The sequence below is a fragment of the Myxocyprinus asiaticus genome, chromosome 7 (assembly GCF_019703515.2).
Source record: "Myxocyprinus asiaticus isolate MX2 ecotype Aquarium Trade chromosome 7, UBuf_Myxa_2, whole genome shotgun sequence".
Taxonomy (NCBI): domain Eukaryota; kingdom Metazoa; phylum Chordata; class Actinopteri; order Cypriniformes; family Catostomidae; genus Myxocyprinus; species Myxocyprinus asiaticus.
Genome location: NC_059350.1, coordinates 154520 through 298698, shown reverse-complemented (window position 1 = coordinate 298698; position 144179 = coordinate 154520). Strand labels below are relative to the sequence as shown.

Genomic DNA, 144179 nt, shown 5'->3' with positions numbered 1-144179 from the left:
GCCAAGGTAAATATTAGAAAAAGACTCTCTCTGTTTTATGTATCTAGCCAAAAGCTTCCCTACTTTGTCCCCCGACTCAAAGTATGACCATCTTGCCCTGAATAGCCAAAACTCCACCTTCTGCGACAAAATAGTATTAAATCTGTATTTCAATTGGGTCAATTCTCTGTGGCCATCAGACGACATTCGGCGCTTCAGCTCTGCCTCGGCATTTTAACTATTCCCTTCCAACTCCACGAGTTCTCACGCTTTATTTTTTTTTTTATGAATGAGGCACAGTGTATGATCCGGCCCCTAAGAACCGCCTTAAATGCCTCCCAAGCCACGCCCACAGATGATACTGAGGACCAGTTAGTCTCCATATAAACACTGATTTCAGCATTTAACATTTGTTGGAATTCAGAATTTTGCAAAAGGGATACATTAAAGTGCCAACTATATGAATTATTTTTCTCCGTATGTGGCAACACCTCTAATCAAATCAAATCAAATCACTTTTATTGTCACACAACCTTATACACAAGTGCAATAGTGTGTGAAATTCTTGGGTGCAGTTCCGAGCAACATAGCAGTCGTGACAGTGATGAGACATATACCAATCTACAATAAACATCAAATTTACACAACACAATTTAAAATCTAATATACACATAATTACAACACAATATACAAATAATAACATACAATGTACAGTATACAATACACAATATAGAATACACATTATACAATAAAAAAATAGGATATATAGTATATATAAAATGTACAGTATGTTGTATTGTACTGTATTGACATTCAGGCTGTCGGTTGATAGTCAGTTGCCAGTGTGTTGTTAAAAGAATATAATTTTTGACAGTCCAGTGTGAGATAATAAGATTAATAAAGTGCAGTGCTGATGTATATTGATCGTGAGAGATCAAGAGTTCAAAAGTCTGATTGCTTGGGGGAAGAAGCTGTCATGAAGTCGGCTGGTGCGGGTCCTGATGCTGCAATAACATCTGCCTGATGGTAGCAGTGAGAACAGCCCATGGCACGGGTGGCTGGAGTCTCTGATGATCCTCCGAGCTTTTTTCACACACCGCCTGGTGTATATGACCTGGAGGGAGGGAAGCTCACCTCCGATGATGTGTCTGGCAGTTCGCACCACCCTTTGCAGGGCTTTGCGGTTGTGGGCGGTGCTGTTGCCATACCAGGCGGAGATGCAGCCAGTCAGGATGCTCTCTACAGTGCTGGTGTAGAACCGTGTGAGGATGTGGCGGTTCATTCCAAACTTCCTCAGCCGTCTCAGGAAGAAGAGGCGCTGATGATCCTTCTTCACAACAGCCTCAGTGTGGACGGACCATGCGAGTTCCTCAGTGATGTGGATACCCAGGAACTTGAAGCTGCTGACTCTCTCCACTGGTGCTCCATTAATGGTGATGGGGCTGTGTTCTCTTTCTCTTCTCCTGAAGTCCACCACAAGCTCCTTTGTCTTACTGACGTTGAGGGAGAGGTTGTGCTCCTGACACCAGTGTGTCAGAGTGTGCACCTTCTCTCTGTAGGCTGTTTCATCATTGTCAGTGATCAGACCTACCACTGTCGTATCATCAGCAAACTTAATGATGGCATTGGAGCTATGTGTTGCCACACAGTCATGTGTGTACAAGGAATACAGGAGTGGGCTAAGAACACAGCCCTGCGGGGCTCCAGTGTTGAGGAGATGTTACTGCCCATTCTAACCACCTGGTGTCTGCTTGACAGGAAGTCCAGGATCCAGCTGCACAGCGAGCTGTTTAAGCCCAGAGCCGGAGTTTCTCTTCAAGCTTGGAGGGCACTATGGTGTTGAATGCTGAGCTGAAGTCTACAAATAGCATTCTCACATAAGTGTTCCTTTTTTCCAGGTGGGAGAGAGCAGTGTGTATTGTAGATGCAATATGCATCATCAGTGGAGCGGTTGTTGCGGTAAGCAAACTGCAATGGGTCCAGTGAGGGAGGCAGCACAGAGCAGATGTAATCTCTGATTAGTCTCTCAAAGCATTTGCTGATGATGGGGGTCAAAGCAACAGGACGCCAGTCATTTAAGCAACTGATTTTGGATTGCTTTGGTACAGGCACAATGGTGGACGTTTTAAAGCATGTGGGGACTACAGACAAAGAGAGGGAAAGGTTGAAAATGTCCGTAAAAACACCAGCCAGTTGGTTCGCGCATGCTCTGATGACGCGGCCCGGAATGCCGTCTGGACCCGCGGCTTTACGGATATTCACCCGTCGGAAGGATCGGGTTACATCCGCTACAGAGATGGAGAGTGAACTAACCTCTGTAGCTTCGGCCGTGAGAGCTCTCTCCGCCTAACCCTAAATGAGCATAAAAAGTATTTAGCTCATCCGGGAGAGAGGCAGCGGTGTTCACGGCAGAGTTTTTATTCCCTTTAAAGTCCGTGATGATATTAATTCCCTGCCACATGCTTCTAGAGTTGGTGGTGTTAAACTGTCCTTCAATCTTGTTCCTGTAATGGTGTTTTGCTGCTCTGATAGTTTTTCGGAGGGCATAACTGGCTTGTTTATGCTCCTCCTCGTTCCCGGAATTAAAAGCGGAGGTCCGCACATTAAGTGCCATGTGAACGTCGCTATTAAGCCAAGGTTTCTGGTTCGGGTAGATCCGTATAGTTTTGGACGGAACAACATCCTCTATGCACTTTCTGATGAAACACGTTACGCTATCAGCGTAAACCTCGATGTCGTCATCAGAGGCGGACCGCAACATCTCCCAGTCTGCGTGATCAAAGAGAAAAGTCTTGTAGCATAGAGTCTGATTGGTCCGACCATCACTGGATCGTTCTGAGGGTGGGTGCTTCCTGTTTCAGTTTCTGCCTGTAAGCGGGCAGAAGCAGAATGGAGGAGTGGTCCGATTTGCCAAATGGTGGGTGGGGGAGGGATTTGTAGCCGTCCCGGAAGGGAGAGTAGCAATGGTCCAAAACCCGGTTCCCTCGTGTGTTGAAACTGATGTATTGGTGGTATTTTGGTGCGATTGATTTAAAATTGTCTTTGTTAAAGTCCCTGGTCACAATGAACGTGGCCTCAGGGTGCGCGGTGTCCTGCTTGCTTATAATCCCATACACTTCCTTGAGTGCCCGGTCTGTGTCGGCTTGTGGGGGATGTACACAGCTGTGATAATGACCGCTGTGAATTCCCTCGGTAGCCAGAATGGTCGACATAGAAGCATGAGAAATTCCAGATAAGGAGAGCAGAAAGACTTGATAGAATGTACGTTCCTCTGATCACACCAGGATTTGTTTATCATAAAACATACACCACCACCTCTGCTTTTACCTGAGAGGTCTTTCGCTCTGTCTCTCTTAGTTGGAGTTAATTTTGACCCCTTAATAAAAAGGTTTTCGAGAGATGTGGGCAGGTGGGCTTCATTACATTTATCTATGATTGGGAAGGTTAATGTTATTAATTAAAATGTATTGTATTCCAAAATTTAACTACCTGTTGCAATCTCTCCCTGTAGATGTCCCCCTCTCTTATTTCAAACAATTTAATAGCATAGTGAAGTCCTTCATTTGTAACGGTAAATGTCCCAAATTACATTTCGGTAAGTTACATAGACCGATTGACAAAGGTTGGCTAGGCCTACCCAAGATTTAGTTTTATTATTATACATTTGGTCACTTCCGCCTGAGAGAGCCCCTACCTGGTTTTGTATTGAACAGGAAGTTCTTGCCCTATTTCGCCATTGCAAAGCCTTTCTATCAAACTAATCAGAGAAGTTAAGTTACACCCCGTTATCTCGCATTTGCACTTGGTATGGACAAAAGTGTCCAGAGTGTTTAATTCTGACATTTATTTAAATGCTACCTCAAGAATATGGCTGAACCCTAAATTATATATTAATAAGAAGTCCCCTTTCTGCTGGTCAGAGTGGATTGTGAGGGGGGTTACTACACTCGGTGACCTATATGAGAGTGGAGTGTTGAGATCCTTTGAAAATTTGGTTCAACATTTTGGAATTGCCAGATCACAGGGTATTTACAGCTGCATCACCTGCTCTGTATTGTTTTTGGGAATAGCACACACCCCCCTAAAGTGGCAGATACTCTGGGAGAGGTGATTACGGTTTTTGGAAAAGGTCATGAGGCATCAGTGTATTACTCCCTGCTAATTCAGAGTTTGGGGGCGGAACTTTAACTTCTATCAAGAGATTATGGGAGGAAGATTTAAACTTGGTATTGGAGGATGGAGTGTGGGCTAGGATTATAAAAAATGTCAAGTCTAAATCTAGAGATGCAAGGGTTCGGCTTATGAAGCTCAAGATTTACATAGATTCTATTGGACCCCATCTAGATTGCACAGGCTTGGTCTTAAAGACACACCCACCTGCTGGCGATGCCAATCAGAAGATGGAGACACAACCCATGTTTTTTGGGGATGTGTCAAGATCCAAGAATTTTGGTTGAAGATTCAGATTTTTATGTGTGACGTTTTGGGCACTCAAATTTGATTTTGTCCCAGACGCTGTATTTTGGGTGATGGGGCGGTCATACATTTTGGGGATAAACACATAAAAAATTGGGTTCTGACCAGCATTATGATTGGCAGGCAAATTATTTTAAAGGTATGGAAGTCGGATGGAGTGCCCTCATTTCCGGAGTGTTGTGTGGAGATGGGGAGGGTGGCTGCTTTCGAGGAGGGGTCAAGCAGAAGGCTGGGGGTTTGGAATTTGTTTGATAGGAAATGGGGCAAGTACTTAGTGTTTTTGGGGGACTCTCGGGGAGGGGCTGTGGAGAGAGTAGTTTAGTTTTAATTATATACTGTATGATTATTATATTTTCTTTTTAGTTTTCTTTATTCTGTTTTTTTTTCTTTCTTTTTTTTTTATGTATTCTTAATTGTGACCACAAGGGTGTTCGTTGCGGGTCAGGGTGGGGTTAGTTATTGGGGAGGGGAAGGGATAATAGTGGGGGTTAAATGTTGATTCAGTGTATATATGTTGTGTTTTTTCTTTGTTATATGTCTATGAATCAGTAAAAAATGTTAATTGAAAAATAAAATAAGCATCTCGGAGATGTATGTGTGATATCTGGGAATTTAAAGGACATTTTCATCAAAAGACTAAATCTATGACTAAAACAAAAACTGTAAAAATGAAGAGAGATAGAGAGAGAGAGACAGTCATCAGCTGTTACAGCAAAAGATTATGGACAGAAGTAAAAACAGAATGGGAGACACAAACTGACCGTTCACTGGTGTGATGTCACACTGTGAGAGAGAAGAGTCACATAAGCAGTCATTTCATCAAAACAATCAGAAAAACAACCAACAAAAGTCACGTTTACATCCAAGTTATGCATTTAATTGTTTAAGAGAACAAAATCGTCACTTCTGGGGAAACTGGCGCAACATAGATATTATAATGGAAGTTTTAAGTTTTTTATTACATTTACATTTAGTCATTAAGCAGACTCTTTTATCCAAAGTGACTTACAAATGAGAAAATGGATCCAACTCAAGCAAGCATATATATTTTTAATGCTCATTTTAGAGATTTTATTCACACCTTGGTGATTCCAGACAACATTTAATTTTACAATATACAAAAATGTGCTTATGTGGATGGAAACCCAGCTAGTTTTATAACCATATTCAACACTCACCGCTCCACTGTAGCTCACACAACCTGACAGACACACAAACAGACATGAATGAGTTAATAATAATAATTTTCTTTATTTATCACATTATACATTTGCACATATACAGTGAAATTCTTCTTTTTTCACATATCCCAGCTAGGCTGGGGTCAGAGTGCAGGGTCAGTCATGATACAGCACCCCTGGAGCAGATAGGGTCAAGGGCCCAACAGTGGCATCTTGGTGGTGCTGGGGCTTGAACCCCCGACCTTCTGATCAGTAACCCAGAGCCTTAACCACTGAGCTACCACTACCATAGTTACTATATGGTATTTCACATACAAACATTTGAACATGCCAATATAGCAGGACTTAAATTCTGTGAGATCATGTTTTGTATTTAAAGCAGCAAGAAGTAAGCAGTGACACAGGAAGTGATGTAAGCAGTGGTGCTCTCACCCGGTGGCACATCCTGCAGCAGAGCTGTTTTACTCATCAGAATCAGTGTCTCCAGATCCACCGGCACAATGACGGTCAGGTGATCCAGACGATGGAAACTGCAAACAAACAGACGTGTGAGCGTCAGAATCTGTGAATCACTGATGATTGAAGATATGGAGAAACATTCAGCAGAAGAACTCACATGGATCGATATGATAGACAGGAGATGTAGCTCTGTTAAAGACAACAGAGAATAAATGAAAAAGTGCGTGAATGGATAATAATGACAAACAGATACAACTCATTGCAAGTACTTTTAAGCTGTTCTACCGTCTTTGAAAATTCAACCAGGAAGAGTAGAAATTCAGGAATTCTCTGTGGAGATGCAAGCAGATGATCAAATACTGCGGTGATGACCATATCTTTCTCTGGAAGGCCAGAAAGATTGCCAGCAATCAGTCCAGCTAACTGCTCTGGAGACAGATACACCAGGGTCTCCAAACAGACAAACAAAAGGATTACAGAAAACTGATCATGTGTGGAAAACACCACCACAAACTGACTCCCCCACACATCACACTTCATTACACAACACTGTAAATAATACATATATAAGCATGTTATTTATATTAACAAATATTGAGTTTGACTATACCAGGTTGAATTGTGGGTTAAGTGAGATCAGTTGATTCAGAGAGAGGAGTCTTGAAAACTGCCCAAAGTTACTGATGAGCCACAGAGCGCTGTCATTAGACACACACGCCGCACCTTACAAAACACAAAGACAACTACATTTACACACCTTCATTTGCTTCAATACACTGAGAGGTCACTGAACATACAGTACCCTTCAGAAACAGTGCTGCATGACCACAGATCATTTTAATTAGCACATTTGATACAGAAAAATGAATCAAACACAACATTGTGAGCAGAGAATACAGATAATGTGTGTTTGTTTGTTCAGCACCCGGTGTTCTTTGAGAGAGGGATGGTAAGATGAATTCTTTCACTGTACTTTGCTGCTGAAGTTGATCCATCTGGAAAAATCCTGTATTGAATGCCTTAAATCTGCATGACATAAACAAACACAATGTTTAATTTTCCATCATTGTGGATATATTTCTACGGAGCCCCTAAGATGACAGGGCGGGAACGCAAAACGTATTGCAAGGGCACGTGAAACTTATTGCGATGGAACGCAAAACTATTGCTAGGGAACGTGAAACTTATTCGCAATAAGTTTCACGTTCCCTCGCAATAGTTTTGCATTGCCCACAAAACTATTGCGAGGGAACGCAAAGCCTATTGCAAGGGCACACAAAACTTATTGTGATGGAATGCAAAACTATTGCGAGGGCATGTAAAAACGTATTGCAAAGGAATGCAAAACATATTGTGAGGGCACAAAAAATGTATTGCGAGGGATTGCAAAACCATTTCAGAAAAAAAATTCCTGCCCTGTCCTCTAAGGGGCTCCGTATATATCCATTGACTTCTATTGTTTTTATTTTGAGTGAATTATAGATTTTTTTATCCCCTAACCCTTACAGAAACAGTGCATTTCTAGATTTTAAAGCTGAAGTAAATAATTTCTGTGTCACTAGTGGCACCAAATGGAATTGTAAAAATAATAGCTCTTTAGGGCTGGTTAGGATGCTTAAACAAGCTGAGCAATGATTTGATAGTGCCACAAAGTCACAATGTTTAGATCTTTCATTAATAAATCTATGAGTAGCTTATAGTTGATTCTGCATATTAAACTTGAATATGAGAAAGTATTTTATGATGGCTGTTGATTTAACGCATTAATTCAGTGTGATTAATTATAGTAAAAATTGTGTGTTAAAAAAATCACGATTATTCATTCCCTTGGACAGAAATAAGGAATATTCCTACCATCCGAGCAATTCAAGATTGATGTACCAGCTGTTTTCAGCAGGGGGCAGTAAGTGCAACTCCAGCTGTTCAGAAACGGACACTCAGGCAACAGTAGCGACAGCACAAGGTGAGAATACGTTTTTGCGTTCAAACACAGCTTGACGGAGCGCAATTCCAAATACAGGGATCTCTATTTTTCTAAGTTTCAAACTACATTTAACTTGACACAGTGACTTAAAAACACTGTGTTTATGAGGCAATGCAACCAAAGTGAGACACTCCAAAAGCGTACATCTGATGCAGGTATACATTGATGCATGTCCTTAGAAAAGCCCTTATAATAAATTTCGGACTGATGAATTAAATGGCAAAATGGATTGTTGTGGTCTGTAGGTTTATAATATGGAAATAATGCCACAATAATTAAATGTATTTAAATTATGATATTTATTATATATATTATAATTATATTCAACATATATTTTAATTATTTAATCATTATATGTATATATATATATATATATATATATATATATATATATATATATATATATGGGGGTCTTTCTCTGCAAATATAAAGGTGCTGTAAGTGATTTTTTAATGGAAAGGTATGCAAAAAATGTATTCTGAAATAAGTGTGAGATATCTCACCAGTCTCTGTGACAGCTCTAGACTCTGTAAACAAACAAAAATGTGTCCGCAGACAATGACACTTTCGACCTGTCAATCATTTTGCTTGTTCTGATAGTATTGTAGTTGCAGTGAATTATTGAGTCTTAATGCCATTTTTACGCCATGTTGTTCATAACAGTTGTCTTTTGAGGGCGTGTTTCAGAAAGAGGGGGCGTGGCTAATTCAAGTCTCAGTCTCGTGGAAGTAGAACTGTTAAAATCGCTTACAGCACCTTTAATAAATGCAATTAATTCCAATAAAAAAAATCTGCACATCACGTAATAACTTCCAAAAAACATATTTAATCGACTGATAGCCTTATATTTTACCATTGAAAAAATTGCACACGTCAGCTTTAAGTAAGACATTATTTAGTCTCATAAGTGAACGGTGTGAATAATAACAGGGCCGTTTACACTCTCTGGAAGTTCTGGCAGCTGAAGTTCCTGCTGAGCAAACATTTCAGGAATGTTCTTGATGGAAACAGCAGGAGCGGTCTGAGTCGTTCGCCAGTCAGAGCTCTCGCAGCACATCCAGAACAACAGAGGCCGATTCACCGCTCCACCACACAGACTGCAGAGAAACAATATTACATCTAAAGTCATGTATGTGATACAGAAACAATGCTGTGAAAATGAGCTGCACAGTTATCAAGAAACTCTCATTCACCAGGCAAATCATGCAACTTAACCCTCTGGGGTGGATTTTTTCGTCATAACAGCGGAAACAACTTAAAATACTCCGTCATTTTTGGGCATACAGATAAGTGTAAGACATCATTAGAGACTATAAAGGGTCTACTTTTATTTGTGTACACTCACAATAACAACAAAACCTTGTGCTTTTGTAAAATAAAAAATAAATAAACAGGGTGCGCTTTCAGCCGTCTCTGTCTCCGTGAGCATCTTTCTGAAACACGTCACAAAAATGAACTGAAACTCTGTGAATACTTATCACTCAAACATGAAACATAAGTCTAAAGAAAGCTTAAAATGTCTACTTTTAAGTAAAATAATTCAAATTTAAAACAAATATTCTCCTGCAATGTAATCTGTATGAAACTAAAGCGATGTACAGTTTCTCCTGGCTCAGCTCATTATAGCTAATGTGAACACACCCACCAGCAGAGCGCGCTATTCATATGGTAATTTGCTGAGGCGATCTATGCAAATATGCAGTTGGTAAACGCCCCCACAGCAATGCCTTAAAAAACATCAAGTTTCATCATCAGATTTACATTTATGCATTTGGCAGACGCTTTTATCCAAAGCAACTTACAGTGCCCTTATTACAGGGACAATCCCCCTGGAGCAACCTGGAGTTAAGTGCCTTGCTCAAGGACACAATGATGGTGGCTGTGGGGATTGAACCAGCAGCTTTCTGCTTACCAGTTCAGTGCTTTAGTCCACTACACCACCACCACTCCAGATTCATGCACTTTCCTGGAAAATGGCACGCTACACAGTTGAGGAAGCTCTACAGATATTCCTGGATAGTGACGAAGAGTTCACATTTTCCTCAGAAGTAGAGCGGGACTCCGACGATGAACGTTTGCATTTTGAAGAGCGACTTGATCCAGCCGAGGATACAATTTCAGATGAGTAAGTCATTTAATTTTACTTATATATTAGTTGACATATAAACATGGACATATTTTACTAGCTGGACTATTTCCAGACTTGCCAGCCGGTATTCAGAGTATTGAAATTTGAAATATGTCCTAATAGGCAAGTTTTAGTTACATTTAAATGTCATTTCGGCAAAAGCAGGTATTTAAATTGTATATTGTATGATATAAATATGATATGTAATATGATATAAAAATAATATGAATGTTTAGATTATATTTTAACTAGTGTTTATGCTGCCTCATTATCATCAATGAAGCTTGTGCTTGCAAATATCTGTTTGGGTGTAAATGTGTAAAATGTGCTGTAAATATGCCCATATTACAAAATCAGCATATTAGAATGATTTCTGAAGAACATGTGACACTGAAGACTGCAGTAATGATGCTGAAATTCAGCTTTGATCACAGGAATAAATTGCATTTGACAATATATTCAGATAGAAAACAGTTATTTTAAATTGTAAAAATATTTCACAATATCACTGTTTTTGCTGTATTTTGGATCAAATAACTGCAGCCTTGGTGAGCAGAAGAGACTAAAAAAATTAAAAAATCTTACAGATCTATAAACTTTTAAATGGTAGTTTAGGTCTAAAGTTTTTAAGTAAAGTCTTTATGTAAAGAAAATGTATAGCCAGATAATACATTCAATCATTAATCTCCTCACATTCATTCTCTCTCAGGGGAGGGGTCTTTGTCTCCTCGTGTATGAATCACATCAATATTAATGATCATCCACGCCTCCTAACATATGACCTTTCTAACACTAAAAGTGTCTTACAAAAGTTAAATTACTATATTGTTTTGTATGAATGAGTGATCAGGATGGTTTTCACATCATTTTGTAGCAAAAACTCTAGGCTACAAGATCCAGTTCTCAAAAACCTTGTGAACAAATGATTAGTATGTGTTATATGGCCTTATTTCAGTTTTTATTTTAGTTTTTTCATGCATAAACTTTATTTTCTCAAAAATACAAACATGTACATACATGTTTCTCACATATTATTGTAGCCCAGTTTGTACTGAATACAGTGTTATCAGACTTTAGCCATTAATATGTTTTTAAGTAACTGAAAAAAGCACAAATGTCAAGGCATGTCAAAACTTCTCCAGGGCCCAAAACACCCTCAGACCCCAGAGGGTTAACAACACTACTGTTCAGCATTCGGTATATGGGAGTTACTCACCTCTGGGGGTAAATCTGTGAAGTTGGGCGAGGCATCGTTTTTTACATAGTTGATCATGCACATCAGCTACAAAAGAACAAGTAAAGAGTTTACTTGCAAAGCTCACAAACATAGACATAAATAAAGAGCTTATCCTTGAGTGTCACTCTCTTTGAGCTGGACCTTCTGCCATCCTGGCCATGTCTGCATGCTTTCACCAGCTGTCAGACTTGCACTTCACTGAGTATCTGCACTGAAGTACAGGTGAAACCCTGCAACACCAGACAACCTGCAGGAGGAGACACACACATTCATAAACACACGTGTATCTCAATATCTCTATGACATTCTTGTCCCCTACTCTCCTACTAGAGCACTTAGGTCAGCTGACCAACTTCTGCTGAAAGTTCCTCATTGTCGCTACAATTTGAAGGGTGATCATGCATTTACTACTGTTGGCCCCAAACTCTGGAACAAGCTTCCGCTTCATATCAGGACTGCTCCGACACTCTGCCTTTTTAAATCTGCTTTAAAAACATATTTTTATTCATTAGCTTTTGAATACATTTTAATTATGGATATAGGTTTTATTAGTATTTATATAAGAGTATATTATGCATATTATGTTGTGATTGAAATGTGTATTGTAAAGCACTTTGGGTCAACTCCTGTTGTTATAAATGTGCTCTATAAATAAAGGTTGAGTTGAGATGAGTTGAGTGTGACCATGCAAGGCCCAGTTCACTCAGCAAACATCTTGGTAAAGCACCCAGACAGCTATTTCTTATGTAGGTAATGGACATACAAGTACAGCTCCATCTATATGAATCAAGAAAAACTGAAATTTATGACAAGATTATGTTTCAAATCAGTCTGGTGTCACAACAATAGCATTATAAATTATGTTTTTGAAAAATATTCCTACATATTGAGCATTGCGATTTTCCCATTTCCGTCTCCTTATTCTGTTTATGGTATACTGTATATAACTGAACACATGAGCTCAGACACAGTGGAAACTGCTGAAATTGTTCTAGACGATCAGTTCGTGAAAGAGTAGAAATGTGATTATAACAGAGTAACTTATTCCTCAGCATCCTAGTTGACACTGGCCACAGAGCCAAATAGCATCACAGCCTAATTAAACAAACAAATACACCAAATGAGCCTGAGATATACACACAAACAATGCAATTGCAGTGTTTCCCTTCTATAATCATAAAAACTCTTATTTGTGTAAGAAAAGAGGATATTAGTGAGCTGACGAAATATCAGCTCCTGATCATTTGTGTCCACTGTTTCTGGTTGATGAGGGTCGCATTCACCGAATCCTGAGACGTCAACAACACCTGCGGGATGGAGCCAGTCAACACATCCGGAATGTTCTCGGTGACTTTAGTCAGATCTACAGACACGATCTGGGAAAACCAGAAGAGAGGAAGTGAGATAGAGCGATAAAGCAAAGATGTAAAGAAAGGAACTTCAGTTGTACCTTCATGACATAAATGAGCTGCAGGATGGCTGGAGTGGAGGTGATGATGCTGATGAACGTGGGATTGTTGGAGATGGTGAAGAGCTCTAAAGATTTACATTTACATTTGTTCATTTGGCAGACGCTTTTATCCAAAGTGACTTACAAAAAGGTGAAATGCTGGAGATGGTTTCAGACTGAAAACCTTTGTCCAACATCCCCAATGACACCAGTGAAGAGCCTGTGCTGATCTGGAAAACATTCAGAAGCATACTGCTATCATTTTGCAGATACATCATACACAAAAATACACAAAGGCAGTAAAATGTGTGGGTAATCTCTTGAAACCATACAATTGCTTTGTGAATTGCCAAAAGGCTTTCTTTAATTAATTTATAGTCTGCATGTGCTGCATGCTTCAGAGTGAACACTCTGTTGCATCACACACTCATAGCACACGTGGGGCTCATGAGCAGCATGCAATATCATGTGAGTGCTCCACACAAATTCCATCTCAGATGTAGATGCTCCGTAGTTTGGTTTGCTTATGTCATGCATTGATATAATATTAAAATGAGATACCAGCAAGTATCTTAACTCCCACAAAATGACACACAACACACACAGCTTTCCCTTTCCTCACTGTAAAGACAGATGCAGTCAGAGTTGTACGATGGTGTTCGCTTGACCCTGATTCCACCCAGCCACAGTCCTGAGAGTCGGCAGTGCAGCTGTGAGTATGCCGGAGGAGGCAGAGCTTATCTGAACCACCGTCAGGCTGATGCTCTGGTTGCCAAGTAACTGTATGGTGGCTGACGAAATGGCGGGGAGGGTTAGCAGTGAGTGCAACTGTGATCTGGGACAAAGGATGATGGGAAATGAGTCAATGCTGCAAGTGAAGTGCAGTAAATTGATCGACTGATTGATTAACTCATTGATTGATTACCGCAGGGTCTTCAGTTCCATTGCAGAACACATTGAGGCATTTTATGAGCGTCAGACTGTCTGCTGCTCCAAGAAGCTCAAACGCAAATGCAGGAATACTACACAGGAACGCACCTGGTAGCCTCCACACAAACAAACACACACGCACACAAAACAAATGAATATATCTGTGTGTTGCAAATAATGTAACTGCAACTCTTAGGCTGTTTTAAGACTGGTCAGGCTGGTCTGTTGGGGTTTTGGACACATTTCAGCTGGTCAGGATGGGAGGCCAGTTGAAACAAGCCAAGACCAGCATACCAGACTGGTTGTGAGACTGCTAAGAGATGTGAAAGAAAGCGAGCTGCTCGCCAATGTCTGCATTTGCTGCTCTGCTCGTTGGGCATCAGTCACACTTGTCGTCATCAATCGTGCTTCTCAAGTTAAGCCAGGTTGCTTTCATACTAGTCGTATACCTGATGGGGTTGAAGACCCCAAGATAAGTTCTGTACAGCTGGGTTATGTAATAGCTTATAACACTGGACTAGACCACTGAGGTGCTGTTGAGCAGTTGAAGGTTCTCAGTGTTTTCTAAGAACACACCAATCTACACAACACATGCAAACACAAGGCCGTTGTTAATGGAGATGCTTCTCTTGAATTTTTATATATACATTTGAGTGTGTGAGTGTTGCCTTGTCAGAAGAAACAAAGGTGTTGAGATCTGAGACACTGACGAAGGTGATGAAGACACCAATGTAGATGACAAACCAGTTTGTGGAGTTCAATTGAGGATTGGAGGGATTGCATGTGTATTTTGTCTTACTGTACTGGCATAGTTTTTGTAGTCAAAACAAGTGAAAAAATCTACCAGTGCTAAAGAAGTAATCCAAAGTATTTAGAATACGTTACTGACCTTGAGTAATCTAACGGAATACATTACAAACAATATTATACACCATGCAGAACACCCCCCCCCCATTCCAGGCAGGTTTGCTGATTTTAGTTGGCTTGTGTTTAGCTGGTTCAGGTCACCCAGTCACGACTAGCTGATAAGTGCACAAAGCATATACCATATATAAACCAGTCAACCAGTCAACAGACATGGTTGACCAGGCTGGGAGACCAGCTAAGACCAGCAAACCAGCTTTATTTCTTGCAGGACTCTTATGAATCATCCAAATGCATGTCATACATACAGGGTTGGGGAGTAACGGAATACATGTAACAGGATTACGTATTTAAAATACAAAATATAAGTAACTGTATTCCACTACAGTTACAATTTAAATAACTGGTAATTAGAATATAGTTACATTCAAACAGTATTTATATTACCGAAGAGATTACTTTGCATTTTATTGTCATTTGTTTCATTTAATATTTAGTCCTTTCAGATGGAAAACATTTATACATATAAATGATGTGATCCAAAGTGCATTTGAACAGCGGTGAAACACTTTCTTATGATGTGTTACATTCATACGAGCAGACAGAGAAGTACGTTTGAAGTAAGTTTGGAGCAGAAGAAATAGAAATAGAAATAAACCTTGTGTAAATTGTCAGCTTTACGCTAAGATAAAATGCTATTTCTAGCCATTTTACATGCACATGTTACCAGACACGATCATATTTTTTTATCAAGAAAATTCACGTTAGATCATAATTTCTTTTTTTCTAGTAAGATCTTTGATATTAGGGCAAAAATCTTATTCTTGATAATAATTTATGTATTGTAAAAATCCTTAAAACAAGATAAATTAGATTTATCTTGTTTTAGAAACAACACTGCATAAGATATTTCGGTTTTTCAGAGAATGTATTTTTAACGTGTATTTTGTCTTACTGTACTGGCAGAGTTTTTATAGTCAAAACAAGTGAAAAAATCTACCAGTGCTGAAGAAGTAATCCAAAGTATTTAGATTACATTACTGACCTTGAGTAATCTAATGGAATACATTACAAATTACATTTTACAGCATGTATTCTGTAATCTGTAGTGGAATACATTTCAAAAGTAACCCCCCCAACCCTGCATAGCATGATATTCACGAAGAATGATTTTTGCAGCAGAGCATTGCAACTGCACAGTTGGTCAATCATGGAATCTTACAGTTTCCTGTAAGATAGACAGGTGGTGCTGCTGAGCTGTGCTGTACTGATGAGCTGTGAGGTTAAGAAGGGCAGATACTGCACTAGCAGATAATCAAACCACTGACCCACCTCAGACTGGACGTCCACCTTCAGAACCTGAGACCACACACAGGACAACACCTGCCAGGCCAAACCAACAGAACCCACCACAGGTGATAGAGAGAGAGAGAGAGAGAGAGAGAGCTTAACTCAAAGGGTGCTTCTCAAACGGAAGGCTGAAGCCTAGTTAGGCTGTGTACTTCCTAGACCAGTCCTGCGGAGGCTGTAGGCTAAACTCCTCCTCAGGAATCAGCGCGAGAAAGAGACGATAAGCTTAAAACCATGTGATATTTTACTTTGTTTAGAAAACCCATATACTTCAGAAAACAAGAAATATGTCCTTAATCTCTAAATTATTTTAGTAAAATATTTTATTCACAAAGCTAGTCACTCAAAAAAAGCCGTTATATAATACATTTTGCTACACTGATATTACAATTTGTATTTAAAGCCTTTCAAATAAGAAAAAAAACAGAACCCTAGACTTGTAAAAACTATAAAACTTTGAAAGCTTTTCTAATTCATGTAACTGCCATTTTATTCATTTTATTTATTTTTATTTTTATTTATTTTTTGTGCTTTGTATCTTCTAATTTGTTGTATTGTCTAAACAACTTGCATTTTTTCTACATATCAGAATCAGAATGAGCTTTAATGCCAAGTGTTCTCATGTACACAAGGAATTTTATTTTTTTAAATTATTTTTTTGTGATAGGAGAAACAAGTGCACACAGAACATTAGAGTGAGACACAGAATATAAAACAAGGTAAGAGTATAAATAGACACAAATAATAGGACATATAACAGAATGGCGTATGTATGTACATGTGCAAGTGATAATGTATGTGCAAGGTAGGGGTATGTACAGTTATTGAATTAAATATGTGAATTTATATATGTACATGAGATATGTATTTACATTATTGCACTATGGGGAAGTCCTGAGGCAGTTTAATTGTTCATGTGGAAAATGGCCTGAGGGTAAAAACTGTTCTTGTGCCTGGATGTCCTGGCGCTCAGTGCTCTGTAGCGCTGGCCAGAGGGCAACAGTTCAAAGAGGGAGTGGGCAGGGTGTGTGGGGTCCAGAGTGATTCTACCTGCACGTTTCCTCACTCTGGAGATATACAGGTCTTGGAGGGTGGGCTCTGGGGGCACCAATAATCCTCTCAGCTGTCCTGACTGTCTGTTGTAGTTTCCTTCTGTCTGATTTGGTGGCTGAACCAAACGATAAACCATAATTTCTCCTGAAATTAACTATCATCTCAACTGTTTTGAGCGTGTTCAGCTCAAGGTTGATGTGACCGCACCAGACAGCCAGCTGTTCAACCTCTTGTCTGTATGCAGACACCATCGTGGATGAGGCCGATGACGGTGGTGTTATCTGCAAACTTCAGGAGCTTCACAGTGGGGTCCTTTGCAGTGCACTCGTTCGTGTACAGGGAGAAGAGTAGTGGAGAGAGAACGCATCCCCAAGGAGCACCAGTGCTATTAGTGAGGGTCCCGGTTGTGAGTTTCCCTAGTCTCACTAGCTGCTGCCTATCTGTCAGAAAGCTGGTGATCCATCGACAGATTGGGGTGGGCACAGAGTGCTGGGTAAGTTTGGTTGAAAGAAGATCAGGCATGATGGTATTGAAGGCTGAACTGAAGTCCACAAACAGGATCCTTGCATAAGTCCCAGATCTGTCGAGGTGTTGCAGGATATAATGCAGTCCCATATTGACAGCATCATACACAGACCTGTTTGCTCAGTAAGCAAACTGAAGGGGGTCCAGCAGGGGTCCAGTGATGTCCTTCAGGTAAGCCAAAACCAGTCTCTCAAATGCCAGCTGTTGCAATGTTGCGTTCATGCATGCTTGTGGCAGGATGTACACACTCACCAGAATGAACAAGGAAAACTCCCGCGGCAAGTAGAAAGGCTTGCAGTTGATGAAGAGGGCTTCTAAATTAGGACAGCACATCTTCTTCAATGCTGTTACAACTGTACACCAACTTTCGTTGATGTAAATTCATGTTCCACCACTTTCCCCAATGATTCCGCAACGCAATCCACTCTGAACAGCCGGAAGCCCGGCAGATGTAGCATGCTGTCCAGGATGGCTTCATTCAGCCAGGTTTCCATGAAACACAGAGCAGCTGAGTTTTCTGTTGTATGCTTGAGTGACCAGAAGCAGTTCGTCCATTTTGTTTGCGAGGGAGTGGACATTCGCCAGATGAATACTCTGCAGTGGAGTTCTAAAGCTGCGTTGACGAAGCTTCAAAAGCACGCCAGCTTGCTTCCCTCGCGTGCGTCTTTTGGATCACTTTTAGAGCACTGCTGGACTTCCAACTAAGATGTCTAATAAAACATCCTAATAATTAAACACAGGCAAAAAATTATCAGGTAAAACTGGTCTTATCTAAACAAGGGATGCACCAATCCGATACCTGGATCGGTACTGGCTCTTATCCTGATGTTTTGACCAGATTGGGTATCGGTCTGACGCAACTAATCCAAATCCGATACTCTGTGTTTGTTACTGTCAAGCTGCAGAAATGACATTAAAGAACCATAAAAGCAACATTAAAGCAGTCAACATGACTTGTGCATTATATTAAAAGTCTCTTGGAGCCATTCGATAGCTTTGTAAATCACAAAAGGCTTTTTAATTAATTATTATATAGTCTGCATGTGCTGTGTGCTTCAGAGTGAATGAGCACAACTCTGTTACGTCACACACTCGTAGCAGGTGCGGGGATCATGAGCGGCATGCAATATCATGTGAGCGCTCCACACAAATGTCATCTCAGATGTAGATGCTCAATAGTTTGGTTCGCTTATATCATGCATTGAGAATGGCACCGGAGGAACATTTCACTAGCATATTAAAACTTCTGTGAACATCACACAAAATCTCAAAGGTCTTCCTGAAAAGTCTCACCAACAATCATCCTTAAGGATGTCGTGTTTCTGGTGAGAGTACGCTGTGCGCGTTTTAGCTACTGCTTCACTCCGGAGCTGTTTGTTTGTCTTTAGTTTTGTTCTGTCTCATTGTTGTATTTGCTTAAATTAACTTTTTTCCCTCTTGTTTCACACACCCATAAAGTTGACATTTTTGGATTTAATTCCAACGGACGTTTGCCAAGTTTTCGTGGTACCCGCTGGTGTGTGGGGGCAGGCTGCTCAGCTCACTGGCCTGGGATGGTGTCTTATCCGGTCTACCTGATTCCACCGGCCTGTCTACCTGGTGCATTTGTAGCACGGTTGCTGTGGACGGCACGGCTGTGCTTTGTGAGGAAGGGATTTTGCAGCGTGGTGCCTGTCATCATTGTGTGTTCCCATTCACATTTGGTGTCCTGGAGTTTGTACTCGTCTTGGCTCTGTGGCGTGGGAGATGCGGGTTGGTGCGGGATGCTTGGTGCCATCCACTCCACAAGGGACAACTCTGGTCATGTCATTTCCCCCCCCCCTGCTCATTTCTTTTGAACTGTTGGATCGGACTTGTGCACTTCCACATTTTCACTTTGGACTATAAATTTTATTTTTTATGATGCCTTAAAATGCTAGGTAGGCAGCTAAATAGGCTTTGGACCTGAGCTAATGTTCTTCACAATGACATCTGTAAGATCTGGAAGCCCTACCTTCTCCAGGTACTGTGAGGTCCGGTTGTACAGGCCAAAGAGATCACAGACCTTATCCATCAACAAGGGTTTGAGGGGTGTTCAAAAACTCGCTCATCCATATAGAAATGGAACTCAACACCTGCAGGAAGACGAGAGGCCAGCAGGGATATGAGATATGGGATATGAGGAGAAAAAACATCAGGAGGGAATGCCGCTGCTGAATGAAGCTGTTCAGATCTGGAAATCCAAAATGGAGGAAGGACATCTTGAGGAAGAGTTAGAAACTCCTGCTGCCATAACAACGAAGAGGAGCTGGACCTATAGAAAAACATGACAATTAGGCAAGTGCACACTATATGGCAAAAAGCATGCAGACACCTGAACACCATACCCATATGTAATTAAAAAAGGGCCCTCACCACACTGTTCACTGCAAAAAATCATTTTCTTACTGAGTATTTTTGGTGGTTTTAAAACAAGATAAAATTACTTAAGAAGTAAAATGGTATTAAGAATTTTGTCTTGTTTTCTGGAAATTCTAACAACATTTAGTAACTTTTATGCTTATAACAAGAAAAAAGTATTGGAGTTAGAAAAAAAAAAACCTTGATTCAAAGGGGATTTTGTTTTTATTTTTGGTCACTCTTTCTATTAAGCCCATATTTATAATATATTGTAAAGGCATTATAAATGCATTTGTAATGTCTCATAATGCACATTTTAATATGTTGTAACTTCTCATATATAACTAACCACAATTTTCCTTTTCATAGTTATATCTTAAAGTATAGTTATAACATAAACAACATTGCATTTTATCTGCAGAAGTTATAATGTTTTATACCCACATATTTGTATTATATAGTATATTAGGTATGTTTTAAGTAAAATGACAAAAGCAATGTCTTTGTATAAACATCCATAAGATATTTCACGAGTTCGTTTGCCCATATAATCAGAAGAACCTCCCAAAAGGAGTGAACTGAAAGGGACGAAGATATATGGCGAGGGATGGTGGTTGCTTAGTTTCTGTGGGAGCTGTGAGTGGGGCACTGTTGCACATTGGCGTTGGAGGTAGCTATTGCGGGAGCTGCCATTTGCAGGGGAGCTGTATGGAGTTTAATGCTGGGACGCACTAAGCTACTGCGTTTTTCTATTTGTATACAGGTGCGAGTACTGCAGTGGCAGTCTCAACTGAGGTTGCTTAAAATTCGAAAGGCTAACGCATCTCATCGCTGTGTCTACTGACCTGGAGTCATGAGCAGGTGCTGCTGCTGCTTAGGCTGGACTAACATCTCCCTACTATGTCCACCATATTGAGCTTTGAGTGGGGTAATGTTGTGGTCCAAGAACCACGTCTGGGTTTGCCAGTAGGGTGCTACCAGGACGACCTGCTCCTCATCCTCCCTGACCTTGCACAGGATCTGTGCAAGCAGGCTCACTGGGGGAAACGCATATTTGCGTAGGCCAGGGGGCCAGCTGTGTGCCAGTGCGTCTATGCCGAGGGGAGCCTCGGTGAGGGCGTACCAGAGCGGGCAGTGGGAGGATTCTTGGGAGGCGAACAGGTCCACCTGTGCCCGTCCGAATCGACTCCAAATCAGCTGGACCACCTGAGGGTGGAGTCTCCACTCTCCCCTGAGGGTAACCTGCCGTGACAGCACGTCCGCTGTAGTGTTGAGGTTGCCTGGGATGTGAGTGGCTCGCAGCGACTTGAAGTGCTGCTGACTCCAGAGGAGGAGACGGCGGGCAAGTTGTGACATACAATGAGAGCGCAGACCACCTTGGCGGTTGACATATGCTACCGTTGCAACGGTAGCATATCACATGCTTGCCCTGGATCAATGGCCGGAACCTCCGCAGGGCTCAACTCAAGGCAGTTGATGTGCCAATGCAGTCGTGGGCCCGTCCAGAGGCCAGCGGCTGCATGCCTGTTGCAAACAGTGCCACAGCCCATTTTGGAGGCGTCTGTTGTGACCACGACGCGCCTGGAGACCAGTTCTAGAGGAACACCTGCTCGTAGAAAAGAGAGGTCGGTCCAAGGGCTGAAAAGACGGTGACAGACTGACATGATGGCCACGCGATGTGTCCCGTGGTGCCATGCCCATCTCGGGACTCGAGTCTGGAGCCAGTGCTGAAGCGGCCTCATATGCATCATCCCGAGTGGGGTGGCCACCCCGAAGATGCCATATGCCCCAGGAGCCTCTGAAAAAGTTTCAGTGGAACCGCTGTTCCCTGTTTGAACGCCTTCAAACAGGCAAGCACCAACTGGGCGCACTCATTCGTAAGGCGCGCCATCAAGGAGACTGAATCCAATTCCAATCCGAGAAAAGAGATTCTCTGAACCGGGAGGAGCTTGCTCTTTTCCCAGTTGACCGAAAGCCCTAGTCGGCTGAGGTGTGAAAGCACCAGGTCCCTGTGTGCGCACAACATGTCTCGAGAGTGAGCTAGGATTAGCCTAGGATCAGTCATCGAGATAGTTGAGAATGCGAATGCCCACCTCCCTTAACGGGGCAAGGGCAGCCTCTGCGATCTTCGTAAAGATGCGAGGAGACAGGGACAGGCCGAAAGGGAGGACTTTATACTGACACACCTGACCCTCGAACGCGAACCGCAGAAAGGGTCTGTGTCAAGGAAGGACGTGGAAGTACGCATCCTTCAGGTCTACCGCCGCGAACCAATCTTGATGTCGGACGCTCGCCAGAATGCGTTTTTGCATCAGCATCTTGGACGGGAGTCTGTGTAAAGCCCGGTTCAGTACTCGCAGGTCTAAGATTGGCCGCAACCCACTGCCTTTTTTCGGTACGATGAAGTAGGGGCTGTAAAACTCTTTCTTCATCTCGGCTGGAGGGACAGGTTCTATCGCGTCCTTCCGTAGGAGCGTTTTTGCCCTTGACCAAGGTGAAGTGAATACAGCTGAACCTGGGTGGGCGCCTGGCGAACTGAATCGTGTAGCCGAGTCGGACGGTCCGGATCAGCCATCACGTCTGATTGGAAAGCGCGAGCCATGCGTCCAAATTCCGCGTGAGGGGGACCAAGGGGACAATGTCGTCAGACGTACCGGCAGGTGGGGCCTCGCGGCAGGGCAGAGCGCGAGGTGCCACAGCACGTCGTGGCTGTGCTGAGTCTAGGGACATCGAAGCACTTACCTGGCTCCTTGTGACCACCCCCGGAACAGCATGGGATGGGGGAGGAAGAGGCCTGTCCTCGTAACCCGTGGAGACTGCCACATCAGTGTGCCACAGCTGGGTGCTCAGGGGCGGAAAGGGCACCGCTGGAGCGCCAATCCTGCAAGAAAAAGCCCGTGGACGGTAGTCAAGGTGACGACCATATGCACTGGGTATGTGACCCAGGGAGGAAGGAAGCCGCACTTTTGCTGAACTGTTGGGTACCGCAGCCACTTGGGCGTGCGGTGAAATCAAACAAAAAGGCAACAAAAGATTTTCCACCTGGCCCTCCACCGGGGATGGAGTGGTCTTCCTACCAGCTCCACGTGAGTGGGTTCCCTCGTCCCTGGGTCACCCGTCTCAGGGGTGCTTCGAGGACCTCCGTGGGTTCTTCGGCGCCAGCTGTGAGCCGGTGGCGTCGACTTCCTGCGGTGGGCTCCACGCCGGGGCCGGGTCGAAGGGGCGGGCTGCAGCGGAGCCGGTGCAGTCACCGCATGGGGATGCCCTTGGCGACGAGCAGACGGGGTGCAGGATCTTGAGCCGTGCTGGGGCAGGATGTGCCGGATTGCCTCCATCTGCTGCTTCACTGTCGAGAACTGCTGGGCAAAGTTCTCGACGGTGTCGCCGAATAGGCCTGCCTGGGAAATGGGGGCAGCAAGGAACCAAGTCTTGTCGGCCTTGCCCATCTCGACCAGGTTGAGCCAAAGGTGGCTTTCCTGGACCACTAGTGTGGCCATCGTCCGCCCAAGAGACCGCGCCGTGACCTTCGTCGCCCGGAGAGCGAGGTCAGTCGCCGAGCGCAGTTCCTGCATCAAATTTGTGGCGGAACTACCCTCGTGCAGTTCTTTCAGCACCTTGGCTTGGTGGACCTGCAGGAGAGCCATGGCGTGCAGGGCAGAGAATGCTTGTCCAGCAGCACTGTAGGCTTTAGCCGTCAGGGACGACGTGAGCCTACAGGGCTTGGATGGGAGCTTAGGGCATCCACGCCAGGTGGCGGCGCTCTGCGGGCATAGGTGCACCGCGAGTGCCTTATCCACTGGGGGAATCGCCGTATAACCCTTGGCCGCCCCGCCATCGAGGGTAGTGAGAGCGGGGGAACTGCGGAGTCGGGGCCAGGCAGTAAAAGGTGCCTCCCATGACTACGTCAGCTCCTCATGCACTTCCGGGAAGAATGGCACTGGAGTGGGGTGCGGCTGCTTTGAGCGGCGCCGCGAGCCCAGAAACCAATCATCAAGCCGCGAGGTTTCAGGGGAGAGCGGAGGGTTCCACTCTAACCCGACGCTCACGGCCACCCGGGAAAGCATGTCCGTCATTTCAGCATCGGCCTGTGACTGGATATCATCCCCGAAGGGGGAAGCCCAGCTGAGGTTTCTGCATCCGACTGGACAAGACCGCTCTCCGATGCTGCACTCGAGAGCTCATCATCTTCGTGGGCTCCGAACAAGAAGCAATTCGTGAGCTTTCTTACGAAAGCAAGCCGCGCCCGCAACGTTGCCATGGTCATGTTCTCGCAGTGAGAACATGAACCATTCTGAGCCTCCGTGTGGGTCGTGCCTAGACACGAAAGACAGCGATCATAACCATCTGAAGTTGAGAGATAATGACCGCAACCAGTAATAACACACAATCGGAAAGGCATCTTTAATAAGACGCGTCTTTAATAAGACGTTCCACGTGTGCGCTCTTTTAGAGAAATATCTACTCTTTTAGAGGGGAAAAAAGCTCTTTCAGAAAATATACTCTCTAGTTTTTCTGCTGAAGCGCCCAGGGGCATTCTCTGCAGTGCACCAGTGCAGAGGAGGGAGAAGCCGCTGAAATGCACCGTCAGATCCAGCAGAGGTGAATGAACAGTAGTATTCAGCTCAATGAGCATGACCGTTTGGCTCCGAAGAGAAAATCTGAATGAGTGGTTGCATACTAGCTCCTTTTATACCCGTATGTCTGGGGGAGTGGCATGCAAATACCACTCGCCAATTTTCATTGGCCTTTTATCAAAGACCAGAGGTGTCTCGGGCTCCCAAGAGTGACCCCTAGTGTCACTACATTGACACAACGTCGAGTGAGTGACAGATAGGGAACACAGCGTTTATGATACTGAAAACCAGTGAAACACCCTAAAGCGTCCGTCTGACGCATATGTACTGTATATAAACTGACAATTAAAAATAGCATAGATTGAATGCAAGAATAGGACAGATTGACAAACTCAATTGCAAAACGAATTGCTGTGTAGTGTGGACTGTAGGCTTGTTCAGTGATAGGGGTATAAAACTATTATTATTATTATTATTATTATTATTATTAGATCTGTCTAAATTAACCTGTTAACGCATGTGATTAATTGAAAATGTTTAATGTGTTAATTTTTTTCTAAATTGCTATAAACGCATTTACCAATTTTCACATTAGATTTTGACATTTTATTCAGCTCCTTGTGAGTGCTGAACACTGGTTGGAATACAGTAGAGAGGAACCTTTAAGATGTGTCCGGAATCATTACACTGACACACACACACCTCAAACACACATAATATTTTTGTACAAAACAAACCCAGATGGGACTTGTGATAAGCAGCACTCACATGTGACACGACCTACTGGATTGAAGCATCAGCATTTTTCCGGCATCACGTTCAAGACAACTGGGACAAATTATCATAACGTGTACAGTTCCAACACTAAAAACAAAAGTTCAAAATGGCAAATAATGTAAATGCGGCTTTACAATTGCAGTAGCAAAGTGAAAAGCTATGATTAATATTGTGGAGGTTGAGAGTTTAAGAGATTTAATGTCCATTGCAATGAAAATGCAAACTATGGGGTCTAGATATTTCAATTAATCAACCTTTAATTTTGATTTTATGTTTAATGTTACTTGAATTGGTGATATTTTAGTGCATTTCTATCTTGACACTGTGGAAGGCGTTGTTTGGAAAATATCAATAAAGAATTATATTGTTACATATTGATTTCTTTTCTTTTCAAAGAAGGAAATAAATGCATGTTGACAAGAAAATAAATATACAGTATAAAGAGTCAAATTTCAGTACTTTCAAAATCTGTGATTAATCATGATTGACTATGAAAAATCATGCGATTAATCACAATTAAATATTTGTATCGACTGACTGCACTAATTATTATGTATTAGTAAGATTTAATTATCTTTATTTGGGGCCCATATCAGCAAATATTGATATATGTGATTAATTTGATTAATTATTTGGCACGTCACATAATTAATTTGATTAAAAAACGTAAGTATCCAGTGTTTTAAAATAGTGAGATGTAAAATAAATTTTTTTTTATGTAGCACTATTTGCACTGAAAACAGTTTAGAGTGGGGTTTACTTAAAAAAACCTAGGAAACAATTCTGACGCAGAAATTGCTAGTAAACTTAGACCATATTTTCAAGTAAAGGCTACACACAATTATTGGTGGCTTTAATTAGAACATCTAAAGTAGAGTTTACTTTACAATACTGTGTTTCAAGTCAATTTGACTGACACTTTGTACATTATACTCAAGCAGTGCAGCACTGAATTAAGCCATGCTGTTAAAAGTCTACTTGCATTTTAATGCTTTTGTAACAATTAGTCATGCACCACATGACAGATGGAAGCTTTCTGCATGCTATGAAGTCAGACAACATCACCATGCATTAACGGTGATAGAATCAAGAGACAGAGCTGCGCACGCAGACCTCAACACTTGTTGCACAAAAACCCGATGATGAAAAAATCAACTGATATAAATATATATATATATATATATATATATATATATTTTATCGTGAACGTGCATATTTTGAGTAGAAAATGATCTTCAGGCTTTGTTAATTTTTTACATGTTTGAATTGAGTACAAATGTACTTAATATTTTTAAGTTAATGCTTAAACTCACTTATTCAGTGTAGAAAGTACTTAATCTTTACTGCAATATTTATTTCACCACAAAATCATTGTGTGTGTGTGTGTGTGTGTGTGTGTGTGTGTGTATACACAAATGTTTTATGTCTGGTGCACAGTCAGTGGTCTTGTCTCACTCATAACTCTTTCAGCGCCAGCAAGATTTATTAGCATGATTAAGTACAGATTTACATTACTAAAGCCTTCATAAACAATATGTACATACACATACACACAATAACTGTATCTGTGTGATGTGATGTCTCTCTGTCTGTGTGTGACAAGAGTCTGTGGGAACCTGGAAAGCTCCTCAATATGAGTTGTTTATGTATGTGCGCATGTGTGTGTGTTGGCGCCAGCACTCTTTAACAATCAAAGCAAAGGGGCGTGTCCCAGGAGGAAGTCTCTACCTGAAAACACAGGTGTGCATGACTATCAAAGAGCAGCTCTCTGTACACTAAACACACGGCTCCATGGGGGGAGAGAGACGTCTGAGTGTGTGTGTGTGTGTGTGTGTGTGTGTGTTGTTGTTGGCCAGTAGGCTTTCCTGGATTTCCATTGTCAAACATGCTTATGGAAGTGTGTTATTCAGTAGCTGCTGAAGTGTGTAAATATCTTAAGAAAAGGAAGTTCCTTTCATCCAACACAAACACACACCAAATCTATTAAATTAGCTTTAAACTATTACTTTACCCAAGCCCTACCTGTGCTATACACACACAGTAATATAACACACCTTCAATCAAATTTCATCAAATTAATCCAGAATCAGTTCTTTTACCAATCAAAGATCAAACTGAGAAAAACATTTTGTCATTAGTTAATAGATGTTAGCTCATCTATTTGCTAGTGTACTTCTACAAGTTGACTAAATAAACTTTTAGCAGATATATTTATATTGAAGAGTTACGGTGTTCCTGGAAAACATATTGATGACATCATCTTGACATCAGGCTCATTATTTCTGGTGGCACACATACAATCCCTTAACCTAACATGACAGGAGTTGCGTTAACCAAAAATTCTCTGTCACATCATTTAACAATTTTTGAAACATTGATGGATAATTGCAAATGCTGTCCGTGGTTTTGGCGTATTAACGTCGTATTAACTGGCACCATCGACATTTACACCTGCTATGCGGCATTTTTACCAATTGTGTTTTGATTTCTAGGAGAGGGTCTATGATTTCATGATTGCATACATCAGTCATTATGTCAGCGTGTTAATGCATGATAATAAAGCACACAAAAAGTATAATAACAAAAAGAACGTGTGGGAAAAAGCGCAGCATCGTTTCAGCCAATAATACTTGCATTTAATATAAGCACAATCATTATGTTTAGAGCATAATTGGCAGTTATTTTAGTGAAGTACCTGTATTAACTGAGCTTCAGAGATGTACTTCTTATCAGTGACCCTTTATGTTGATATCAGGCACATGACGGGCTAGCCCCATGCATATCAAATGAGAACGATTAAATGGCTTTAACGCAACAGACCTTAATAATTAAATAATGGCCATAAACAAGTTTAAGATGCAAAAAACGTATTATTTCTTAAAATAAATGTGTAATTATGATACATATTCTGGTGGGGCTCAGCCCAAACTGCCCCTAATGTAAAGACGCCACTGCTCACAGTTGTATAGGCATTTTGCTATCTAGAATGAGAATGTTTCTAACACCTGACACACATTAACATTAGAGCAACATTTTGGTTCTGGAAGTAAAAATCCCATTGATTTTCTCTAATGGTGAATTGATTATTAACGATAACCTATAAACCTTTAAAGACAGACCTACCATGAGCTCTGAGGTTGTTAATCTATGGTATATGCTTCTGTTGAAGACATCAGTCCACATTATTTCAACTTCATTTTTAATAAATCATGTGTAATAGCAGAATTCCTGGTGAAGAACTACATTACCCATAATCTTGAAGAAAGATCCACCAATCTGAGAATCAAGTCAAAATAGCTCTGCCCACTCCCATGATGCACTGTAAATAACACAATCGATTCTCTCTCCCTGCACACTCAAACTAATGATATACTTGTATATATCTAAATATTTTGCAATAACATTAAAATACACTGAGTCAAAACATTATGACCACTCACAGGTGAAGTGAATAACGTTGATCATCTCCTAACAAGGCCACATGTCAAGGTCTGGGTAGATTAGATGGAAAGTGAACATTCAGTTCTCAAAGTCAGTGTGTTGAATGCAGGAGAAATGGGCAGGAGTAAAGACCTGAGTGACTTTGACAAGGGCCAAATTGTTACAGCCAGATGACTGGGTCAGAGCATCTCTGAAACGGCAAGGCTTGTGGGGTGCTCCCGGTCAGCAGTGGTGAGTACCTACCGACAGTGGTCTGAGGAGGGACAAACCACAAACCGGCGACAGGGTGTTGGGCACCCAAGGCTCGCCGATGCGCGAGGACAACAAAGGCTATTCTGTCTGGTCCGAAACAACAGTAGATCTACTGTGGTACAAGTCACAGATAAGTTTAATGATGGTTATGGGATGAATGTGTCACAACACACTGTGCATCGCACCCTGCTGTGTATGGGGCTGCATAGCCACAGACCAGTCAGAGTACCCATGATGACCCCTGTTCACTGTCGAAAGCACCTACAATGGGCACGCGAGCATCGGAACTGGACCTTGGAGCAATGGAGGAAGGTTGCCTGGTCCGATGAGTCCCTTTTTCTTTTACATCACGTGGACGGCCTTGTATTTGTGTGCCAGTTACCTGGGGAAGTGACGGCACCAGGATGCACTGTGGGAAGACGACAAGCCAGTGATGGGAGTGTGATGCTCTGAGCAATGATCTGCTGGGAAACCCTGGGTACAGCCATTCACGTGGACGCTAATTTGACACGTGGCACCTACCTAAACATCGTTGCAGACCAGGTACACCCCTTCATGGCAATGGTATTCCCTGATGGCAGTGGCCTCTTTCAGAAGGATAATGCATCCTCTCACACTGCACACATTTTTCAGGAATGGTTTTAGGAACGTGATGAAGAGTTCGTGTTGCCTTGGCCTCCTAATTCCCCAGATCTCAATCCGATTGAGCATCTGTGGGATGTGCTGGACCAAAAGTGTGATCCACGGCGGCTCCACCTCGTAATTTACAGGACTTAAAGGATCTGCTGCTAATGTCTTGGTGCCAGATGCCACAGGACACCTTCAGGGGTCTTGTAGAGTTCATGCCTTGGCGGGTCAGCTCTGTTTTGGTGGCACATGGAGGACCAACAGCTTATTAGGCAGGTGGTCATAATGTTTTGGCTCATGGTATATTGTTTCTATACAATATACAATAGAATTAACAAGTTTAAGAAAAATTGTGTTATCATGATTAACGCATTTACAGTTAATAAGGCAATAACCAGCATATACACTGGTCCGAGTAGGCGGAACTTAGCGATGTGTTCACCCGGAGTCATTACACTGACGCACACTTCACAACACACACACACACAACAGCCGTGTCAGTGATCAAATGATGGGTAAATTACCTCTTTTTTATTTTATTTTATTATTATTTTATTTTTTTTGTGGATTTTCTCCCTTTTTTCTCCCAATTTGGAATGCCCAATTCCCAATGACGCCAATGTGTTAAAACTAGCAAAGTGCGCAGAGCTCGTCTGAACCTCGCATGGCGCCACACAACTCCACATCGTTTAAAAATTTTAATCAACTGAAAGCACAACTTTAAATAGTTTTATATTTTCCCATTGTTTTTAATATGATTACGTAATTCGAAATGCTTCGTGGGATTGTAGTTTATTCCCTCATTAAAGACATTAATTACACAGTCTTGTATCTTTGTCTTTTTGTCTGGTTTTCAAATACTTTTTTGCTTCAAATCAAAGTTTATAATGTTGTGATTCACCTCGCAGCTGTTTGCTATGGTTTATGAAATCTCTATGGAAAAAAAAATTATGGGAAGAATACTTCTGGAACCAAGACAGCTGAAAAAGTGGATGGACACTGTTGCACTCTATAGAGCAAGTAAGAATCATGGTTCATGGTTTAAATTAAAGGCTATATGGTCATCAAGTTTAAAGGGACAACTTCTTTGATATGTCCTGCCCTTACTTCCTGTTTGAATAGGAAATACATCAAACACAGAAAAGGAAGCTGTACTCGTCAAACCTTTTCACAAGGTCTTTAATTGCTGTGTTCAGTGTTCAGGACAAACTGATTCCTGTAAGTATTCTGTACATACAGTCACATACAACAGCTAAATTAAATCCTGAACATGAGCTGATCCTCGATGTTACACATAGAGAAACATCTCTGTGTTCTTCAGTCTTCATTTTTCATCCTTATTCAACAAATATTCCAGTTTTGGGGGTCTGAATTGAGAAGTTCTGATTTAAATATCATTAATATTTTAAGATAGTATTGCAGAACTTAAATGAACTGAACTCTCACATTTACTGTATGTTCAAAACCTGAGAGCACAGATACATGCTTCTGTACGTGTGTGTGTGATGTTTGTGGTGGGAAAATATGTCAGGTGTGTGTGGGGGTGATTTCCTGTCTGTCTTTCAGGTGGCTTGAGGACTCAGACTGACGTGTTGAAACACATTCAAGCAGCAGCTCCATCTGTCTGTCTGTCTCTCTGTGTGTGTGTGTGTGTGAGAGAGAGAGAGAGAGAGAGAGAGAGAGAGAGAGAGAGAGAGAGAGAGAGAGAGAGAGAGAGAGAGAGAGAGAGAGTGTGTTTGTGTGAGGCGTGGCTGTGTCTGTCATAAACTCATGCTGTTTGTGAAGTGTATGCTCATATCATCACAGACGCTGAGCAGGTAAAACTCTCTCTCTAATAACGCTGCATGAATGTATTTAGAAATTATCTGTATGTTTGTGTGTGAATGTGTGTTTGTGTGTGAGATCTGTCCACAACAGTTCAGATTCTTTGGTTTTATATGTTAAACATTAGTTAATATATCATGAAGAAACGTTTAAATTATTATTATTTTTTTACAATATTTATTAATCTTGGTTAGTGTTTATTCATAAATACACTACTGTTTATTATTGTTTGGTCATATGAGCTCATAACGCTTTGATTCATGTTAACATAAACACATTTAAATGTAAATAATGTATTAATGTATGTACAAATGAACATTCACTTGGCCCAGATGAAATTTGCAGACATTTTTTTTTACACATTTTCTGCACTGATTTTGAGGGAAATTTCGGACAGACGGGATGTAGAATAAACAGTTAAATGTGTTAAATGGAGCTGAGAGAACTACACTCTTATCATCATCAAATTAGCCAAAATATTTATAACAAACGTGCAAGGGGAGGGGAATGTGTAGAACTTTTGTGAATGAGTGATGTGGAAATCTGCAGTATGTTCTGTGTGTGTTTAGATTCTGACTTGGACTGACCTGATGAATCAATGCTGTAAAAGTATTGTGTTTACTGATGTGAATAAATACAGTGTTCATGATTCTTTAATACTGTGAAAGTGTTGGGTGTGTTAACAGCTGATGTTTATTACAGTTACATCATACTGTCATTTAGTGATATCATGTTCATATTCATGATGCAGATGCTCAACACTTTAACAGTGTGTTTGTTGGTGCCAGGCTGCATTTGTTTGTCTGTTTTCAGATGTGAGTTCTGGCAGACAGTTAAACCTGTTTCTGCACAAATCACACACACACACTACACACTCACACACACACTGCGATTTGGATATGTGTACAATATCACGTTTAGACACGTTTACTATGTGTGTGTTGGGTTGGTGGGAACATCCAGGTGTGTGAGAGATAGGGCTGTTGTCAGCATGATTTACACTGGTGGCCAAAAGTTTGGAATAATGTAGATTTTGCTGTTTCAGAAGGAAATTGGTACTTTAATTCACCAAAATGGCATTCAGCTGATCACAAAGTATAGTCAGGACATTACTGATGTAAACAACAGCACCATCACTATTTGAAGAAAGCCATTTTTGATCAAATCTAGACAGCAGCCATCACTCCAACACCTTATCCTTGAGTAATCATGCTAAATTACTAATTTGGTACTAGAAAATCACTTGCCATTATATCAAACACAGCTGAAAGGAATTTGGTTTCTAAAATGAAGCTTAACGTCATGGTTACTTGTGTAACCTCCGTTCCCTGATGGAGGGAACGAGACGTTGTGTCGATGTAGTGACACTAGGGGTCACTCTTGGGAGCCTGAGACACCTCTGGTCTTTGATAAAAGGCCAATGAAAATTGGCGAGTGGTATTTGCATGCCACTCCCCCGGACATACAGGTATAAAAGGAGCTGGTATGCAACCACTCATTCAGGTTTTATGCTGAGGAGCTGATATAAGGTCCGGCCATTTCAGCGGGTAGTTCAGCGTTGTGGCAGGAGGGACACAACGTCTTGTTCCTTCCATCAGGGAATGGAGGTTACACAAGTAAACATGACGTTCCCTATCTGTCACTCACTCGACGTTGTGTCGATGTAGTGACACTAGGGGTCCCTATACGAAACGCCACAATTGGCTGAACTGTGTTGCGTGAACTGGCGGTGTGTGGTGGGCAGACTACTGTGTGCCTCATAGCCAGCACACCAGGTTGACATGTAACCTCCCCCAACATATTTATGAGTGTTGAACGGCCCTTTTTGGGGACAAGTCGACTACCCAAAAGATAGAGACAGGCTTAACCCAGTCGTGGCCTCTTTTCCCCTTCTTTTTTTCCACTCCCTAAAAAAGAACGGGGATTATCTGACTGGACCGCCAGGTCTAGTCGGGGGGTGTCCCTCCCAAGGGGAAGACACTGCAGAGACCACACCTCGCCCAAAGGGGGGGGGGGGGGGGATATTTAAGTGGAAAAATACATCACATGGTCTTTCCAACCATGTGGAGAGTCTTCAAGGTAGATCCTGCCCAATGGGGGAGGAGTTACTACAAGCATGGAGACTGGGGCAGAGGGGCTCTGCCCAAGGAAGACGCAGTTTGCCAACAGGGAATCGAATTAGCGGAAGATATATAATCGCATGCGGTTAGCCTTACAGGGAACCGCCACATGCGGAGCACCTACCCCAGAACAGGGCTCTTAGTTAGCGCATGTACTGGGCCGGGCACAGACCCTAGCATGCATCAACTGAAATGTCTAGGCAGGCTTCTTCCATGGCCTGGAGGTGAACACGGATATGAGGTTCTCGGTCATACACTTTCCACCGCCATACTGGAAAAAACTCCTCTATCAGGTTTAGAAAGGAAGAGTATGCAGGCAGAAAGATGTTGGAAAACCTCAGGTTATTCGTAAACCAATTACTAACCAGAGCAGCGTGATGGAAGCTGACGTTATCCCAAACAACAACGTAGTGAGGCTGCTCTGGTTGTGCTGGCTCCCTCTGGTCAAGCTGGAACACACGCTCTCTTAGACCATGAAGGAAACCAAGGAGGAGCATAGTGTTATAGGGTCCAAGAATGGCATGGCGGTGGAGTAGCCCTCGTTGGCTGATGGCCATGCACATAGTGACCTGCCTCGCTGGCCAGGGACATTCACAATAGCCCGATGGCCACTTATGTTCATGGGGAACAGGCCGGCCTTCAGTCTTAAAGATTCTCTGCAAAACACATGAAACACAGTAGAGTAAGTGACTACCCAGAAACACAGTTCAAGAGGGCACAAATGGCAGACCACCATATGTACTTTGTGCTACAGTATAAACTGCTGTACTGCTATACTGTGACGGTACACAATACTTCATACAATATAAAAACTCATACTTGAACATATTCCAGATGTTGGTCTTTCACTCTGTCAGAGTTTCATTCGAAAGGGACACGGTAGGCCTGTTTCATCCGAAACCTGTGCTTTTGGAGGATGCGATCAATTGTGGAGAGGCTGATGGCATTTATCCCTCAAAATTGGTGACTGTCTTCAATCACTCTCCTTTGAATCTCTCGCAGGTGGATTACATTGTTGGCAATGAGCATATTTACCAGCTCCCTCTCTTGCTTCTCCGACAAAAGCCTTAGCCTGCCTCCACCAGGTGGTCGTCTCTGTGTCCTACAAAAATAGAAGTACTGATTACTGTAACTGTAACACATCCTTTTTACAAAATGGATGCATACAGAAACTTTCTATATGTGAGAAAATTTGATGCATTTCTTTTTATTAGTATAGTGCAACAGCTACAGTACATGTATGTGTTGTAACAGCACAGAGTACAGCACTCAAAAGTTACAGTAGAGAGCAATCTGAATTACACCTACCAGTTTTCCTCCCTGAAGGTTCTTATGATCGAGGCGATGGTGAAGCGACTTAAGTTTGGCTGTGCTCATTGCCCAGCCTCCCTCATAGTCATACCATGGACAAGGACATGGTCAACTAGGGTGGCACGAATTTCATCCGAGACTGCTTATCTCGTTGCTCTTGCCCTTCCTCTTCGTCTTCGTCCTCCTCCTCCTCCTCCTCCTCTTCTCCACCTCCTCCACATCTTCCTCCTCTCTCTACTCCTCCTCCACCTCCTCCTCTACCTCCCACTCTTCCTCCTCTTCCTCCTCTCCCTACTCCTCCTCCTCCTCTTCCTTGTCGTCGTCATCCTCCTCCTCCTCCTCCACCTCTTCCTCCTCTCCCTACTCCTCCTCCACCTCCCACTCTTCCTCCTCCACCTCCTCCTCCTTGTCGTCGTCATCCTCCTCCTCCACCTCTTCCTCCTCTCCCTACTCCTCCTCCACCTCCCACTCATCCTCCTCCACCTCCTCCTCCTCTTCCTTGTCATCGTCGTCCTCCTCCTCCTCCTCCACCTCTTCCTCCTCTCTCTACTCTTCCTTCACCTCTTCCTCCACTCCGTACTGCTCTTCCTCCGCCTCCTCGTCTCAGGTGTCCTCGACCTCTTCCTTCACGTCTCTCTGGATCCATTGTTCCAAAACTGAATGAACTGACTTGGGCCCTTTTATCCATCTATTGAAGGTTCTGATTGGTGTGTGATCAATTTTGACTCTTAGTGTTTCCACCTGGGTAATTGTGTGCTAATTGAGCTCAAGTTGTGCTGACTTGAGTGAACAATATTGAATGCTAGTGCTTTCTAAATGACCACATGGTGAAGGCAATGAGAAATGAAGGGATTTGTGTGTAGAGTTTTGCAGTGACAGTTCAACAAATCTGACTCATGTGTCAAAACAGGGGAATAGTGTTTATAGTTTAGGGAAATGGGTGTGCTTTTTGATAAATGACGTTATGGTTTTGAAAATTTAGTTCAAAAGCTTGGTTATAGTGTTTAAGCAGTTGAGAAAAACTGTAATGTCCTGACTATACATTGTAATCAATTGAATGCCACTTTGGTGAATAAAAGTACCAAGTTCTTTCCATAAGAGCAAAATCTGTACATTATTCCAAACTTTTGGCCGCCAGTGTGTGTTTGTGTGTGTATATATATATAAAAAGAACTAAGACTTAGTAAAAGTTTGCATTCTGTTTTGTGCTCAAAAGTCCAATTTTATTTGAAATTATTTTTTATTTATTGCACTAGTGTCATTTCCTCATGTCACTTGAGCTGCACGTCAAACATCTTGGACAAAAATAAGTTCTAAATCACTAGATTTATACAGATTTTTCCATACAATGAAATCTTTTTATAAAATTAACAGCAAATATGTCACTAAAGTTATTTAGTTAAGTGTGTAATTAGCAGGGCTGTACAGTGCAACTGTTTTGTTCGCATTTGCCATTGAAAATCATGATAAGCGATGACAAATTTAAACCCATACGTTTCATTTCTGCCTTCGAGGAGCGTCCCAACAAAGAAAATGAACACAAGTCTGAAATCTTGTCCCATATTTCAGCGGTGAAACACATACAGCCTGAATATTTATAGTAATAATACAAATTATTAAAATATGACATTGTATAAAACATTGCAGGTAGTAGTGGTAAATTGTAGTAGTAAATAATAAAAATAATAATGAATAAAAAAATAAAGCTATAAAGATTTTGACCTCTGTGTGCTAATACATTTTAATTAGTGCGAATGATTTTACAAGTAAACATTCACAGAGCATGCAGTGGCTCATTTTACCCCATTACCTCAGTGATTCTACCAGTTTTGAATCTGTATTTGTATTTACGATCATAATGTAGGTTAATAGTAGAATACAGTTGTGTGCATTTTCTTGTTTGACAGTATATATATATATATATATATATATATATATATATATATATATATATATATATATATATATATTTATCTCTTTTAGAATGTCCTTGATTTAGGGGGTATTCAATTTTGTGACTCTGAGAATAGACAAGACCTTCAGAATGACAAAGACTGACATGACTGTTAGTTGTGTTCAGAGAAACCAGTTGAAATGTTATTCAGGTAACTTATACTAATGTATATAACTGTTAATTTGATCAAATTTATGTCTGTCCACCTGAATAGCACTCACTGTATCTTGTTAACAGTACTTGGTTTTCAGATAGACTGATAAAACACTGTGTACCAAACCAAAAGCATCATTATCCATTTGCAAACAGCATCGTAAATGCCCAGACTTTTTTCTTCAGACAGTATTTTTAAACTTTGTTTTTCTACCTTCTCTTGCTGATTTGCAACACTATGATTACTATTGGTTTCCAGGGACACTTTAAGGGACTCTGGGGCCCCGGGGCTTACCATTTTGCTGGGCTCTATTACCATGTGCTACACGAATGGGTTTCGCTTATGCACACCGTCTCCATGTTTACATCAGTGTCTCCTGCTGAACGCATTTATATATGCATCCTCCCGTGAATGTCGACGGTGTACCATAGGGTGGTGGATATTGCGACTGTCACAGTTCCTGACTGTTGGGTGCAGTTCCGAGCAACATAGTAGTCGTGACAGTGATGGGACATATACCAATCTACAATAAACATCAAATTAACACAACACAATTTAAAATCTAATATACACATAATTACACCTAACCTAACACAATATACAAATAATAACATACAATGTACAGTATACAATACACACAATATAGATACACATTATACAATAAAAAAGTATATATAGTATATATAAAATGTACAGTATGTTGTATTGTACTGTATTGACATTCAGGCTGTCGGTTGATAGTCAGTTGTTAAGAGAGAATATAATATAATAATAATATAATTTATGACAGTCCGGTGTGAGATATAAGAGTAATAAAGTAGAGTGCTGATGTATTTTGATCATGGGAGATCAAGAGTTCAGAAGTCTGACTGCATGGGGGAAGAAGCTATCATGAAGTCGGCTGGTGCGGGTCCTGGTGCTGCGATACCGCCTGCCTGATGGTAGCAGTGAGAGCAGCCCATGGCCCGGGTGGCTGGAGTCTCTGATGATCCTTCGAGCTTTTTTCACACACCGCCTGGTATATATGTCCTGGAGGGAGGGAAGCTCACCTCCGATGATGTGTCTGGCAGTTCGCACCACCCTTTGCAGTGCTTTGCGGTTGTGGGCGGTGCTATTGCCGTACCAGGCGGAGATGCAGCCAGTCAGGATGCTCTCTACAGTGCAGGTGTAGAACCGGGTGAGGATGTGGCGGGTCATTCTAAACTTCCTCAGCCGTCTCAGGAAGAAGAGGCGCTGATGAGCCTTCTTCACAACAGCTTCAGTGTGGATGGACCATGTGAGTTCCTCAGTGATGTGGACACCCAGGAACTTGAAGCTGCTGACTCTCTCCACTGGTGCTCCATTGATGATGATGGGACTGTGTTCTCCATCTCTTCTCCTGAAGTCCACCACAAGCTCCTTTGTCTTACTGACATTGAGGGAGAGGTTGTGCTCCTAACACCAGTGTGTCAGAGTGTGCACCTCCTCTCTGTAGGCTGTTTCATCATTGTCAGTGATCAGACCTACCACCGTCGTATCATCAGCAAACTCAATGATGGCATTGGAGCTGTGTGTTGCCACACAGTCATGTGTGTACAGGGAATACAGGAGTGGACTGAGAACACAGCCCTGCGGGGCTCTAGTGTTGAGGGTCAGTGATGAGGAGATGTTGCTGCCCATTCTAACCACCTGGCGTCTGCTTGACAGAAAGTCCAGCTGCAGAGCGAGCCGTTTAAGCCCAGAGCCCGGAATTTCTCATCAAGCTTGGATGGCACTATGGTGTTGAATGCTGAGCTGTAGTCTACAAACAACATTCTCACATAAGTGTTCTTTTTTTCCAGGTGGGAGAGAGCAGTGTGTATTGTAGATGCAATGGCATCATCAGTGGAGCGGTTGTTGCGGTAAGCAAACTGCAATGGGTCCAGTGAGGGAGGCAGCACAGAGCAGATGTAATCTCCGATTAGTCTCTCAAAGCATTTGCTGATGATGGGGATCAGAGCAACAGGACACCAGTCATTTAAGCAAGTGATTTTGGATTGCTTTGGAACAGGCACAATGGTGGATGTTTAAAGCATGTGGGGACTACAGACAAAGAGAGGGAAAGTGTCCGTAAAAACACCAGCCAGTTGGTTCTCGCACACTCTGATGACGCGGCCCGGAATGCCATCTGGACCCGCGGCTTTGCGGATATTCACCCGTCGGAAGGATCGGGTTACATCCGCTACAGAGATGGAGAGTGAACTAACCTCTGTAGCTTCGACTGCGAGAGCTCTCTCCACCAGGGCGGTGTTATTTCCCTCGAAACGAGCATAAAAAGTATTTAGCTCATCCGGGAGAGAGGCAGCGGTGTTCACGGCGGAGATTTTATTCTCTTTAAAGTCCGTGATGATATTAATTCCCTGCCACATGCTTCTAGAGTTAGTGGTGTTGTACTGTCCTTCAATCTTGTTCCTGTACTGACATTTTGCTGTTCTGATAGTTTTTCGGAGGGCATAACTGGCTTGTTTATGCTCCTCCGCGTTCCCGGAATTAAAAGCGGAGGTCCGCGCAGCACTTGATGCGCGAACGTCGCTATTAATCCAAGGTTTCTGGTTCAGGTAGATCCATATTGTTCTGGTCGGAACGACATTCTCTACGCACTTTCTGATGAAACACGTTTCACGTAAAGCTCGATGTCGTCATCAGAGGTGGACCGGAACATCTCCCAGTCTGCGTGATCCGCTCGATGCACGGAGAACCCTGCGGGTTCAATGGCTGAATCTGGAATCTCAGCAGACATCCAAGTTTCCGTAAGGCAGATAACGCAGCAGTCCCTCGTCTCTCGTTGGAAAGAAATCTGCGCTCTCAGCTCACAGAGCTTGTTGTCCAGAGACTGAACATTTGCCGACTCTGTTTCCCCTTTTCCTTTTGTGTTTTCGCGGCCGGGCTGCCCAGACAAAGGGCTCCGCTGGTGTGTTTGTAAACAAAGGGTCGGCATTAAGGAATTTGAAGTCTGGTTTACGGTGTGTAATTGCAGAACCAATGTCCAAAAGTGTTTGTCTGTCATAGACAATAAGGCAGACAACATCCAAGACAAAAAAACATAAGAATTGTAAACAAAACAAACAAAACACTACAATGTTGTGTCGGAGCTCGCAACGCAGCAGCCATACTCTGCGCCATCTTGAGTCCACGTGAGTTCATCTTGAGTTACACATTTCTCATGAGCAAAAGCTTCCAGCTCACTGACATTCTTTGGTTTCTGTGCTGCCACTGCTTCCTTGAAATCCCAACAAAGGTTTGCAATGGGATTTTAATGATGGACTGAAAGGGCCATTTAAGGACATTCCATGACCTATCCCTGAACCAGATTTTGGACAACTTGGATGTATCCTTGGTGTTATTGTCTTGCTGGAAAGTCCAGTGATCACCGAGCTTCAATTTACACACTGAAGGCATCACATTTTTCATGCCAAAATGGCCTGATACCTGAAAGAAACCATGGTATCAGTCACATAGTCAGGATAGCCGTTTCCTGCAGCCACAAAACACCCCCATAACAGGACTGACCCACCTCCATGCTCGACTGTGGGGATGGTGTCATTCTTGTCATCTTACTCCAGACGTACTGCTGACCCATGGGTCTAAAACTCATTTTCAGTTTAGTGTCATAGGTCTATAAAACCTTCTTCCAGGACTCCACAGGTCTTTCCTAATTACTTCTTGAATATTCAGTTCAACATTTGGTGAAGTTTTGCTTTCTTCCACACCCCAAGAAGGTTGCCGTTGTACCATATTTAAAAAATGTATGAATGGTGCTGCCAGCTTTGTCTATTGGAAATTGAAGTGCCTTGTAAATGTCCTTTTAGCCATGATCTTTCTTGTGTAATGAAATAATCTCCTCTATTAGCTTTTGAGACAGATTATTTTTAAATGCATTTTTTGCATAGAAATAAATTTTTGCTTACAACACTAAACTTAAATTTGAAAACTTAAATAAGTGCCATTGCAGATTGATGACTTAATTTTTAAGTACATATTTAAGAAACAGCTACATGCAATAGGGGTTTAATAATTATGACATGGCTGTATTTTAAAAAATCCTGCAATTTAGAAATATTAGGTTATATATTCACACTATGACTCTGAATGTGTCACTCAACTGATATAGATGTAAAGTTTACAAATTCTGGGTCATCAGAAAAGCTTACCTTTGTAAATCCTTACTGTCTTGGGGGTTTGAATAATTAATATTTGCAGATAGACCCCATTGACTTCCATTGTAAGTGTCTCACTGGAACACATTTGTGCTTTGTTTGAGTCGATTGTGCTAAAATTGTATTGAACATGGAATATTATTTTAAGTCCAAAGTATAGTTTGTTTTTTACACAAAAGATAGCATATGCATACAGTCGAACGCTCAGACTTTTCAAAGTATACTATACCATTTGACTGTGTGCATATAAACAGGTGATTAACACATGCACACTACGACAGCTATGAGATACTGGACTATTTCAGTTCAGGAGTTTAGATCCATAAAGATGTCTTTATAGTCCTTCAGACTGCAGTTATACAAATGCAGGTATTTCCAGACCTCCGGGGTTTACATCGTCTTTTACAATTCTTCATGAAATTAACAACCCAACGGTGAGTGTTGCCACCTTGTGGACACACTCATTACTGCAAACAATTTCAGGTGCATGTGCAGGCTGTGCATAACAGAGAACATGCAGTTAGAAGAAACAGACCAGATGTGTACAGTGCTCACATATCCTGCTGACGATGTAAAATACTAAACATACTTTGTGCTTTAGACTCTGTGATCTGTCCTGTGACACGGGTTTGACTCAACTTTCATCAGATGCAGAGAAAAACAGAGTGACACTATTTTATAATCCACATTTGGCTGAAAAATCAAAAACGTGTTCATATATCTGAGTGAGTGTGTATGTGTGTGTGTGTTTGTGTGTGAGTGTATGTACGTGTGTGTGTTTGTGTGTGCGTAAGTGTGTGTGTGTGTTTGTGTGTGAGTGTGTGTGTGTTTGTGTGCGAATGTGTATGTGTGCGTGTGTGTGTATATGTGTGTTTGTGTGTGTTTGTGAGTGTGTGTATATGTGGTGTGTGCGTAAATGTGTGTGTGTATGTGTGTTTGTGTGTGAGTGTGTGTGTGTGTGTGAGCGTGTGTGGTTTACTGACTGTAATGTTTTTATGTTTGCTTTGCTTCCACAGGTTCAGTCAGTGATATCAGATTCCGATGACAGTCATGTGGTGATACAGTCACTCTCTGCTTGTACACACACACACACACACATCATGGCGCACCCGTATGATCCCTGGTTACGCGCTGGACCGCCGCAGGAGGAGATGGGTGTGTCCGGATGGTGGGACGTGCACACTGGAGCCGCAGGCAGTTGGATGGACCTGCAGGGGGCAGGGCTGGGTGTGGGGGTGGGGCAGGGTGGGTCCATGAGCTCTTACGGCCCCGACCCTCAGATATGCTGCCTGCCTCCATCTAGCTCTGCCCACTCCGCCTTGCACTACCCACCCGAAGGCTTTAAGATGGAGCCCCTGACACAGGATCTGCTGCCGCAAGTGTCTCCATCATACTTGTGTGAGGAGCAACAGGATACCGTGAGCACATCTGCACGATCCAAATCTCAGCGTCGCACAGGTAGCCGTGCTCCAGGTCAGGCGTCATGTCGCTGTCCCAACTGCCTGAGTGCCGAATCTCTGGGAACTGACGGCAAACGCAAGCACCTGCACAACTGCCACATCCCCGGCTGCGGAAAAGCCTATGTGAAGACGTCGCACCTCAAAGCACACCTGCGCTGGCACAGCGGCGACCGACCTTTTGTCTGCAACTGGCTGTTCTGTGGGAAACGCTTTACCCGCTCGGATGAGCTGCAGCGCCACCTGCAGACGCACACCGGTGCCAAACGCTTCAGCTGCAGCTCATGTCCACGGGTATTCCTGCGAGCAGACCACCTCGCTAAACACGCACGCGTACATGAGTCATCGGGCCAAGCCACCGAAGAGACTTGCACGGCGACGCCGGTACCTGCGACAGGAAGTGGTGCCAGCAGCACGTCATTGCTCAAAGTGAAGACAGAATCAGAAAATTACGAAGATGACACAGTGACGCTGAACAGCTAACTGATAGCAAACGCTCGTTACCACTGAATCATACAGCCAATAAACAAACGCCTCCAGAGAACAGAAGAATAAATGAGGGATTGTAATGAATTCACATCTGTAGTGAAAACAACAGGTGTGATCAGTATCCAACACATGCTTTTATAATAATATTTAACATTGTACATTTTGGTGTTTTATATTCGCTGTTGTTTAACTTAAAGATAATGTGTTTCGCTGTGTATTATGTCATTGTAATCTCTAGATTGAGTTTGATTTAGTAATGAATATAATGCATTTTTGTAACTAATGTTTCATATTCTGTATGTCTCGTGATACTGCAATAAGAACTCTAACAATAAACAGACTGATCATTATGTTCACATTCATTACACTGATTTATTGATGTTATGAATAACTCATCAACTTTTTAAAATTCACCCCAATTTTCAGTGTGAGGGTTTGTTACAAAATTCAACACAGAATCATCTTAAATGAAAGAAAATACATGGATTAAAAAATGAGTAATACTGATGTAACTTTAGTAAACGAGTAATATTTAAAAAGAAATTCCAGCTTAAAAAAAGTTAAAAATAATCAAATATTCATATTTTTTATTAGGGCATTTTTTTGAAAACACACACACTCACACACACACTCACACACGCACATGTTGGTGCAGCTATCATTATGAGGACTCTCCATAGACATAATGATTTTTATACTGTACAAACTATAGATTCTATCCCCTAACCCTAACCCTACCCCTAAACCTAACCCTCACAAAAAACTTTCTGTATTTTTACATTTTCAATAAAACATCATTTAGTATGTTATTTAAATGATTTGAATTATGGGGACACTAGAAATATCCTCATAAACCACATTTACAGCAAAATACACTTGTAATTACAAGTTTATAACCTAAAAAAAGTCCTCGTAAACCACTTAAACCTGCCCACACACACACACACACACACACACACACACGCACTCACACTCTCACACACACACACTCACAAACACACTCACACACACACATGCACAAACACACACTCACACTCACACACTCACACTCACACACTCACAAACACACACACACACACACACTCACACACACTCACACACACTCACACACACTAACACACACACACACACACACTCACACACACTCACACACACTCACACACTCACAAACACTCACACACTCACACACACACACACACTCACACACACTCACACACTCACACACACTCACACACTCACACACACACACACACACACACACACACACACACACACACACACACACACACACACACACTCACACACTCACACACACACACTCTCACACACACACACACTCACACACACACACACACTCACACACACACACACACTCACACACACACACTCACACACACACACTCACACACACACACTCACACACACACACACACACACACACACTCACACACACACACTCACACACACACACTCACACACACACACACTCACCGTCACGATTGCCTGGTCGGAGCTTTCATAGAATTCAGAGTATACAACTTGTGAAAAGTTTTTTACAAGTATGAATCTCATAATTATGGTAATTCCGACATGAGCTAAGGGGAATGGTGATGGGAAAAAAATGAGTAGGGAGGAAAATGATATTTTTGCATTCTCTTACAAACCTTCTGTGTTCCCGTAAGAAACTTTGTGCTCTCTCGCAAATACATTTCGCATTGTTTTACAAGAAACTGCATTACAGCACTATTTCAGCTATTGCGATTTAATCTCATTCAACAAGAAGAGAAAGTGAGCGCAATGAAAAGAGTGATAATAAAAAATTTAAATTAGGGATATACATGGATAGTCATTATTTGTTTAACTGTTCAACATGCATGTATTTGAATACCAAAATCACTATTCGGTTATACTACACATGCGATAGAGGTTTCCATGCCAAACCGTCAGGACTCAGGCCGGTTTAGAGACCTATTTTTGACCTATATGTCGAGTTATGGGCTGTTCATGCATGTTTTTGTGTGTGTGCACTGTTTTTCAATTGTTTTTCTATATAGACGCACCGTTTGACCGTTGTGTGACCCTTTGCCCAGACAGAGCTCATATCAGGCTTAGCACTTAAATGACATATTTTCCATTGGTTAAGAACACTATGTTTAAGGAAGTGATAGTTTGATTGTTTTTGTTTGACTTTAATGTGACTGATTTTATCATTTGAAGATTTTTATATTATTTAGGCTCATAGCTCACTGCGCACATCCGTAGTAAAAATGACCAAAGACCACACAGTTAATAATACATTCAATGTGATGGTCTAATTCAAATGTAATGCTTTAGTGCACATTGACATATCTCTCGTAAATACAATATCAGAGCATTCAAGTGCGGAAATGTATATATGACAGCATATAGGGGCAAGAACACAAGTTGCGAGAGAACTTAAAACTTTGAAAGGGAATGCAAATGCATGGATTATTTTTTCCCAACACTATGTCCCCTTAGAGGACAGGGAAAGGATTTTTTTCTGAGATAGTATTTGTTCACAATAAATTAACCATGGTTTAACTTTCATTTGCTTTCTATTAAACTTTTATAACGTTGATAATATTTCTTTGAAAACAGCGAGACAGATTTCATTTTTACTCGGTGTTTGGAGGATCTGGACTGATGCCGCTGTCCTTTTCAGTTCCTCCGTTCTCTTTCTCCGGCATCAAACCACTCTCTTTGTCTCCGCTCTCAATCGTTCCGTTCTTTTCCATTAAAGAAGCAGCTTTTGGTTTCTCCACCAAAGACACAGTTTCACACTCTTCTTCAGGAAACTCATAAGGACGCTTCCGCTTAAAAAAGCCACACTGCACACACACACACACAGATTGGTTTGAGAATTTGATTGGACTGGTGCCTGTCTGATGATGTATGTTGTGAGGTGATTGCTGATTGGCCCTTACCTTCAGCAGCAGCACTAATATGATAATGAGTAAGATGAACCCGCCCCCTCCACCTGTGCAGATGATCAGCAGCCGATTGGGTGGATTGACAAACTCCACCTTCACCTCAACCTGTGAGCAACACCAACAAAACTCATTCAGCACAACAACTCACATTTGATTTCCTGGATACACACGTGTGACGTTTTGTACAAGAAATCTAAAATAATAAATAAAACATTATAAATCACGAGATTTAATCTGAAATACAAACAGTGTGAGTAAATTTAAATGCATTAAAAGAAGCTTCATGAATTACGGCTGCAATGACATCATGTTACCAGAGATTTGTGAGGGTCCTCCTGAAATAAGAGGAAATATTTCATCGTTAAAACAGATCTGTACAGGTCAAACTCTGATAATGACACATCAATGTAAATCTAACACAAGAGCTCATGATTGGTAATTTTGTGGTCACCTTCAGGCCAGTGGACGTCTGGTTGTAGCGGGTTTTGTTATAATCCAGATGAGCGCTGACGTCAAACAAAAAATCTGTCCTGATCTCATTGAAGGAATATCTCTACAGTGGATAAACATACGGTTAAAGAGAGCATTAGGGAAAAACTTTAAAGGAATAGCTCACCAAAAATTTAAAGTTCTCTTTATTTATCATATTCTTCCAAACTTTGTATGACTTTCTGTCTTCTATGGAACACAATTTTGAAAAATGCTGACGCTACATATAACAAACTTTTCTTTAAGAAATAAATAAATAAAAGCACTTACATTCATTCTTCTGTTAAAACTCATTTATTATTTGAGCTGTAAAGTTGTTTAACCCTTTAAGCTCTGACAGTGTTTTTAAAGATTTCCTGTTTCAGTAGCATACCACAAATTAAAGGCTTTATGGTCAAGCTTTATAATGGTATCATTATAAAGAACATTTTTCAAATGTTTTAATGATATATATTATGATACATTTTGAAACTGCTGAAAAAAAAACTGTACTTTTTTATATATTTTTCTGATTTGACATTATATATCTCTGGGTGTCAATAAGGTGGCTCCGAAAAACTCCTTTTGTTTTGTTCCCAATCATATCAACTGTATCTGAAAGAAATGTTGTGTTGATAAGACAAAGCAATCAAAAGTTATAACATTACAAATATAATTTAGGTGCAACTACAGTAACACCTTCCAAAATGGTCAGAAATCTAGGGGTAACCATCGATAACCAACTAAATTTCACAGACCACATCTCAAAGACCGCAAGATCATGTAGATTTACACTCTACAATATCAGGAAGATAAGACCCTTCCTCTCTGAACATGCCACACAACATCTTGTCCAGTCACTTGTCATAACTAGACTGGACTACTGTAACGCTCTCATTGCAGGCCTCCCTGCATGTGCAGTTAGACCCCTGCAAATGATCCAGAATGCAGCAGCACGTCTGGTCTTTAATGAACCAAAGAGAGTGCATGTTACACCACTCCTTGTCTCTCTCCACTGGCTACCGGATGATGCACGTATCAAATTCAAGGCTCTGATGCTGGCATACAGAACAGTCACTGGGTCTGCTCCAGCATACCTAAAATCATTTATGCAGAGCTACGCGCCCACTAGAAGTCTGCGGTCGGCTAAGGAACGTCGCCTTGTTGTACCAACACAAAGAGGCACCAAAATACTTTCCCGGACTTTCGGCTTCATCGTACCATGTTGGTGGAACGACCTTCCCAACTCCATTTGTGAAGCTGACTCACTCTCTGTCTTCAAAAAACGACTAAAAACACATCTTTTCCATGAGCACTTAACCAGTCACTAAAAAAAAAAAAAAATTCTTGTTGCACTTTATTCTGTTTTGAATACTATATAATAATTATTCTGATGCTAGTGAAACTTTGCAATACGGCACTTTTCGTACCACTGTCTCCTTCGCTTATGTTTTCCTCTTTTGTAAGTCACTTTGGATGAAAGCATCTGCCAAATGAATAAATGTAAATGTAAATTTATTATAGTGTCCAAAAGCCTCTCCAAACAAATAAAACATAATAATTGTACATAAGAACTAATTACACATGCAAACACAACAATGACTAAAGGTTTGCATAGCATGCAGACATGATTTTAGTAATGAGATTTCACAGAATGAGTTTCATTCTGTGTCATTTGAGTCATCATTGAGTCTGTGTCATGTATTTGGCGCCATCTCCTGGTGGTCATATGTAACATTGTGCTTCATGTGGATTATCTAATGATCTATACATCTGATTATCTTGTGTGTGGACTCGTTTGAAAGATAATCACCTCCTCTAAGTAATGCTATGTGATATTTTATGTTTCGTTTATTTTTCGTGAAGTTATAAGCAAAAAAGCGGCATATGAGCAACACTAGCGTAATTGTTAAAGACATATACTTAGCTATTACTCACTATATTTTTGTCTGTGAGTAAAACAAATAGACTGGTTGTATTCTACTCTTTGAGAGTTTTCCAACAACATATGACACATGGATATTTGATGAGTTTGATGTTTTTACTGATTACAATAATATGTACAGTGCAAAATGATTAATAAATTATCAAAACGTAACACTTCTGATTTGTCTGCATATTTCAAAGCACTTGTTCAGTTTTGGTCATAATATCTACATGCATTGGAAAGTAGAGCTTCTAAACTTTCAAACGATACCTATTTTGTGTTGGTCAAGACTGTAGTTATTAATATATTGATGATTATTTTTTCTCGCAGGCCTAGTTTAAATGGTTTAAATCATAATTTTTAGTCATTTTGGGGTTTTAGGGTTTGTTGACATTACATCATCATGGCAAGTTGTAAAGGTTAGTAAGTGATTTTATCACAGTAAAATCATGTTAACACACATATTGTCTATACTTTTGAAACAGTGAGTATTTTAATGTTTACAGATTGACCCCATTGACTTCCATTGTGAGTGTCTCACTGGAACACAGATTTGTGCTTTTTTTTAAAGAAAAGGAGGAACGAGTCGAAATTAATTTTGTGGTAATCAATATTGACACAAATGCTGTCGATTGAGCTTAACTTGTGTTGAACCCGGAATATTCCTTCTATCATCACTTAGTCTTTGACCTTTAACCTCCGATTACTCCTGAGAGACTCAACCTGACGAGAAGACTGTGTGTGTTTTGAGATCATGTGTGTGTGTCACTCACGCTCTCATATTCCTTCATGTTCTGGAGAGTCGCGTATGCCATCAGATTGAAAAGAACAGATGAAATTCCCAACAGATGGAACTGATCGCATTTAAACGTCCCACAGCGATCGTCCTGTAACGACAACACATCACACAACTCACAGAGAGAACAACACACCAGAACTCTGATAGATATACAGATTAAATCTGAGTTAAAGCTGATTATAGGTTGATTTCCCTGTGGCGCTTACACTCATCTGTTCAATAGCACCATTGGCAGGAGTTTGTGATTGTTTGATCAATGGAAGACAAACACATTGATACAGATATGATTATTAGTGTAAGTGAGGTGATGCTGATGGCGCACTCTGCTGACTATTCGAGGAAATACACACACCTCTAATTAGACTGGGACCCATAAATACCACTTATTGTTCAGTGTCTATAAATAATTATAACTATTACTTAAAGAATTACTTCATGAATGAGTCAAGTCAGTTTGATTTGTATAGTGCTCTTCACAACACATTGTTTTAAAGCAGAAAATGATGCTGTAATGTTTAAATGAATAACATCATTGAAAATCATGCTTTAAAAATGATTTGTCTTTAGGCCCACAGTAAGCATGCTGTAGGCGACAGTGGCAAGGAACACAAAACTCCGTAAGATGTTAGAATTACTTATAAATCATTCATTGGCAGGTTGACTTCCTGAAGAGTGTAACACTGTAACTGATACTGTATTGACACTATATAAGTTTAATGAATACTTTTCATATGCTTCAGATACTAATGGAAGGAAATGAGTATCGTATCAGTTCATCCTTATTTTGAACTGTGTTTCAGTGATCATTTACTCACCTGTTGATCAGAGATGAACTGGCACTGCGTTATATTCTGGAGAGAAGCATATAATGTGTTTAATAATAATCTCAAATATTATCACATATGAGCACATGAATGATAGAGTGAACAAACCTGCTGCACACTGAAGCTGTTTAAAATCACATGTGGAGATTGACACGCCATCTTGAGCGTTACTGACACCGGCACAGCTTTCACACCCAGATTCTCCACCTGTAAACACACACACACACACACACACACACACACACACACACACACACACACACACACACACACACACACACACACACACACACACACACACACACACAGAGAGAGAGAGGTGCAACAGATCAATACAGTGTCTGTAGAGGAACTGAACCATCACTACATAGATTTAGAATATTATCAGATATATCAAATGTTGAGGGACATTTTTGTGACTTTGCCCTGGTCAGTTTTTGACTCTGATCTAGATGAGACTAATAAAGATGTTTATTTCACTCTCTGACCTTGTACGTGATGTTGAGAGGTTTTGGACGTTGATCATCCAGAGAGAAGTTTAAATATGTCACTGAATCTTCAGCCACTCTGAGAAACACACAACAACATCAACAACAACAACAACAACAACAACAAAGTTTATGTCAGCTTCATTCTTTCTCTATCTCACTTCTGCTGTTGTGTTTTGATTTCATGGTTTGTTTGAGGGGGGTTATGTAGAAATGGAAGACAGATGCAGAATAGATTGTAGATGATAAAGCTCACTCACACATTGATGGCCAGATCAATGGCGAACTGAACCGGTACACTCCTCTTTACTGTGTTATCTGTGGTGTTTCTGTTGTTGTCACTGTGAACAAACATACAAAATTCAGTCCCACACACACTTTGTCTCAGACTACAGTAAGGAAGTATTGTAACAACTTAGTAGTATTTAATCATAACTTCTCATACTCCCATTAAACCAAACTGTAACAATTCATAATACCATTAAATAAAATATAAAAAATTCATAATACCACTAAACTAAATCATACCACTTCGTAAATCACACATAATAAAAACCGCAGTAAAATACAGAATATTAGCCTAATCCAAATTAAATCCCAATAGAATAATCTCTCCATTTCCACCTTCCAACTACACAACTGTTCCTAACATTAATATACCTGATAATATGAAACAAATAAAGCTGTTGCTGTTTCTTACCTGTTGGCCGTGATGATCATCTGCATCATGTGTGTCCAGTCGTAATCCGACTTCACCCGGAACGTTCCCAGAAACGGAGTCTAGAGTTCAGCAGAAATCCACAAGAAACACAGTATGACATTGACAGATGATGCTATATACAAGTGTAAAGTGCTATTTGAAAAAAGAATATGAGCAGAATTTGTCTTACCGTGGTACCTTTCGCATACATTGGTAAATTGATGCCACAGGTAGTTCTGTTCTTTACATCGTTGTCCCAGTTACCACAACTGCTGCGAGTCCGACTCGGCTGATAGTTCAAAATACACACTCAAAAGTGACCAAACTATTTATTATTCAAATCTTATTAACATCAGTATGACAGTACAGTATATCACTGATATTTCCATTGATTTATGGATTTTAATGGCTGATCATTTTGAGAATGAGTCTTTAACATACCTTCACCGTCTCAAACTTGGAAAGAGAAAGGCCTTCTGAATAATCCAGCACTATGCTGGTGTTGAACGAATCATCTCCTGCGTTCTCCAGCGATATGAGGACCGTAAAATGAGCTTGATTCACCACCAGTAACGTGTCATTCCTGTGAACAAAAAAACAAAACATGACAAATCATCACAGTCAGCTTTTGATTTCAATACATGATCAGAACCTAAATGTGTCATGACCTCGGTCTGACACATTCTGTTATCTGTGAATGTGTTTGTGTCTGTCTTGTGTTTGAGCACATGGCTCTGTTGTGTTTTCTGTCTGCCATGCACTCTGCTTTCCCTGCCTGCTTGTTTCCTCCTGCCACGCCTCCTCGTTTAGTCCTTGTCATGCTGATTGTCTGCACCTCTCCCTCGTGTATGTTCCTCTATATATTGTGCCCTGTTTCCTCTTGTGTTTGTCGATTCATTTTGTTAGCAAGTTGGTTTGTTCCTGTTCCAGTCTTGTTCCTTTCCCTATCCAGTCCAAGTCATCTGTCTGTATTCTAGTTTACGTTTTGGTTTGTTTTCTTTCCCCTGTGAGTTTTGTGTTGCCTGTTTGTTTTCTGTTGTTTAAATAAGAGTTATTTTATTTTTCACTCATTCTTGCGCATGGGTCATTCTTCCTGCTAAGCATACCGTGACAGAACGAACTGACCAAGATAGGAATTCGTTTTTCCTGTGCGTTGTCAGGATCGCACCCCCCAGAGCATGTTCAATCTCCTTCAGGGGAACCAGTCTGTGAGGGAGTATGTGCTTGAATTTCTAGCATTGGCCTCAGGTTTGAGCTTCAATCAGGAATGCCTCATTGATCTCTTTGTGGCAGGCTTGGTTGAGCCCATCAAGTCTTGTATTCCTGTTGGGGGTGAAGAGGGGAGTCTTACTGAGACCATAAAATTGGCTTTAAAGTGGGATTATTTTATCTCGGCCTCTCTTCATCCCAGCCCGAGGACAGCAATGCCCCCTCACCGACGTTGGGTGCTGCAGCCCCTCTTCCTATCACTCATAGGAGGAGGAAGAGAAGGAGCTCCACACCTGAGTCCTTGGCTGCCCGCCAGGAGGTGGCAGCCGTTACCGCTGCTGACTGCAGTGCTTCCGACTGTCTGGAGGAGGAGAAATAAGCTGAGTATGGCACCCATTCCCCTGCCGCTGCCAGCTCCCTCGGCCACGGAGGCCGTTCCCTTGCCGCTGTCAGTGTTCTCAGCCACAGAGGCCGTTTCCCAGTTGCTGCCAGCGCTCCGACCATGGCAGTCACCACACAGCCTGTCCAGTTCCCCGTGGTCATTGAGCCTGTCCTGTTCCCTGAAGCCGTCGACGAGCCTGTCCTGTTTCCTGTGGCTGTTGATGAGCCTGTCCAATTCCCTGTAGTCATCAAGTCTGTCCAGTTCCCTAAAGCTGTTGACGAGCCTGTCCAGTTCCCAGTGGCTGTCGACAAGTCTGTCCAGTCCCCTGTGACAGTTGACTATCTTTTCCAGTCTATTGCGGCCATCGACCAGCCCTTTGCTCAGTCCTGTGGCCAGCACCCATCAGACACCAGCTACCAGTCTGTTACTCATCCCAGTAACCAGCACTCATCAGACACCAGCGACCAGCCCTTTGCTCAGTCCAGTGGCCAACACCCATCAGACACCAGCTGCCAGTCTGTTACGAAGCCCAGTAACCAGCACCCATCAAACACAATCGACCAGTCTGTTGCTCAGTCAAGTCATTTTTATTTGTATAGCACTTTTCACAACACACCTCGTTTCAAAGCAGCTTTACAAGAAATCATGCATTAACAAAAAAAATGAAACTGTAATATCTATAAAGTCTTTGAGTGATCATTGTGTAGTTTGATTAAATATGATTGTAAATTGTGTATAAAAATTTAATAATAATTGTATTTAGAACCCCTATGAGCAAGCTGAAGGTGACTGTGGCAAGGAACACAAAACTCCATAAGATGTTGATTAATGGAGAAAAATAACCTTGAGAGAAACCAGACTCACTGTGGGAGCCAGTTCCCTTCTGGCTAACATCATGAATATAATGCCAATATTACTTATGTACAGTGCAAGACATGGTTTAAAATTTGTAAATTAAGCATTAAGGTTCAGTGTTAAAAAAATACAATATTTTGTATGAACTGTAAGATTAATGACTAATGTCTCTGAAGTTCATCCTGGATTTACTGCAGAAGTTCACATTGATGCATTGTCCTTTGTTAGTTGGCTGATGAAGGGTTTTGTTGGCAATTAAATGATAGTCTACACATTCCATTTTAAGAGTGTAGTCCTTCATTCATCATCAGGATTTTCTCCATTAATCAACATCTTATGGGGTTCAAGCCCCAGCACCACCAAGAGGGGCAGTGGTGGCTCAGTGGTTAAGGCTCTGGGTTACTAATCAGAAGGTTGGGGGTTCAAGCCCCAGCACCGCCAAGATGCCACTGTTGGGCCCTTGACCCTATCTGCCGCAGGGGTGCTGTATCATGGCTGACCCTGCACTCTGACCCCAGCTTAGCTGGGATATGTGGAAAAAGAGGAATTCCACTGTATATGTGTGATAAATAAATAAAATTATATAATTATCAGTAGACAAAGGTGATGCAGGCAGAGATCAATGAGGTGCATCACAGTTAAACCAGCAGGTCATTTTGGTGAGGTTCAGTGAGATCCATCCTAAATCCAAGGTTCAGGCAGTGGCAGTGGCATATGAAGTATCCCATATCTTACAGTTGGAGTTGGCATCAGTTCATCCTCTGAAGTCAAAAGACTGAAGTGATGTCTGGCTAGCACCGGCTGTGGTTTGCCGTCATCACTCAGCGACACATAGCAGTGGAGTCTGACACCAAGCAGGAACGGAGCTGGCCGGCTCTGGTCTTGAAGTTTATTTATTGATCTTGCTGGACATCCTCCCAGTAATGCATTACATTAATCTAGTCTTGAGGTCATGAACGCATGAATGAGTTTTTCAGCATCAGCAACAGAGAGCATGTGTTGTAATTTAGCAATATTTCTGAGGTGGAAGAATGCTGTTCTACAAACATTGGAAATTTGATTTTCAAAGGACAGATTGGTATCAAATATAACACCCAAATTCTTCGCTGTTGAAGAGGATGTAACAGTACATCCATCGAGAGTCAAATTATTTTTTAGCTGCTTATTTTTAGAGGTTTTTGGTCCAATAATTAGTACCTCTGTTTTGTCGGAATTGAGTAGAATAAATTTTTGGCCATCCAATTTTTTATATCATTGATACACTCTGCTAATTTGGAGAATTGTAAAATTTCGCTGGGTTTAGAAGAAATATAAAGTTGGGTATCATCGGCATAACAGAGGAAACTTATTCCACGATTCCCGATAATATCTCCCAGGGGAAGCATGTATAAGGAGAAAAGCAGAGGCCCTAAAACTGATCCCTGTGGCACTCCATACTTAACTTTTGTTTGGTTTGACAATTCCTCGTTTACACAGACAAAGTGGTAGTGGTCTGATAAATAGGACCTAAACCATGCTATTGCAAGTCCACTAATGCCAACATAATTCTCCAGCCTATTCAAGAGAATGTCGTGATCTATCATGTTGAAGGCAGCACTAAGATCTAAAAGCACTAGAAGAGAAATGCAGCTGCGATCAGATGATAAGAGCAAGTGATTAGTAACTCTGATAAGTGCAGTCTCTGTACAGTGATGGGGCCTAAATCCTGACTGAAATTGTTCATATATATAATTTCTCTGTAGAAATGAACATATTTGTGAGGACACTACATTTTCTAGTATTTTCAACATAAATGGGATATTTGAAATCGGTCTGTAATTAGCCAATTCTCCAGGATCAAGCTGAGGCTTCTTAATAAGTGGTTTGATAACTGCCATTTTAAAGTTTCTTGGGACATGTCCTAAGGATAGTGAGGAGTTAATAATATTAAGAAGAGGTTCTGAGATTACAGTAAACACCTAGCTTAGTTGGTATTGTACTAACATACATGTTGTGGCTTTTGATTTGTTGATAAGTTTTGTTAGCTCTTCATGAACTATGACAGTGAAGGATTGAAGTTGCTCATGAGGTAAATTATGAGACACTGTTTTCTGAGGTACTGTGATAGATGATTGCATAATTCCAATTTTATTTCTAATTATTTACATTTTATCAGTAAAGAAATGAATGAAGTCATTACTCTTGTGCTGCGACGAAATATCTGGTTCAGTCGATGCTTTATTCCTAACCAGTTTAGCCACAGTACTGAATAAACACCTAGGATTGTTGTGGTTATTTTCTATGAGTTTGCTAAAATATGCTGACCTGGCAGCTTTTAGTGCCTGTCTGTAGTTACAGACACTATCCTTCCATGCACCGTGAAATACCTCTAATTTTGTATTCGTCCACTTGCACTCCATTTTCTGAGCTGCTCTCTTGAGAGCATGAGTGTGATCATTGTACCATGGTGTGGGGCTTTTTTATTTAATTTTTTTTAATCAAAGGGTGTGACACTATCAAGAGTGCTAGACAGCAGATGTTTGAGATTGATGAAATAATCTTTGTGAAACACAGTGGAGTAAACTAATGCACACGAGATGTAGACAAGCGGGGAAAAACAAAAGAAAAGAGAGAAACGGGTGCGCGTGGAAACAGTAGAAAAAAATCTGAAAAACATGAAGCACGTGGTAAAATGGCAAAGGATAAAACAACGAATGTGAATAAGCAAGAATAAGCGATGCTAAGCAGGTTAGCAAGCTACAAACACAGACTTGAGCAGCATGCCAGCAGCAACCGGAACAGATAACCTCAGTCCAGTCCAGTGCCCATCACTCATAAGACACCAGCTACCATTCTGTTGCTCAACCCAGTAGCCATCACCCGTCAGACACCAGCCACCCTGGCCTCCCGGTCATCTAGGCCTCCGCAATGGCCTTTCGTTCCACCTACAGACTGGCGCAGACCGTCCCCCTGGTCTCACCCACATACCCTCCCTGGTCTGCCATCTGTTCCTCAGTCTGGTCTGTCTGGTTTGGATGCAAGGAGGCATCCATTGGGGGGTGAGGGTACTGTCACAACCTCAGTCTGACAGCCCTCTCCTTTCTGTTATCTGTGAATGTGTTTGTGTCTGTCTTGTGTTTGAGCACATGGCTCTGTTGTGTTTTCTGTCTGCCATGTGCTCTGCTTAGTCCTTGTCATGTTGTTTGTCTGCACCTGTCCCTCGTGTATGTTCCTCTATATATTGTGCCCTCTTTCCTCTAGTGTTTGTCAATTCATTTTGTTAGCAACACATTAATAAATAATAAATATAAAATAAATAATAATAATTATTAAATTATTAAATTAATAAAAATAATCAGCCATTTCAAACTCATATTCGGTCACTAGATCATAAATGGCTTTAATATGGTGTGTGATTTGTCATTATTCTCACATAAAAGTGAAGTTGAGCTTCAGATCGGCCACACAGTTGTTACAGCTCCTCTTAAACGGCACCTGATCACAGACACACAGAGAAAGAAAAGCCTTTAATAAAGTTTGAGAACTTCACAAAAACTTCCTGCAGTAGACAGTTTAAAGTATTTATTGCTGTCTATGTGTTCTGTAAAGCTCAAGTCACCTCAGTGAACTCTTCTGTCCTGCTGTGAATGTCAAGAATAGCTGCCAAGTTTCCATTTAACATCTCCATTTGTGAGAAATTCATTCGGATCTTCAGTGGAGACACGGTGTCGGTAACACAACGCTGAAACAAATGAATCTGTGTTGTGAGAATGAAGCGCTTGAGATTGCACAACGTTTACAGCTGGTTCTAACATCCGTCTCATGTGATACAACCAGTGTTGGATGTAGTCAGATTACAGAGTTATTATGGTAATCTGATTACATTATATTCAAAAAGTAGCATAATAAAGAATATTAGGAGAAATACAGTGAGTCCCCTAATGAGTTATTGTAAGGGAGAAATGAGTGAAAGACTTTCGTGCGATAATGAACAAGAAGCAAATACAGACATTATTTAGAATTTGTTGAGCAGAAACACAAAAACTATTATGTGAAAAATTATTTTAGAAAGTAACTTAAAAGTCAGGTTTAAGAAATGTAATTAAAAATAAGTTTAGTAATGTGATTACAATTTAAGTGATTAGTAATTTGTACTGGATTACTTTCTTTGAGTTCTTACTCTTAAACTTTCCTTACAATGGATCCGACCACAACTGTTCAGCACTAATGTTGTGCGCTTCATTCAGGAGCGGGTTTGGTTATTAGCAATAATTAATAATTATCAAAGAGAATTATTAATTATTAAAATCAACAGGACATTGATTAGAATTAACATTAGCTTTTTAATCCTTTAAATCAACAATCATCAAAGATAACCATCAATTATCAAATTCAATAGAATATTAATAAGGATTAATATTGCTGGGGCACCACCCTGGAATCAGGGACTAATAACCAGACAGTATAGCAGTCTCAATATAGGATTGTTCTCTTAGGAATGTCGGCGTCCGGAGAACCTCAACATTCAAAAGGAAAACAATGAAGGCATGAATCCGAGTACTGACATCTCCTGCCAGCCCTTGACACAGGTGCATGCAGAACAGTACCAAAACACTTCTCTTTAAAGTATAACAAAGTTTACTAATGCAGTAATATCAATTAATAATCAATACAATGCAGTCAATAAACTTCCGACTTCCAACTACAAACTAAACAGTAACATGATTAGATATGGTAACAGATAAGCTTACAATACATGAGAGGAAGGTATATGTGTGTGTGAATGGGTGTGTGTGGGTGTGCGTGTAAGGAGTGACGCGCACAAAATGGCGGACCTGACTCTCGTGGAGAGTACGTCACCTGAGTTTTCCGGCCAGAGAATGTGGCCGCGAATGTGGGCGGAGAGACTGGTTAATGGCGTCTGTCCGTTTAACGCGTGTCTCTGCCGATATGATGACTTAGGGACAAAGCTGGACCCTATCGCCAAGTTATCTGTTCGCCAAATGTGTGTGCGGGTATGTTTGTGATGGGTCGTGTGTGTGTGCGGTTAGTACGAGAGACAGAGAACAGAGTGATGGCACCGAAGCCAGTTTTAGCGATTGTGGGAGAGAAGGCAACTGATAGTTTGTCATTCAGAGACGCAGTGAACGGCTTGTAATTCGTCCGCCGTGGTCGTTGGATCTTTAATGGATAAACTCAGTGTGCCGGTCTCACCTGCGATGGCGGATTTGCACAAACAATCCAACGTGGTTGGACAACACAGCAAATCTCATTCGTGGTAACAGTAAGCTACATTAATACCTTGAGTATTATTAGCAGCAATGAGCAGACTTGGCAGTCCGTAACCTGTACAAGCAATAGCCTTGATACACAAGGATAACACACTATAATAATCTATCTCTGCCCAGACGTAAACCTCGAGTCACGTGAGGACGTGGGTAGAATGTGTGTTCGTCTGTTGTTTGACTCCGACTCGGTTCCTTGAAGCTCAGATGATGACAGGAGGCCGTTTCCTCGCTCTGTCCGCGGGCGGTACGGCGGCAGATTCTCGGCGGATCAGCAGAGAAAACAGCAAAGTCGACTTGGTTGAAAAGGGAAGAGAAATCTTCTTTCTTCACTTCTGCAGGCAAATGGGTGAGATGCGGATTGCTCGGCGGTCTCCTTCGGATCGTTAGCGCACTCGGTGGAACACAGAGAAATCTCAACTCGTCCAGCGAGATGGAGATCATATGGCCAAAGTTTCAGGTATGTATGTTACTTCCTTGGACAACAAGGCTACACCCGGGAGCAGCAGGGCTGCGTCTAGATGAGGCACATGCTGTCGCTGGAAACAACGTCCAGAAAGATCTCTGAGGTTTTTATATTACCGATGACGTCATGGTTAAGGGACGCACTCTGTCTTGCACCTCATCCAATAGGAGTTGAGAGTTCGATCCTCAGAATTTCACACATAGGTGTAAAGTGAGCAAGGCTTCATGGGATCTGTAGTCTGTTTTGGACTCCCTTTGTTTGATTTTGGTGCGGTTGTTATCAGGCTTTATGTAGGCCTCAGTAAGGCTTTATGACTGTATGTAGGCCTGCCTTTGTCTCATATCTGAGTACATGATGCCCAACACTAAGTACAGGTGTAAACAAAATGTTCTGTGATCGGATCACTCAGATCTCAACGAGAGACAGTAAGAAACAAGTGACCACATTTATAGTGTAAACGCTGTGTTACATGCAGCTCTAAAAGACAACACACCGACTATTTTTCCAAATTGAAAAATGAGCAAAATTCCACTAAAACTATGGAGAATTCACCTGAATGTCACGTTTGTCCTTAAATTAAAAGTCACGTATAACTGAGTGAAATGGTGCTGTTTTTCTAAATGTTTTGCACTTTGTTATCATGCAGTATCACACTGATGTAGTGTGTGATGTATGCCATCATGAAATCAGAGACCTTCAAAATCTGAATGCTAGTGCTCACAGGAGATGCATGTTAACAGCAGGTGTACAGACTGAATCAGTGACAGATGACACAAACCGGCATGAAGACGGAGAAATTGAAGCAGGAGAACATCGACTCCAGCAGGATGGACTGTTGTAGAGTTCTAGACGCTGAATTCATCTCATCAAAGAATCCTCTATTCATTTCTCTGACGAAATCCATGTTCAGATTCAGCGAGATATTCAGACTCTTGTTTAGAGATCCTGCGAGAAATCAGACATGGCGAGTTTTTATTCAAGCACACACTTCAACAGTCTTTTTCTGTCTATACAACTCAAGATCATTCGTCCCTCACAGGCTTCAAACATGCGTCGGTGTGTGTGCGTGATTTTACCTGTGCTACTGGTGCGCTCTGTCACAGTGAAACAGGAAGTGAGGTTAAACATGTGAAACACATCGGTGCTCGGACATTCAAAGGTGCTGAGACTGATCTCTTTAGGACTGAAACTGAGCTGTGACGATACAGACATCACTGGCCGAGCCCTAAAAAACATGATGTTAGCAGGCAAACAAACTGAGTCATTAATGCAGCAATACTATTGTTTATTTATAAATGATGTGATAAATTTGGCCAGTTAGGCACCAACTGAGTGTGGTTAGAATAGAACTCATTTACTCTCCAAATTAAAGTTTAAAAGCTAATGTTTAGCCCACAGGTTACAAGTTACCAAGCTCAAACAATTTGACATTTGTGATTGTAAGTGAATGTTTAGTGAATGTATAGATGAGTTTGTGAATGTTGTACTTCAGCAGCACGATCACTCCTTGTGCTCCGATCACAATATCTGTCAGGTTGTCTTCATTCACATCCATCAGACCAGACAGAGACACACCGAATTGATGCAGACCGGACAAAACCATCTGCGCTGAGACCCGCTGAACACAAACACACACACAAGAAAATTATTTTGCTCAGTGATTGCTCTTTTGTATCTCAAGATACTTCTGCCATGTCCACATGAATCAGTTGAGTTTGAAACCTCAGTTTTTGCTCTCTAACGCCATTGTTTTCCAAACTATACGGTTATGGAGGGTGCTTTAAAAAGTCTCTGTTTTGATTGGAGGAAAATGCCATTCCAGTGTGGATGAGAGTCGTAAATGTAGCGAAATTATTGTGTTTTAAAATGAGAACGATTAATGTGGACATGCCTTGGAAGAATATTCCGGGTTCCATACAAGTTCAAATCAATCGACAGCATTTGTGGCATAATATTAATTACCACAAAAAATTATTTCGACTCGTCCCTCCTTTTCTTTAAAATAAGCAAAAGTTGAGGTTACAGTGAGGCACTTACAATGGAAGTGAATGGGTTTTTTAGTGTTAAATACAGCGCATCCGGAAAGTATTTACAGCGCTTCACTTTTTCCACATTTTGTTATGTTACAGCCTTATTCCAAAATGGATTAAATTCATTATTTTCCTAAATTCTACAAACAATACCCCATTAATGACAACATGAAAGAAGTTTGTTTGAAATCTTTGCAAATTTATAAAAAATAAAAAAAAACGGAAAAAAAAAATCACATGTACATAAGTATTCACAGCCTTTACTCAATACTTTGTTGAAGCACCTTTGGCACCAATTACAGCCTCAAGTCTTTTTGAGTATGATGCTACAAGCTTGGCACACCTATTTTTGGGCAGTTTCTCCCATTCTTCTTTGCAGGACCTCTCAAACTCCATCAGGTTGGATGGGGAGCGTCGGTGTGCAGCCATTTTCAGATCTCTCCAGAGATGTTCAATCGGGATCAAGTCTGGGCTCTGGCTGGGCCACTCAAGGACATTCACAGAGTTGTCCCGGAGCCACACCTTTGTTATCTTGGCTGTGTGCTTAGGGTCGTTGTCCTGTTGGAAGATGAAGCTTCACCCCAGTCTGAGGTCCAGAGCGCTCTGGAGCAAGTTTTCATCAAGGATGTCTCATTGCTGCATTCATCTTTCCCTCGATCCTGACTAGTCTCCCAGTTCCTGCCGCTGAAAAACATCCCCACAGCATGATGCTGCCACCACCATGCTTCACTGTAGGGATGGTATTGGCCAGGTGATGAGCGGTGCCTGGTTTCCTCCAGACATGACGCTTGCCATTCAGGCCAAAGAGTTCAATCTTTGTTTCTCATGGTCTGAGAGTCCTTCAGGTGCCTTTTGGCAAACTCCAGGCGGGCTGTCATGTGCCTTTTACTGAGGAGTGGCTTCTGTCTGGCCACTCTACCATACAGGCCTGATTGGTGGAGTGCTGCAGAGATGGTTGTTCTTCTGGAAGGTTCTCCTCTCTCCACAGAGAAATGCTGGAGCTCTGTCAGAGTGACCATCGGGTTCTTGGTCACCTCCCTGACTAAGGCCCTTCTCCCCCGATCACTCAGTTTGGCCGGGCGGCCAGCTCTAGGAAGAGTCCTGGTGGTTCCAAACTTCTTCCATTTACGGATGATGGAGGCCACTGTGCTCATTGGGACCTTCAATGCTGCAGAAATGTTTCTGTACCCTTCCCCAGATCTGTGCCTCGATACAATCCTGTCTCAGAGGTCTACAGACAATTCCTTGAACTTCATGGCTTGGTTTGTGCTCTGACATGCACTGTTAACTGTGGGACCTTATATAGACAGGTGTGTGCCTTTCCAAATCATGTCCAATCAACTGAATTTACCACAGGTGGACTCCAATCAAGTTGTAGAAACATCTCAAGGATGATCAGTGGAAACAGGATGCACCTGAGCTCAATTTTGAGTGTCATGGCAAAGGCTGTGAATACTTATGTCCATGTGATTTATTTTTTATTTTTAATAAAAAAAGATTTCAAACAAACTTCTTTCACGTTGTCATTATGGGGTATTGTTTGTAGAATTTTGAGGAAAATAATGAATTTAATCTATTTTGGAATAAGGCTGTAACATAACAAAATGTGGAAAAAGTGAAGCGCTGTGAATACTTTCCGGATGCACTGTATGGCCACACCTACTGTTTGACATGACGGAGGAATTCAGCTGAAACCCAGGTGTAAAGACATCTGTTTGTTTTCTCACCTGAGGCTGTTTGTGGTTGATGCCATGTGTTTTATCACCCCGATAGATGTAGATGGCTCCCTGTCCATCATCATCCAGCGGAGCGCCAACAGCAACATCTGATAGGCCGTCTCCATTCAGGTCCTTTAGTGATGCCAAAGTTGCGGCGAATCGTCCTGTGTTTGACTCGCTCACATCCAGTGTCTTTACAGTGTTTGCGGGTTTCTTCTGTGAAACACAAAATGTGAATTTTTTGTTTGCTCTTTTCCATATAACGGGGTTCATACAAAATCAAATTCCAGGACTTTCAAGGTCTTCTCAAACACTACTATTTGGGTTTCAAAGTGGACTGGATCTGGTACACTGCTGCTGCAGAGCAGGTACGGAGACTTGCTACTGCTAGAACATAAACAGAGATACTGAGTTAAGCATGTGGGCATGCTGCTGCTGCTGCCCAATTAGATAAACACAAGACATGCTGCATCGAGCATGTATGAACATTCTGCTGCACAAATAGACATTACAAACAATCCTCCAACAAAACAGGGAAGCTGCACAAACACATAACACATAAACACGGAACACAAACCCCCCAACTGAGCAGATCTATTGCCAAGACTTGTGTACTGCTGCTGCTCCGAAGAGACATGTGCACCGAGTGTGTGCTAGCTATGTGTGCCTTGGCCTGCTTGGTCAAATGGCTTAAACGGCTAGTGACCTGACTCATGATGTGTACCTGGTCCAGGAAAGCCCAGAGATTATTTAACTAGTGACTTGCCATGTGTGGATTTATTTAATCTGATGACCTAAAATAGCAATGTGTGCCAGTTCCGGATAAGGCTTACCTTGATAAAGACCTGCTTCTATGTGTCATGGCCAACAGCAGACCTTACCGTGCAAGCTAATAGAAGAGAAAGCCCCAGCCACCACCTGAGCAAATAGCATTTTCAGAGAAAACTTTGCAGCACGCTGCAGTGAAACTGGCTTACTTGCAAACTGAGCAAATTTAAATATTACAAAAAGAGAGAAAGTGAGTTGATTGGCTAACAGATTATAAGTTCAAAGAACCTTTCAGCTTGCGCCAAGTAGAGTTTCATGACTTAACTTAGGTCATTAATTTTTTTAAATACCAGTTTTTACAAATTAAAATATTACTAAAATAATGTGCATCTTTAATTGCACATTGTCATATGAAAAAAAAAAAACTCTCACAAGCCATAAGAACACACTATGCAGTATTCATTCTTGGTTAATTTCAAGTCATGTCAAAATGAATGACTTTCAGTTCAGTAAACGAGTCAGTTTAATTCAGTAACTAATGGATTACTTATGGATTACTACTGAATTAACTACTGACTGATTCATATGTTTTTAATACTCTATAGTCAGTCTCAAGAGGGCCCGGGCTTGATGGGGCCCCGGAGTAGAGGGGAGGTCCACAGAAAGGCTATTCCATATTTTAGAGTGCATCTAAACATGTTCAGCAGGAGACACAGATTTAAACACGGAGTTAGCATGCAACCACAAAAACCGTCCAGGTATTGCACATTGATGGGATTACTATCTGCAACCCCCCCCCCCAAAACTGGAGGGGGGCCCGATGAACGCATTTTGTACCTGGCCCAAGAATTCCTACCTGCAGCCCAGCATTTTAAAACAGTTAACGGAAATGAAAGCCTTGAAAATTATTCTGTTCCTGTATTTTTTAATGGAACAGGTTCTGACTAAGAAGATGTTCTCAGTTCCCAAGATAGTCATAAACATCATAGAGCACATAAAAAGAGGTTAGAGAATAACAAGAATTTAGAATTTGAAAATGATTTTTTTTTTTTTTGTGGTTAATATGTTGTTTCTATTAGCACTTTTCTTGATTAAAAAAAAAAAAAAAAAAAAAAAGTCTATTTTCAAGGTTTTCCAGAACTTAAATTTACAAAAGCCAAATTCAAATATTACAAGCAACATGACCAAAGCCTAATGTGGCCTAGGGCTGCTCATTTCTGTTTCTCTGTGGTTAAATGAGCTTCCAACCTCCAGCCAATGTGCTGACATTGTCATAATATTCAAGAAACTGTTGAAGACATTTAACCAGACCACAAGCAAAAGGCACTACCTATTGAAAACTACTAGTCTGAAGATCCACTTCTGTCCAATAGCTTCTGTGCCAGTCTCAAAACTTGGCAGCCTGACACTGCAGATGTTGTTGCTCTTGTAGGACAAACTGCTGGTGATGTTCCACATTTGTAAGCAACTTTAGATAAATGTCTGCTAAATGAATACATGTAAATTATTTAAAAATAAATGAGAAAGAAAAGTGGTTCATATGACTCCTGTGCTCTATTCTAAGTCTTCTGAAGCCATGTGAAATTTTTGTGTGAGAAACAAACCGAAATGTATTCACTGACAATCTTCCCATCTAGTGAGATGTTAACCGCTGTGATCAGATCACTTGTTCACCTTTTGTGTTCCACTGAAGAAAGACAGTCATACGAGTTTGGAACAACATGAGGATGAGTGAATGAGGAGAGAACTTTCATTTTTGTGTGAACTATCCCTTTAAACCACTACACCACACAAGAGAGATTAATGAAGCTGTAAATACCTTGTCTGTTAAAGCGTAGACGTACAGCCTTCCTTCTGCTCGCGGCTGAGACTGATGAAATAATGGAGCTCCGACCAGAAGAAAATCTGAGTCTCCATCTGAATCAACATCCAACACGCTCAGAGACGCTCCAAAATATGAGCCAATCTGAACACAAACATCAGCACAATATGACATTACAATTTATCTACATTTATAGTATGAATAGCTTTAATGGCTTAATATTAACCTGTTCCCACTGCCCCCATTTTCTGAGCTCAGGCCATATTCAAAATTAATGGCGTAGGTCATCACATTTTTGTATTACAGTCACATATGTGGTCTGTTTTGACAGAAGACACTTGTAAGTCCAGATGTCAGAATTTATTGAAGTCATAAAGAAAAACAGTTATAAAAGCTCAAATTTATAGGAATTGATCTGAGAAATATTTTCATACTATATTTTTATGAAACTATAAATGACACTGGCCTTAAAAGGAACTAGAGACACAATGGAGCTCAAGCCACAAGTCTGATAATGTTTTATGAAACATTATTTCAGACCATGCCATGTGTTTTTTTAGATTTACAAAAGGAAATCTACTCAAATACACACAAAAATGAAGTCTAGTCACCCTGTTTTTTATCTGCTGCTTCATTCATGTGTTTCTCTGCAGTCTGTAAGCCATTCACACATGAGACACATTGATGTGTGTTTCTAATTATTATTCTTAGTCTATATTCTGCCCATTGACTAATCCTCTTATATGTCTGCCATCATAAAATACAAATATAGCCGCAAGCAGCGATGACGGGCTCATGCACCATGGGTTGATTTCCACCCGGTGGCTTTCGGAAAACAAAGCATGATTGACACATGCATTTGGTCGACTACACAAGTAAGACACCATGTCTTACCTTTTGCTCAGGCATAATGGTTAACAACTTTGTGTGTAGCAAATGTAATAAATATGTAATTATGGCAAGTGTTGGAATACTCTTGAACAGTCCCAAAAAAATACTGTTATTTTACTTGTGGCTATGATAATATAATTTAAGATATCAAGAAGCATTTCAGATAAAAATAACAGGACTATTTCAAAGTCTGGTGTAAGTGCCACACTTCCTGCCACCAGGTGGTAGCCCACAATAGCCACATCCATGTGGTCAGCCCTCATTACCAAACATACAGCTGAATTGTCATCATAATCACACAATGCATGCATAAGATATGAGACACTTCCTGTTTCCCAGTTTTTGCCATTAATTTATTGCCTTGCCATGGCAACACCGCTCAATATATCAGAAATCTGTTCACAAAATAGCATATTCAATGTTTTGGCATAATGCTGCCTAAATTTGGTGACAGACCCTAGGAGGAGTTTTTAAAAGTTCAGGGACTGCAATATTCAAATTGAAACGGCCGACTTCCTGTTGGGCGGAGCTAATGACTGTATTTATAAAAGTTGTTGAGCTTGATGAGAACAATATATATACCAATTTTGGTGACTGTAGGTGAAAATTGGGGTGCTACAGAGGCCCCACTTACATGCCCATGTTCAAGGTGGCACTACAGAGCCCCCCCAAATGACCCTCTACAACATTTGTCCAGGCCTAATGGTCGACAACTCTGATGTGTATGCAAAATTTCATGAGTTTTTAAGCAAGTTAAGTGCCCCCAAAGCAACCAAAACCTTAAATAATATTAATAATAATAATAATCCTTAGAACAATAGGGCCTTCATACTTTCAGTGCTTGGGCCCTAATAACAGAGGGTAACAGGTGCATACTATGGCGAAGGTTAGCATGCTAGCATTAGCTTAGTTCCATGTCAGCAGCATATAAACAATACAAATTAAACATAACATCCTGCATATATCTTACTTTCAATTTTCATCGGTGGTTATAACAGCTTCTTTTACTGATCTCAAGTGGATCCTGTTCATATCACACGTGATAGGAAAGCAGCCTGAATAGGTTCGCGATTCAGCCTGAATGCCTCAGAAAGCTTGCGCACACGCTGCTGAATCATTTGTGCGTGCTCTCACTTGCTCACAGAGTATTTTATAACACGGAAAATAAAGTTAACGCTGGTTGCAGTGGATCTACAATCAATGGAAACCAAACCTGCAAATGCGTCCTATCATTTGCCAGTGATGAAGAAGGTCTTTCTAAAAATTCAACACGCTTACAGCTTGTAAACGACTTCTGCAGGTAAATATATTTTTCAACCAAAAGAGTATCAAAATACGTATTAGCCTACACGAAAACACCTAAAAAATACCATGGTATTACCATATTTTTTGGACATGTACCATTACCTGGATGCACTATGTTAATACAATGGTAGGCTATATGCATATGGTAATCATATTGCGAAGTACCATGGTATTTTTTTAAACACACACACACACACACACACACACACACACACACACACACACACACAGATAAAACAAAGGCTGAGTCTGAGACAGCTGACCTTTCCCACTGTGTGATCTCTGCAGCCATCTACTGGATATAATTGTCATTTCATTAAATTTTTATGTCTTTTTTCCAGCAGATGGCATCAATCTGCCCCAATTCATGACACATTTTAATATATTCTTCATGAATGTACTTGAGAAATGTATATCTTTACTGAAAATGTTCTAATAAAATGTTCTTATTTTATATGAAAAGGTAAAAATACATAAATAAGGGTGTTTTCACACTTGGGTCCTCTTTAAAAGAACCAAACTCAGACCCCTTTAAGTTGACCAAAAAGTGAACCAAAGAGACCAAAGAGTGAAAATGAACCCAGTTCTCTTTGCATTCACACTATTTGTGACCTTGAAAGTGGGCTCAGATCTCTTTTTGGTCCACTTGACCCGTTACGGGGTCTATTTTGAATACCATGTTTTTTTTGTGGAACCCAGACCATTTTTTAAAAGACAAAACTGATGATTATTATTATTATGACTGTATTCAATTTTAAGTGTACAATTAGCTCTACATATTAACTTATGAGATTATTAAACACTTTTAATACCCTTAAAATTAATAATTAGCATAAGTACAGGTGTCTTTGTTCAATAAAACATATTTTATTGATCTTCTGCATCAAAAAAGCACTGTATTACTTCGTGTAAATATATAATGTGTTTTATAAAGAAGGAAAAGCAATGCATTAAACTGAATACATTGTATTTTTATATTAATAATACTGTATTTAGAGGCAAAATTCAAGAAATTCAATTATGGATTATCGACTGATCATTGTTTTATCTATTGACAGTGTTGGGCAACATCCATTCATTGAAAACAATAGTAATGTATTCATAACATATTCTAATGCGGTCCGGTTAAAGATTAAGATTGTCATCTCCATAGAAAAATAATCGTCGATTCTCTTCTCTGCGCGTCATCATTAATGGTGTACGGTAACCTGTCAGGGTCAAACATGTTTGGCATTACGCAAAAGGGAAATTCAAGTGAGCCCGGAGCGCTTTGTGTTCACAATTCACGTTACTAGTGAACCGAACCACAGGCTGCAAACGACCCGTACCCAGACCATCTTCCGAGGTTGCGTTCCACTTCACTTTTAACATCCACTCACTAACTCCCCTAAGCACTTCCCTTCAGGGGAATCCCCGCCACCATTTTGGAAGTCCGTTCTACGACATTCTGTGAGCGAGGGAAGTTTCTGTTGACAGACCCTCAACCTCTCGATTTTGACCGAGGGAGCGAGCCTACTCTGATGTACACTTCAGACAGCTCCATATCCCACAATGCAACTTGATTGTGATGTGACAGCAGATTGCACTTCATAAACCCCACCCCCACACAACTCTAATGTATGATGGAAGTGAAGTTAGGTCAGTTAAGCAGTTTAGAAAAGTTATATTGAGATTTAACAGCATAATACTTGTAGCTACATTAAACTGTTTATCACACAGTTATAGCCTATGTATTCACTGTTATGTTAACATTTTCATTTGTGTAAATCTTGATTAATCCTTTCTAACAATTCACTCTAATGAAAAAAAAAAAATTAAACATATGAGATTTATACACACGGCTCTAAAATCAATCACCGAAAACATTGTTTTCTCAGGTGCAAAAATCATGAAATAATTCCACAAATTGACAACAGCCTTCCACATGCTCCAAATGATCCAGAGTTAAGAGTGTTCCAGTTCAACCCACTGCACAGGTTCTGCCAGCAGTGACGTACATCTGAGTCCATGAGACGGAGTGAAGTTTGCGAGGGAAGGGGATACAAATCTGAAATGGAACGCAGCCCGAGATGTTTTCGGTTCAGTTCACTTTAAATGCAGGGGCGTAGCAGTCATTTTAAAAGTGGGAGGGGGGGCACGGCTGTTAGAAGGCGGCTAACACAGACCCAACACTTACAGTGCAGAATTAAAATATTACACTATATATTAATATATAAGTATTATATTAATATATACATATTATTTACTTTTAATATTTGTAGTATTTTAAAGATTTAAGTATTGCAAAATAATTGCAAAATTAGCTGCAAAAATAAAGGGCATCTTGTGGCACTTGCTTCTGTTTCACGCATGACAGTAAAAGATTGAGCACCAGCTGGTCCTGAATAAATTATTTAATCAATTACAATAATGGCAATTGTGCATGTGCACAATTTTATTTTTTACTCTGTGCTTGTGCATTGTGGGATTTTAAAGTATCCAAGTGGCTCCAGTGTTCACCAAAACTCGTTCAGATCCATTTAATGATTCAGTGACCATTTCTGGTGATGCCAGAAGGTGGTGACAAATGAGTGTCTTGTGTGAAAAGAGTTAGTCACTGAATCAATGATCAAAAGGACATTTTAATCCTTTAAAATTTGTACATCTACAGATCTTCAAAGAGACTTAGTAGAGGTTTTAATCATTATAAGAACACAGCAGATCTATCTTTTTTCCTACAGTTTGTCGACTGCACACCAACATAGACGTAAAAAACAGGAGCCAATATTAAAAATAGCTTTACATTGGGGTCTGGGTATCTCAGTGAGTATTGACGCTGACTATCACACCTGGAGTCACGAGTTCGAATCCAGGGCGCTCTGAGTGACTCCTGCCAGGTCTCCTAAGCAACTAAATTGGCCCGGTTGCTAGGGAGGATAGAGTCACATGGGGTAACCTCCACATGGTTGCTATAATGTGGTTCTCGCTCTCAGTGGGGCACGTGGTGAGTTGTGCGTGGATGCCACGGAGAATAGCGTGACGCCTCCACACGTGCTACGTCTCCACGGTAACGCGCTCAACAAGCCACGTGATAAGATGCGCGGATTGACGGTCTCAGACGCGGAGGCAACTGAGATTCGTCTTCCGCCACCCGGATTGAGGCGAGTCACTACGCCACCACGAGGACTTAGAGCGCATTGGGAATTGGCATCCAAGTTTTTTTTTTAAAGCTTTACATATTTAACACAGATCTAGTAATCGGTTTAAATTGGCAAAAACAACCAATCAAACTTTTATCTCACAAACATAATGTAAAAATAACTTAATGAAGACTCATGCGCTGATATAAACTCCACTTATAATGTGTTTAAAAGAAGAATTGTCCTTTTTTCTGTACTGCATTTCACGTAATGCTGCCAATCAAGAATGATATGCCGATAAATAACTCTCATTTGTGTGTTCCTCATCTCTAGATTATTCATTTAGATCAACATCAATGCCGATAAAAACATGGATAAATGAACAGAGCTGCATTGATTAGACTGTCTGACTGATGGCCTATAGGGTTGTTTTGGCTCATGAAACTCACCTGTGATTGGCTGGATGGTCGCTCAATCAGCCCAAAGTAACAAAATGCAAAGAATACTGTATACAAATCCACCATTTGGGCTCGTTATAGATTTAGCTTAGAAAAGTGCAGGGGACAAAAATCACCTTTTTAAAACGTGTGGGGGCCATGTCCCCCATGGCTGCTACGCCCTTGTTTAAAGGGGTCTGAAAACGTTTGGAATGTTCACATAAAAATCCTGCAAACCGCGCTCAGACCCCTGAAACAGACCAAGCGTGAAAACGCCCTAAAGGTCTAAATACAATAATCCCCCAAAATGCACAATTTTTATGTGAAGTTAGTGTTAAATTTTTTTTCATTTATTACATTTTTTCTAAAAGAAATGCATGATGTGTGGGTTAAAAGAGTATCTTGACTGTAGTTGAACCACTTCAAGATATGAGAAGCTTGAGAAAGTGTCCGAATAGTTTTTGAGGTATTGTATGTACTGTTTTTTGTCATTTAAAGGTTTCACTGTACAGTATATACTGTATGACGTGTGTGTGACGTGTGTGTGTGTGTGTTTGAGAGACGTTTCTTCAACAGAACTGACCTGTTCTCCTGTCATGTTCCTCGTCACTCTCCATATATTTTCACTCTTACTGAAGAGGGTCACGTAACCCTTGTGTTCAGCCCGCGGGGCGCCGGAGAACAGCAGAGAGACGTTTCCTCTCCGTCCAATCACAGCAGAGTAACCTGAACGACATCACCGTCATTTAAAAAGCTCTTGATAAACTCAGCACAGACAAACATGAATAAACATACCCATGTATGAATCTTTTCTGACAGCTGGATCTGTAATCTCGATCTCTCTGAATCCAGATCCTGATCCAGTCACTTCATACAGAGCTCCACGCCAGTCATTAGATCCAACCGCACCCACGATCACAGAGTCCTGACACAAACACATCGGCACAGCAGCAATACATAAGAAAGAAAAGCCAATCTCATATTTTAAAAATGCTAAAGCTATCTCTTACCTTGTGGTAAACAACACTGAATCCGCTTTGAGAGAGTTCCTTCTGTCGACTAGTGCTGTCAGCGTCCTGTGAACCTGAGACACAGAACGACTTTTACAATCTTTGTTAGGTGATTTAATAAAATAAAAAAACTCACATTCAGTTTTCTTTACCTTCAATGCTGTAGATCTTGTTTTGCAGGTTGTCGAGAAGCCCTTTGAGACCAGCATACTCATGAATGTGGAATGTGTTGTCCTTTTTTGGTTCTGAAGCAAGCGTTGTCAGTTTCTTTAGATCCAGATTCCCCACCTGACAAACACAAGGCATCAACACATCAGCTTGTGCAAAAAATCTTCACAAATGTCTTTCTCTCTCTCTCTCCATTCTCTTTCTGTTGTATCGCAGTTCCAGCTCGTACTTTTGCGCTTTTCTGAGCAATTCTGGAACTCTGTGCCATGACGTCACTTCTCATGTTACTTCAGTCCTACAATGAATTGTTGTTCATATGTAAGTGACGTTTGATGAAACATTCAGCTGAATAAATTAATGAAAACTGCCAATGATTTTACTGATTGTGACTCTCAACATTCAGCTGAGACACCAGAAGGGTTTGAACATCCAAACAAACTCACCCCAATTATGTAGCGGAGGATGTTTTGGTCATCACACATTTTGAGGACATTGATGTTATCTTTATCAGAGGGGTCTCCATCTGTGATGATCACCAGGACTTTTTTAGCTTTGAGGTTCACTCCAGAGGACACTTTATTCAAGAGATTGTTCCTGGAGAACATTTAAATCACAAACACGATGACAGAAATAAATCTTCAGCTCACTGACTCCAGTCTGAACGTCTCAAGACATCAACAGCAGATGAAGTTATGCAGCAACACATTCATCATTTCTATGCTGATGTTTTATTGACTTCTAGAAGTCTTACTTCAGCAACAATGTGATTAACAGTCCAGAATAACGTGCAGAAGTGTAGAACTTCTCTGATGTTTATTTATAATTCTCTGTGCTCTCACTCCTGAATCAGAAAACATATCATTTCATACATTCATAATCATGAAGGTTTCACTCACAAAACAAACTGGATTGCATGGTGTGTGTTGGTGAGGGCACTCATGTGTGGCTCTTTATTGAGTTTCTCTTCAGCCGAGCCGTTCTGATAGTCATTGAAGTCGAAAACTGTTCTCGTGGATGAAGAAAACTGGACAGCAGCGAACTGACCACACAAGAACACAACTGACTACTGTAACGTTACACATTCATAAATCTAACACAGAAAAGCATGGATTATTTTACCTTTATGGAGGAGTTTGACAGTTTTGTCATGATATGTTTAATGAAATCTTTGTTCATTTCAAACTCTTGTGATTTCATACTGCGAGATCCGTCGAACAGAAACACCAGATTAACATCTCTCTTCGTACATTCTGCAGAAAAATCACAAAACACAGAAGAAATCAATTTCTTTGATGTATTAACCACGCAATCAAACACTCTTCATCGAACATCTATAAAAACAATATGGAATGGTGGATGGTGTAGTGGGCAAAAGCACAGAACTGGTAAGCAGAAGGTTGCCGGTTCGACCCCCACAGACACCACCATTGCATGCATACTACATGTAAATGTAAAATATTTGATTAAAATATCAGTGCAAAAAGTAATTAACAAACTAACACATATGAAAACATTTACATTATATAAGCATAAAATTGTTCAATTAAAACATTTTAATTCACCAGTTAATGAACATAAAGAGATAATGTGCCTTATTGACATTAGCGCCATCTTTAATTTTTGATAGGAATGACAACAGTTGGACAGTTGATCAGCTGTGTGTCCCAAATCACGTTCCGTCACAGTATGTACTGTAATTAATGAAGAACGCACTTCTCGACCAGTAATAAAGTACATTCTTTAGGTATGCATGCGAGTAGTATGAACAGATTCCAGATATACTTCATGAGTATTGACCTATGACCCCAGTACATGACGTAATAACAAAAACTGTGAAAATAATCTGCACTGGTTTTGTTAAACAAGCCCCATTAAAGCACAAGAAACAACTTTTCTATGTAGCACGTACAGTTGAGAAAAGCCGTCCGACTCATGGTTCACTGCCGTTCTTTTAAATCCAAAGTTTTGAACAAGATGTCTCCTCAGATCCCCAGGGATTATGGGAGCGGAAAGTGTCCAGTCGATCCGCACTTCAAAGTCTTGCTGGAATAGTAGGTCATCTGGATATTTCTGGCTTACAGCTGCATGAATACTGTGGATTCGGACATTCTACTCCATTGGCATAATGTTTTCAGCATAATACATAGTAGGGTAGTATGAATATTCGGATGCAGCTAAAGTTTTTTAAGTGTTTCAGATTGTTCTAGACAAAACATTGAAAAAAAAAAAAATCATTACAAGAAATTGCAGTTGACAAAAACTTCCAAAAACCATGAGTTGTAGAAAATGAGATGTGATCTAAGAGATTTTAAGAGATTTATACTGTACACGCCATTGAAGAGTAGTCTAACTCTCACAGCCTCGTTTTCATTCACATCAAAAATCAAACATGGCGCTCCTGTGAATAAGGTCTATATTTTGGCCAGCAGGGCGAGTGCAACTCTATTACAAATGTTTACAACCTCAGCGTTAGTTCATGTGTAACTCTCAGAAATCCACACAATTCACACATCATCTGAAACATGCTTCAGGACTATACATTTTATGACGTTTCTAACCTTGTAAAGCTGCAGTAAAGTTGGAGACAGCCTGTAAGCTGCTGTTGAACTGATAACAGATGCCGCTGAGATACGAGTTCCCATCACATTCACGAGGAAGGTACGGACTGCAACTCTGACAAACACGCACACAAAATCAGTACAATCAGATCACAAACTGTCTGAAAGGAAGACATCAGAGCTGTAAATGCTTTATTATGAACTTTAGATATTTCTTTAATTTAAGGGTAAGAGTTTGGGCGAGGCTCTTTTTCTAAAATACTGTATCTCAAACCAATTAAATGTATAATTAAAGCTTTATTTATCACAGTACTGTCTGCTTTAACAATTAGGGTGCCTACACACTAGAGTAAACGCTGTGTCAGAGAATGTTGCAAATGCATTGATTTCAAAGGGGGTGGTGCATCGGAAGGACAAACAGGTAAAACGCAAGGGTTTCCGATAGTGAAGCTTCGTCTTTAGACCAAAAGTTGAGAACATTTAATCTTTTGCTGCTGCACACTCTGCTGTAGCCATCCGTTGACCAATAAGAATCTCGGAGAGGCGGGATTAGCTGCGCTGTGAAATCAAATAAACATGGCGGAGAAACTCAAAAATACAGTGCATTCCTTCCCTGTCCTCTATTATCATTCTCTGTGAAGCTAAAAATATAGCATTGTGGAGATAATAATAATAAGTTTATTTTATATAGCACCTTTCTTCAAACTCAAGGTCGCTTTACAAGTAGCAAGCAAATAAAATATAAAAATAAAATAAGAAGAAGAGCAGATCAATTAAGAGTCAGAATGACATAGGGCAAAGAGATATGTTTTGAGGTGGGTTTTGAAATCATGTATGGTGTTGAGGTCACAGAGAGAGTGTGGGATAGAGTTCCATAATGTTGAAGCAGTAGTGCTAAAAGCCCCGTCACCAAGTGATGTTAGCTTATAATGTGAGATGAGTAGTAAACCGGACTCAGAAGACTTGAGTGAGCGAGAAGGTGTGCAGGGATGAATAAGATCTGTGATGTATGGAGGGGAAAGACCATGTAGAGCTGTTAATGTAGTGAGGAGTAATTTATACTGAATGCAGTAAGAAACAGATAGCCAGTGCAGTCTACGTAAAATAGGGGTGATGTGAGATGATTTCTTGGAATAAGTGAGAACCCGAGCTGCAGAATTCTGAATGTATTGCAGCTGATTGATTGTTTTATTGGGGAGACCAGAAAAGAGATTGACCAGGACACCATCAATATCAACAGACTGATCAGAGTGGCGAGATGTAACATTTGTGGAACCAACTAAAAGTACATCAGTTTTGTCAGTGTTAAGTCTGAGAAAATGATTGGTAATCCAGCTATTGATGTCACTGATACATGCAAATAAGGAGCTGTGGGTAAGGGGCAGTGGGTTTTGAACTGATATATAGCTGTGTGTCATCAGCATAACAGTGAAAGTTGATGTGACCCAGGGGAAGCACATAAGTGATGAAGAGCAGTGGACCAAGAACTGAACCCTGAGGGACGCCTTGAGAATCAGGAGCTGTTGTGGATTTTGACTGATGAATAGAGATGTAGTGTTGACGGTCAGAAAGATAAGAATTGAACCAGGATAGTACAGAACCAGAAACGCCAATAGCAGAGAGGTGAGAAATGATTATGCTGTGTGAGATAGTGTCAAATGCAGAAGATCTAAGAGAAGAAGAATAGTGAGGGCACCGGTGTTTGCGGCCATTAGAAGATCATTAACGACTCTAATGAGTGCAGACTCTGTGCTATGGAGTGGACGGAAACCAGACTGAAAACACTTAAAGAGATTGTGTGAGGCCAGATAGGATTTTAGCTGAGAGGCAACCACTTTTTACATCAATTTGGACAGAAAAGGGAGATTTTAAACAGGAAAGTAATTTTTAAGGTCAGAAGTGTCTAGGCCGGGCTTTTTTCAACTCTGGGGTGACAGCTGCAGTTTTTAGTTCTAGAGGGACTATACCAGTACAAAGAAGTCTGTTGATGAGGAGGGAGATAGGCACCGAAATGGCAGACAGACAATGTTTAAGCAGGGCAGTGTGGGCCGGGCCTAACTGACAGGAAGTAGAATTAGATTGCTTGATTAACTCAGTAATTGCAGGTGGGCTAGTAGGGGCAAAGTCAGAAAATGTGCCAATCATGAGGTCAGTGAGGAAATCATGTGGTGCGTCGGAGATACGATAGTAGGGAAAAGTTTGTAAAGTGAATTCATTTTATTTTGAAAGAAATGACTGACAGAGCTCAGCAGAATCGGAAATAACAGACACAGGTGGGTTGGTGAGTTTGTTAACAGTGGAAAAGAGTGTTTTGGGTCTGGAAGAAGTATTATTGATGAGGGAAGAAAAATATGCCGAGCGTGCAGCACTTAATGCAGATTTGTATGTCTGCATATGGTCATCGTAGGCAGATGAGTAAACAGTTAAACTAATAAACCAGGAGAGAGGGCCTGGAGAAGAGTTTCAATGTTTACTGGTACATTGTCAAAAAGATATATTTGAAATAGCCATCTCTATTTGAGACCGCCTCTTCCCTCTGTGGTACATGCCTTCCAAACAGACCTTTCGCAATCCCAAGCATCAAACGCTCCGTTGGAGCTTTCCCTAGTGTGTAGGCGCCCTTATAATGTTATATGTCACCATTAAACCTGTAATACTCAGATGTATTTTCCATGTTTCATTTACAATACATCAGTTTTAAAAGTATGCTGATGATATATGATTTGTATTTCTTGGTTTGTTTTAAGCACTGAATGATTTAAAGACTGTTGAAGTGCTGAACTCACAGTGACCAGAGCAGCGGCAGTGGACGACACGGCAGCTGACAAACCAAACGACTTGATGCTCTCAGAATCTGTCAAACGAACATCAACAAACACATGAGTGACAAGTGTGTGTGTGTGTGTTTGTGTGTGTGTGTGTGTGTGTACCTGGCCGCTGCAGTATGGTGCAGTTCAGCAGATCTGTGCTGCACGTGTAAATTCCCCCACTTGAGTTTCTTTGTAACGGAGCTCCAACAATAATTCTGCAACATAACAGAATCAAAGATTAAAAAACAACTAATGTATATTAACAGAATCATGAGTAGATCAAATTCAGATAATAATTTGTGTGTGTCAAGGATGGTGTATGTTGTATTTGCATCGATCTGCTGCTAACCTAACCCTAACACTGAAGGTGCTGTTCCCACGATTGATTTTGTGCTTGAAAATATTTTCCTCTCAAAAGGAATCTATAGCAGCCCTATGAATTGTAAACAGGAAAAGGATGAAATTTGGTACATTGACTGGGGTGGGCATCAATAGCCCCCTGACAAAGTTTGGGGTCTCTATGCCAAATTCTATAGCGCCACCATCAGTTCAAATATTCACTTTTCTTTTGCATACAACTTTTGAATCGTTTGGTGGGGAAACCAAATTCCTTGCAAAATTCCTCTCCTCATGGAGATTGTAATGGACCATCTTCAATTGTAACATTTATAATTTTTTTGCTACTCTTCCAACACTTTGTCCAATCTTCACCAAAAATGGTCCAGAAAATCTTTAGACCGAGCCACACAGGAATGACTGAACAGAATTTAGATTTTTTTCCACGGTTTAGAAGTTACACCATTGCAAAATAAAGAATGGCAACCCAACTTGGTACGCTTCTTTAGGACCATAATCTGAAGCTAACTACCAAGTTTGGTGACATACCGGGCAATAAATAAAAAAAATAAAAATTTTGTGCATAACGTTTGAGCCGTTTGTTCTAAAAACTTGGTTGGCATCATTGACACCACGCTGTGAGGGTACCTGAGCATTTTTGGGAGAGTGCCACCTTGTGGTCAAAGTGAAATTGGATATATATATGCTTTTATTACTTCAGAAACGTTTAATTAGTTGGGCCTAAAGTCTGTCCTTTGGTCATGCAGAATCCAGTGATACTTCGTTTGTCAGGGTCAGCAATATTATTTCTCCCCTATTTAAAATTTTATTGAAAACTGTTTTTCCGCTACTCCTCGTACAAAATTTGTCCAATTTTGAACAACATTAGATCTGGATAATCTTCAGACCAAGCTGCACAAAATGATAAGGGGTCGTCCAAGGTGGTACTTTGAGATTGCAGAACAATTATATTGAGTGTGCCATCACTAAGCAGGAGATGTAACTGTATTGTTGCAACACTTTGTTTAATCAAAACGAAACTTGGTAAGCATCGTTAACACTGTGACCTGAAGGTACCTGAGCAGATTGTAGGTAGCACCACTTAGTGATCACTTAGTGCACTGTTTTTTCACTACTCCCCCTACAAATGATAACATGCTGGACAAAACCAATCAAGTTTCAAGTTTATGTGTTTACAACAATATGGCCGATGCAAAAGCATCATTTTCTCATCTGTGCTTTTCTTTGCTTACTTTCAGCTTTGTATGTTCCTTTGGGCAACCGTGAAACTTGTGGCAGTGTAGTGCAGTGGATTGTGCGCTGGACTGGAGATCAGAGGGGTACCTGTAGGGATGGGGGCATGGTTGTGTGTATGTTTGCGGGAGAGAGGGAGTGGCGTGGCTCATCAAACTGGTTGTAATTTCTAACAGCTGTTTCTTTTTACAGTGATGGTGGAGGGAGACCTTAAAAAGCAGCCAAACATGCCAGAGAGAGAGCGACACGACAGTACAGCGTTGGCATGTTCACGTATTAGTTATTTATAGTTTGTTAGTGAGAGTTTATGTTGCTAAGAGTTGAAGGTATTGTGAGTTTATGTTTTGATTTGATGCTACTGAGTGAAAGCACCATGAAGAGTGTGCAGAAGGCAGAAAATAAAGCCTGACCTGAACTGTGTCATTGCTTCCCTTCTCCTCCTTTCCGTGCCTGAACTGTGTTACTGTACCTTGCTGGAGTTTGAGAAGTTTGAATCATACTTGGGACGCCTCATAAAACGTTGGCATTTTGCAATGCATATCAAATCCCATGTGCATGTCTTTTGGGACATGTGTGGGTGAAATGTGGCCATTTCGGCACTTGGCCCCATTATTGCTGCTTATATTTTAGTAGATGTTTTACCAGTGATTGATTGTTTATGGAGGACTCTTAAAAGCATGAAATGGACTGATATTTTTCCCCATCTGCTGATGTCATAGCTCTTAGTTACATTGGGTTTCTCCATTTCGGGTCGTCTGATACTGACTAGAACAAATCCACTTGATGCTTAGTGGGGTCCTTTTTTGTATTCTTTGATATATGTATGAGTGGATATAAATACTTTTCAAAATGTGTATTTTTACTCACTGTTTCCTGTTTTCAGATTCATACTGATGAACACTGTAGCCGAAGAAATCTTCACGAGTGCCGTTAAACCAGAGCGCATGTTCAGTGTCCAGATTAAAACCTGCTGACACACACACTACATGGAGAGATGAAGAAACTGTTGAGACATCAGGAGACATGAGTGAGACTTCAGTCTCTATAAATGATTCACAGAGCTTGTTTTCTTGTTTTATTTTCTCTTCCTGTTCTTCATGGTTTCATGAGTGACTGCTGAAGTTCAAGCGTATTCCTCCATCAGTCTTCATCCCATTTAACCAGAAAAACTATACTGGTTGAGCAGCTTCTCTCAGATTTTTGCTGGTGTAAAACATGTTCACTATTTTTTTCTATCTGTTTTGATTTTTTAGATAGCTAAATGCATGTGTGTTTGTGTAAGGACAGTTGCTGTCAACATATTCACAACACACCACACCCAGTTGCAAGCGCACATACACATATATTTACTATAGCTCATGTAAATTAGCATATACTGTATGATAGACTAAATGAAAAAATTTTTTTTACTAGAGTAGCTCAACCCCTAATGCAAAAAAAATACAAATTAAAAATGAAATAAAACACGGTTTACTTTTCAATTCAAGACGTCAAAACTACAGCTGAATATATATTTATACACTCACACACACACACACACAAACACACACCAACACATACAGAGATACAGCACATTACGTGTGTGATATATATAGAATAATGAATATTTCTTACCCCACACAAACAGTATATAAAGCTTCATGCTCTTCATGCTGCTGTGATCTCTCCGTCTGTCTCTATGTTAAAGACTTCCTGTGTGTTTCTTAATTTCCTCTGCACCTCTGCACTTCTCACCCTCCCAGGGTGTGTGTGTTGCTATAACTGTGACAGCCACATCACTGAAAATGTCCTTACTGATATGAAAACTGACTAGTGAGGTTCACCGTTTGAAAGACTTTTGCTTTAAATCGACATCATCTCTGTATATGTGCATATGTGTGTTTTTATAACAGCAGTGTGTGTTGTTACAGTAAGACAAGTTGTGAAGTTTCAAAAAAGTAACACTCATTACATAAGGCACACGCATGATCTTCAGTATCTGTGTGAAAGCTTATGAGCACATAATAGGAAGGGTGTATTTCACACACACACACACACACACACACACAAGCACACTTTCAGTAAGTTCTTAGTAAGATCCGCTTGTCTTTATTTAGACATTGTGCAACACACACTCACACACAATCAGTCTTCAGGTGTCCTGGAGTGCATCTCATCTTGCTCTCTAGCTCACAATGTCATGAATCAGTATATTGTAAACAAGAATTCAGGCACTCAAAAAGGGTGTTCATCGTCTAAATATTGTGACACAATTACCTGAGACACAATTACAAGGTTTTATTAAAGACACTATTGTGCAATTTTAGTTGAAGATATTAAAACGTACAGTGCTATTATGAAGAAAGAAAAAAATACAGACGTAATACAAAGGAATGTATTTTTAATCTTCTTCCAATTATGGATGAAAATTGAAAAAAAAAAAATACAAACTTAACCACTTTTTAAGAGAAAAAAAGGCTTTGACTCTATAAATGTACAATTTTGCTCCTCTTGAGAAACTTCAGAAGACATGACATCATTTCCAGTAAGGGAAGATAGTGAGCAACAATGCTCCTTGGTTATTACGGTGAATTCTTGGAATTTTTATGGAGCGAAGGTGTGATGAGGAGGAGGGTGGGGCCGAGCCGTGACTATGCATGCCCGGCCCCCAATCGGGCTAATCAGCCAAGGAGAGGTATAAGTGCAGCGAATGCAGCAGTTCGGGAGAGAGAGAGAGAAAAAAAAAAACTTGCTCACCGGTTTCCCAGACATGCCGTTGCCTGGTCCTCGATCACTCCACCCTCTGGCAGACGACAGTCACTCCTCCCCGGGCGGACCTGAGCGAGTCCTCCAACCCCTGGCGGTTGGAACACCCCTCCACGTTTTGGCGATCGGTAGGGAACTCCTCCGCACCTGGCAGTGGCTCCACCACTCTAGGCGACCAGCAGCGAGCCCCTCCTCCCCTCGCGGACAGCAGCCATTCCTCCGCGTCCAGGTGGTTGGCAGCAACACCTCCATCCCCCGGCGGATGGCCGCGGCTGCTCCTTTGGGTGGATGGCAGTGGCGAGGACTCCACAACAGTGCATCCCTCCTCCTTCCTGGGCTTTGGCACCAATGTAACAAGGTTAAGGATGGGAAAGGAGGAGGTGGGAACCGGCTGAACAGTCAAAATGATATTTAATGAGAACTTAAACAAAAAGACAAACACAACACACACACACACATGGCAGCTACATGTGGCTGTCTCTCTCCCGAACAGCCGCATTCGCTGCACTTATCCCTCTCCTCAGCTGATTAGCCCGATTGGGGTCCGGGCGTGCGTAGTTACGGCCCGGCCCCGCCCCGCCCTCCTCCTCGTCACAGAAGGTTTCAGTGCACTTGAATGACTGGGACAGACCTAGAAATGACCGACTCCCTGGTCAGTGCCCTGACTATTGAAGTAGGCAGCAGATTGACATGTACCCTTGATTTTTAAGTCCTCAAATTTTACATATTGAAACTGATCTGTTTGAGTGTCAGTCCTGGAATCTCTGAAGCATCTCACAAGTTTTCTTGCTCAGAACCTCTTGGATCTTCTTGAGTCGTCGGTCAGAAATGGGTCTGACATAACTGTGAGGCAGAATGACGGCCATTCCATCCTGCACCTCGCCCATCACCAGCAGGGGGAGCTCTTGGTGCTGCGTGATGTTGGGACACGGGCAGCTCCAGTCCATGCGTGCCAGCGTCACCTCCAGATGTTGCGTTTTGAAGAGCTGCAGGCCCATTTCCTCGTCACGCAACACCTGCTCCAGACGGAAGCGTGCAATTCCCGAATCCAGCTCCTCGATCAGTTCAGTCAGGCGTCCCACGATGGCAAAGTCACTGCGGCAGAGACTCGACACCATTTTTCCTTTCGGCCGGCAGCTTTTACAAGGACGGCCCTTGAGATGTGGGCAGCTCGCTTCGCATTCTTTACGGGTGCGGAAGTTGTTCTTATTGCCGTGGCAGCCACCATAGATGAAAGCCTGACACTGTTTTGTGAGTGTGTTGTATGCCCAGCGTGCCTCCCAGTGTTTACACGGGCCCTGTACAGCGGGCAGGGAGCACACAGCCAGACCCTCGCTCTGACACGCTGCGCGGCACTCCTCGTACGTCTCAAAGCGGTTGCGGCCACCTTCGCAGCCCCCGTGAGCAAATGCGTGGCAGGAACCCTGTGGCGCATCATAGAACCAGTCAACTAGCTTCTCACCACACTCTGCACGCTCCACCGGCGCCAAGCAATCAGCGGGCGAGAATGGACGACCTAACGGCAAGCCCGCTTCTGGGTCATCAAAGAAATCGTCATCATTGTGCCTTACAACTGAAAGTGGGTAATCAGCCCTCAACGCTCCCACAGCGTTGCGTGCGATACACGTATAGATTCCTGTGTCCAAGATGTGCGCGTTATACACCACCAGCTGACCGATGTTGGTTATGACAACGTTACCGTACATCTGGTCTGGCCTCATGACGATTATTTTGTGTGCCTCGGACTGCTTCTCCCAGGTGACATCAGGCTTGGGGTGGCCGATCACATCACAGTGAAAGCTCGCCGTTCCACCCGGGTAAATGACCTGGTGCTGGGGGTTGGAGTAGAGGGTGGGTGGGAAGGGGTCAGAGTCGGGCATGGCGAGCGTAGGTTGAGCGGTGGTGTCCTGCGGCAGGGGGCTGGGGTTCAGACTGGACAGGTAATACCGGCAGGTTACCACGATGAGTGTGATCCCCTGCATGCATGCCTCTGCGTCCATGTAGCAGCGGTTGAAGTACGTGAGTCCGTCCGAGGCGCAAGTGAAACTGGGCTCACTTTCGCAGTGATCGTGACATTTACACACTGGCTGCCCCTCCCACACGTCACACTCCGCCCCCTGCTGGCTGCACACAAACTTATCACAGCTGGCCACACCCCCCACCGCCACACCCACACCTGATTGGCCATCAGCAGAGGAACCGTCAGAAAAGCGAGCGGCTACACAACTCAGCAGACCACAGACGTTAGTGCAGCACTTTTCAAACGCAGCACAATCCTGTGAAAACAGACAATTTATTATTAAGCTTATTTTTTCTATACCTTACCCTCAAATTAACCTTTCTACATTTTTATATTTTCATATTATATTATATGATATACTACACCTATAAAAATTAGACTTCATTTAATTATTTCTATTTATTTTTATTAATAAGACATTATTTAGTATGTTTATTAGGCTATTTTCCTCAAGTAGATTGTTGGTTGTTCCACACATTTACAATCATAACATGGACACACACACACACACACACACACACACACACTCACAAAGACACACACACACACACACATACAAAAAGACACACACACACATACAAAAAGACACACACACACACACACACACTCTCTCTCTCTCTCTCTCTCTCTCACTCACACACACACAGACACACACACACACAAAGACACACACACTCACACCAATTAACAGATCTGTGTCACACGTAAGTGAAAAAAATAATATTTTGGCCACATTCAGCTGCGGTGTGAACGTAGGTGACAAACTGCAAATATTTCTGAAAATTCTGTTTTAAACTAGCTGAAACTATAAGCAGATAAGTGAATGTGTGTGTAAAAAGAGACGGAAGCAAATGAATAGTTTTAAGATGTAGGGTGTTATTTCAAGATGTCTCAGATGGGTTAGCAGAAAACAAAACCAGCACACTATACACTACTGCAACACTACAAACTACTTAACAGCACACTACACACTACTGCTACACACTACTGTACAGCACACTATACACTACTGCAACACTACACACTACTGCTACACACTACTGTACAGCACACTGTACACTACTGCAACACTACACACTACTGCTACACACTACTGTACAGCACACTGTACACTACTGCAACACTACACACTACTGCTACACACTACTGTACACTACTGCAACACTACACACTACTGCTACACACTACTGTACAGCACACTATACACTACTGCCACACTACTGCTACACACTACTGCACAACACACTACACACTACTGCTACACACTACTGTACAGCACACTACACACTACTGCAACACTACACAGTACTGATACACACTACTGTACAGCACACTGTACACTACTACAACACTACACACTACTGCTACACACTACTGTACAGCACACTATACACTACTGCAACACTACACACTACTGCTACACACTACTGTACAGCAAACTACACACTACTGCTACACACTACTGCACAACACACTACACACTACTGCTACACACTACTGTACAGCACACTACACACTACTGCAATACTACACAGTACAGCACACTACACACTACTGCTACACACTACTGTACACTACTGCAACACACTACTGTACAGCACACTATACACTACTGCAACACTACACGCTACTGCTACACACTACTGCACAACACACTACACACTACTGCAACACTACACAGTACAGCACACTACACACTACTGCTACACACTACTGTACAGCACACTATACACTACTGCAACACTACACGCTACTGCTACACACTACTGCACAACACACTACACACTACTGCTACACACTACTGTACAGCACACTACACACTACTGCAACACTACACAGTACAGCACACTACACACTACTGCTACACACTACTGCATAGCACACTACACACTACCGCACAGCACGCTACACACTACAGCACAGCACACTACTGCACAACACACTACACACTACTGCTACACACTACTGTACAGCACACTACACACTACTGCAACACTACACAGTACAGCACACTACACACTACTGCTACACACTACTGCATAGCACACTACACACTACTGCACAGCACGCTACACACGACAGCACAGCACACTACTGCACAACACACTACACACTACTGCTACACACTACTGTACAGCACACTACACACTACTGCAACACTACACACTACTGCACAGCACGCTACACACTACAGCACAGCACACTACTGCACAACACACTACACACTACTGCTACACACTACTGTACAGCACACTATACACTACTGCAACACTACACACTACTGCACAGCACGCTACACACTACAGCACAGCACACTACTGCACAACACACTACACACTACTGCTACACACTACTGTACAGCACGCTACACACTACAGCACAGCACACTACTGCACAACACACTACACACTACTGCTACACACTACTGTACAGCACACTACACACTACTGCAACACTACACACTACTGCACAGCACGCTACACACTACAGCACAGCACACTACTGCACAACACACTACACACTACTGCTACACACTACTGTACAGCACACTACACACTACTGCAACACTACACACTACTGCACAGCACGCTACACACTACAGCACAGCACACTACTGCACAACACACTACACACTACTGCTACACACTACTGTACAGCACACTATACACTACTGCAACACTACACACTACTGCACAGCACGCTACACACTACAGCACAGCACACTACTGCACAACACACTACACACTACTGCTACACACTACTGTACAGCACGCTACACACTACAGCACAGCACACTACTGCACAACACACTACACACTACTGCTACACACTACTGTACAGCACACTACACACTACTGCAACACTACACACTACTGCACAGCACGCTACACACTACAGCACAGCACACTACTGCACAACACACTACACACTACTGCTACACACTACTGTACAGCACACTATACACTACTGCAACACTACACAGTACAGCATACTACACAGTACTGCTACACACTACTGCACAGCACACAACAGTTTGGCTTAAAGTTTTGCTAATCGCTAAACTTTAAAAACAGAATGAAACAGTAATGGTACGTGTATAAAATGATGTACACTTATATGAGATAAAAGTCAAATCAGTCTAAAAAAAGCTGGTTTATTGTACAAATGTTGCTGGATGCACATTCATAAGCGCTGCCATGTTGAGATCACATGACCAGCCAAACATTTCTGGCTTTTACTGATTAATCTCCTGTAACGGAACAAATAATCATGACTAACTGCATATATCTACAATGACATGAGAATCGCAACATGAACACATATAAGAATGTCAAAAGCACCAGAACTTTGGTACCTCATCGATACTAAACTAAACAAGATGTAACGACACCAGTGTTTCTGCAGTACCGCTGGTAAAGAGTACAGACTCGGAACTCACGCGCTGTTTGATACAATCAATTACTTTAATGTATTATTTACATTCATATTAAAGTTACTGGTAATAAATCATGAGTTAGTGATGATGATGATGATGATGATGATGTGCATTCACCTGGTCTGTCTGACAGTCTCTCTCACAGGTGCTTTGTGCGTCCACCCACAGATTTGTGTTGACGTGATTCGGACAGACGCCAGCATGATCTCCGGTGACGAGCCGGACGCACATGAGGAGGAGAGAACAGACGAGTATCAGACGAGATCCACAGCTGCTGGAGTCCGGCATGAATGAGTTCTGCTGTGGGACAGTCCTGTTAATGTAAGAGAAATATAAAAACTATTGTTTCACTATTGTCTCACAGACTCTCGGATGTTCTTCTCATGTTCCTCATTTGTAAGTCTGTCTTCTGTGTTGGTCTGAGAGTTGTCTTCAGGATGGGGGTTTTATGACCGTCGAGCAACTGCACAAACATCGTTAAGAGATGAAAGGATGGTGTCTCTGAGATGAATCAGTGATGATGAAGAACATGAAGAAGGTTTTCCACAGTGAGGTCGGTGTGTTTTGTCTCCTCTCTCATGTTTTAATATGCAAAGCTCGCTGGGAACACAAGCGAAGCTCAAAATCTGATCACATCTCTTTGTCCAGCGACGCCTCTGAGGAGCCTCGACCCTTTTATTCACCGACATGACCCCGAGACCTTCACTGACCTTTGACCGGGCAGGGTCACGGCCCTCAACACAGCAGACATGAGAAGCTCAGCTTTCACCCCATTATACAGCAGCAATGAGTTCACTGAAATGAGTTTCATCTGGAGATGTGACAGACACATTTCCTAAAATGTTCAATTAAAAGAGTCATTTCCAGGTTAGGAATGCAGAAGTAAACTATAGGTGAATGGAGAATACTTTAATAGTGACAGTGGTAAATAAAAGCAGATGTATTTCTTTATTAATGAAGTTTATTAACACATGTGGGTGAGGTATAACATGCTAACCAGTGTGAACAAAGAAACTGCTTTTGGATATTTATATGATATGCAATGAATGCTTCGAAATTAACATGCAAACCAAAACAAGTATGAATACAGTATATTTTATTCTGGTGAGTATGGGAGCAGAATTTGTACTTTTTCTCAATTAGGGTACAATGGTGCTAAAGATCCCGTGGGGTAAAAGACACATTTGATTTGATTTTCTCACAAACCACGAAACAGCACTTTCTTAAACACCTGTTTGTCACAAACACTTATGGAAACCCGTTTTATCCATGGTTTATCTCTTCTTTCTGTTCATGAAATACAGACATACTGAGTACAAATCATGAATATTTACTTTATAACTCCCGCTTCAGTTCAACAGAATACATCTGAATAAAACACATTCACCCATTACAACTGTTTAATACACAAACATTTACATTTAGCAGATATTTTATCTGACTTATGAGGAAAAACAATATAAATTCTGATCATATTTCAATTTAAAGCTTAACCATAAATCTAGACAATAAATGTTAAATCTAAAGATGGAAATAATATTCAAATCACTTAATAACTTTAGCTGATGTTATCACTGCTGTGTGCTTTAATAATTACATTTATATTTGACAACGACTTGAAACACGGTCATTAAATCATAATTCAGTTTAATGTAGTTGAGCTGATGTCCTGCAGGCGAATGACAACACTGAACACAACCAACTGAAACATAATAAACATACTGTATTATTATTATCTTTATTTATATAAAAGATATATAAAGTGTTTGTTGTGTGTCACTCTGGGAGCTTCTCGTGTAAATAATGTCAGATTTGAGTTTTTAAATGAATAATGAGATGAAATGATGAAGATCAGAAGACATGAGACAATTGTTTGTGTATCCAGTGAAATTAGAAACCAGCTAATGTACATTACCAGCGGTGTGTGTGTGTGTGTGTGTGTGTGTGTGTGTGAGTGGCTGCTAGGTCATTTAGCGATCTTAGTACCTCATTGATCTGGGCCACAATACTTCCTTTGTTATTGGATCTATGAGACTTGTGTGTGTTTTAATGGTATCTGGGGCTTTTATTTTGAAGTGTTGTTGTGACGCATCCGGGGCTCTTATTTTGACGGGTTGTTTTCGGAGCTCGTGGCCCGTCACTGCAGTGCAGCGCTCAGTTCATCGCGAATCTTTACAAATCAAATCAAATAATCAAATCATTAAATCACTGATCGATATTACAGCAGTAATGCGCGTGCATCAGTGTGTTAGTGTACTTTAAACACATCTGCAGGTGAGTGCGCGCATGACACGAAATAAACGATAGAGTTCACTTCCTATAATGAAAAAACACATTACTAATGATCATAATGATTCATTCTGCAGTAATAAAGGCTTTATAAAGTGTGACATACTGCAGATATTCACTGTCAGTATGATATTATACAGTTACAGATGTGAGTTTATATGTGGTCTGTAAACTTGAGTGTGTTTGTATAATTATGGATGTGTGTGTGTGTTTTCAGTTTCATTTAGTGTGTGTCAGTGGGTCACGTGATGGCGTCGGGTTCGGAGGCGGTCCACTACATCCACCTTCATAACTCCAGTCAGTCGGTACTGGAAGCGTTGAGATCTCAGCGACGCAAAGGTCTGTTCTGTGACGTCACCGTGCGCATCCATGACGCGTCGCTGCGGGCGCATGCCTGCGTGTTGGCGGCGGGCAGCCCGTTCTTCCAGGACAAGCTGCTGCTGGGTCACTCGGAGATCTCGGTGCCGCCGCTAGTTCCGGCTGAGACGGTGAAGCAGCTGGTGGACTTCATGTACAGCGGCTCGCTGGTGGTGCTGCACTCGCAGGCGCTCTGCATCCTCACGGCCGCATCCATCCTGCAGATCAAGACCGTCATCGACGAGTGTACGCAGATCATCTCTCAGCGACGTGCCGCAGCTGCCGCCGCTGCTGGAGGGACGGGGCCTCTAGGGGCCGCTCTTCCCAAGCAGGAGGAGGGTGGCGACGGGAAAGAATGCGAGAGCGTGCAGCCACTGCAGGGCTTCACTTACGGCATGCAGGGCAATTGCGCGTCTGCGGCGGAAATGGCGGCCGCTCTAAGCGGGGGGGCACCGGGGGAGGGTGGGGCCATGGGCTCACTGATGCCCCTTGCCGAGTTAGGTGGGGCAGGGCTGTGTCGAGAGGAGGGGCTGGGTATGTCAGGGGGCGGGTCTATGCTGAAGTCGACAAGCTGCTCACAGGAAATCAACTACATGTTGAACACGAGCGCGGAATGCAGTGCAAATGTTGCCGCTGCAAACGAGCGTGCTCAGATCGTCTCTCCGCCTGGGATGGGCCGCGGCGGGGGGGTGGAGTACAGTGGCGGGGGGGAGGAACTAGTGGGGAGCATGGACAGATTCAGTGAAGAGGATGAGCGAGAGGGAGAAAGAGAGAGAGAGACAGACAGAGAGAGAGCTGCAGCGCACACACGCAAACAGAGACAGCCGCTCAGACTGCAGGTACACACACACTTTTAAAGACAGAACTACTGTGAGCTCCGAGGTTGTTAATTGATGGTATATGTTCTGTTGAAGATGTCAGTTTGTGTTATTTCAACTTTTCAATTTTTAATAAATCATGTTTAATAGCAGGATTCCTGGTTAAAAACTACACTACCCATAATCCTAAAGAGAGATCAACCAATCAGAGAATAATTTCAAAAGAGCTCCGCCCACTCCCATGATGCATTGTCAATGATGCAATCGTGTCGCTCTCCCTACACTCTCAAACTACTGATATATTTGTATTTATCTGAATATTTCATTCTCTAATAATTTATATTATATTGTGTGTGTGTGCAGGTGTTGGGGGGGGAGGAGGTGGTGGTGAAGAATGAGGGGGTGCAGGAAGGGGAGGGGCTGTTTGAGATGGACGAGAGAGGGAACGCATCACACCAGCACACCTATGGACAGGTAAAACACACACACACACACACACACACAGTAATGTACATGTCCTGCAGAGCAAATGCAGCAGAGGCCACTAGAAACATGTGTGTGTGTGTGCATTTCAGGGCGGGTTCTTTGAGGAGTCTGGTGTGTTCTCTGGTGGTTTTTGGTCTCAGGCGGATCCGCAGGCATCTCTGGGTTCAAACTCTCGTGGTCGAGTCAACAAACCGCTCTCGCCCCCGCCGACAACACAGAGCCTCAGCAACCAGGTGTGACACACCCAAACACAACATTATCATCAGTAAAATAATAATACACTATATCATGATGATTATAACATGTCTTTATTTTCAGATGCTTTTTCAGTTTCCTGCTAGCGAATCACAGTCCTCCTCCTTCTATGTGGGCGGGCCAATGGTGATTGACAACATGTCTGATTCATGTCAGCAGGCCCAGCCCCCTGCCCCGCTGACCCCAGCTCCACCCCCCTCCTCCCCAGCATGCATCGCGGGTCCGAGTTTTGCCCCGCAGGGATCCGAGTCGTTCGACTGCAGCCACTGTGGAAAATCACTGCGCTCGCGCAAGAACTACAGCAAACACATGTTCATCCACTCCGGTACGCACACAACACCATTGTTGATAATAATCACTAGATAAATAATGTTTGTCATGACAAACTGCCAGCAAGTGAATCAGACAGAGACAGAGAGCACAATTTAAAACAGATCAAAGGCCCTTTATGGGTTTGTTTACATTTGTATTTTTGACAGTTGGAGTTTGAATTTACCCGCATTCCATTGACCTGTTTGAACATTCCGTCAGTTCAAGTCTATTTGATTTTCCCAATTTTTGATCGTCCGCTGTGTGAAAATTGTAAGTCCAATCAGTCTGAAAAGATAGAGCACATTATTCCATAACAGTCTGAAGGTCTGTACCAATTTTGATGGATGTAACTTGAAAACTCTTGGAGGAGTTAGTGTTAGAAATGTTGGTGTCGGTTTAGGGATTTTGAAAAAAACAAAGTAAGTTTGTAGAATAACAGTATGTTGATGTTATCAAGCCAATGCAATGAACTACTTGCACAACTGCTTTTAATAAAAACAGGTGCGTTCATCGCCTCTCTCCTCCCTCACACGTACTTGTTTAATTCTTCCACTGAATTTTGAAGAAGCTGTACACAGTCATTTTCAGAATATTTCTTCTCTTATCTCTGAAAAGATCTGTACTTTAAAATCCTCTTCTGAACACTCAATTTAAGTGGCGTTTTGAGAACTAGGCAACTACGGCGCATGTAAACACATTCAACCACAAACAGCACTATTTCAAAGCGGAAGTACGTCATGAATGCAAGTAGTCCATTGTTGACTAGTACAGATGCAGGGTTGACGTGTTTGTGTGTGTGTGTGTGTGTCTGTCTGTCTGTGTGTGTGTGTGTGTCTGTCTGTGTGCGTGTGTGTGTGTCTGTGTGCGTGCGTGTGTGTGTGTCTGTGTGTGTGTGTCTGTGTCTGTGTGCATGTGTGTCTGTGTGTGTGTGTGTGTGTGTGTGTGTGTGTGTGTGTCTGTGTGTGTGTCTGTGTGCGTGCGTGCGTGTGTGTGTGTGTGTGTGTCTGTCTGTCTGTGTCTGTCTGTCTGTGTGCATGTGTGTGTGTGTGTATGTGTGTGTCTGTCTGTCTGTCTGTGTGTGTGTGTGTGTGTCTGTGTGTGTGTGTCTGTGTGCGTGCGTGTGTGTGTGTGTGTGTGTGTGTGTGTCTGTGTGCGTGTGTGTCTGTGTGTGTGTGTGTGTGTGTGTGTCTGTCTGTGTGTGTGTGTCTGTGTGTGTATGCGTGTGTGTCTGTGTGTGTGTCTGTGTCTGTGTGCGTGTATGTGTCTGTGTGTCTGTATGCGTGTGTGTGTGTGTCTCTGTGTGTGTGTGTCTATGTGTGTGTGTGTGTTTGTGTGTGTGTCTGTGTGTGTGTGTCTGTATGCGTGTGTTTGTGTGTGTCTGTGTGTGTGTGTCTGTGTGTGTGTGTCTATGTGTGTGTGTGTGTGTGTGTGTCTGTATGCGTGTGTGTTTGTGTGTGTCTGTGTGTGTGTGTCTGTATGTGTGTGTGTGTCTCTGTGTGTTTCTGTGTGTGTGTGTGTGTCTGTGTGTGTGTGTGTGTGTGTCTGTGTGTGTGTGTGTGCTTCTGTGTGTGTGTGTGTCTGTATGTGTGTGTGTTTGTGTGTGTGTGTGTCTGTCTGTGTGTGTGTGTGTGTGTGTGTGTGTGTCTGTCTGTGTGTGTGTGTGTCTGTCTGTGTGTGTGTCTGTGTGTGTGTGTGTCTATGTGTGTGTCTGTCTGTGTGTGTGTGTCTGTCTGTCTGTGTGTGTGTGTCTGTGTGTTTGTGTGTGTGCAGGTCAGAAGCCGCATCAGTGCAGCATCTGCTGGCGCTCGTTCTCTCTGCGCGACTATCTGCTCAAGCACATGGTGGTGCACACGGGCGTGCGAGCGTTTCAGTGCTCCGTCTGCAGCAAACGCTTCACGCAGAAGAGCTCGCTCAACGTGCACATGCGCACACACCGTGTGGAGCGCACCTTCACCTGTGGCGTTTGTCACCGCGCGTTCACGCACCGCACGCTGCTTGAGAGACACGTCCTCCAACACCAACACCCCACGCCCACCATCAAACCGCCCACCAATCACATGGAACCGGGCAACAGCGGGATGGGTGGAGCCAGTGGACCGGGTCCCGCCTCTTAGAGGACAACGAATGGGTCTGAATCCCAGGAGCTTTAACACACACCCGCAGTAACTGCAGCAGCGGCCTGTGGCGCCTCTTAAAGCCAGAAAACCTCATAAAACACACAAACCTCACTGAGCGATTCACACTAAACGCAAACCACACAGTCTGCTGCGTCTGACGCCAGAGACTTTAACGTCTTTTTAATGTTTTACTCCGTTTATTCATGTTTTATTTTGTGTGTTTAATCTGTTTTTCTCAGTGTTTTCAAGGACTCATCAGAAAACAGACGGACCTCAGGACCAGAAGAGCACGTTTATTACCTCCATTTTTATTTCATCAACCTCCATTTTTACATTTTTTATCAAGTATATGCATACATTTTGATGATATTTTTATGGTTAAACGATACGTAAGAGTTTTATGTTGTGCTTAAATGCTGTGTGTTTGTGGGAGTTTCTCTTCATTATGGGCTGAAATATTGTATTCTGCTTTGGTTTCTGTATCCGGCATGCGCTCGCTTTACGCTGCATGAAGACGCATTAAATGCATTGTGATATTCACAACGTCTTGTTGTGTTTATTTGTTCAAATGGCCAGATTATGAACTATTAAATATTGCGTGATGATTATCATATGTGAATTGCATGGCAGATGTGTGATTTGATGAATGAAACTGTACAGACATGTTTATAGAAATATAGAGAGTTAACTCTGATGGTGCTGCTGAATATTTTACTCCAATATATCTAATAAAATTAGGTTGCCATGACAGACTAGAGATGTACAGTGATATACAGATCATTTATGCTTTTAAAGTCGAGTCAAAGAGAAGATGCTCTAAATAAATATTGGACGAGTATTTAAATACTCAAATGAAAATTTACATCGTTAATGAAAGGCGAAACTGTTTGTGCTTGATATTTTAGGTATAAATCCGTAATATGGGTCAATATCATAATAATGTTTTTGGCCAGAAATACATTTTATAACAGTATGTGGCACAAATCGAAATCGAAATTCAATGAATGCAAGATGACCTTCTTACATTTGTCTAAACGTGCAACAGACTCGATCTGTGTGCAAATGTAAAAGTTAATGATCATAAGAGTTTCTGGCTCATTTACTTGCATTCATTCATCAATCTCTTTAATGAATAAATACTTCTAGATGTAAGAGTTTTATAAGGATTTGACAGCTAATTGAATAGTAATGTTCATTCTATTTGAATGTCTGTCAATACGTTTCTGATTTTAAAACCAATAAATGGTTTTGAAGTCATTTGTTATTGGAATAATACATGTCTGTTGTTGAGATACAGTGTATCTGGTCTCAGTTTTCAGTGTTGTGGTCTAATCAAAGATATACTCCAGAAATATTAACTGAATCCTCCGTAATATGAACAGTACGAAAGAGTCAACCCCCTTTAAATATCAGAGTTGATTCAGTCGCTAGTGCTAGTTCAAAGGAATCGACCCCCTAGATGAATCTAAGTTAACTCCACCCTGCTGACGAAAGAATCGACTTACTGAAAGAATCGGAGCTGATTCTGTTGCTCTTCATTGTCCGAATAGAGATTCCTGGACAGTCAAGTGTGTCATTACTGGAGTCCAGGGGCGGATTATGAGTAGCAAGGGCCCCGGGGGGCCAATTTTCTTTTAAAGTTGAGATCTACGCAATCTATTTTCATTGATTTAAGTCTCTTTTACTGCCTGTTCTGTTATTTACAGTCAGATTAATTCAAACACACGGCACGGATGAGATAAAGAAACCACTCAATCGAAACACAGTCACTGAACAGTCACTGTTCTTAAAGAGACAGTACCATTACATTATACATCATGTAAACTCAATGTAAATACTACAAATTATGCATACAAAATGCATATAGCCATAATAAATTATGAAATATTTGAAATATTGATGAATTTAATAAATAGTCTCTTGCAGTATCTACACAAGGGTTTGTGAAGAGTTCAGGCAGTTCTGGCAAACGCTGCTATATGTTTTCTAACTCATCTCAATAATGGGGTGCGTTCCATTCAGAAATGATCATCCCTACACCCTATTTCCTTCAAAGACTTTACCCTCCATCGTGAGAGCTTCAATGGGCTGAAGGTGTGGGGCTCAAAAATAGTGGTCATTTCTGTTTGGAACGACCCTACAGCTTGGCTACCATTATAATTCTTCCATCGAAAAGCCCTGCGAACGCATGATTTAAGCCTTTTCAAAGTGTCCAAAAATCCCCTAGACTACATTACACTGACAGAATATTTAAATGAGTCATGAGTCTGTTCATAATTTCAAACTTCAGCGTCAAAACGTACACAACTTTAAATTTCTTAATCTGCTTTAAGATGCTCTCTTCTTTCTCTTTCTTTCTTTTTTTTCTTTTTTTTTTCTTGCTATAAAACCTGTAAAAAGTTCTAACTTTAAGCATTTAAAACTATTTTAAACTTTCAGACAAGGTTTTTTCAGACCAACATTTGTCTCAACAAACTTGACATATCTAGTTTAATCAGTACTTTTGAATATCAATATTTTATTTTTCCCAACTACCTAAGCCAAGTTTTGTGTAATGTAGGGCAGTTATAGCACTGAATAGTGTCAAAACATTTGTGTTCGACAGCACTTTTATACATAGAATACAACTTAAACATATAAAGCCTAACATTTGAAATAATAGTCAGAAAATTATCATTTTAAACCTGTTTAAACCTATTTTTCTACAAAATAATGAAATTTGAAGCACGTTGCTTGAAATCAATAAATACTAATTTTGAAATATCAGAAATAAAAGAAATGTTATTGTTAATTTTACTTTATCAAAATCAGCAAATATTTCACATAAAAAAGATGAGTGCATCAGAATATGATGGTTGCTATTTTGGGAAATTAAATAACAGGGTCTTCTACTTCCAGAAGAGCATGTTGCCATGATGATGTTGAGGCTTTAGAAAGTCATGTATCAAATATGATACGTGCGGCGTTATAAGGTGAAAGAGTTGCTCAAACAATGGAATTAGAAACAGAAAGGTTAAAGGCTCTATAAGAGAGCTGGGGGCCCTCATAGTCACAGGGACCTGTTGAGGGGCCCTTGTATAAGCTGTGGGGCCCTCATATTTGCAACCTGGTCTCATAGTGAAAACGTGACTCTATATACATTTTTGTAAAAGTTGTTATACATGTCTCCAGGTACAATTCCCTGCAGTTTCCAGGAGAAATGAACACGAGAGGCGCTACAACATCTGTGCGTTTTATTCACTTTCACTCAAATCATGAATTTAATGGCTGATTATGACTTTATTTATACTTATTTTTCGCTCTATTACTCAGAATCTGCTATTTTAAGATATCGACACTTTTACTAACACATCTTTTGAAAAACAACACATTTTAATGCTTTTATTAGAGACTCACCTACATTTATACACTTATTCCAACACAGATAGCTTGCACGGAAGCTCACCTGATTGGGCGTTGCACTTGGAGTCAGAGTACCGCTGACACGTGACATTACAGAGTCATAGAAGCAGCACAAAATGGGGTAGTTGCTTCAAAAAATTAGCTTTGTCCTTTGCTTGGTTGGATTTAGGCATTGAAAAGGTAAGGATTTCTTTTTTAAACATCTCATTTATATTTTAAAACACTATTATCAGGCAAAAGTGTGAGATTAGGGAGGTACATTTTTCATTTTTTTTTATTATCTAAAATTCACATTTAAACCGCATCTGAATACGACACCATTTTACTTGCTTTTGGCATCTCCAGCTGGACATTTCATTGGAAACCTGCAGCCAAACGTGTCATACAGCACTTACATTTTTAATTGCAAAAATGTTGTCATGTTCATGTAAATTTAATGAGACCAGGCTGCATATATAAGCATAAATAGACATTAGTTTTCAAAGTTGATGGGCCGCGAGACCCCAGGCTCCTGGTAGTCAAGGGCCCCTGGGCACTGGCCCCATTGGCCCAGTCCATAATTCACCCATGCTGAAGTCCCAACAACTGATACAAATCAAGTAAAACGGTTGCAGTGTGTTATGGAGAAAGAAAAAAGAGGCTCATCAAATGCTGGATAAAATGTCTGATATATTGGACATGTTAGCTATAAAGTTCAGCATATAAAACTATATACTCCAGATTTACAGAAGAGTCTTTGGCTGTCAGAAAGTTCACATCATCAGCTGCAGCTAGATTCCCAAATTCAACAACAAATTATCCACATCTGTCTTCACAATAGAATGAATATAAGATTTGTCAACTGTTCGGCCCCTGAATATAAAATATAAGATTCTTTCAACTTTAATACTGTTCTTTTTTTGTTCTTTTTGTTATAACCATTTGTTTAGATAAGCAAGCTTACATTTGCATATTATTAATACAGCAGGTACCTTTAAATAAAGATGCAAAAGGGAAAATAAAATCACATATTAATAACAAGTGCAAGCTGACACAGAGAAATCTGTATTCAATTATGCAGTATTCAAAATTCAGTCAACATTACTATATCCATAAGTTGTTGTTTAAGTCTTATTAAAATGGTAGTATGCCTTCATAACAATTGTACAAGTTTTCTTTCTTTCGACGCTTCTAAATGTCCAGTTGATGGCGGTAATATACCTCAGAAGAAAAAGAATCGACTCACTGAACGAATCGGAGTCGATTCAGTGGCTGCTTTCAGTTTGAAAGAATCGATTCTCTGAACAAATCGGAATCGATTCAGTCGTTTTCAGTTTGTTGTGCCGTTTTGGAGACGTAGAATACGGACAAACCATGAGATGTCCTCAAATACATTTAAATATCGCACAAATATACATAAATATACTGGAATTCATCTTAAATGTGCTCAGATCCAGCCATAGTCCAGTGTAGTCGAGTCTGACTGTGTTTGTTTATTTTTTACTGTATGTTTGTGTGTATTTTGTTTGTATAATGTTTGTGGTGTTTTAAAGTCTTTAAATACATCAGGATGAAATATGAATATTAATCTCACATTGAGAAATAGAAGAGCAGACTGGGTGAAAGTTCACACACTTTCTGTTAATATCATGACCATCAGAAAACACACAGAATTATTGGTTTATTTCATATAGTCAGGGGTGTAAAAAGTATTCAGAAATTATACATAAGCGAAAGTATGGATACTGAGTGAACATGTTACTCAATTAAAAGTCCAAGTATCTAGCTAAAAACAAGTGAAAGTAAAAAAGTATTCACATTAAATTGTACTTAAGTATTTTTACTGTTTTTGAAGACATGTCTTATTTTAAATTGTGAGGTACTCAACTGATAGACTGTTGTATATGCAATACAAAGGAGCGGGGTACGAGTCCTGAAGAGCACACGAGTCGACACTTGAGCCCAAAGTGCACAAAATGACGTGGTTGCTTCAGAATTGGGCTGAAACGATTAGTCAATGTTATCAACCAAAAATGTAGTTTGCGAATATTCATTTGATGTCATTTAATGTAACATGAGATCAATGAGATTAATGCGGTTATATTGAATGCGTTACATCATTAATGCGGTTATATTTAATGTGTTATATCTTTAATGCGGTTATATTTAATACGCTACATCTTTAATGCGGATATATTTAATGCGTTACATCTTTAATGTGGTTATATTTAATACGCTACATCTTTAATGCGGATATATTTAATGCGTTACATCTTTAATGCGGTTATATTTAATACGCTACATCTTTAATGCGGTTATATTTAATGCGTTACATCTTTAATGCGGTTATATTTAATACGCTACATCTTTAATGCGGATATATTTAATGCGTTACATCTTTAATGTGGTTATATTTAATGCGTTACATCTTTAATGCGGTTATATTTAATACGCTACATCTTTAATGCGGATATATTTAATGCGTTACGTCTTTAATGCGGTTATATTTAATACGTTACGTCTTTAATGCGGTTATATTTAATGCGTTACATCTTTCATGCGGTTATATTTAATACGCTACATCTTTAATGCGGATATATTTAATGCGTTACGTCTTTAATGCGGTTATATTTAATACGCTACATCTTTAATGCGGATATATTTAATGCGTTACGTCTTTAATGCGGTTGAATTTAATGCTTTACATCTTTAATGCGGTTATATTTAATGCGTTACATCTTTCATGCGGTTATATATAATGTGTTACATCTTTAATGCGGTTATATATAATACGCTACATCTTTAATGCGGTTAAATTGAATGCGTTACGTCTTTAATGCGGATATATTTTACGCGTTACATCTTTAATGCAGTTATATTTAATGCGTTACATCTTTAATGCAGTTATATTTAATGCGTTACATCTTTAATGCAGTTATATTTAATGTGTTACATCTTTAATGCAGTTACATCTTTAATGCGTTACATCTTTAATGCGTTACATCTTTAATACAGTTATATTTAATGCGTTACATCTTTAATGCAGTTATATTTAATGCGTTACATCTTTAATGAAGTTACATCTTTAATGCATTACATCTTTAATGCAGTTATATTTAATGCGTTACATCTTTAATGTGGTTATATTTAATGCGTTACATCTTTAATGCGGTTATATTTAATGCGTTACATCTTTAATGTGGTTATATTTAATGTGTTACATCTTTAATGCGGTTATATTTAATGCGTTACATCTTTAATGTGGTTATATTTAATGCGTTACATCTTTAATGTGGTTATATTTAATGTGTTACATCTTTAATGCGGTTATATTTAATGCGTTACATCTTTAATGTGGTTATATTTAATGTGTTACATCTTTAATGCGGTTATATTGAATGAGTTACATCTTTAATGCAGTTCTATTTAATGCGTTACAGCTATATTAAAGTTAAAATAATAAGGAAACTGGCATTTCTCTGTGCGGTCAGCATCTCTTCTATGAGTTGTGTGAATGTCCCGATCTAAGGGGGAGAGATTGAAACTGCACCGGCTGATGCACACTCTGTCACGGGACGCTCATCCCTCGAGCGCACACGCTTAATGCAGCTAGATTATAACGTGATGACTCGTGACTTATTGAATCATAATATATGTGTCACTGTGTATTTCTTATCATGAAGAACATTGTCGATACACAGCTTTATTATTAAGAGAGAGTTTGTTTGTGTTTTTGAGAGTTAAAGATGGATTGAAGTGAACAGAAAGGTGAGAGAGGACGTCTTCACCCCATTATACATGGCAACAAAATACATTTTTGATTTGTTTTTGTTTTGGCTTGTTTTCCAATATAAATATCTAAAACTCCTTTAAAAAAGATGCATTGACCTGAGAAGCAGCATATAAGATATTTAGACTTGCTTTTAGAGAACACATCTTGAATAGAAGTATATTCTCGCAGAAGTATAACCAAGTGAAAAAACACTCACACACACACACTCACGCACACACACACACACACTCACACACACACACACACACACTCAAACACACACACTCACACACACACACACACACACACACACTCAAACACACACTCACACACACACTCACACACACACACACATACACACACTCACGCACACACGCACACTCACGCACACACACACACACTCACACGCACGCACACACGCTCACGCACTCTCACACAAACTCACACCCACACTCACACACACACACACACTCACGCACACACACGCGCTCACACACACACGCTCGCACACACACACACACACAGCCACATCCTCACACGGACTTTGAAAAAGTTATCTTACATTTACCCCAATTGCTTAAATTGTTTAAACACTGCTGATGGAAAATTTTGTGAAATTGTAGTCAAACTGGAATGGTGGCATATATCTATTACTCATTGTATGATTAGGGTCCAAGTTTTCATTGATGTTGAGTTGTTGCTGTGTCCATCATGCTTTGTTTTCTGAAAGCCACCGAGCTGAAATGGACCCATGGTGCTTGGGCCCGTCATCGCTGCTTGCAGCTATATTTTATTATTATTATTTGTCACTGTTGCTTTGGACTTTGGAAAGCAGCTTTAAATTATTAATGTGTGTGTGTTTGCAGGAGTTTTTGCTGGCGGCTGATGCATGTCCATCTCTGCGTCCGGTGGTCTTGTCTCTCTGTGCATCTCTCTCTTCTTTAATACACTTCAGTCAGATGGCGGCGTGTCGACCTGCAGGAAGTCCTGAGCTCGCCCCCAGAGATCTGTCCTACAGTCTTGCATGCATTTACATGGGTACAGCAACACACTAACTACACAAACTACACATTTACACAACACTTCATGAAAAAATAAAATGTGTGATAAATAACAGCCCTGTTCTGTAAGCATATTTAAAACATATTAAACCTAAAAGAGCCAAATGTAACCCTTTAAGCTCTGAAGGTGTTTTTAAAGATTACCTGTTCCAGTGGCGTACCCCAAAATTACTAAAAAACAAGGAGGGTCAAATCAAAATCAAATCACTTTTATTGTCACACAACCATATACACAAGTGCAATGGTGTGGGAAATTCTTGGGTGCAGTTCCGAGCAACATAGCAGTCGTGACAGTGATGAGACATATACCAATTTACAATAAACATCAGATTTACAACACAATTTAAAGTCTAATATACACATAATTACACACAACACAATATACAAATAATAACATACAATGTACAGTATACAATACACACAATATAGAATGCACATTATACAAGAAAAAAGTATATATAGTATATATAAAATGTACAGTAGGTTGTATTGTACTGTATTGACATTCAGGCTCTTGGTTGATAGTAAGCTGCCAGTGTGTTGTTAAGAGTTGAATATAATATAATAATAATATAATTTATGACAGTCCGGTGTGAGATATAAGAGTAATAAGAGTAATAAAGTGCAGTGCTGATGTATTTTGATTGTGGGAAATCAAGAGTACAAAAGTCTGATTGCTTGGGGGAAGAAGCTATCATGAAGTCTGCTGGTGCGGGTCCTGATGCTGCGATACCGCCTGCCTGATGGTAGCAGTGAGAACAGCACATGGCTCGGGTGGCTGGAGTCTCTGATGATCGTCCAAGCTTTCTTCACACACCGCCTTGTATATATGTCCTGGAGGGAGGGAAGCTCACCTCCGATGATGTGTCTGGCAGTTCGCACCACCCTTTGCAGTGCTTAGCGGGCGGTGCTATTACCGTACCAGGCAGAGATGCAGCCAGTCAGGATGCTCTCTACAGTGCAGGTGTAGAACCATGTGAGGATGTGGCAGTTCATTCCAAACTTCCTCAGCCGTCTCAGGAAGAAGAGGAGCTGATGAGCCTTCTTCACAATGGCCTCAGTGTGGATGGACCATGTGAGTTCCTCAGTGATGTGGACACCCAGGAACTTGAAGCTGCTGACTCTCTCCACTGGTGCTCCATTGATGGTGATGGGGCTGTGTTCTCCATCTCTTCTCCTGAAGTCTACCACAAGCTCCTTTGTCTTACTGACGTTGAGGGAGAGGTTGTGCTCCTGACACCATTGTGTCAGAGTGTGCACCTCCTCTCTGTAGGCTGTTTCATCATTGTCAGTGATCAGACTTACAAACCGTCGTATCATCAGCAAACTTAATGATGGCACTGGAGCTGTGTGTTGCCACACAGTCATGCGTGTACAGGGAATACAGGAGTGGGCTGAGAACACAGCCCTGCGGGGCTCTAGTGTTGAGGGTCAGTGATGAGGAGATGTTGCTGCCTATTCTAACCACCTGGTGTCTGCTTGACAGGAAGTCCAGGATCCAGCTGCACAGAGAGCTGTTTAAGCACAGAGCCCGGAGTTTCACATCAAGCTTGGAGGGCACTATGGTGTTGAATGCTGAGCTGTAGTCTACAAACAGCATTCTCACATAAGTGTTCTTTTTTTCCAGGTGGGAGAGAGCAGTGTGTATTGTAGATGCAATGGCATCATCAGTGGAGCGGTTGTTGTGGTAAGCAAACTACAATGGGTCAAGAGAGAGAGGCAGCACAGAGCAGATGTAATCTCTGATTAGTCTCTCAAAGCAATTGCTGATGATGGGGGTCAGAGCAACAGGACGCCAGTCATTTAAGCAAGTGATTTTGGATTGCTTTGGAACAGGCACAATGGTGGATGTTTTAAAGCATGTTGGGACTACAGACAAAGAGAGGGAAAGGTTGAAAATGTCCGTAAAAACACCAGCCAGTTGGTTCGCGCACACTCTGATGACACGGCCCGGAATGCCGTCTGGACCCGCGGCTTTGCGGATATTCACCCGTCGGAAGGATCGGGTTACATCCGCTACAGAGACGGAGAGTGAACTAACCTCTGTGGCTTCTGCCGCGAGAGCTCTCTCCGCGAGGGCGGTGTTATTTCCCTCGAAACGAGCATAAAAATTATTTAGCTTATCCAGGAGAGAGGCAGCAGTGTTCACGGCAGAGTTTTTATTCCCTTTAAAGTCAGTGATGATATTAATTCCCTGCCACATGCTTCTAGAGTTGGTGGTGTTGAACTGTCCTTCAATCTTGTTCCTGTACTGGCGTTTTGCTATTCTCATAACTGGCTTGTTTATGCTCCTCCGCGTTCCCGGAATTAAAAGCGGAGGTCCGCGCATCAAGTGCCGCGCGAACATCGCTATTAATCCAAGGTTTCTGGTTCGGGTAGATCCGTATTGTTCTGGTCGGAACGACGTCCTCTACGCACTTTCTGATGAAACACATTACGCTATCAGCGTAAAGCTCGATGTCGTCATCAGAGGCGGACCGGAACATTTCCCAGTCCGCGTGATCAAAACAGTCTTGTAGCATAGAGTCTGATTGCTCCAACCAGAACTGGATCGTTCTGAGGGTGGGTGCTTCCTGCTTCAGTGTCTGCCTGTAAGTGGGCAGAAGCAGAATGGAAGGGTGGTCTGATTTGCCAAATGGTGGGCGGGGGAGGTATTTGTAGCCGTCCCAGAAGGGAGCGTAGCAATGGTCCAAAACCCGGTATCCTCGTGTGTTAAAACTAATGTGTTGGTGGTATTTTGGTGTGACTGATTTGAAACTGGTTTTATTAAAGTCCCCAGTCACAATGAACGCGGCCTCAAAACTACAGTCAAGTACTTGGTTCAAGTGTTTGGTGTCATTGTAAAGCAAACTTAAATTTTTTTTTAATGATATGGATTATGGTACATTTTGAGACTCTCAGCCTAAGAAACTGCTGAAAAACCACACCAAAAAAATTAAGCCTAAAATGTAATTGTTTCTTATTTTTCTGATTTGACATTATATATTTCTGGGTGTAAATAAGGTGGCTCCAGAATTATTTTTTTTTTGATTTTGTGCCCAATCATGTCAATTGTATCTGAGAAAAATAGTGTTGATACAACAAAGTAATTAAAAGTTATAGCATTACAAAAATAATTTATCCTAGTTTCCAAAAACATCTCCAAAAAAATATAACATAATAATTGTAAGAACTAATTACACATGCAAACACAACAATGACTGAAGATTTGTATAGCATGCAGACATGATTTTAGTAATGAGATTTCACAGAATGAGTTTCATTCTGTACCATTTGAGTCATCATTGAGTCTGTGTCATGTATTTGGCGCCATCTCCTGGTGGCCATATGTAATATTGTGCTTCATGTGGATTATCTAATGATCTATGCATCTGATTATCTTGTGTGTGGACTCGTTTGAAAGATAATCACCTCCTCTAATTAATGGTATGTGATATTTTATGTTCTGTTTATTTTTTGTGAAGTTATAAGCGAAAAAGCGGCATATAAGCAACACTAACGTAATTGTCAAAGACATATACTTAGCTTTACTCACTATATTTTTGTCTGTGAGTAAAACAAATAGGCTGGTTGTATTCTACTCTTTGAGAGTTTTCCAACAACATATGACACATGACTATTTGATTAGGTTGATGTTTTTACTGATTACAATAATATGTACAGTGCAAAATTATTAATAAATTATCAAAATGGACACTTCTGATTTGTCTGCAAATTTCAAAGCACTTGTTCAGTTTTGGTCATAATGACTACATGCATTGGAAAGTAGAGCTTCTAAACTTTCAAATGATTCCTATTTTTTTTTTTCTGCAGGCCCATCCGAACTTAAAGGGTTAAATGTTAAATCCAATGATATTTACATGTTGACTGTTCAATCCTAACAGTAAATGTGTAGAGAACTGACAGTATTTGGTGTTTTTTATTTGAAATGAGCTGATTGTGTGTTTGATACTCATGTTCATAAACCACATTAATTAATCCACTAGTGTGTGTGTGTGTGAGTTTCACACAAATTCAGTGACGGTTGATCATGTGATCATGTGAGGTGTTTCAGGTGTGCAGTTAGTGGATCAAGCCGCCTGGGAGAACGCCACACAAACTGACGTCTACACAGCACTGAGGTGTGTGTGTGTGTGAGACCTTCTTTTGTGGACATCCTGAACTATTCATACATGAATCAAAAGCTGTTTCTTTTTTTAGTTTTCTTCAGTCATTACAGTGTATGTTTGCATGTTAGGTGGTGTGATCAAGATTTGTGTCCAGTCATCACTCGGGATGCCACAGGATGTTACGACCCCGAAAGAGTCGCCATGGACGTAGAGTATGGTGTATGATGGCCTGAAGCCCTGAAACACACATACAGACACACGTACACACACGCACACACACATACATCAGATTTTTCTTCTAAAATCTTCAATATTGAGATTAATGTGTTTGATTGATTCATTTTTTAGAAAAATTAAGATGAACCACAAACTCACTCAGAAAGAAAGAAATATCGAGTGAACAGTTTAAAGAAGAGAGACATGTCCTGATTCATGACAAAATCACTTAAAAGTTAAACAGTAACACTTTGCAATAAAGTTCCATTAGTTAATGCATAGGTATTATATTATTACAGCATTTATTAATCTTTTTTAATATTAGTTAAGAAAAATGTAATTGTTCATTGTTAGTTCATGTTAGTTCATAATGCATTAACTAGTGTGAACATACAGCTCTGGAAAAAACCACTGCAAAATAATCAGTTTCTCTGGATTTATTATTTATAGGTATGTGTTTGAGTAAAATGAACATTTTTTGTTTTATTCTATAAAGTACTGACAACATTTCTCCCAAATTCCAAATAAAAATATTGTCATTTAGAGCATTTATTTGCAGAAAATGACAACTGGTCAAAATAACAAAACAGATGCCGTGTTTTCAGACCTCGAATAATGCAAAGAAAACAAGTTCATATTCATTTATAAACAACACAATACTAATGTTTTAACTTAGAGTTCAGAAATCAATATTTGGTGGTATAATGCTGATTTTCAAGCACAGCTTTCATGTGTCTTGACATGCTCTCTGCCAGTCTTTCACATTGCTGTTGGGTGAATTTATGCCACTCCTGGTGCAAAAATTCAAGCAGGAATTAAACAGACACTGAAATGGAATGGCTGCCATACATGTAGAGATGCTTATTTAAGAAAAATTTGGAGTGGTCTCTTAATTTTTTCCAGAGCTGTACACAACTTTTGAGTTAAAAAAATGTGTCAGTATATGTTGAAATTAACATTAACCAAGATTAATAAATGCTGTAAAAGTATTGTTCATTGTGAGTTCTTGTTTACTAATGTTGTTAACTAATGTTAACTAATGGAACCTTATTGTAAAAAAGCCCATGCTCGGTTCAAGTTCATCTCATTGTAAGCACCATACAAAGAATAGATTAGTTACTGAATTGAGTTGGTGGGCGTGGCTTGGTTGCGGTTCCCGCAAATGCTGCTGTCAGTGGAGCGGTTCGGTATTTGATGATGTCTGAAAGAAAACTTGCTGTCATTGTAATTTTGTATTAATATGAAGCGAAATAAGGCAGAAAATATTTTGAGAGAGCCACAGATGAATATATCACGATTTCCCAATGAAATAGTAATTGAAGAGAAACTTACCTGTCAAACTTGCTAACCTCGGCGATCTGCTAATTCTCCCCCTCAGATCTCTCTCAGCTGCACATTCATCTCGTGAACTGAGGAGAAAAGACAAACATGCTATGAAAGACAGATGGTGAAGTCTGTCTGCCACAAACATCTCACTGTTGCTTTCTTCGCATGTGTTATTAGTGTGCATGTCACATCATCTGCTGTCTCTTCTCCTAGCCAGTTCACACGATCCTCATCCCCTGAATACTAACCCCTCACTGGACTACAACCCCCATCATGCATTGCCTACTGCCATTATCTCTCACACCTGTTCATTATTACTCATTATCTGTGTATTTAAGCCCTGGAGTTCTATCATTCTGTGCCTATCAAGTGTTCTGTCAAGTCTAGCCAGTTCTTTCTCAGTCTGCAATTCTAAGCGTTTATCCCTGTTTGCCTGTTTTGGATTTTTGACCTGTGCCTGTTTATTGTGGATTTTGCCTCAGAGTTTCTCCTTTTGGATTTGTCTGCCTCACTGGACTGCTTTCTGGTTTTTTACCTTTTTGCCTGTTTGATCACTCTATTAAACATGCAAATGGATCTTACATCTGCCTTTCAGTCTGATTCGTTACAGAAGACTTCGCCTCCAATGGATCCAGCAGATTTGTCTTATTTACATAAGGTATTCAATGATCAGTCGGGTCTACTAGCCTCCCACCACCATCAGTTGGAACAACTCTCTACCGCTATGGAAGAAGTATTAAGTTATCTACGGGTGGCTCCTCCCAGTAGACCCTCAGGGCTGAGTGATACTTTGGCACTGGTGGCCTCACAACCTGTATCACCTAGCACCCCTCCACAGTTGCAGTACTCTCATCCTCCTCACCTGGCTCTTCCAGGAAAATTTAACGGCACTCCTGGTCAGTGTGAGGGTTTTCTTCTGCAGTGTTCCATATATATTGCTCAATGCCCTACCTATTTCCCCACCGAAACCTCTAAAGTGGGTTTCATTACATCACTGTTCACTGGCAGAGCATTAGAGTGGGCAATGGCGGTGTGGAATCAAAATCTGGAAATCTGTGATTCATTTGATTTTTTCACATCACAATTTAAGAGTGTTTTTTCCAAATTCCAGTGGGAGGCGAGGATGTCGAGGATCGACTCATTTGATTCACACAAGGTGGCGCCACAGCAGCCGATTATGCCCTAACCTTCCGCACACTTGCCGCTCCGAGTGGTTGGCCAGATGCACCTTTAAAGACTATATACTGTAATGGATTATCTCACCAACTACAGACTGAAATGGCCAGTCGAGATGATAACCTCTCCCTGGATCAATTTATCTCACTTGCCAGTAAGATTGATAATTTACTGCGAAGTCGCAGTCCCGCATCTCTACCCTCTGTTAAGACCACCCCTTCAGCCATGATTTCACCTGAACCCATGCAATTGGGCCATTCATGGCTGACTAGGGAGGAGCGACAGCAATGTATTAATGCTCACCTGTGTCTGTACTCTGGAGAGCCAGGACATTTCCTCTCCTCCTGTCTGCTTCGCTCTAAAAATTCGGTGAGTGAAGATGCTGTGTTTCCTCTAGTAAATAGAAGTTTATGTGTTGAAGTCCAAGTTAGTTCCAGCGCTAACTCTATTTCAGTCAGTGCTCTCATTGACCCAGGGGCTGCTGGAAATTTCATTGATTCTCACATTTGTGAACTACTCTCTATAATGACAATTCCTTGTGTACCTTCAGTGTCTGTTACAGCGTTAGATGAACGACCACTTTGCACAGGCACCACTCAACTCATAACCCAACCTGTCTCTCTGCAAGTAGGAAGCTTGCATCAAGAACAGCTTCAATTTTTGGTCACCAACACCCCCTCCAATCCTATCATTCTGGGTTACCCTTGGTTAGCTAAACATGATCCACAAATTTCCTGGGTTAATGGAGAGATTACCAAGTGGGGAACATCCTGTTTTTTTCTCATGTCTCCGAACCATCCTACCCTTAGAACTCTGCATCACTAAAGTCACCCCAGTACCTGTACCAGAACCCTCATCCATTCCTGCATGCTACCACGATCTTCTCTCTGTGTTCAGAAAGACCAAAGCCACCCAATTACCACCACATCGCTCGGTTGACTGGGCGATTGACCTCCTTCCTGGCATCATGCCACCAAAAAGCCACATATACCCACTATCCAACCCTGAGACTAAGGCCATGGAGGAGTATATAGAGGAAGCTCTTCACTGTGGGCATATTTGTCCTTCCACCTCTCCCGCGGCAGTGGGTTTCTTCTTCGTGGAGAAGATGGGGGTCTCCATCCTTGCATTGATTACTTCCTCACAAGGTAACACCACCATTATGGTGACAGTGGACCGATTCTCAAAAGCATGCTGCCTCATTCCTCTCCCAAAATTACACTCTGCTCTAGAGATGGCAGAGGCCCTCTTTCATCATGTATTCAAACTCTATGGCCTGCCTGAGGACATTGTTTCTGACCGTGGCCCGCAGTTTACATCAAGGGTGTGGAGAGAATTCTGCTCCTCAATGTCAATGTCAACCTCTCTTCTGTATATCATCCTCAATCTAATGGCCAGACAGAGCGCCTTAATCAGGAGGTGAGCCGCTTCCTTCGCACCTTCTGTCTCAGTAACCAGTACGATTGGTGTCAGTTTCTCCCCTGGGCCACCACCTCTGGACCTTGATGGAGACACAGCATATCGAGTAAATGCTCTCCTTAACTCTCGGCGGCATGGAGGTCGACTGCAGTACTTAGTGGACTGGGAGGGCTGTGGGCCTGACGAACGTTCCTGGGTATCTGCAGCGGACATTTTAGACCCTTCTCTCATTGCAGAATATCACCTAGCTCATCCTAAACGCCCCACTCCCAGACCTAGAGGCCGACCCCCGGCATGCCCTAAGAGGGGCCCTAAAAGGGGGGTACTGTCACATCATCTGCTGTCTCTTCTCCTAGCCAGTTCACACGATCCTCATCCCCTGAATACTAACCCCTCACTGGACTACAACCCCCATCATGCATTGCCTACTGCCATTATCTCTCACACCTGTTCATTATTACTCATTATCTGTGTATTTAAGCCCTGGAGTTCTACCATTCTGTGTGAAGTCTTGCCAGTTCTTTCTCAGTCTGCAATTCTAAGCATTTATCCCTGTTTTGGATTTTTGACCTGTGCCATTTTATTGTGGATTTTGCCTCAGAGTTTCTCCTTTTGGAATGGTCTGCCTCACTGGACTGCTTTCTGCTTTTTTACCTTTTTGCCTGTTTGATCACTAGTGCTATTAAACCTGCATATGGATCCTACATCTGTCTCTCCGTCTGATTCGTTACAGTGCGTCACTGAAGACTGCAAGTTCATCATGATTATTATATTATTATTGATTGGGCAGAAAGATTGTTTGTAGTTCATCATTGCTAAAGTAAAGCTCTGTTTATGTTGACTGCTTAGTGATAGCCTTATTTGATTTATGAGCGGGATAGAGATGTTGTAAATTATTTGGAATTTATTACTTAATACTATGTTAACTATTGCTGTAGTAATCACCTGTTATTAGACTGTTTATTCCAGCCTTTTCAGTGTTGAATTATTAGCATTTGTTTTTGTTATTAACATTTTTATTGATTCCATACACAAACCAATAAACACATCATAAAATATGGAATCAGTTATATAAATTAACCCCCCCCCCCCCCCCCCCCCCCGCCTGACACAAACATGCATTACAGTGGTCTTTTACAATTATAACAAAAAATTCGAAACAAACTAAAATACTTTCAAAAAACAAGAGTGCACATACACATCAAACTAAAAATCAAAAATCCCTCTCCATTAACCCCCAAAGAGAACCTTCCAAGAAATCCAAATATCAACCCCACTTCCTATTAAACAAATCCCACTTTCCCCAACCTTCTGTAAATCGTCTCCTCAAATGCCGCAACCTTACTCATCTCCCGGCACCACTCCCGAAACGAGAGTGTCCCAGCCGTCTTCCACCCCCTGAGGATTATTCTCCTGGCCACCATAACTCCGGCCAGGACCCAACCTCTCAAGTGACTATCCCCAAAATTAATGACCTGTGCAGAGTCTGGGACAAAATGAAAACCATGTGTCCAACACATCACACATAAATCCCTGAATCTTCAACCAGAATCCTGTATTTTAACACATCCCCAAAAAACACGGGTTATGTCCCTGTCTTCTGATTGGCATCGCCAACAGATGGGTGTGTCTTTAAGACCAAGTCTATACAATCTAGAGGGGGTCCAATATAATTAATTCAAAATCTTAAATTGCATCTCTAGATGCAGACTTGACATTTTTTTTAGAATCTTAGCCCACACTCCCTCCTCCAATACCAAATTTAAATCTCTCTCCCATAATCTCTTGAGAGAAGTTGAAGCTCCATCCCCCAGACTCTGAATTAACAGGGAGTAATACACTGGTGCCTCATGACCATTTCCAAAAGCAGTTATCACCACTTCTAGAGTATTTGCCCTTTTAGGGGGGTGTATGCTACTCCCAAAAATAGTACAGAGCAGGTGGCGCAACTGTAAGTACCTGAAGAACTGAAATCTAGCAATCCTGAAATGTTGGATCAAATTTTCAAACGATCTCAACCCACCACTCTCATATAGGTCCCCGAGTGTATTAACACCCCTCACAATCCACTCCGACCAGCAGAAAGGGGACTCACCAATACGCAACTTTGGGTTTAGCCATATGCTCGAGGCAACATTTAAATAAATGTCTGAATTGAACACTCTGGACACTTTTGACCATAGCGCGTGCAGATGCGAGATAACGGGGTGTGACTTCTCCAATTAGTTTAATAGAAAGGCTTTGTAATAGTAAAATAGGGGCAAGAACTGTCTGTTCAATTCCAAACCAGGGAGGGGCTCTCTCAGGTGGAAGTGACCAATGAGCTAAATGTCTGAGACCCAGTGCATAATAATAATACAAAATCTTGGGTAGGCCTAGCCCACCTTTGTCAATCGGTCTATGTAATTTGTTGAAATGTAACCTGGGACGCTTTCCATTCCAAATGAAGGACTTCGCTATACTATCAAATTGCTTGAAATAAGAGAGGGGAACATCTACAGGGAGAGACTGTAGTAGGTAGTTGAATTTTGGAATACAATTCATTTTAATAACAACCTTTCCAATCATCGATAAATGTAATGATGCCCACCTACTCACATCACTCGAAAACCTTTTTATTAAAGGGTCAAAATTAACTCTGACTAAATCACATAATTTTGCTGGGAATAAAATGCCCAAATGCTTAATTCCCTGTTTGGGACATTGAAAGGCGCCCGGTTGAAAAGCCATTACCGGGCAGTGTGCTGTCAGAGCCAAAGTTTTGGATTTAGACCAATTAACTCTGTATCCTGAAAATTTAGAAAAGGAATTAATAATTCTGTGGAGGCAAGGCATAGATCTAGTGGGGTCAGAGACGAATAATAAAATATAATCTGTGTAAAGTAAGAGCTTATGTGCCACACCTCCCGCCACCACCCCTGAAAAATCATCCTCCTTTCTTATCGCGGCTGCTAATGGTTCCAGGGCAAGACTGGGGAAACGGCCCCCTCGGCCCTTGTCTCGAAGACAATAATGGGGAAAGAGGGCAACCCTGCCGGGTGCCCCTATTCAGAGTAAAATAATCTGAAATTAATCCATTTGTTTGTACCGCCGCTACAGGGTGTCTATAAAGTAACTTAATCCATCCAATAAAAGTATTTCTGAACCCGTATATTTCCAGCATCTTAAAAAGATAATCCCATTCTACCATATCAAACACCATTTCGGCATCAAGTGAGATGGCCGCGACCGGAGTCTGATCATTCGCCACTGACCACATGATATTAATGAGATGCCTAATGTTGTCAGAAAAGCTGTGGCCCCGAATAAACCCCACCTGATCTATATGTATAAGATATGTCATAACGTTACTTAATCATTTTTTGCCAACATTTTTACATCTAGCTGGATCAGGAAAATTGGACGGTAACTTTTACACTCGCTTGGATCTTTGTCCTTTTTAAGAATCAGACTGATCCGGGCTTGTGTCATGGTTGGCGGAAGTTTTCCATTCTTTAATGATTCCGTATAAACTTCTAACAAAAGTGGAGCCAGTTCTGTAGTATACGATCTAAAAAATTCCATGGCAAAGCCATCTGGCCCCGAAGCCTTGCCTGTAGGCAGGGCCTTAATTACCTCATCAAGCTCCTCCAAGGTTATCTCAGAATCAGATCATTTTTTGCTCAGTTGTCAATTAAGGGAGTTCTTATGGTTCCACAAAGTTTCTAATATCTTCATCAGTAGACGAAGACGTGGAACTATAAAGATCAAGATAGAACTCTTTAACGACATTATTAATATCAATGGCCGAGGTAAAAATTTCACCACCAGCAGATTTCACTGAGGGAATGAGTAGAAAAAGACTCTCTCTGCTTTATATATCTAGCCAAAAGCTTCCCTGGTTTGTCTCCCGACTCAAAGTATGACTGTCTTAACCTGAATAACCAAAACTCCACTTTCCGTGACAAAATAGTATTATATCTGTATTTGAAATGGGTCAATTCTCTGAGGCCATTAGATGACATTCGGTGCTTGAGCTCTGCCTCTGCACTTTTAATATTCTCTTCCAACTCCACGAGTTCTCGTGCTTTGGATTTTTTGGTGAATGAGGCATACTGTATGATCCGACCCCTAAGAACCACCTTAAGTGCCTCCCAAGCCACGCCCACAGAGGATACTGAGGAGCAGTTGGTCTCCATATAAACATTGATTTCAGTCTTTAACATTTGTTGGAAATCAGAAGTTTGCAAAAGGGATACATTATAGCGCCAGCTGTATGGTTTCTTTTTCTCTGTATGTGGCAACATCTCTAAACTCATCAGGGCATGATCTGAGACTAAGATGTTTCCAATTGAGCAATCGACAACAGATGAAATGAGGGACTTAGATATAAAAAAAAAACTATTCTTGAATAAATCTTATGTACTGATTAAAAAAATGTATAGTCCCTACTAGATGGGTTCAAAAGTCTCCAGATATCTGCAAGACCAAGATTTTTATGCATCCTGTGAAGCGTCACTGTTGCTCTAGGGGGCTTACACACTTTTGCTTCACTAATTCTCCTCCCAATATTATATCATGAGGGGTGCCAGCGGCTTGCAACATCCCTTCAAGATCTATAAAAAAGCCCTGATCAACAGCGTTAGGTGCGTAAAGATTAGCCAAAATCAACCTTTGCCCCTGAATTTCTGCTAAAACAATAATGACTCTTCCTATTTTATCTTTAATCTGTTTTAGAAATTTGAATTGTAGATGTTTATTTATCAGTGTAATGACTTAAGAAAAGAAATAACTTTCCTTCTTTTTATGGGGTGCCCCAACCCATTCACATTCCATGTGGAATGAGATAACCTAATCATAATAACATTTGACATTTTGATATAATAGAAAAAACAAATTGTGTGTCAAAAACAAGATTATACAGACCCCATTCAAACATTATTGCAACAATCAAACCCCGAACTTCCCCCCGAACAAAACAAACAGAAAAAAGAAAAACGTGCGCACACAACAGCGCCAACCGGCGTCAATCCCTCTAAACTCAAAGAGTCCATGTACGCATGCGAGAACCCCCGCGACAACTTTGCCATCGGAATGCTCAAGTCCGGTGGTTCTGCATAAATTTTGTGAGGCAAAATTACATAACAGAAAATACTTTGTAAAAACAGACCCCAGCCAATAGGCAGAATAAACAGAAAGAACGTGTAGATTCATTCACAGAACTGTCTTGAAGGTTTGTTCCTCCACAAAACAAACTCCAGCTGATATAAAGCCATTCAGTTTCCTCGGACAGACAAACAATTGTTCAGTGAGCCGGCTGTTATGAGTGCAGCAGATGACATAATCATTCCAATGTCCCACAAAAATACTCCACAAAAACAAACTCCAGCCAACAGGAGGCATAAGCACAAAGAACGAACAGATTCATCCATAACTATACCAAAGCAGTGTTATTCCACAAAACAAACTCCAGCCACTAGGCGGAACCAGCACAAAAAAAAAAAAAAAAAACGGCATCCCGGTTCCTCGAATGATCAAGTGTGTATTATTCACTCGGAGGCTGCATAAAAAAATACACCATGACTTACTCAGTCTGTCAACTTTATAAAAGACATAAGACAGAAGGTGTATGGTTCTGGATTAGGATAGATGGAATAGACAGGAGTAGATGGGGAGGTGGAGGGATGCCGGAAACACTCAGTGCCACATAGAGGTGAGCAGCTGTTTATATACGCTAACTCTGGCAGTGTGACTGGTCAGATTAAAATAACCTTGTTAATGAAACTTAATTTCAGTAGTTCACAAGTTAATGTAATCCTGTGTTGAGGATAGTGTAAACATGTGTGGCTCGCTGTCTGGGGCGAAGGGCTTGAGACTTGACCCGAGCATGAATACCCCCCAAAAGAAGCCAGTACACGGGACAGCGAGTTTTTGTCTACGGTGCCTTGTAATTTAGAAGGAGATGTAAAATTTATACGAAATCTCTTATCCCCCTAAAGACGAACCAGAAACGAACAAATGGTGGGGGGGGGGGTCACTTGCTTATCTTTGTGGGAGATGGGCAGATGTGCCAAGGAAGATAGAATCGAGTGGGACCATTAGCTGAGGCAGCCTCACGCTAGGGTCTGCGTCAGGGGATAGGAAATTGGGAGGTGTAGGATAGGTAAAGATTGGAGAGTGAATGTAAGTTGAAACACTGAAGGGACAATGGCGGTCACATAGAAATGAGCTCTGTGAGAGCTTTTGTGCACTGGAGGGATCGTTATGCCCGAACGCATTATGCCCGCGGTAGGGCAGCATCGCCCCGGACAGAGGCCTGAATCCTAGTCGCCCGGACCAACCTTAAGTCTCCCCCCAGGCTTGGTTGGTTCGACGGATGGGTCTGTGCGGCGAACGGTGCACCTCCATTGTGGTCTGGCAGTATCAGCCTGAGTGGAGGCGTGAATCCTATCTGCTCGAAACTGACCTTGGCCCCTCTCCAGATGCAATGGTGGGGCCTTCACAGCATTCTAATGGGGGAGGGGGTTCCATGCTGCACTTAGAATGGGGAGCCCACGATACAAATAAACATTAGTTAGCTTGCATGCTTTTGAACAGGAGAACCCCCTGCTGCGATTTGAACGGGAGAGCCCTTGAGTGTTTGAGGTGGGCCTGTCCAGCAATTTGAGACAAGGGGGCTCCAGAACTGGCCGGAGGGGCTCCCGCAGTGTCTAAACAGTGGGGTCGGCCTACATGATTGACAAGGATAAGCAAGTGTCCCCCTTGCCCCGATCGTGAACATCTTGTGGTTAGCTGATGAGGACTTTTTGTGCATTTCTGATATGGAGACAGTTGGTACATATGTAGCTGAGGTAAGTGTCAGATGACCAGCGGCCCAGTTGGCATATTTGGTGTTCGGGCAGGCCTTTTGGGCTGCTGTGGTTGCAGCACTGATACGGAAGAAATGACTTGAGTGTAGTTTTACTGAGATGCCAGATTTAATCATTTAGAACCAGAATTGGGAAACTGCTTGGTTTTTGTCATCTACAAAAGTGGATTGAGAGGGGTTCTGGATTGGGACCCTCTGTAATGGAGATAGTGTGCTAATGATTGTAAGGGCTTGATGGGAGTTGGCAGATTAAAAATAAAAATTGAAAGCCCTCTTTAGGTTTGGTCTGTATGCTTTGTTGAGAGGGAATTTAACTATGGAGAGCTGGACGGAATTCGGCAGGTTGAAAATGTAAATTGAATGTCCTCTTTGTGTTGGTCTGATTCTCATAAATTATTTACTCTGTTGCATATCCTGCATCCTACTGACATATGTTTTTTTACGGCGATTCAAATGGGTAAGTCCAGCCAGCATTCAAATGGGAGTCCTCCTGCGTTCAAACGAAAGAGACTTCACTGCAATTCCAACGGGAGAGCCCACGGCCTGGACGTGTTCTGTATGTGAAGCATTTTGTCACATATTCTCTGTTTTTTGTATTGTTGAAATTCTGGTTTAGTTCCCTGTTCCTGTTTCCTGTTAGTTTTGTAGTCCTTTGTAGTTTCTTTTCATGATTGGTTTCCCCTGATTGTTTCCCCAGGTGTTCCTCATTCCCTTGTTTTCCCTTGTGTATTTAAGCCCTTGTTTTCCCCTGGTTTCTTTGTCAGTCTTCATCTGTATTAATGCTGTACTTTGTTCCCTGTGTTTTGTTTCATTATGTTCTGAGTTACCTGGTTTACTTTTGTTTTATTAAAAAAGGCTGCATTTAGATCGTCATTCCTCTCCTGTCTCATCCCACATTTGTCCTGGGCGGGAGGAGAAAAGTCATGTTATGGTCTAGATGAGTAGAAGTTTGTAGAAACGCTTCATTGCTTCATGGTTATCGGGGCTATGAGGCGAGCTCGAATACCGTGAGGAGGCAGGACACGCTTGCGGAATGATTATGATCTGCCTCTTGTGGAGCCAAATTCGGCTCATGTCTGTTCGGATAGAGGCTGTGTATAGCTGTAGTGAGCTGTAGAATGATCAGAGCGGGTGCTGCTGACCAAGAAATGGATCTAGCGGCCATCAGGATTCTACCCCTTCAGCAAGGGGACCGTCCAGTTGAGGATCATGCCCCTGAGTTTTTAGAGCTGGCAAATGTAGTGTACTATCCAGACCGCTCTCTGGTGATTTTCTTCCAGGCCGGTCTGAATAGTGCACTGAGGGAACTCATGCCTCCGGCTGATCCTCACTGGACACTCTGCGATTATGTGGAAAAGGCTCTGGAACTTAGTGGTTCCCCTTATACAGTGGATTATGGTGGGAACCCCGGGCCAAAACCTGCGTCCACGGCCCCTGACTCGAAGACTTCCACGGCCCCTGTCTCGAAGCCTTCCACGGCCCCTGTCTCCAAGCTGTATGATCTGCCACTGATGTCAGTGCATAGGTCCATGAAGATCCTACCTCAAAAATTGTCTGCGCCCACGCCTGCCACGGTTAACGAGCCAGTGCCCATGCCTGCCACGGTCAATGAGCCAATGCCCACGCCTGCCACGGCCAACGAGTTTCCAGCCTCGTCCGTCCCAGAGCCAGCGTTGCCAGCCTCATCCATCCCAGAGCCAGCGTTGCCAGTCTTATCTGTCCCAGAGCCAGCGTTGCCAGCCTCACCCGTCCCAGAGTCAGCATTGCCAGCTTCGGCTAACCAGAGAAGGAGGAAGAGAAAAAAAGTTTCCGTTCCCAAGTCTCTTCCCATGTACATGACCACAGAGGTCGTATCCGAGTCTCCTCCCATGCCCATGACCACAGAGGTCATTCCAGAGTCTCATCCCATGTACACGACCTCGGAGGTGGTTTCTGAGTCTCCTCCCATGCCCATGACCACAGAGGTCATTCCCAAGTCTCTTCCCATGAACATGACCACGGAGGTCGTTCCCAAGTCTATTTCCCCAGCGGCTCCCCCTGCTCCCCCAGAGACTATTCCTCCTGCGGCTCCTCCCGCTCCCCCAGAGACTATTCCTCCTGTGGCTCCTTCCACTCCCCCAGAGACTATTCCTCCTGCGGCTCCTCCCGCTCCCCCAGAGACTGTTCCTCCTGCAGCTCCTCCCGCTCCCCCAGAGACTATTCCTCCTGCGGCTCCTTCCACTCCCCCAGAGACTATTCCTCCTGCGGCTCCTCCCGCTCCCCCAGAGACTATTCCTCCTGCGGCTCCGCCCGCTCCCCCAGGGACTATTCCTCCTGTGGCTCTGCCCGCTCCCCCAGGGACTCCTCCTACAGCGGATCCGCCACCTGACCCTGTCCCTGTCCTGTGGCCGCCTCCCAGGCCTCCTGACCCTGTCCCTGTCCTGTGGCCGCCTCCCAGGACTCCTGACCCTGTCTTGGCCCTGCAGCCGCCTGTTTTTTGTTTCATTATGTTCTGAGTTTGTAGAAACGCTTCATTGCTTCATGGTTATCGGGGCTATGAGGCGAGCTCGAATACTGTGAGGAGGCAGGACACGCTTGCGGAATGATTATGATCTGCCTCTTGTGGAGCCAAATTCAGCTCATGTCTGTTCGGATAGAGTCTGTGTATAGCTGTAGTGAGCTGTAGAATGACCAGAGCGGGTGCTGCTGTGGCAGTGAGCTTGCACTAAAATGTCTGTGATTAGAGTAGTGGTCGTTTGGAAGGAGTTCGCTTGTTGCATGATTGACCCTGTGTTTCGAATGAAATAAATCACACTCTGAAGGGCGCTTTGAAGGGAGAATAATCGTGATAGTCATGTTGGAAGAAACTGATTCGCTGAATGGATCACGCCCTAAACAAGCTGCTCGACAAGGTAATGAGGCTGACAGGAATCACCTGTGTGGGAAAACCAGATTGAAACGCTGGGGAGCATTGAAATGATGATTGAATTAAATAGTTAATCTTTGTTTTTCTCAGGTGAAGCCAGAGCACCGCCCATTCGTGGAGGCAGGCTCACACGATAGACAGCCCTGTATGGAAGGTTTAGATAAGAGAACATGTGAACAGTCAAGGGGAGCTGTTTAACAAATATACAGTGCCGAAGCAGCCAGTTTGTGGAAGCAGCTTCATGCAATAATCTGCTTCGGCGAATAGAGATTAGGAAGAAAGACAGAGTAAAAGTAACACTTAAAGTGGTAGCCGTCAATGCAGTAAAACAAATGAGCTGCTGTGGCAGCTTCTGTTGAAAAATGAGTTGATTTAGATGAAGGTGAATGCTTTGCAGCGAAGTTTCATCCGATGATCCGAGTCACTTGCACAGGTCTGTTCGTGGGTAATGGGTGGGGCCAAATGCTGGAAACACTCAATGCCACTTAAAGGTAAGCAGCTGTTTACATATGCTTACTCTGGCAGTGTAATTGGTTGGATTAAATTAACTTGCTCCTTCTGATTTACATGGATGTCACATGTGAAGATTCTTAGTGAAACACACACACACACACACACACACACACACACACACACACACACACACAGAGAGAGTCATTACTGCTGCTCATATTCTGTTATATGAGACACATGATCAATATACACATTCACCTTCACCTTATCAGCCTCTTCCTCTTCTAAAGTTCATGTGTGTGTGTGTTTGTCCTTTAGGGTCCTCTGCATCTCTCTTGATGATTTGACCTTTCAGAGTGCATGCTGCATGAACAGTGTAAACTCCTGACCTTTGACCTGTCGGTAGTGCGAAGTTACAGAGAGAGACACATGAATCACACAGGTATGAGTGTGAGCGAGCGAGCGTGTGTGCGTGTGTGTGCGCGCGCGTGTGTGTTTCGAGGAGTTCATATGATGTGAAAGTGTCCTGTTTGAATATTCTTATATTTTTCCAATATAATGATTGAAATGTAAAAAATTATATTTTGCAACTGTGCAACCCATTTTCAACAGTAATTACTGCAGTGTACTTATAAAATGTGTCAAATAATGCTTAAGAAATATTCTAATGTGCTAATTAATTACTCAAGAAACAGTTGAAAACTATGATGTTACTTAATGAGGTGTCGACATCACAATACAGTGTCTTTTATCAGTTGTGAAGTGTTAAGAACACATGCAGGTCAAAGTAAATAATAAACAAATCTCTGTAGAAATTCATCTGTCTATTGTTCTTTTGGGAGATGAAGTCTCTTTCATGTCTTGAAAGAAGAAATCAAACTGGATGTCATCAGGACAGAGAAAGAAGTGAACAACAATGAGAGTAACCGTTCACCCAAAACCGATCATTCTCTCATTATTTACTCATCTTTATATCGTCTCAAACTCACATGACTTTATTTCTTCTACAAAAAACAAACAAAGATATTCAGGAGACATGGATTAAACTACTGGATTATATTTATAATGTCATTATGTGCTTTTATGGAGCTTTAAAGTGTTAAACCCCATTGACTTGCATTGTATGGCAATAAGCATCAATATCTCCATTCAAATATCTTTATTTGTTTTCTACAGAAGAAATTCATGTGAGTTTGTGATGATATAAGGGTGAGTAAATAATGACATAATTATCAGTTTTGGGTGAACGGTTCTTTTAATGAGCAGAAAATGACAAGCAGCATTTTCTTCTGAACACTGAAGACTCATCTGACACTAGTAAAGAATTATAATGATTATAAATGAGGGTTATGGATTCATGTAAGTTTGAGATGTTGGTTGTAAAATCAGTGAGATGAAATGTCACCTGAAGATCTCATAATAAACTGATGGCTCAATGTCTGATGTGTCACTTTAAAGAAGAGCACATTTAGTTAAAGAGAAATAGTCTGATTAAATGATGATCTGTATAAAGAGTCAATACAAGGTTATTATTGAGAGATAAAGCTGAAGTTGTGCTTCTCTCTGAGGATCTGAAAGTCTTAAATCACTGAATCATTGATGAGCTGCAGTAATACAGTACAGACTGATAAGATCAGGAACTGTCTATCTCTCTTTCTCTCTATATTTGTCTGTCTCTCAAACACACATGACAGCAGCTTTTTGTTTAGGAGCTCAGTGAAGGTGATGAAGAAAAGATGGATTTGAGTTTAACAGCAGCACATCTTAGAAGAATAAAGTGTTTTTCAGTGTTACATTTTTTTCTCATATCTCAGTTTAAAGGGATAGTTCACCCAAAAATGAAAATTTCAAAACCACGTCTGTTTTCAGTGCAACGTCTAAATTTAGTTCTATCAGAAAGACTCAAGATTATTGGAATTAATACAAACAAAAATATACTTATATAATTTGGCATAAGCCCAGCCCTATGGTTCAGTGCTCAGATGCTGCTTGAACTGTCAGATCCTGCTGGAGGCGATGATGGGAAGGGAGCGGTGCTTACCCCAAAAGGAAAATAACCTATTTTAAACCTAGCCTACTTTAAAGAAAATTAAAACAATTTGATTAGATTAATGACAGCAACCAGGTCTCCAGAAAGTGAGAGATGAATCTGAAAAAGAAATAAATATGAATGATGCAACATGGACTGTGCATAACTCTATGACATGCTACTATTGTGCCATACCCTGCATAAGGGTAGGCTGATTATGAGAATTGTTGAGCCCTTGTGAATGGGTGAGCCTTGTTTGTGCTATATCTTTGCAGAAGGTATATAATACTGATTGAGCTCCTCAATAAGGGCAGATGTTAATGGCAATAGTTTTGCCGGATGATGAACAATGTTGCATTTGAGCCCTACGATAAGGGCAACATTGTTGCACATGACTCTTGATGAAGATGATTAATGTTTAAGCCCTCTGACTAGGGCTGCCATTGTTTGTGCAATATTTTTGCCAAAGGGTGAACAACCTAATGTAAGGGCCCTACGATAAGGGTGACGTTGTTGTGTAAAACCCTTTGCCGAAAGATAAACAAGGCAAACGTTATTTGTGCAATATCCTTACCAAAGGATAACAATGTAATGTGTGGGCAATACGATAAGGGCAATGTTGCTGTGAAATACCCTTTGCCAAAAGATGGATAACGTTTGATTATGAGTCCTCCAGGGAGGATGGCCATTGTTTGTGCAGTATCTCTGCCAAAGTATGAACAACGTAATGTGAGGGTCCTACGATAAGGGGATGTTGTTGTGCAATACCCTTTTGCCGAAAGATAAACAAGTGCGAACGTTATTTGTGTAATATCCCTGCCAAAGGATAACAAATTAATGTGAGGGTGCTACTGTAAGGGTGGCGTTGTTGTGCAATACCCTTTGCCGAAAGGGAAAAATGGGTCAAATTAACAATTTAGGAATGGAGCCACACTGAGAGCCCCGTATCCTTGGGTTTTAACCAAATGTAACATAACTGTAATTAAGAATGGTACACCTTGTTTTGATTTGATTATTTCTTGTATTGGCAGCAAATGCATTGTGCTGTTAAAGGAATAGTTCACCCAAAAATGAAAATTTGCTGATAATTTACTCACCCTCGGGCCATCCAAGATGTATCTGAGTTTATTTCTTCATCAAAACAGAATTTAAGACTTTTAGGATTTCATTTCAGGCCTCCTCCTCTAAACAATGCAAGTGAATGTCCTCCATTTTTTGACGGTCCAAAATGCATATTTAGGGTGCATCAAAATAATCCTCACGACTCCAGACAATTGATTCTTTTTAGAAACAGAACAATACTTATATACTTTTTAACTACAAATGTTCGCTTCGTACATCTCTGTGACGTGCGCTTATGAGAGGAATGACGTTGGTAAGATCACACGTCACATGGAGGAGGAGTCAGGAAGCGCGTCATTGTTTACATAGTTTTTTTTTATTATTATTTGGAATTTTTTTTACATTTTTATTTTTTTTATATTGTTTTGAAATTGTTTTGGACTGTTTTGGCTTGTGAACGGCACAAGTTTCTCTTGTAAACAATGACGCGCTTCCTGACTCCTCCTCCATGTGATGCATGACCTTACCAACGAGCTTACGTCATCCCTCTCACGAGCGCATGTCACAGAGATGTATGGAAGCGAACATTTGTAGTTAAAAAGTATATAAGAATTGTTTTGTTTCTCAAAATAATCAATCGTTTGCATTCAGAAGAACTTTATTTGTCGACTGGAGTCATGTGGATTATTTAGATGCACCCTAAATATGCATTTTGAACCGTCAAAAAATGGAGGACATTCACTTGCATTGTTTAGAGGAGGAGGCCTGAAATGAAATCCTAAAAGTCTTAAATACTGTTTTGTTGAAGAAAGAAACTGAGGGTAAATTATCAGCAAATTTTCATTTTTGGGTGAACTATTCCTTTAAAGAAATATAGAAATGTAATGAGCAATACCTACCACTAGGTGTCAGAGGGCATGCAGCAACAATGATACTTCGCCTTTAAGGAAACATGGATGGACATGTGAGAAAAGAAAACGCGTGATTTAACGCAATAGGAGCGTAAACACAATGCAAGAAGCATCATCTTTATGGATATAATCAGACCCCATACATTGAAGTACTTGTGCATAAAGATGTGCATAAATTAGGAACCTGCTTCCCCGATAGGACGAAGCTCAGTAATGCAAATAATGAGGTAAAATTTAGAAATGCACATGCGTGAGTGACAAAGCCGTCGTGCTGTGGACCACACAATCACATAACATGATCAGTGAGGACAGAATGCTCCAGTAAAATGAATTTGATTGGTGCATTATAAGATTTATGATAAACAGCTGATTGAGAACAATGGAAGAAGAGGGCTTGGAACCTCATCTTCCACCAGCTATTTGCATTGACAATCATTCCCCAAAAGAAGAACAGACTGACTACTTAGCGTATTTTCCTGATGGAGACCGGCTGGTGACGAGCATGACATCAAGGTGAGTAATAATTCGACAGGAAGCGATTGTTGCTTGGAAATCGAGGCAAGTAGTATGATGTATGTTTCACTCACATGCGCGTGAGTAAAAACACGGAAGTATGCGAAGGATGAGAGACAGCAGGCAGGCTTTTAAAGCAGAGGCTGTACTGTGATTGGATGAGATGCCTGATAGATGAATCCCAAGATCTTCCTGCTAGAACTATGCTTATGCTTACATTTCCTGCATTTGCAGCATCCGAAACTGTGTTCTACCCTCAGTACGTACTGTATTAAATGAAGAATGCACTTCTCGGCTGGTAATAAATTGCGGTCTTTAGGAATAGTTTGTGAGTAGTATGAATAGATTCCAGACATACTTTATTTTGGGGGACGTGAGTATTGACCTGTGAATCCAGTATATGATGTAAAAACAACAACCATCAAAATAATCTGCTCTGGTTTTGATAAACAATCAGCATTAAAGCACAAGGAACAACTTTCTATGTACTGTATTTATATAATTTACAGTTGAGAAGAGCTGCCTGACTTGCGGTTCACCGCCGTTCTTTTAAATCCAATGTTTTGAACAAGACGTCTCCTCAGATCCCATTGGATTATGGGATCGTAAAGTGTCCAGTATCTTGCCAGATGTAGAAAGTCATCTATGTATTTCTCACTCTTATAAATACTGAGGATTCAGACAAACTTATCCTTTGACATATTGTTTTTGGCATACTATATAGTAGGAAAGTATGGATATTCAGATGCAGCTAAAGTTTATTTTTGCATTTCCATTTGTTGCCCCTAGTGATGCAGGAATTACACACTTTAAGCTCTAAAGGTTTATAAGTTACTGATAAAATTCTGTTCACATATGGAGAAAATGAAAGGGATTTTTACTACCAGAACCAGAATGTTGTGATCTAATACAGATGATAAGTGAGTGTTTTCCAACTGTTCAGTGAATTTACATGTTGTGTAACTGGAAAACTTGAGAAAAGCTGCAGTGTTTTGTGTTGTAAATATATGTGGAATATATGTGCTGTATATTAATATCCCTTGTGTGTGTGTGTGTGTGTGTGTGTTCAGTAGCATCTGAGCTTCTTCAGGTCATGAACTCTTTTCGTTGTCATCGATCAGAATGCTCTAGAGCAGCTGAGACCAGAGAACAATTCTGTCTCTCTAGTTAATGGTGATATCCTTTTCATTTAAGCTAAGTTGTTTCTTCCCACTTTATTTATTACTGTTTATTGATATGTATTAATTTAACAGACTCTTTTATCCAGCGATTTACAGATAAGAAAAACACAAGCAGTTAATCATAAAAACTCAACAATATCTCTAGTCCCACAATACAAAACATATTACAAAAGTTAACCAGAATAATATAACAGTTATCCTGTCCTGCAGTCATAAAGAATCAGATTATCATGAGAGTAGAATTATCTTTCTTCACATTTTGGTTCAGTATTACATGTTTTCATAATCATAATATTTGCACTTTTAGACTACTCAGGCCTTATTATCATTGTTTGTTTTATCTTTGTATATTTTAATTGAACTTTAATATTCTATGCCATTTTTAGTGTCTTTGTATATTTCTATTATTTACTATTTTAATTTGATGCAACACCTTGTGGAGGGCAGAATCATTTTAAATGTATTAAATTTATATGTAATTGTAACTGTGTTGTACAAGGACAAACAATGAAGAACTTCAACCTTCATTGTTTTGTGAAGTAATTTGGCTATTTGATGTCTGTCTGTAGCATCACAGATCTTTCCTCTGACTGGAGTTGATTTGAAGGTGATTTGTTCTTTAATAAAACACTGCTGTGCTCTCTAAGGTCCTGTAGTGGCCGCAGTGCACTAAATGTGTTTAATCCGGGAAATGAAAGTGATACAGGAGAACAAAAGGTTCTCTCTCTTCTTCAGTCGCTTGAAGTCATCCATGTGAGCCCATGAGCATCTGAGTGTTTGCTTAGCATACTTCTGTCATTAAATAGATTTGGGAAGTTGGGCTGCTCTGTAATTATGAACCAAATTAAAATGAGGAAATGTATTTTAGTTCAGCTCAGAGTAAGAGAAGAATCAATGTGAAAACACAATCTGAAAATAAGCGAGTAATATCAGAGCACTCCCTCGTTCCCCAACGCAATTACCCAGCATTCTCCTTCATTATCGTTAACTGATGACAGGAGACTCACACGCCCTCTGACCCCGCGTCATCACCCGGTGCCAGCCTTCATTTCACTCTTTTCATCTGATTTCAGCTGAAATTATTCCACGTTCTCAAAGCTAAAACATTTGAAGGATTTTGCACTAATTATTAGATTAGCTTCAATGTCCTTTTCTCTTGTCCTCTGTGAAATTCCAGAGACTTGACCACGATAATACTTTTATTTTACCTTTATAAAACATAACTATCATAGTGGGACAGAACGCAACTGTGTGCCTTCCATTATTTATCAATTCATATGAAACTTATGAAATGGAAATCTTTGTTTTCGTTCACACAGACAGGCAAAGCAATTTGCTGAAATAATACGCTGAGCTGACAGTGACTCTGAAGAGCTGTGGTCACTATGGAGATGTTGAGCAATCGGATCCGCTGAGGATGACAGATCAGTTTCTGTCTTAAAGAAAAGAATGACTGTCGCATTACCACAATATAATTGATGCAGAAACACACTGTAGGACATTACTGATCTCATGAATAATTCTCTTACGCTCTTCTGTCTCTTGCCGTCCTTGTAATGGAATATTTGCGAGTGTGTGCTGCATGTTTGCTGTGTGTGTGTGTGTGGGCAGGTTTAAGTGGTTTATGAGGACTTTTTGTAGGTTACAAACTGGTAATTACAGGGGTATTATGCTATAAATGTGGTTTATGAGGACATAAGTGTTCTAGTGTCCCCATAATTCAAATCGCTTAAAAAACATACTAAACGATGTTTTACTGAAAATGTAAAAATGCAGAAAGTTTTTTGTGAGGGTTAGGTTTAGGGGTAGGGTTAGGGTTAGGGGATAGAATCTATAGTTTGTACAGTATAAAAATCATTATGTCTATGGAGAGTCCTCATAATGATAGCTGCACCAACGTGTGAGTGTGTGTGTGTGTGTGTGTGTTTTCCAGCTGTCCCCACGGGGAAAACAGTTCAATGTCTTAATGAAAATGTTAAAATGCAGAAAGGTTTGTGTGAAAGTTTTATATATGTAATATAATATACTGTAATATGAAAATATAATTATGTAACAGGTAAAGGATGGGCAAGGAGGAGGCGGGAACCGGCAGAACAGTCAACGTAAACTTTAATGACAGAAATTAACTTAAAACAACATAAAACACAGTCATGCGCACACACACACACACATAGCGGCTGCTTGTGTCTTTCTCTCTCCCGAACTGGTGTCTCTGGCTCCCCTTTATCTCTCTCTCCCGCTGTTTAGTTGACTCAGTGCCGGCCATGCACCCTCACAGCCCTGCCACTCCCTCCTCCTTGTCACACATTAGCACAATATTAAAACAATCAAGGGAAAGTCTGAAAGAAAAACAAAGAGTGTGTGTACTTATCCATATTTTGTGGACAAATTTGTACCCAGAAGTGAGCTAAATCAGACAAAACCTCACTTTGCGGACATTTTGAAATGTCCTCATTTAGAAAAAAACAATCAATACATTAATTAAATAATGATTTAAAAAATTCTAATAATGCTAAAAGGTTTGTGTTAGGTTTAGGGTTTGTGTTAGTTTATAGTAATTACAGTTAGCTTTATATAAAAACAATAGAAGTCTATAGTATTTCCCCATTTAGATAGCAGCAAAAAATGTGTGTGTTGTCTGATGGACTCTTGTGCTTCAGTGTCGATTCAAAATAATCTGTCAATTGCTTCAACAGTTGCCATGGTGACGGTACCTCCACATGCATTACGTTTCCATGGTGATGGCAGTAAATGACAGATGAGACATTGCATGAGTGTGACTCTCACATGAGCGTCATCAAAGAGTTGCTACACACAAACACATTCACATACAAACACACACATCTCTGTGGAAACAAACAGCTCTTTATGTATCTTAGTGCAGATTGATAGAGAAGCTGTACAGACTGATACACATCACACACAGACGCACACACACAAAAACACACACTCAGGTGAGGGAATTGGGCTGCACTGTGAGCAGTCTGTCGCAGCGACACATGAGGGTAATGTAATTCATCAGTCTGATCTCTCTTTCTCTCTGTTTACACTCTCAATCACAGAATGCTCCATTACTCAAACTCATCTCTGTCTTTACCCGAGACACAAAAAACATCAGCCATGATCACACATCCAGTCTAAACCAGACTCTCCAGCCTGAGTCACGTCTAAACCACACTGATGATTCTGATTTAGACTGAACTCGTGCTATATTGTACAAGTTGAACTCATGCAATAGTGTCTGATTTAGACTGAACACATGCTATAGTGTCTGATTTAGACTGAACACATGCTATAGTGTCTGATTTAGACTGAACACATGCTATAGTGTCTGATTTAGACTGAACACATACTATAGTGTCTGATTTATACTGAACACATGCTATAGTGTCTGATTTAAACTAAATTCTTGGTATAGTTTAATTTAGACTGAACACATGCTATAGTGTCTGATTTAGACTGAACACATGCTATAGTGTCTGATTTAGACTGAACACGTGCTATAGTGTCTGATTTATACTGAACACATGCTATAGTGTCTGATTTAGACTGAACACGTGCTATAGTGTCTGATTTAGACTGAACACGTGCTATAGTGTCTGATTTAGACCGAACACATGCTATAGTGTCTGATTTAGACCGAACACGTGCTATAGTGTCTGATTTAGACCGAACACGTGCTATAGTGTCTGATTTAGACCGAACACGTGCTATAGTGTCTGATTTAGACCGAACTCGTGCTATAGTGTCTGATTTAGACCGAACACATGCTATAGTGTCTGATTTAGACTGAACACACGCTATAGTGTCTGATTTAGACTGAACACACGCTATAGTGTCTGATTTAGACTGAACACACGCTATAGTGTCTGATTTATACTGAACACACGCTATAGTGTCTGATTTAGACTGAACACACGCTATAGTGTCTGATTTATACTGAACACATGCTATAGTGTCTGATTTAGAATGAACACACGCTATAGTGTCTGATTTAGAATGAACACACGCTATAGTGTCTGATTTAGACTGAACACACGCTATAGTGTCTGATTTAGACTGAACACACGCTATAGTGTCTGATTTAGACTGAACACACGCTATAGTGTCTGATTTAGACTGATTGCATGCTATAGTGTCTGATTTAGACTGAACACACGCTATAGTGTCTGATTTATACTGAACACACGCTATAGTGTCTGATTTAGACTGAACACATGCTATAGTGTCTGATTTAGACTGAACACATGCTATAGTGTCTGATTTAGACTGAACTCATGCTATAGTGTCTGATTTAGACTGAACACATGCTATAGTGTCTGATTTAGACTGAACTCATGCTATAGTGTCTGATTTAGACTGAACACATGCTATAGTGTCTTATTTATACTGAACACATGCTATAGTGTCTGATTTATACTGAACACACGCTATAGTGTCTGATTTAGACTGAACACACGCTATAGTGTCTGATTTAGACTGAACACACGCTATAGTGTCTGATTTAGACTGAACACACGCTATAGTGTCTGATTTATACTGAACACACGCTATAGTGTCTGATTTAGACTGAACACACGCTATAGTGTCTGATTTATACTGAACACACGCTATAGTGTCTGATTTAGACTGAACACATGCTATAGTGTCTTATTTATACTGAACACATGCTATAGTGTCTGATTTATACTGAACACACGCTATAGTGTCTGATTTAGACTGAACACACGCTATAGTGTCTGATTTAGACTGAACACACGCTATAGTGTCTGATTTAGACTGAACACACGCTATAGTGTCTGATTTAGACTGAACACACGCTATAGTGTCTGATTTATACTGAACACATGCTATAGTGTCTGATTTAGACTGAACACATGCTATAGTGTCTGATTTATACTGAACACATGCTATAGTGTCTGATTTAGACTGAACACATGCTATAGTGTCTGATTTAGACTGAACACGTGCTATAGTGTCTGATTTAGACCGAACACGTGCTATAGTGTCTGATTTAGACCGAACATGTGCTATAGTGTCTGATTTAGACCGAACACATGCTATAGTGTCTGATTTAGACCGAACACGTGCTATAGTGTCTGATTTAGACCGAACACATGCTATAGTGTCTGATTTATACTGAACACACGCTATAGTGTCTGATTTATACTGAACACATGCTATAGTGTCTGATTTAGACTGAACTCATGCTATAGTGTCTGATTTATACTAAACACATGCTATAGTGTCTGATTTAGACTGAACACATGCTATAGTGTTTGATTTAGACTGAACACATGCTATAGTGTCTGATTTAGAATTAACTCATGCTATAGTGTTTGATTTAGACTGAACACATGCTATAGTGTCTGATTTAGAATTAACTCATGCTATAGTGTCTGATTTAGAATTAACTCATGCTATAGTGTCTGATTTAGACTGAACACATGCTATAGTGTTTGATTTAGACTGAACACATGCTATAGTGTCTGATTAAGACTGAACTCATGCTATAGTGTCTGATTTAGACTGATCACATGCTATAGTGTCTGATTTAGACTGGACTCGTGCTATGGTGTCTGACTTAGACTGAACACATGCTATAGTGTCTGATTTATACTGAACACACGCTATAGTGTCTGATTTATACTGAACACACGCTATAGTGTCTGATTTATACTGAACACGCTATAGTGTCTGATTTAGACTGAACACATGCTATAGTGTCTGATTTATACTGAACACACGCTATAGTGTCTGATTTATACTGAACACATGCTATAGTGTCTGATTTAGACTGAACTCATGCTATAGTATCTGATTTAGACTGAACACATGCTATAGTGTTTGATTTAGACTGAACACATGCTATAGTGTCTGATTTAGAATTAACTCATGCTATAGTGTTTGATTTAGACTGAACACATGCTATAGTGTCTGATTTAGAATTAACTCATGCTATAGTGTCTGATTTAGAATTAACTCATGCTATAGTGTCTGATTTAGACTGAACACATGCTATAGTGTTTGATTTAGACTGAACACATGCTATAGTGTCTGATTAAGACTGAACTCATGCTATAGTGTCTGATTTAGACTGATCACATGCTATAGTGTCTGATTTAGACTGGACTCGTGCTATGGTGTCTGACTTAGACTGATCACATACTATAGTGTCTGATTTAGACTGATTGCATGCTATAGTGTCTGATTTAGACTGATCACATACTGTAGTGCCTGATTTAGACTGATCACATACTGTAGTGTCTGATTTAGACTGATCAATTGCTATAGTGTCTGATTTAAACCAAATTCTTGGTATAGTTTAATTTAGACTGAATTCATGCTATATTGTCTGATTTAGACTGAATTCATGCTGTAGTGTCTGATTTAGACTGGACTCAAGCTATAGTGTCTGATTCAGACTGAACACATAGTGTATGATTTAGACTGAACACATAGTGTATGATTTAGACTGAACTCATGCTATAGTGTCTGATTTAGACTGAACACATGCTATAGTGTCTGATTTATACTGAACACATGCTATAGTGTCTGATTTATACTGAACACATGCTATAGTGTCTGATTTAGACTGAACTCATGCTATAGTGTCTGATTTAGACTGAACACATGCTATAGTGTCTGATTTAGACTGAACTCATGCTATAGTGTCTGATTTAGACTGAACTCATGCTATAGTGTCTGATTTAGACTGAACACATGCTATAGTGTCTGATTTAGACTGAACTCATGCTATAGTGTCTGATTTAGACTGAACTCATGCTATAGTGTCTGATTTAGACTGAACACATGCTATAATGTTTGATTTAGACTGAACATGCTATAGTGTCTGATTTAGACTGAACACATGCTATAGTGTCTGATTTAGACTGAACACATGCTATAGTGTCTGATTTAGACTGAACTCATGCTATAGTGTCTGATTTAGACTGAACACATGCTATAGTGTCTGATTTATACTGAACACATGCTATAGTGTCTGATTTAGACTGAACGCATGCTATAGTGTCTGATTTAGACTGAACACATGCTATAGTGTCTGATTTAGAATTAACTCATGCTATTTTGTCTAATTTAGACTGAAGACGTAATCATGTCTGATTTGGTCCATGTCTAATTTAGACTGAACTTGTGATATTTTGTCTGATATAGACATGACTTAATCTGCAGTGTTTGGTTTAGATTAGGTGTGTGTGTGTGTGTGTGTGTGTGTGTGTGTGAGTGTGAGTGTGTGGGCAGGTTTAAGTGGTTTACAAGGACTTTTTTTTAGGTTACAAACTGGTAATTACAAGGGTATTATGCTATAAATGTGGTTTATGAGGACATTTCTAGTGTCCCCATAATTTAAATAGCTTAAAAAGCATACTAAATGATTGTAACACTTCTCAGTGGAAGGAGGAGGCGAGATGCAGATTTCCTGGTTCAGGTAAGCGTTTTATTCTCCTTACTGCAGCAAATGCACTCGTTCAGGGCTCTTACACTGTTCAATGACTAACTCTAAAAATATACAAACTACTTCACAAAATAAACTCTTGGAATAATAAACTCTTGGCTTCACAATTGGCTCTCGGGTGCCCAGGCTCTGTCTCTCGTCTACCTGCTGTGTGGCTCTATTTATGCCGCTCTCCCCGTGCTCACTGAAATTAGAGACAGGTGTTAGACATAATTTAACTCAGGTGTAAGCGCCTTTACTTCTTTCTCTCTCTCTGGAGAGATGCTTGACCACGCCCCCGCTGCCACAACGATGTTTTATTGAAAATGTAAAAATGCAGAATGTTTTTTGTGAGGGTTAGGTTTAGGGGTAGGGTTAGAGTTAGGGGATAGAATCTATAGCTTGTACAGTATAAAATTCATTATGTCTATGGAGAGTTCTCATAATGATAGCTGCACCAACGTGTGTGTGTGTGTGTGTATGCGTGCGTGTGTGTGTGTGTGTGTTTGAGGACCGTCGGCTAATAATAAAGGGTTTTTCCTCTCTGCAGAAAGGCTATTCATCTTGTGTGCCCTTGTGAAGGTTTTTCTTGTCAACGAGAGATGAAGAGAGAGAGAATCTGTGAGCAAGAGAGAGTTGATGGTGCTGTATGGAGGAAACAGGATCTGGCTGATGTGCTGGTCTGATATGGAGGTGAGTTATCAGCAGAGCTCCAGTTAACAAAAGCCTCTTTAATAAAACACAGCTGCCAAAACCCGAACACCACTAAATGGGTCACTCCTACGTTTCAGTGCCTTTTAAGTTCCCAGTTATCATATTTATGTTTAATTTCAATTGATTACAAATTGGGCATAAATGCCAAATTTTAAATCACCGAAATAATTTTAATTCATTGCTCTAGTTTCATTTCCTCATGTTCCCAGAACTGCATGTTAAGAATCTTTGACAAAAATATTTGCTAAATCTTTTCATTTGTACTGTATTTTTTCCCATATAATTAAGTGTTTAGTATTACATTATGTTCATAGCATGTATTCATTTGTGGTAAATGTGCAACCTTAACACTAACAGTCAAGGTGTTTTGCATTTCCATTGATTTATTGTCCACCCCATTCTGTCATGATACTGTGACCTTTAATTGAAAATCTGTGTTATGAAATGACATCACACACACTGGAGGTGACATCAGCCATTCAGCAAAATACTGTTGGAGTTATCTGAATTGTATAATTTTTCATTTTATTAATGTTTTCCTTTATTTTGTGATGTTCAAGCATAACGTGTCTACATTGACCTCCTAAGTAAATTAGCTTGACCCGTATGACTTCATGACTAAAATCTTTAACATGTTCTTTAAATTATGAAACTAACAGTACTGTGCAAAGTCTTAGGCACATAAGCTGTTTAAGAAAAACATTTGTCTTAAGATGGTTATTTATATCTTCAGCTGTAGTGTGTCAATAGGTAATATACATTTTATACTCCCAAACATTCCTTCTGCAAATAGAATAGAATAGAAGAACAGGGAGCCCTGCAACAGATGGCATGGGACTACAGAGACCCCCACTGAACATCGAGTCAGTCTGGGATTACATAAAGAGACCGAAGCAATTGAGACAGCCTAAATAGATAAAAGAACTGTGGAGAATTCTCCAAGAAGCTTGAACATCCTATCTTGCAACAACCAAGAAAAACTGTGTCCAGGTGTACCTAGGAGAATTGATGCTGTTTTAAATCAAAGGTGGTCACAACAAATATCGATTTAGCTTTTTTATGTTTACTGGACTTTGGATGATGTTAATTGAAAAATAAATACTAATTATAGCACTATTTTTGAAGACATCCTCACTATGCAATATTTTTCACAAGTGCCTAAAACTTTGTACAGTACTGTATAAAAGTATGTTTTATTTTTCAAAACTTTTAAAGCTGAAAATGCACAAAATTGTAGGAATGACCCATCTCTATCCTCACACACACACACACACACACACACACACTCACACACACACACACTTTTGTTTGTCACTATCCGGCTGACAGACACAAGGCTCAAATATGAGACTTAAACAAATCAACTTCTACTGAAGCTCAAGAAGTGAATTGCTAATATTTTAATATTATTAACACAAATAACAAGATCCATAACAACAACAAAAACCTTGTGTGTTTTTGTGAAAACTTGTCTTTGAAATTGGCAGCTCTGGTTTAAAATTCTTTACACATGTACCGGTACGTATATATTAATTCATTATGTTATGTGCCCTGGATAATAAAAACTTGAATATAATAGTAATTTATTAATAATCTCAATTATATAATTTTTTCTTGTTATTAATAAGGGTGTGTGTGTATGTGTGTGTGTGTGTGTGTGTGTGTGTAACATTTAATACACTGAATTGTCAAAACGTACATAATCTACAGTAAAAATACAAACAGAGATCAAATTTAAAGTTACATTTCATTAAAAAAATAAAAGACAATACTGAATGACCAAGTTATTATTTATGAAATGTACTACTGGTGTTCTGCTAATACTGTTAGCTTATGTATTATATATTTATTGTGTCTTTCGTTGTAAGTCGCTTTAAATAAAAGTATTTGCAAATGAATTCATGTAAACCTGAATTTTCCATAAGCATAAATGAAATGAAGATTATTTTGAATAAAAGGATGGCTGTTAGTCAGTTGTTTGAAGGGTTTACTTCTGTTCTTCCTGTTATTTTCCTTCTTCTATAAAATAATCACACTTGCTTTAAACTTAATTTTCTTCTGATTACAACCATGCAGTGTGTGTGTGTGTGTGTGTGTGTGTGTGTGTGTGTGTGTGTGTGTGTGTGTGTGTGTGTGAGAGAGAGAGAGAGAGAGAGCGAGTCTGTGTGTGTGTGAGAGAGAGAGAGATAGAGAGTTTTGTGTGTGTGTGTGTGTGTGTGTGTGTGTGAGTCTGCGTGTGTATGTGTGTCTGTTTGTGTGTATGTGTGTGTATGTGTGTGTGAGTCTCTGTGTGTGTGTGTGTGTGTGTGTGTGTGTGTGTGCGAGTCTGAGTGAGTCTGTGTGTGTTTGTGTGTGTGTGTGTGTGTGAGTCTGTGTGTTTGTGTGTTTGTTTGTGTGTATGTTTGTGTATGTGTGTGTGAGTCTCTGTGTGTGTGTGTGTGTGTGTGTGTGTGTGTGTGTTTGTGTGTGTGTGTGAGTCTGTGTATGTGTGTGTATGTGTGTGTGAGTCTGTGTGTGAGTCTCTGTGTTTGTGTGTGTGTTGGCCTCAGGGCCAGTATCTCTACACCGTTATAATTCAGATTGCTCCACTGTCTAATTGCTTTCGATCGGTTTGCCCTGCCGTGTCATGTGATATTTTCTTCCCAGTATTTAACAGTGGACGACTCGCTGATTAAATGCAAGCAGCGTGAAATCACCAAGACACACACACAGAATTGAGGAGATGTTTGGCTCTGCAGACTGCTGTGTTGTGTTTTGTTTTTGTGTGTTGTAAATTTCCTTAACAAATTGTGTTGTGTAAAGATTGTTCATGATCCTCACATGATAATATGACAAAATATAATTCAGTTTATCAGCAAAAAATAAACCGACAGTTCTTAATCTAATTTTATACACCAGAAACATATAAAACAATAATATTGGAGTCTATAGTGTTGAAGCTTGTCTTGTGTTGTTACTAAACATTTGATATGATGGATAGGGTTCAAGCTTGTTCTGAATATTTCAGGGCAATCATTTCTCATAAGTTATAAATTATGTCTGCAACATTATCACGTTTAATTGATATCAAGTCAAGTTATTGTATTATTTCATTGTACGATGATATTCTTTACATTTGGCAATACTTTAAGTGGAGATGTTTTACTGTTGAATATTACAACAAAAAGTAAACATGCTTTCTCTTTCTCCAGACTAACAAGAGACAGAGTCACCGGAGGGGTCACAGCAGATGACTGATGACATCAGGTGTGTTCCATTCAACTGACAGTGAGATCTTAAGTGAGATTATAGTATGAGTATAGTCATTTATATTACATTTACTGAATAGTATATTATGAGTATATTATGTCATCTTAAACCCTGGAAAGGGCACGACTCAAGTGTTGTCTATGTTTGATGACATCACAGGTGAACAGATATCCTCTGCTTAGGTTGTAGGGAGCAGTGAACACTGTGTAGGGACCCTGTGAATCAGAGCACATCTATAACCATGTTCTAAGACATTTAATCCTGTCATTCCAGTTCACTGAACATCAGACTGAACACAACATCTTCTGTAGCAAACCCACAGTCAACACGACAGTCATTTCTCATTCAGCACACAATTATTCATGAGATCTTAAATATCACAGTCTTAATATTAGGAAGAAATAGTGTGTGTGTTTGTGTGTTTAATAGGCTTTCACAAACACTCAGATGAGCGATGTTAAACTCACACACCTCGCTGTCACAATCCTCACAGTATACACACACTCATTCATCAGCCTGACACACACACACACACACACACACACACACACACACACACACACACACACACACACACACTCATTTACAGTCACACTCTGTAAGGCATGTTTTCACTCAAGTGTGTGTTTGTATGAGTGTGTGTTGAGCTGAAGAGATTCATAAACACTGAGAGAAAAAAACAGAACAATCTCACTACAGCTCTCTCGCTCTGTTCTCTCTCTCTCTCTCTCTCAATTCAGTTCAGCTTTATTGGCATGACAATTGGAGTATAGTATTGCCAAAGCATTTTAAAGTTATGTAAATACAAACTTTTTTAAATAAGATAATAATACAACAATAAATACAACAGTTAGTAGTAAAGAACATTTAAACATTTAAATACTAAGAATGATTAAATAGAATAAAAATACATAAATATAGAAAATAGGAGAATATATACAATATGAATGAAATGTATACAGTGAATTAGTCATGTCTAACAGTGTGAATGGCAGACACATATTTAGCAGCTAGTGCGGCTGTGCCGTCATCCTCTCTAAGTATATAAGAGATTTTCTCTGTATCACTGTGTATAAGGAATGATGGATTCACTGTTTCTCATCCTCTGTTTGCTTTAGGTCTCAGTGTCTGCATATTCTCGGCTCTCTCGTGTCTTTCTTATGTCTTCCTCTCTCTATTTCTACATCATGATCACTTCATCTATATTTTGAGAGGAGTTTTCTCTCTTTAAATTGTTTCATTGATAAGTAGTTTGCTAGTTTTGTGGTTCTATTTAGGGCCGAATAACATTGGAGTTTGTTTTGGAGGTCAAATTGAGTTTGTAATGTTTTATCATGAGTATCTTTTAGATTTTTCTCAATGTCTTGAATAATGATTTTAGGGTTATACCTGGAGTCAATGACGGGTTGAGTTTCATTCGTTTAAGAGCCAGTGTATTTAGAGGATGAGACACTGGTGGGATCTCATTATATTTTATAGACTCAGGATCAGACTAATGGAAGTGATAATTGAACAGATCTCTTCTGTATTTCAATGTTTGGGGATATAAGCCCAATTCAGTCCTGCAGCCGGTACTGGAAGTGCCTCTATGTACCCCCAAAATATTTTTTCTACTGCAGTTTTATCCCAGTTTTGAGAATTTTAGACCGGTCCCCAAACTGGTAATTTCATATGGCTGAATCTTGATTTAATTGCATGCCCTCCAAGCCTTTTCATTCAGTGCTTTTCCAGCCAGACCGAAACCCCCAGATGCACCGATCTCAATGCCCAGATAACTGTAGCTGGTGCTGTAGGACCTCTCCTCTGTAGCTGAACTGGGATTTGTTTCCCTGAGATCTGGCCTTCTTCTGGAATACCATGACTCTGGTTTTGTCCAGGTTGACTGTAAGGGCCCGCTCCTGACAGTATTCCTCCAGCAGGGACAGTCTCTGCTGAAGACCCTCTGCTGTTGGAGACCGCAGGACTAAATCATCTGCATACAGCTGACATTTGACCTCAGTGTCATGTAGAGCGAGGCCAGAGATACTGCTGCAAAATCATTTATATAGATTTTAAATATAGTCAGTCTGCATCCCTGTCTCACTCCACGTCCCTGCTGGAAGAATACTGTTCTGTGATTTCTCATTTTGATGCACATTTACTATTTGTGTACAGGGATTGTAAAATATCAAATGTTTTTCCGCCAATGCCAGTTTGAAGAAGTTTGTAAAATAAACCAAAGTCGAATGCTTTTTTTAAATCTATAAAACATGCAAATATTTTTCTTTGTTTGTCATTGATGTTTTTGTTAATTAGAGTATGAATAGAATAAATGTGGTCGGATGTGTGCTGTTTTGGTAAAAAGCCAATTTGTGATTTATTTAAGATGTTGTGGTTTGAAATTAATGTGACTATGTGGCTATTTATAATACTGCAAAATAACTAACCTAGGGCACTGCCCACGCAAATGCCACGGTAATTATTGGGGTCAAATTTATCTCCATTTTAAATATAGAGGTGATCAGTCTTTCAGACCAGATCTCAGGGAAGATACCAGACCAAAAACCAGATTGAATATTTTGACTAAAGCTTTGATTATGTTGGGGCTGCTGAGTTTAAGCATTTCATTGCTAATGTTGTCTTGTCCACATGCTTTCTTTAATTTAACATCTTTAATATGTTCTTTTATTTAATTATAAGATCTCTCTCTCTTTGTTCTCTCTCTCTCTCTCTCTCTCTCTCAAATTCAAATTCAAATTGCTTTATTGGCATGACATACAGTAAATACATATTGCCAAAGCATTACAAGAAAAACAAACAAGTGAATACAGTAAAATGGACATGAACAATAAGACAAAACAAACCTAGACAAGAAACAACTAAGGAAACAAAGATATGTTTAAATAATAATAATAATAATAATAATTTTTCTCCCCAATTTGGAATGCCCAATTCCCAATGAGCTCTATGTCATCGTGGTGGCATAGTGACTTGCCTCAATCCAGGTGGCGGAGGACGAATCTCAGTTGCCTCCACGTCTGAGACCATCAGTCCACACATCTTATCACATGGCTTGTTGAGCGGGTTACCGCAGAGACGAAGCATGTGTGGAGGCTTCACGCTATTCTCTGCGCACAACTCACCACGTGCACCACCGAGAGCGAGAACCACATTAGCGACCACGAGGAGGTTAACCCAACGTGACTCTACCCACCCTAGCAACCGGGCCAATTTGTTGCTTAGGAGACCTGGCTGGAGTCACTCAGCATGCCCTGGATTCGAACTCACGACTCCAGGTGTGGTAGTCAGCGTCTTTACTTGCTGAGCTATCCAGGTCCCCCGAAACAAAGACATGTAATTGTGCTCACTATATACAGTAAAATGTAAATAAATAAATACAATTATTAATAAATAACAGTAGCTAAACTAAACTGCTGAAGCAGGTGCTGGATGTGTGTTCATTTCGTAGTTTGTGGCATTTGTTAATGTGATTGGCCACTAAGGGTGAAGTGGGTCCTTCCCCAAGGAAGATTTTCAGTTTGTCATTTTCACTGAGGAAATGAAACTCGGGGATAAGTTGTTGTAATTTCATATATAATGAATCTCTGAGGTGTGTGTATTTTTCACAGTGAATGAGGAAGTGTACCTCTGTTTCTACTACACCTGATGTACAATGGACACCTGTTCAATCTTCTTTTTTATTTTTATTTTTGTAATTTCTTTTTACATTAATACATCTTTATTGAAAGTAATGTAGCATTTGGTTTTATTTGGATCATATGATTGATGGTTGATTACTCCGACAACAAGAGTAATGATTTCAAATGTGCTACCATTCATTCATAATGACGAGATTGAACGGGGGTTAGCTCGTTATGGAAAGTTAGCTATCGCAATTAAAATGGTTTCACTTCGCTGTAACAATGCAGCGTTAAAGCATGTTATGTCTTTTAGGAGGCAGGTGTGTGAGCTGGAATTGGATGTTTCTTTGAGGGTATGGCATGAAGGAAAGGCATACATGGTTTTTGCAAACACTGGAAGTATGAAGTGTTTTAAGTGTGGTGATGTAGGACATAAGAGGCTGGCGTGACAACATAAGGCTCAAGCCAGTGAGGAGTCTGCCGGGCCTAGTGATGCTGTTGTTGAGGGAAATTAATCTGAAATTGCATGGTTTCAAGCTGTGGAAAAGTGCAATGCTCAGGCACAGAGTGCTAAACAGACTGAAGGTGTTATTATTGATGACAACAGGTTTAATAAGAAAGCTGAAAATTCTGGTTTGCCAAAACTATGTGGAAAAACTGAAGTTGACAGAGTATGGAAGTGCAGATGATGAGCTGGCAGGAACACTTAATGTGTTGAAATGTGTGAGAATAAGGAGATGATAGATGATGATTCACTCTCTGATATTTCTGATATAGGCTCACAGGTTTTGGATGACATGTACACATTGCAGGAAATTAATTACTTTTTGGATACAGCATTTGGAAAAAGTAAAGGATTTTTTCCAGACATGGATAAGTTCATTGGGTCAGTGTTGTTTTTGCAGAAAACGGTCAGTTACAATGCCTAAAGTACAAAAAAAACAAAAAAAAAAAAAAAAAGAGATTTCGTCTGAAAAAAATGGTAACAAGGTTAAGGAAGGATAAAAGGCATGTCTCATAAAAAGTAAAATGAACAAATTGCACAGGGTGTCCTATACACTTTGTTATATTTGTACCTGTCCTATCTCTTATATCTCCTCTTTATTATGGGGCTTTTAAGGGTTGGCTCCTTAAATATAAATGAGGGTAGAGACAGGAATAAATTGGCACTTGTTTCTGAGTTTTGTTTAATTAATCGGGTTGCTATAGCTTATTAATAGTGATAATGACAATGACTGGAGTACATGGTGGGAAGTGAAGCTCACCTTAAGCCATGGGACAAATAACAGTGCAGGGGTAGCTATTTTATTTTCTAAAAATATAAATAGACATGGGAGCATTTCTGCCATCTCAGCCCCCATGGACCTCCCATCGCCAGCACACTTGTTCTGTCCGGATGAGCTGTCGAGCGATGCAGGCGGTCTGCCTCAGGGCAGGTTTAATGTGTCGTTCGCGGCTCGTGACGAGGATGAGCTTTCGGTCGCAGCATCGGTGGGTGGGTTTCTGCTATCGGAAGCGGACTCAGGATGACCTCTGTGGTCATGGGCATGAGCGGAGAGTCGGGAACGACCTCTGTAGTTGTGGGCATGGGCGGAGACTCAGGAACGACCTCCGTGGTCGTGAACACGGGAAGAGATTTGGGAACGACCTCTTTGGTCGTGGGCATGGGCAGAGACTCTGGAATGACCTCTGTGGTCGTGGGCATGAGCGGAGACTCGGGAACGACCTCTGTAGTCGTGGGCATGGGTGGAGACTCGGGAACGACCTCCGTGGTCGTAAACACGGGAAGAGACTTGGGAACAGAAACTTTTCTTCTCTTGCTCCTCCTCTGGATGGCCGAAGTTGGCAACGCTGGCTCTGGGACAGATGAGGCTGGCAACGCTGACTCTGGGACGGACGAGGCTGGCAACTTCTTGGCTGTGGCAGGCGTGGGCGTTGGCTTGTTGACCATGGCAGGCGTGGGCGCTGGCTCATTGACCGTGGCAGGCGTGGGTGCAGACAATTTTTGAGGTAGGGTCTTCATGGACCTACGCACCGACATCAGTGGCAGATCATACAACTTGGAGACAGGGGCCATGGAAGGCTTCGAGACAGGGGCCGTGGAAGGCTTCAAGACAGGGGCCGTGGAAGGCTTCGAAACTGGGGCCGTAGAAGGTTACTTAATTATCTTAATTATCAGTTACTTAAATATTGTCTGACTCCTTTATTGATAATTCTCCACACATCTATTAAATC

The 144179-nt window shown here is 41.0% G+C and overlaps 3 protein-coding genes, 1 long non-coding RNA gene and 1 pseudogene across 6 annotated transcripts; 2 read left to right on the top strand and 3 right to left on the bottom strand.

Annotated features, from left to right (window-relative positions):
• The first annotated feature begins 31410 nt into the window (after nt 1–31410).
• Nucleotides 31411–43503, top strand: LOC127443600 (transcription factor Sp6-like). The gene is made up of 2 exons (XM_051702274.1): nt 31411–31483; nt 42221–43503. Exon 2 carries the CDS (start codon nt 42305–42307, stop codon nt 43142–43144), a length of 840 nt encoding a protein of 279 aa, XP_051558234.1. The 5' UTR covers nt 31411–31483; nt 42221–42304; the 3' UTR covers nt 43145–43503.
• On the bottom strand, nt 43498–74828 carry LOC127443597 (integrin alpha-M-like; annotated as a pseudogene).
• On the bottom strand, nt 65084–65811 carry LOC127443601 (uncharacterized). The gene is made up of 2 exons (XR_007897678.1): nt 65604–65811; nt 65084–65481 (listed from the first exon to the last, which is right to left on the bottom strand). It is a non-coding gene; the product is annotated as an uncharacterized LOC127443601 (long non-coding RNA).
• A 3472-nt stretch (nt 74829–78300) lies between the features above and the next one.
• Nucleotides 78301–88198, bottom strand: wfikkn1 (WAP, follistatin/kazal, immunoglobulin, kunitz and netrin domain containing 1). Its single transcript, XM_051702273.1, has 4 exons — nt 88028–88198; nt 81324–84730; nt 80577–80691; nt 78301–78334 (listed from the first exon to the last, which is right to left on the bottom strand). Exons 1-2 carry the CDS (start codon nt 88196–88198, stop codon nt 83204–83206), a joined length of 1698 nt encoding a protein of 565 aa, XP_051558233.1. The 3' UTR covers nt 78301–78334; nt 80577–80691; nt 81324–83203.
• A 118-nt stretch (nt 88199–88316) lies between these two features.
• On the top strand, nt 88317–95667 carry LOC127443598 (zinc finger and BTB domain-containing protein 45-like). Of its 3 annotated transcripts, XM_051702271.1 has the most exons (7): nt 88317–88463; nt 88559–88777; nt 90417–91395; nt 91738–91848; nt 91950–92093; nt 92179–92440; nt 94198–94926. In XM_051702271.1, the coding sequence occupies exons 3-7, from the start codon at nt 90448–90450 to the stop codon at nt 94539–94541; spliced, it is 1809 nt and encodes a 602-aa protein (XP_051558231.1). In that variant the 5' UTR covers nt 88317–88463; nt 88559–88777; nt 90417–90447; the 3' UTR covers nt 94542–94926. The 3 variants fall into 3 exon arrangements, with proteins under 3 accessions (XP_051558231.1, XP_051558232.1, XP_051558230.1); XM_051702272.1 differs by lacking the exons at nt 88317–88463; nt 88559–88777 and adding an exon at nt 88815–90184 and having other exon boundaries at nt 94784–95667; XM_051702270.1 differs by lacking the exons at nt 88317–88463; nt 88559–88777 and adding an exon at nt 88819–90184.
• Nucleotides 95668–144179: the final 48512 nt, after the last annotated feature.

Excerpts from the sequence above, each read along its gene's own strand:
- wfikkn1 (XM_051702273.1), bottom strand. The coding sequence starts at position 88,198 with ATGCCGGACTCCAGCAGCTGTGGATCTCGTCTGATACTCGTCTGTTCT. Across the intron at positions 84,731-88,027 it reads GAGACTGTCAGACAGACCAG|GATTGTGCTGCGTTTGAAAA; the intron begins GTGAATGCACAT and ends CTGTTTTCACAG.
- LOC127443598 (XM_051702271.1), top strand. The coding sequence starts at position 90,448 with ATGGCGTCGGGTTCGGAGGCGGTCCACTACATCCACCTTCATAACTCC. Across the intron at positions 91,396-91,737 it reads GACAGCCGCTCAGACTGCAG|GTGTTGGGGGGGGAGGAGGT; the intron begins GTACACACACAC and ends GTGTGTGTGCAG. Across the intron at positions 91,849-91,949 it reads ACCAGCACACCTATGGACAG|GGCGGGTTCTTTGAGGAGTC; the intron begins GTAAAACACACA and ends TGTGCATTTCAG.
- LOC127443600 (XM_051702274.1), top strand. The coding sequence starts at position 42,305 with ATGGCGCACCCGTATGATCCCTGGTTACGCGCTGGACCGCCGCAGGAG.